Source organism: Schistocerca americana, chromosome 8 (genome assembly GCF_021461395.2).
Source record: "Schistocerca americana isolate TAMUIC-IGC-003095 chromosome 8, iqSchAmer2.1, whole genome shotgun sequence".
Taxonomy (NCBI): domain Eukaryota; kingdom Metazoa; phylum Arthropoda; class Insecta; order Orthoptera; family Acrididae; genus Schistocerca; species Schistocerca americana.
In genome coordinates, this window is record NC_060126.1 from 212,118,923 (window position 1) to 212,263,101 (window position 144,179).

General features: G+C 40.9%; 1 protein-coding gene across 1 annotated transcript; it reads right to left on the reverse strand.

Annotated features, from left to right (window-relative positions):
- Positions 1-4,567: 4,567 nt before the first annotated feature.
- On the reverse strand, positions 4,568-90,253 carry LOC124545229 (cellular tumor antigen p53-like). Its single transcript, XM_047124100.1, has 8 exons — positions 90,203-90,253; positions 82,127-82,163; positions 69,789-69,974; positions 60,627-60,813; positions 46,058-46,280; positions 35,554-35,743; positions 5,812-5,949; positions 4,568-4,747 (listed from the first exon to the last, which is right to left on the reverse strand). The coding sequence occupies exons 2-8, from the start codon at positions 82,148-82,150 to the stop codon at positions 4,694-4,696; spliced, it is 1,002 nt and encodes a 333-aa protein (XP_046980056.1). The 5' UTR covers positions 82,151-82,163; positions 90,203-90,253; the 3' UTR covers positions 4,568-4,693.
- Between the last annotated feature and the right edge of the window lie 53,926 nt (positions 90,254-144,179).

The window sequence follows — 144,179 nt, forward strand, 5'->3', positions numbered from 1 at the left end:
TCTGTACTTCCTTCTTTCACTGATCAGCTGAAGAATTTCTTCTGTTAGCATGGTGTCTTCAGTTACCTTCTTTGTACTTTTGTTTTTCCACCCAATTTCTGTGATTGCCCTTTTTAAAGATAACCATTATACTTCAACTGAACTGCCTACTGAGCTATTGTATCACAGTACCTAAAGCCTCAGAGAACTTCAAGCATGTCTCTTCTTTCCTTAGTACTTCCACAGCCCACTTCTTTGTACTCTGATTCTTCCTGACAACTCTCTTAAGCTTCAGGCTACTCTTCATCACTACTAAATTCTGATCCGAGTCTAGATCTGCTCCTGAGTATGCCTTACAATCCATTACCTGATTTCGGAGGCTCTGCCTGACCATGATGTAATCTAATTGAAATCTTCCCTTATATCCCAGCCTTTTCCAAGTACACCTCCTCCTTTTGTGACCATTGGCCAGTGCATTTGCTAGCTGAAATTTATTGCAGAACTCAGTCTTTCTCCTCTCTCATTCCTAGTACCAAGCCCATATTCTACTGTAACCCTTTCTTTAACTCCTACCCCTACAACCGCATTCGAATCCCCCATAACGGTAAGATTTTCATCTCCATTTTTGAGCTGAATTACCAGTTGAGTATCTTCAAAAACATTCCTCCCTCTCTTCATATTCGGCTTGCGATGTTAGCATGTATACCTGAACTATTGTTGTTGATGCTGGTTTGCTATCGATTCTGGTGAGAACAACCCTATCGATGAACTGTTTGCAGTAACTTATTCTCCGCCCTACCTTCCTGTTCATAACAAATCCTACTCCTGTTATACCATTTTCTGCTGGTATTGATACTACCTTATACTCATCTGCTCATAAATCCTTGTCTTCATTCCATTTCACTTCATTGAAACATCCCCTCCCTCCCCCCACCCTTTTATCTACACTGAGCCTTAGTATTCCCCTTTTCAGATTTTCTAGCTTCCCTACCATGTTCAAACTTCGGTTATACTTTCATGTTATACTTTCATTGGTTATTCAGTCTTTTTCTCATGGTCACCTCCCTCTTCCTGGAGATCCGAATGGAGATTGAGAACTAGTCCAGAAACTTCTGCCAATGGACAGATCATCATGACGCTTTTTCAATTACAAGCCGTATGTCCTGTGGATACACAACGTGTCTCTTTACGGTAGTTGTTTCCAATGGCTTCTGCACCTTCATGCTGTTGATTCTTATACCTTTTGGGGTAGTTTCCCACTGCAAGGGCAAGACAGTGCCTGGACATCTACCCTCTCTTCCGCCCTATCTGACAAGGCCATTGGCTGAATGAGGGGTACTTCTTATGCTGGAAGTATTTGGCTGCCACTGAAATTTAAGCAGTAGCGGGGTTTGAACCCAGGACCAAGGATGTTCTGATTACTAATCTAGGACATGCAGTGTGTGGGAGACCAGTGGCCTGACTGTTAGCTGACCCTGGCAGATGATGGGCTTTGTTGGTGCTGCACATTTCCGCAGTTCTGAGAGAGATAAATTGATGCTACAGTGTTCATTTTCAGCACATCAGTGAAGAAACTGTCACAAAATCAGGTAAGTAAAAACTCCGTGCAATGTGCATGATTATTTATATGTAAAAGCTGTCATCTGTATTTTCCTTTGTGTGATATTGTGTATGCCAGATCTGTCTGCTGATTTGAAATTCTAGATTCGTGTCACTTCTGCATATGCTTTTGTTGATGGTATCAATACTCATTTCTATTGCAATATATTGTGAAATTTTGAACACCTGCAAGTACTGCAACAAATTTGTCCTGTTATCGTCAATTGTAAGCTAAGACTTATTTGCGATCTTTTAAAATTTTTGAGAACAGTACACCTATCCTTGTTCAAAACAAATGTTCAATAATTATGTGAGAAATGGTTATTTTTTAGAATTTTTGGACGTTTACAAAACTGCATTTTGGGAAATTTTCATTATTTTAGTAAGTTATGAGAGCTGTGCATAACTTATTTTGTAGCAAATCAACATTTGTGTCTCACAATTACGGCCAAAGAAAAACTCACCCCAAAATTTGCATTATATCAATGCAAATAAACATACATTTCTGAGAATTTTCAGTTTTCATTGTCCTGTGCATAAACTAATTCATAGTATTAAAACAGCATTTGTGATTTAACTACTGCAGCAGATATTAAAACTAGCATACTGTGTTACATTTAGTTTTCACTTTACATTTATCATATATTAAATCTGTTTCAGAGTTTGTCAGCAACTATAACTAACTTCAAAGAGTTTTAGGAAACTACTAATTTTTACTGCAGGCTTTTCTGTTGCCTTAATAGAAATCTTGTTTTCGTGTGTTTACTATAATTCTTATAGGGAATTAGTATTTTAGCCCAACAGATTAAAAGATAGCCAATAGGCTTAGTTTGAAGTTATTTGTTCACTGCCCTGTAAAACATTGCACCAGCCGCAATGCAGTTCCACTGTGAATGCTGCTCTAGTATAGGGGACAAGTTGATTGACGTTCTCAAGCAACTGGAACTCACCCATACTACTGTCAAATGATTCGCAGCTCCAGTGAATTGGTGTGTTTGAAGAGCTTCCAAGGATACCTCGAACACTATCATCTCCTGTGGATCCTGTCTCTACTGCACAGAGTACAAGATCTGTCATTACTTGTCTGCTTAACTGAAAGTAGTGTGTCTATAGTACAGCTAGGTGCCCTGTACAGGGTAGTCAGGCATAAGGGTTGGATTCAGGGTGATATACCGATTTCTCTAAGCAACAAGTTCAAGGTGCAATCTTTCACTGAAAGTGAAACTGAACCAGTGGGTCTCACTTCACCTGCTTCGAGGAAACCTGTTTTGCCCTGTGTCAAGAGGAGGCAGTGGGGGATGCGATACTGCGAGAAAAAATTGATGGAGCAATGAAATACATAATGTGAAATAAGGCACCTGGAGTACATGACATTCCCTACAAATTAATTAAGATCTCTGGAAAAACCAACTATGTCATAACTCTTACACCTGATACACAGGATATATGAGGAAGGTGAAACAACCTCAGACTTGCCGAAGAATGTAATAACTGCAATTTCAAGCGAGGCAGGTGCTTACAGATGTGAATATTACTGACTTATCACTTTATTAAAGCTACAAGATATTGACATGAATTATTTCCAAAAGAATGGAACATTTGACAGAAGCTGACCAAAGGGAAGATCAGTTTGAGTTCTGGAATAATGGAGGATCACACAAGACAATACTGGCCCTTTAACTTATCTTAGAAGATAGATTAATAAAGGTAAACCAACAATTACAACATCTGTATATTTAGAAAAAGTCTCTGACATGTTGACTAGTATATAAATTTTAAAATTCTGAAGATCAGGGATAAAGTACAAGAAGTGAAAGGTTATCTATAACTTGTAACCAAACCAGAAAACAGTTATAAGGGTCAAAGAACATATAAAAGAGGCAATAGTTGAGTAGGGTCATAGTCTATCATCATGTTATTCAAACTATACACTCAACAAAATGGCTCTGAGCACTATGGGACTTAACATCTGAGGTCATCAGTCCCCCAGAATTTAAACTACTTAAACCTGTCTAACCTAAGGACATCTCACACACCCATGCACGAGGCAGGATTCGAACCTGCAACCGTAGCAGTCGTGCGGTTCCAGACTGAAGCGCCTAGAACCACTCGGCCACTCCGGCCGGCTACACTCAACAAGCAATAACGGAAACAAAGGAAGAATTTGGAAAAGGAATCTAAGTTAAGCAGAAGAAATATGAATAAAACTTTGAGTTTTACTGATGACATTGTAATTCTGTCTGAGATGGTAAAGGACATGGAAGATCAGTTGAACAGAAAAGAGGTTACAAGATGATCAACACCAATAGTAAAACAAAGGTAATGGAACGTAGCCCAATTAAATAAGCTAATGCTGAGGGAATTAAATCGAGACATGAGGCACTAAAAGTAGTAGGTGACAACTGATGACTGACAAAGTAAAGAAGATATAAACCGTAAACTAATAACAGCTTGAGAAGCATTTTGGATTGGGGGACGGGGGTGTTCTAAGATTGAATACACATTTAACTGTTCAGAAATCTTTTCTCGTAGTATTTACACTGGATCCAGTCTTGTCTGGAAATGAAATGTAACAATAAACAGCTCAGACAAGTGGTCGGGCTTGACTATAAGTAAACATGTTCAAGTGGATGTAGCTTGCAGTAGTTACACAGCGATGAAGGGACATGCACATGATAGACTAGAGGGTAAAGCTGCAACAAACCAGTCTCTGGAGTAAAGGCAACTATGACAATGACTGCATTGCTAGTGTAACTGTTAGAATGTCATCATTGAATTTAAACACAATTTGAGTGCACGCATATGGGAGGGGATAAAGAGGGTGCAATGGATGTGGTACTAGTATTTCCGCTAAATCGACGTCCAAGAAAGAATCTGTTTTCATAGTTCCTAGTTGTTTTGTTTGATAGCACAATATTTTACACAACTTCCTAATATCGTCCCCATTTCTTTTGTAATGTTTGTGTACATCAGCATGTTACAAAAAAGATTTATTTTCAAAAAAGTAAAAAATCAAATTTATTTTACTCAAAATAATGAAAATAGTTCGGGAAATAAGGAATGTTGTCTTACAAATACCCATCAAATGTGAACAAAAATGTACTGAATAAATGAGCTATTCTTGAAGTACACTAAATGCAGTTTCTCGCAACAGTTCTTCTCCAGGGCTCTGTGAACAAACAAATAAAAATGAATTACTTCATTAAAAAATATAATCATATACTCCATACTATTTGAAAACAAGTATTTTTGAAACTTAGTACTAAATAAGCCTAATTTCTAGGCTAGTTCACTGAATGCTACAGCCATTCATATTTTAGTGATCTATACCACAATACAGGGTACACTTGGTTTCTAAACTATGAAAATTTAACAAAAAGGCCACTCTTCTATATCACAATGGAGTTGTAAATGATAAGTACATTACGATATGGGACTGCACTTAAGCAAAACCTATGGAACAACAGATGATTCCCTTGGCAGATAAAGAAATCGATTTTAGTATCAGAATACGAGATGACACAAGTATCTCTTGGTATAGAAGTGATATCACTGACTAACTGGTCAAAAATTGTTTTTTTATGACAATGTCTGAATGTTAAAACTATGTGCTACACTGATACTCAAACTCAGAAACTTGCCTTTCATCTTGTCTTATGTAATTAACACAATAGAGTAAAATAATTCTATACCACACATTTATGCTTTACATTATTATATGACCATAGCTATCTGCATGGGGATGGGGGGTGGAGGGAGTGGAGTGGAGTGGAGTGGGGTGGGGTGGGGTGGAAGGGGAGGGAGGCAAGAAGATGGGGTACTTGCTGCCCTCCTCCAGAAACTGGAGCACGGAGTTTTTATTCATTATTCATACATTGAGTGGATAAGCTTCAATTCTTGGAACATAATAAGTTTTTGATGTAACCAATAAAGGTTAGTTCCTATCGCTTGTCATGTCTTGAAACAGACCAATTCATGGAAAAAAAAGGCAATTTTTAGTCTTGCCCCCCCCCCCCCCCCCCTCCCCTCTTCAGGAAAAATTTCTGTGGACACTAATGCGTATGACCATTCATTTTAAAAGCTTATTTAAAAATAAAGATTGTTTCCTAGTGGAACACAAATTTCCAAAATAAGATAATGTTTATGCTGTTTTGTCAAAAACAGATTGCAATCAGCCACAAGTATGATTACTGTGTTCAAATTATAATCCTTATAAAGTCATATATTACCTACCTCAATAATACGTTCATACAGTGCAAGTAATGATTTATCTTGATCATTAAGCTGTCTTTGCTCCTTACCAACATCCCTGTATATCAAATCCTGAGCAAATTTTGCCAATTCTTTTACATGGCAAGCCTTCACAGGTATCTGTAGAAGAAAATAGGAAACATAAGAATAAACAAAACTTAGAGCACACACAGTACTGGAGAATAAAAATGTTCTGAAGGAAATCAATTTCAGGCTTCGCAAGTCATATCTTGGAATACCACAATTTTGCGTAAATTGAATAATGTGCTCATATCAACTGTTCTTACATATCAAGCACGAAATGTCACACTCATACAACATTTTTTCATAGATCTCATGCTACTGGCAATGAGATCATTACGGTATATACTCTTGTCCACCCAGGAAAGGAAGTGACTGCTGATCTGTTGCAAGGTATAACACAGTTCAAGATTTGAAGATCTTAATTTTTATAAATCCAATGTTTTATGAGAGTGTCATCATGCAATATAATGAAGGATCTCATGTAGACCAATTCAGACACGAATGCTGTATTAATTAAAGAATTATGTGACCATATCAGATGGGAAAGGTTCCTAATAGTAATGAAAGCAAGAGTATTAAAATAGTGCAAAATTGTTAGCTTACTGATTTTCAGTTTTGAGATCTCACCCGCAGATCCACTTTCTTAGGAAAATGCTAGTGACATAACACTGCCTTCTGTGAAACATGCTGTCACAACTTCTGGAACAGGTGAGAGTTGTTCAGAGCTTCCATCCTCACAATCACATAACCACAACCAGTGCATTAAGTTTCTTCCATTACAGGCAACAGCTACTAACTTATTCCACTGCCTACTTCTTAATCTCATAATTAATACAACAGATGTTAATTAAAGACAAAGAGCTGATGAGAGATATAGTGAGGGTTTACAGCCTTGCAACACTTTGTGAAACAGCCTCAGTGATCCAGTTTTCATTTAAGCAGGAAAGTGATCACCGATTACATTGAGTTTCCTGCTTACGATGTACCATAACTTCTGTTTAATGACTTACTGGAAGACTAAACACTGGTGAACCTCTGGGCACTACTGTGGAAGGTGTAGATGGATATTCTGACAGGCTACCTGGTCATTAACATCAGATGATGTTGAAGATGACAGGCAGATGCCCTATACAAAAATATAATGAAGTTTCTTTGACATGATATTAATGTAGTGCCTCAGGGTCTCAGTTTCCATGAAACTAGATTGCAAAATATTAAATGATCAAGACAACTGTTCATATCCATTAAGTATCCATTAATATAAACAGTGGTGGCTGCAGTCTAAGAGTACAAGTGCACACCAACACCCTAACTTTCAACACCTTGCTGATTTACTGGTTATTTGTCTTTGAATGCTGTTAAATGTAACATAGATGCTGCAATCTAAAAGATACCCTCTTAAATCTACCATGCTACTGTTCTTCTAGACTCTGTGAAACTTGGCATCAGGGTCATGAGCACACCTTCAGTTGTGCACATTTTGAGGAGCTTTTGTGCATGCACAAGGTGACATAATTGCCTTATGGGCCGAATACATACAGATTTGCACAGCTCAACTAGAAGTTTACATCAGTGCCACCAGGTGGTAGCACACAGTGGCAGACTTTTACCTCCGCTCGCTCGGCATAAATCTTGCTGGATGATAGCACACAGCTCACATATGCTAATTCACTCACTATATACTGCAGTAAAATTAAATTGGGCATCAGTTATATGTTAAAGCTGTACTGGGAGTAAACCTATTTTGTGGGATCCTGGATGAGCTATAGTATATTAAGTTATCAGTTTTGTCATACAGTAATCCATCTGAGGCATTGAGAATCATAACAGTCTTAAGCACATCATTGCCAAATGTTAGATTGTAGCATTTACTCACGCATCTACATCTACATCTACATCCATACTCCGCAAGCTACCTGACGGTGTGTGGCGGAGGGTACCCTGAGTACCACTATCTGTTCTCCCTTCTATTCCAGTCTCGTATTGTTCGTGGAAAGAAGGATTGTCGGTATGCTTCTGTGTGGGCTCTAATCTCTCTGATTTTATCCTCATGGTCTCTTCGCGAGATATACGTAGGAGGGAGCAATATACTGCTTGACTCTTCGGTGAAGGTATGTTCTCGAAACTTTAACAAAAGCCCGTACCAAGCTACTGAGCGTCTCTCCTGCAGAGTCTTCCACTGGAGTTTATCTATCATCTCCGTAACGCTTTCGCGATTACTAAATGATCCTGTAACGAAGCGCACTGCTCTCCGTTGGATCTTCTCTATCTCTTCTATCAACCCTATCTGGTACAGATCCCACACTGCTGAGCAGTATTCAAGCAGTGGGCGAACAAGCGTACTGTAACCTACTTCCTTTGTGTTTGGATTGCATTTCCTTAGGATTCTTCCAATGAATCTCAGTCTGGCATCTGCTTTACCGACGATCAACTTTATATGATCATTCCATTTTAAATCACTCCTAATGCGTACTCCCAGATAATTTATGGAATTAACTGCTTCCAGTTGCTGACCTGCTATTTTGTACCTAAATGATAAGGGATCTATCTTTCTATGTATTCGCAGCACATTACACTTGTCTACATTGAGATTCAATTGCCATTCCCTGCACCATGCGTCTATTCGCTGCAGGTCCTCCTGCATTTCAGTACAATTATCCATTGTTACAACCTCTCGATACACCACAGCATCATCTGCAAAAAGCCTCAGTGAACTTCCGATGTCATCCACAAGGTCATTTATGTATATTGTGAATAGGAACGGTCCTATGACACTCCCCTGTGGCATACCTGAAATCACTTTTACTTCGGAAGACTTCTCTCCATTGAGAATGACATGCTGCGTTCTGTTATCTAGGAACTCTTCAATCCAATCATACAATTGGTCTGATAGTCCATATGCTCTTACTTTGTTCATTAAACGACTGTGGGGAACTGTATAGAATGCCTTGCGGAAGTCAAGAAACACGGCATCTACCTGTGAACCCGTGTCTATGGCCCTCTGAGTCTTGTGGACGAATAGCGCGAGCTGGGTTTCACACGACCGTCTTTTTCGAAACCCATGCTGATTCCTACAGAGTAGATTTCTAGTCTCCAGAAAAGTCATTATACTCGAACATAATACATGTTCCAAAATTCTACAACTGATCGACGTTAGAGATATAGGTCTATAGTTCTGCACATCTGTTCGACGTCCCTTCTTGAAAATGGGGATGACCTGTGCCCTTTTCCAATCCTTTGGAATGCTACGCTCTTCTAGAGACCTACGGCACACCGCTGCAAGAAGGGGGGCAAGTTCCTTCGCGTACTCTGTGTAAAATTTAACTGGTATACCATCAGGTCCAGCAGCCTTTCCTCTTTTGAGCGATTTTAATTGTTTCCCTATCCCTCTGTCATCTATTTGGATATCTACCATTTTGTCATCTGTGGGACAATCTAGAGAAGGAACTACATGCAGTCTTCCTCTGTGAAACAGCTTTGGAAAAAGACATTTAGTATTTTGGCCTTTAGTCTGTCATCCTCTGTTTCAGTACCATTTTGGTCACAGAGTGTCTGGACATTTTGTTTTGATCCACCTACCGCTTTGACATAAGACCAAAATAGAAATCTGTTGATCTTATGATGAATCAGGTTTATCTGTGCTGTAGAACCACCCTGTATATATGAGAACTCACGAAAAGCTGTATGACTGGTTTCTCTGATATTCACTTAAATGTGGGATCGACAGTAGTGTGCTTTAGGCCCTTATGGATCTCAGCGCCTCATTTGTATTCTAGTCATGTCACCATGTTGTTAGACATTACTACTTGTGTTTAATTATTTCACAAATGGCAATTTGTGTTTGGAGTTGGTTGTTTACTGTGTGGGAATCGGTTTTTTGTGTGCAGTGTAAATATGAGCTATGTTGAATCCGTTTTAGATACTAACACAAAAGTAAAGCTGTGAGGATGGGTACTGCATCATGCTTGGGTAGCTCAGTCAATAGAGTACTTTCCCACAAAAGGCAAAGGACCCGAGTTCGAGTCTAGGTCCGGCACACTGCTTTAATATGTCAGGAAATTTCATATCAGCGCAAACTCCACTGCACAGTGAAAAATCTCATTCTGGGAACAGAAAAGTAAATTACCAGGGAAAGTTAGCTGCAAAGGAACTAGGGCCTCTGAGAACAGATCCTTTAATTGAGAGAGTGACAAAATCGAATAAATGTGACAACAAGTGAACATTTGACAAAGGAGTGTACAGTCAACACAAGTTGTTGTGTGGGTGCAGCATAAGAAATCTGATTTTCAGCCCGGAAGTAAATTTGTGAACTAATACATACGTTAGGGAACTTAAACATTTGTCCGAAAAACGGAAAAGAATGAAAACTCCCACTTACACAAAAATGCAAAATGGGGAGTTGCAAAAGCTTATACTTTCTTTGTTATTGCCCTAAACTGTACTTAATTATTTACACAACAACAAAGCTCCACAAAAACAATTCTTTCTTTTGTCAGAGAAGTTATGCATTTTATTATTATTACTGCTGCTATTAATATTGGCAGTGGCTGTAGTTGTATAAACTTGTTGATAAGCACAACTGTTGTACAGGAGATGCGAATAGATTAGATTAGATTCAGTTTTTGTTCCATAGACCCAAAAAATGAGATGATTCTCGTAAGTGTGGAACATGTCAGAAAGTATAACATAAAAACATAAAACGTTTGGATATAATACTTACTACCCTGATCATTTGTCAGGAGATTGTCAAAAATAGGTGAATACAAATGTGGTAAACTGGAACAGCTAATATTTACAGAATTAACACGCTGTCAGAATGGAACATTGTTATGCAGTATTAACAAATTTGTCATACACAAAATACCTTATCTTGACTGTTGTGACCAAATTCTGTCAAAACTGAAATCTAACATGTATTTTTACTTACGCTGGCTTAACTGTCTCTGTTAAGATATCCATCTATAGAGCAGGAGTTGCATATCAAAATGTCTTTCAAACTCTGTCTAAACTGTGCTTCATCTGAAACCAAGCTTTTAGTGGTTGCTAGCAATTTATTGAAAATGTTTGTTGCTGAATATTGGATCCCTTTTTGGACCAAGGTAAGTGATTTTAGGTCTTTACGTAGATTGCTCTTATTCCTAGTATTGATACTATGTATTACGCTATTGGTTGGAAATAGAGATGTATTACTTGCAACGAATTTCATTAAGGAATAAATATACTGAGAAGCAATGGTTAGAATACAAAGTTCCTTGAATTTTTCTCGGTTTGATAAGTTGCCCCAGAGTATGATCCCACATGACATAATAGAGTGAAAGTACAGGGCTATTACAAATGATTGAAGCGATTTCATAAATTCACTGTAGCTCCATTCATTGACATATGGTCACGACACACTACAGATACGTAGAAAAACTCGTAAAGTTTTGTTCGGCTGAAGCCGCACTTCAGGTTTCTGCCACCAGAGCGCTCGAGAGTGCAGTGAGACAAAATGGCGACAGTAGCCGAGAAAGTGTATGTCGTGCTTCGAAATGCACTCACATCAGTCAGTCATAACAGTGCAACGACACTTCAGGACGAAGTTCAACAAAGATCCACCAACTGCTAACTCCATTCGGCGATGGTATGCGCAGTTTAAAGCTTCTGGATGCCTCTGTAAGGGGAAATCAACGGGTCAGCCTGCAGTGAGCGAAGAAACGGTTGAACGCATGCGGCCAAGTTTCACGCGTAGCCTGCGGAAGTCGACGAATAAAGCAAGCAGGGAGTTAAACGTACCACAGCCGACGGTTTGGAAAATCTTACGGAAAAGGCTAAAGCAGAAGCCTTACCGTTGGCAATTGCTACAAGCCCTGACACCCGATGACAAAGTCAAACGCTTTGAATTTTCGACGCGGTTGCAACAGCTCATGGAAGAGGATGCGTTCAGTGCGAAACTTGTTTTCAGTGATGAAGCAACATTTTTTCTTAATGGTGAAGTGAACAGACACAATGTGCAAATCTGGGTGGTAGAGAATCCTCACGCATTCGTGCAGCAAATTCGCAATTCACCAAAAGTTAACGTGTTTTGTGCAATCTCACGGTTTAAAGTTTACGGCCCCTCTTTCTTCTGCGAAAAAAACGTTACAGGACACGTGTATCTGGACATGCTGGAAAATTGGCTCATGCCACAACTGGAGACCGACAGCGCCGACTTCATCTTTCAACAGGATGGTGCTCCACTGCACTTCCATCATGATGTTTGGCATTTCTTAAACAGGAGATTGGAAAACCGGTCGTGGTGGAGATCATGATCAGCAATTCATGTCATGGCCTCCACACTCTCCTGACTTAACCCCATGCGATTTCTTTCTGTGGGGTTATGTGAAAGATTCAGTGTTTAAACCTCCTCTACCAAGGAACGTGCCAGAACTGCGAGCCTGCATCAACGATGCTTTCGAACTCATTGATGGGGACATGCTGCGCCGAGTGTGGGAGAAACTTGATTATCGGCTTGATGTCTGCCGAATCACTAAAGGGGCACATATCGAACATTTGTGAATGCCTAAAAAAACTTTTTGAGTTTTTGTATGTGTGTGCAAAGCATTGTGAAAATATCTCAAATAATAAAGTTATTGTAGAGCTGTGAAATCGCTTCAATCATTTGTAATAACCCTGTAAGCAAAGAGTGCAAATTTTTTTTATATTTATATCTCCTACATCTGATATCATTCTCACTGCAAATACAGGCTTGTTTAGGTGCTTAAGTAATTCTGTGGTATGCCCTTTCCAACTGAATTTATTATCGAGTTGTAATCCCAGAAATTTAACACTGTCAACCTCTTCAATCTGTGTGTCTTCATATGTTATACACATGCTGGAAGGAAATCTCTTACAGGTTCTGAACTGCATATAGTGGGTCTTTTCAAAGTTTAATGGCAGTGAATTAGCTTTAAACCACTTGTTAATGTCAGTGAAAATTTGATTAGCAGCTATTTCTAAATCTGTACTTGACTTGCTACTTATTTCAATGTTTGTACCATCTGCAAACGAAACAGACTTAGCATCTGGCAATGTAACAGATGAGAGACATTAATGCACTCAAGAAAAAGCAATGGACCCAAGATGGAACCTTGAGGAGCACCACATGTAATTAATCCCCAGTCAGATGAAGACTAACTGCTTACTGCACAGGTATTTTGCAACGACACCTTTTGTTTCCTGTTAGACAAGACTCAAACCATTTTGCAGCATTACCGGTGACACCATAATACTCTAATTTACTTACGAGAATGCTGTGGTTCACACAGTCAAAAGCTTGTGACAAGTCACATAAAATGCCAGTAGCCTATAGTTTATTATCTAATGAATTAAGTACATTCTCACTGTAAGTGTAAATAGCTTTCTCTATATCAGAAACTTTAAGAAATCCAAACTGTGACTTGGACAATATATTATTTGTAGTCAGATGCTTAAGGAGATGCTTGAACACAACCTTTTCAAATATTTTTGAGAAAGCTAGCAAAAGTGAAATTGGTCGATAGTTTGGTGTTATCTCTTTAGCTCCCTTCCTGTAAAGAGGCTTAACTTCAGAATATTTTAGCCAGTCTGGAAATATTCCACTGATAAGAGACTGATTACACAAATAACTTAAGATAGAACTGAACTTGCATGAGCACTCTTTGATTAACTTCGTTGATATGTTATGAAACCCACTGGAATACTTAGATGTTAAGGATTTTATGATGGATGCTACTTCTTTGGGAGACGTGTCATTTCCATTTTACTGAAGTTACTTTTAAAGTCTGGTCTCAGATACTCCATTGCACTGTTCACCGAACCTGATAATCTAAAGCTGTCAGTAACAGAAATGAAGTACTTGTTTAAGAGGTTAGCAACACTGCATACATTTGTTACCAAAGTCCCATTTATTTTTAGAGCTATCTGTTCCTCTTACTTTTTGCCCCCCCCCCCCCCCCCCCCCCCTGTCTCTATCCTCTATCTTCACTATATCCCATACAGTTTTTATTTTGTATTTTGTTGCCTGGTGTAATTATCTTTTTCTCATAATAAAGCTGCTATGATTTCTGGATTACTTGCTTCAATATTTTGCTGTATTCTTTGTAATACATTACAATTTTAACATTAGAGCTGTTTCTAGACTGCAGACAGTAGCTGAGAGTGTAAAATTCTTGGGATTACAACTTGATAATAAATTCAGTTGGGAGCAACATACTAACGAACTGCTAAAGCGCCTAAACAAGTCTGTGTTTGCAATGCGAATGATGTCAGACATAGGAGATATAAATATAAAAAAAAACTGGCATATTTTGCTTATTTTCACTCCATTATGTCATATGGTATCATATTTTGGGGTAACTCCACAAACAGAGAAAAAATTTTTAGAGTAGAGAAACGTATAATAAGAGTAATGAGTAGTGTAAATCCAAGAACATCATGTCGAAACCTATTCAAAGAATTGGGCATATTAACCACAGCTTCTCAGTATATTTATTCCTTAATGAAGTTTGTTGTAAATAATACATCTCTTTTTCCAACTAATTGCTTAGTACACAGTATCAATACTAGGAATAAGAACCATATACATAAAGATTTAAAATCACTTACTCTTGCCCAGAAAGGAGTCCAGTATTCAGCAATGCATATTTTCAATAAGTTACCAGCAACCATTAAGAGAACCATTCTGAGATTCTGGAACCATTAAGAGTTTAGTTTCAGACAAGGCACAATTTAAACGTAATTTAAAAGAATTTTTGGTGGCCAACTCCTTTTGTTCCATCCATGAGTTTCTCAACTAGTGCAGTAGACCATTTTAATGAAAATTTATTATACTTTAATTTTTGACAATACTTGGTTGCAATAGCCAAGAAACTAGCAAATGTCAGAATGATGGATTTAATGAAAGCAGATGTAAGTATTAAACCTGTAAATATTAGAAGTTTAAATTTAATTCATGTACATAATTTTACTGTTTATTGACTGAGGATCAAATTCAAGTCTTTTTAATTACATTTTTGTAATGTATTTATCTGACATGTTCCACACCCAGGAGGCTTCCCTCTTTTATGGGTCTATGGAATGAATAATTAATCTAATCTAATGATACAGTCTCCTTTTTGTCCCATGTGATATCTTTATTCGTTGTGTAATCCACGGTTTATTTTTTGACTTCTGGGTGATTTGAATAACCTTTAGGGGAAAACAATTTTCAAAAGTGGAGGTAACTTTATTAATGACTGCTTTGTATACATGGAAGAACCCTGGAGATACTAAAAGGTATCAGATAGATTATATAATGGTAAGACAGAGATTTAGGAACCAGGTTTTAAACTGTAAGACATTTCCAGGGGCAGATGTGGATTCTGACCACAATCTATTGGTTATGAACTGCAGATTGAAACTGAAGAAACTGCAAAAAGGTGGGAATTTAAGGAGATGGGACCTGAATAAACTGAAAGAACCAGAGGTTGTAGAGAGTTTCAGGGAGAGCATAAGGGAACAATTGACAGGAATGGGGGAAAGAAATACAGTAGAAGAAGAATGGGTAGCTTTGAGGGATGAAGTAGTGAAGGCAGCAGAGGATCAATTAGGTAAAAGGACGAGGGCTAGTAGAAATCCTTGGGTAACAGAAGAAATATTGAATTTAATTGATGAAAGGAGAAAATATAAAAGTGCAGTAAATGAAACAGGCAAAAAGGAATACAAACGTCTCAAAAATGATATCGACAGGAAGTGCAAAATGGCTGTGCAGGGATGGCTAGAGGACAAATGTAAGGATGTAGAGGCTTATCTCACTAGGGGTAAGGTAGATACTGCCTACAGGAAAATTAAAGAGACCTTTGGAGATAAGAGAACGACTTGTATGAATATCAAGAGCTCAGATGGAAACCCAGTTCTAAGCAAAGAAGGGAAAGCAGAAAGGTGGAAGGAGTATATAGAGGGTCTGTACAAGGGCGATGTACTTGAGGACAATATTATGGAAATGGAAGAGGATGTAGATGAAGATGAAATGGGAGATACGATACTGCGTGAAGAGTTTGACAGAGCACTGAAAGACCTGAGTCGAAACAAGGCCCCGGGAGTAGACAACATTCCATTGGAACTACTGATGGCCTTGGGACAGCCAGTCCTGACAAAACTCTACCATCAGGTGAGTAAGATGTATGAAACAGGCGAAATACCCTCAGACTTCAAGAAGAATATAATAATTCCAATCCCAAAGAAAGCAGGTGTTGACAGATGTGACAGTTTAATAAGCCACAGCTGCAAAAAACTAACGCGAATTCTTTACAGACGAATGGAAAAACTGGTAGAAGCCGACCTCGGGGAAGATCAGTTTGGATTCCGTAGAAACACTGGAACACGTGAGGCAATACTGACCTTACGACTTATCTTAGAAGAAAGATTAAGGAAAGGCAAACCTACGTTTCTAGCATTTGTAGACTTAGAGAAAGCGTTTGACAATGTTGACTGGAATACTCTCTTTCAAATTCTAAAGGTGGCAGGGGTAAAATACAGGGAGAGAAAGGCTATTTACAATTTGTACAGAAACCAGATGGCAGTTATAAGAGTCAAGGGGCACGAAAGGGAAGCAGTGGTTGGGAAGGGAGTAAGACAGGGTTGTAGCGTCTCCTTGATGTTATTAAATCTGTATATTGAGCAAGCAGTAAAGGAAACAAAAGAAAAATTCGGAGTAGGTATTAAAATCCATAGAGAAGAAATAAAAACTTTGAGGTTCGCCGATGACATTGTAATTCTGTCAGAGACAGGAAAGGACTTGGAAGAGCAGTTGAATGGAATGGACAGTGTCTTGAAAGGAGGATATAAGATGAACATCAACAAAAGCAAAACGAGGATAATGGAATGTAGTCGAATTAAGTCGGGTGATGCTGAGGGAATTAGATTAGGAAATGAGACACTTAAAGTAGTAAAGGAGTTTTGCTATTTGGGGAGCAAAATAACTGATGATGGTCGAAGTAGAGAGGATATAAAATGTAGACTGGCAATGGCAAGGAAAGCGTTTCTGAAGAAGAGATATTTGTTAACATCGAGTATAGATTTAAGTGTCAGGAAGTCATTTATGAAAGTATTTGTATGGAGTGTACCCATGTATGGAAGTGAAACATGGACGATAAATAGTTTGGACAAGAAGAGAATAGAAGCTTTCGAAATGTGGTGCTACAGAAGAATGCTGAAGATTAGATGGGTAGATCACATAACTAATGAGGAAGTATTGAATAGGATTGGGGAGAAGAGAAGTTTGTGGCACAACTTGACCAGAAGAAGGGATCGGTTGGTAGGACATCTTCTGAGGCATCAAGGGATCACCAATTTAGTATTGGAGGGCAGCGTGGAGGGTAAAAACCGTAGAGGGAGACCAAGAGATGAATACACTAAGCAGATTCAGAAGGATGTAGGTTGCAGTAGGTACTGGGAGATGAAGAGGCTTGCACAGGAGAGAGTAGCATGGAGAGCTGCATCAAACCAGTCTCAGGACTGAAGACCACAACAACAACATTGTATTTTCCATTAGAGTCAGAATTATGTCTTCTAACAATTTCCTGAATTTCTCAATGTTTGATTTTTTATTACCGTCCTGTGCTCAGATTTAATAGATTTTTTATCCTGATAAATTTCAACATTTTAAACAAGATGCTGCATGTCATGATCACATAGCCCATTTACTATTGGTTTTGTGATATGACTTTTTCCCTATATTTGTCTACAAAGATATTATCTATAGCAGTTTCAGAGCATTTACATATCCTAGTAGTAAAGTTGACAGTACAAACTAAATTGAATGATAATGTTACTGACTGCAATAACTGTTCATTGACAGAGCTTTTCAATAAATCCACATTAAAATCACCAGCAACCACCATTCCCTTTTTTTTCTTTTTACTGTGAGACTGGACACACTCAAATTTATCTGAATCTAAAAATCTGTGAACACTCAGAATGTATACTCATGAGCTGGCACTGAATATAGACACATGGCTACCTCACCAAGACTGCCTACCAACAGTTTATTTACTGCAACAGGGACACAACTGCAAATTTAATCAATGACGGGCCTCTGTTGTTTCTCTTGGTAAGAGGACTGCATCCATAGCCTTTATGTTATTATTTAATGCAGTCATTCCATTTATGTCTGTTGAAAATATTTATTTTAAGGTTGAAATTTCAACAGTTTGTCATTTTCAACCACAGTGAAATTTTAATGCCCCCCTCTACAGTGTTAAGTCATGACATCCTGGAAAACAGTTTCCAGCATGCTGAATGCAAATAAGTATGGCGTTATAAATATAGCTACACTTCCACAAACCATGTGAGCACGAGCCATATGGCAATCATGAAAACAGCATTCCATCAACTTAAAAATAAAAACTTCATCCACAATATACACAAAAATAAGAGTCACCCGAGAAGTGTTGTGCTTGGAACAACAGTTTGAACAGTGCAAATGGTTACATGACATTCAGATCAGTTGACTATCACATTTTTTTCCACTCTTGGTCTATACGGCCCACACTAAAGGAGACAGCGAAAACTGATCCAGTTGTTTTTTTTTAAGGGCAAGATATCTTAGTTAATCCTTGTTATTTTGTTAACGGACAACACCACTGAAAAGAAAATGACCGTAATGGAATGTTTTAACTCTACAGAGCCTTCCCGGACACAATTAATGTTTAATCAGATGCTAATCTTCACTCCTTTACATGCCCTGAAACCCACTTCAAACAACCCAGTAGCAAAAACGTTTGTTCTGCTCCTGAGGAAGAACTTCTTTGAAAGTTAAAAGTTTAGTAGTCTTTGCACTGCATCTGTCTGCAAAGCAATTCCTTCCTAATGTGGTGAGTAGCAAACTATCCTTTTCACATTGTTGGTATTCCATACCAGACTTTCCATTTTCAAAAATACATGTAATAGATATGTATCTGCAAATATTCTGTAGACAAAAGTCAAAGTAATCTGTCATAATAAACATTCCATTCAACCTCGACTGTTTAAAAAGGGTGTGTTTTAGGATTTGCACTAGTGTCGTTTCAATAGTATCTAGAGCACTGAAAATCTTCAGTAATGTTGTGCACCAACAGAATCATACCACCATAATGAATGCAAACCAGCAAGTGCACATGGCTTACCTCCATAGACATTTCAAGTACTTCAAACACCAGGTTGATACAGTAAATCTCAAATGTTCAGATTATCTCAGATAAAGCTGGAGTACACAAATCGTGTTTAGCAAAGGTGGCAACTACCTACTGAGCAACTTTTGGTTGTAAATGATCACCTCTGAGTACCCGATAACATGAAATAATTACAGTTCTCCAAGGACATAATCAATTATTACTCAAAATTCATTATCCACAGTTTGATATTGTTGCATCCACTTGGCCAGTTAAATACGAGGAGTGTTCAGTAAGTAATACTGCACTTTTTTTTTTCTCTCTCCTTCTGAAAGCGGGTTGGTTTTATTCAGGATCCTAATACACAGTATTATCCCCCCCCCCCCCCCCCCTTTTAGCTAGAAACGCCTATTTTTCAACATAAACTCCATTCAATGTGACAGTTTTATGGGACCTTACTGGGAAGGTATGTATACTAGCATTGTACCATTATACTTGTCGATGTCAGAGCCAAAGTCTTGGTGCATCATTAACCTCCCCAACATCCATATTCTGCTTCCCAAAGAGTGCATCTTTCATTGGGTCTAAAAGATGGAAGCTGGGAGGTGCAATATCCAGGCGTAGGACTGATGAGAGAGAACAGTCCAATGAAATTTTGTGGGCTCCTCTTGGGTACACAGATTTGAGTGAGACCTTGCAGTGTCATGGAGGAGAAGAAATTAATTTTCATATTTTTGGCAGTGTGGCAGTGAAAACACTGAAGTCCCCAACATTTCTGGAGTCATTGCTGTATGTGCCACAGCTGGCATGCAGGATATCACACAGGTTAGCATAGCCTTGATGTGACGATGACAGACACCTAACCCAATGACTCACTGTGCTTGCGTTCATTGCCATGTCTCCGTAGGCATTCTGCAAGCACCTATAAGTATCTGTGATGCTCTGGTTTTTACAAAAAACTCAATGATAGCTCTCTGCTTAGAACACACCTCCATTATAGATGCCATTTTGAAGGTTAACATACAGTGCCACCACCTACTGGAACTTCATTGACCCGTGGGGACTGAAGTGGGAATATTACAAAATGTCTCACAAGTAATTACGCATTTTTTTTTTTTTTCCAGCCGAAATTGCATGAAAAAGACTGTATTGCATTACTTATTCAATGCCCTTTATAAAAATAGACTTCATTTCAAATAGTCTATGCATGAGATAAAGTATGGCATATAGGGCTCTTCATACCAAAGTTGTCTATTTTCTGTCCTATTCCATTCACATATTAAGCAAGTATCAAATGACGGTCAATATGCTTCTGTACATGCCCTAATCTCTCTCATGTTATCGTCATGATCCATACTTGAGATAGAGAATGGTGGCAGTGTAATGGCTACAGTCTTCTTCACATAAAGGTTCTCTAAGTATATGCTACAGTATTTCCTCACAAGGGAACCTTCCCATCGCACCCCCCTCAGATTTAGTTATAAGTTGGCACAGTGGATAGGCCTTGAAAAACGGAACACAGATCAATCGAGAAAACAGGAAGAAGTTGTGTGGAACTATGAAAAAAATAAGCAAAATATACTAACTGATTAGTCCACGCGCAAGAAGGTAATATCAAGGACAATGTGAGCTAACGAGCTCTGTAGTCCCGTGGTTAGCGTGAGCGACTGCGGAATGAGAGGTTGTTGGTTCAAGTCTTTCCTCGAGTGAAAAGTTTAATTTTTTTATTTTCAGACAATTATTATCTGTCTGTCTGTTATGTTTTCATCACTTTTTTTGGGAGTGATTATCACATCCACAAGAAAACCTAAATTGGGCAAGATAGAAGAATCTTTTTACCCATTCGCCAGGTGTACAAGATAGGTGGGTCGACAACGAATTCCTGTCATGTGACGCACATGCCATCACCAGTGTCGTATAGAATATATCAAATGTGTTTTCCTGTGGAGGAATCGGTTGACCTATGACCTTGCGATCAAATGTTTTCATTTCCCATTGGAGAGGCGGACGTTTCGTCTACTAATCGCACGGTTTTGCGGTGCGGTCGCAAAACAGACACTAAACTTATTACAGTGAATAGAGACGTCAATGAATGAACGGACAGATCATAACTTTGCGAAGATAAAAAAGTAAACTTTTCACTTGAGGGAGGACTTGAACCAAGGACCTTTCGTTCTGCAGCCGCTCACGCTAACCACGGCGCTTCTTAGCTCACACTGTCCTTGATGTTGCTTATCTTGCGCATGGACTACTCAGTTTGTATATTTTGCTTATTTTTTTTCATAGTTCTACACAACTTCTTCCTGTTTTCTCGATTGATCTGTGTTCTGTTTTTCAAGGCCTATCCACTATGCCAACTTATAACTAAATCTGAGGGGGGAGCGATGGGGAGGTTCCCTTGTAAGAACCATATTGTCTTTCATACGAGGATATCCTTTAAAAGATGCACATTATTGACATGCTCCTGCATAAAGGCAAAAATAACTACCACTGTTTTTTTAGTATCATTTATGCAAACCAAGAATTATTAATTCTTAAATAATGAGTCTGGTATTACCCTCACAAATATAAATTCTCATCTAAGCAATATCAAAAAGGTTACCATATTCATTTGGTATCAAATAAAATGCAATAAAAATCAAAGCAAGAATTTAACTGCAACATTACTGGCCATTTCTTGAAGTCTGTGTTTTATGGGTGAAGGAAAAGACCAAATGTTTAGAATTCTTTAAATTTCTCATCTATACTACTGCATAAGAACAAGCTGTAATTTAAAATAGTTACCAAAACTCTCAAAAAGTTATTGGCCAATTTACTTCAAACTTTTATGTGATACTTTAAAAAATATTCTTGTAGACATAGGTTACCCATTTTTGAAATATCCAAAATTATACAGATGGTACATCTCAGTGTGCTTTACAAAAAAGTCTAATGAAATGTCATATCAAGCTCTTCATTTTTGTATTTCTAAAAGACAGATATCTGTAGGTTTGATAATAGATGCATTTCTGTTTACACTGTCAGCTGATGGCACTCAACCTTGCTTGTGTATTACCGACATCAATGCAGTGGTCAAAAAAGGTAAAGGACGAACCAGAGCAAATGTAAACACTGGACACATACAATGCGACACGGCGGCTAGGTACTACCAAAACAAGCAATGTAAGCAGCCATTGAGTTGTCAAGAATGAGTAATTTGTTTTACATAAACAATGAATTAAGTACAACCAGGTGTTTTCTCTTTTACAACATCATCATAACCAAGATTGTGGTAGTAAAGAAAAGCTAACATCAAATAAAACGTGTTTCCCTTAGTACATGGTCAACCAATCACCACATAATTTTTTGTGTGTTAATTACAGTCAACAGTTTCCTCTTTTCACAACAACACCATAACAAAAACTAAATTAAGATTATTTTCCTTTTCTACAACAGTACCACAACAAAACACATTACTTTGTTTCCTGCTACACCAATACTACAATAAGTGTTCAAAATGCCCACCGCTCAATTCGACACACACTTCATTACAGCGAACCCAGTTTCATCGCACTTGTTCACACACACGCACATTTGTCTTTATGGCATTGGCAGCACAGTCTCCTGTGCGTAGGTTCGTCCATACTATTCGTTTTCTGAGCATAAATAAGTTCTTTCATATGGCCCCAAAAGTAAAAATTCACTGGGTTTTAATCAGGGCTGCCTGCTGCCCATTGACATGGACCAAAACATCCTATCCACTGTCCTGGAAATCTTCGCACTCTGTGACCAAAGTGCAATGGAGCACTATCATCCAAGAACTACGCATTATGACGTACGGCTAAATGGAATATTTTCTAAGAAAGCTGGTAGCAATATTTCCTCGAGAAAGCTTTGGTAATTGTTACTAGTCAATCATGCAGGTAAAACTTAAGGTCCAATACTGTAATCATCAATTATACCCACCCATACATTTACAGAAAGGTGGCACTGAAAATGTGTTGCTATTACTTCGTGCAGATAATGTACATTCCACGTATGCACGTTATTTCGTTGTGATTGAAACAAGCTTCATCTGCGATGAGTATTTTGTTTACAAAATCATGCAGTGCATTTTGTAACAAAAACCACTCTGAGTATTCTCGTCATGAAGGGAAGTCTTTCTCTTCCAATGAGTGTATGTGTTGAATGTGGTAAGGCTGCGTACGCGCCTCTTTCAAAGTGTGATGAACAACAGTGTGCGGTACACCCACTTGGCTTGCAATGCTTCTAGTACTGTGAACAGGATCTTCTTGGATGCGGTGCAGAATTTGCTCCTCAGCTTCCAATAATGTTCTTCGCATTGTGGGCCTCTGCCTTCTGCACAAGGTAGTAAAGAGCCAGTATCGCTCATTCTGTGCAAATTAAATACATACTCACAAGCAGTATTCTGCTGTGATTTACTTAATAATAAAACAAAAGCATATCAGAACAGACAATATGGTAGCAATTGACAGGAATGGGGGAAATAAATACAGTAGAAGAAGAATGGGTAGCTTTGAGGGATGAAGTAGTGAAGGCAGCAGAGGATCAAGTAGGTAAAAAGACGAGGGCTAGTAGAAATCCTTGGGTAACAGAAGAAATATTGAATTTAATTGATGAAAGGAGAAAATATAAAAATGCAGTAAGTGAAACAGGCAAAAAGGAATACAAACGTCTCAAAAATGAGATCGACAGGAAGTGCAAAATGGCTAAGCAGGGATGGCTAGAGGACAAATGTAAGGATGTAGAGGCCTATCTCACTAGGGGTAAGATAGATACCGCCTACAGGAAAATTAAAGAGACCTTTGGAGATAAGAGAACGACTTGTATCAATATCAAGAGCTCAGATGGAAACCCAGTTCTAAGCAAAGAAGGGAAAGCAGAAAGGTGGAAGGAGTATATAGAGGGTCTATACAAGGGCGATGTACTTGAGGACAATATTATGGAAATGGAAGAGGATGTAGATGAAGATGAAATGGGAGATACGATACTGCGTGAAGAGTTTGACAGAGCACTGAAAGACCTGAGTCGAAACAAGGCCCCCGGAGTACACAATATTCCATTGGAACTACTGACGGCCGTGGGAGAGCCAGTCCTGACAAAACTCTACCATCTGGTGAGCAAGATGTATGAAACAGGCGAAATACCCTCAGACTTCAAGAAGAATATAATAATTCCAATCCCAAAGAAAGCAGGTGTTGATAGATGTGAAAATTACCGAACTATCAGCTTAATAAGTCACAGCTGCAAAATACTAACACGAATTCTTTACAGACGAATGGAAAAACTAGTAGAAGCCAACCTCGGGGAAGATCAGTTTGGATTCCGTAGAAACACTGGAACACGTGAGGCAATACTGACCTTACGACTTATCTTAGAAGAAAGATTAAGGAAAGACAAACCTACGTTTCTAGCATTTGTAGACTTAGAGAAAGCTTTTGACAATGTTGACTGGAATACTCTCTTTCAAATTCTAAAGGTGGCAGGGGTAAAATACAGGGAGCGAAAGGCTATTTACAATTTGTACAGAAACCAGATGGCAGTTATAAGAGTCGAGGGACATGAAAGGGAAGCAGTGGTTGGGAAGGGAGTAAGACAGGGTTGTAGCCTCTCCCCGATGTTGTTCAATCTGTATATTGAGCAAGCAGTAAAGGAAACAAAAGAAAAATTCGGAGTAGGTATTAAAATTCATGGAGAAGAAATAAAAACTTTGAGGTTCGCCGATGACATTGTAATTCTGTCAGAGACAGCAAAGGACTTGGAAGAGCAGTTGAATGGAATGGACAGTGTCTTGAAAAGAGGATATAAGATGAACATCAACAAAAGCAAAACAAGGATAATGGAATGTAGTCTAATTAAGTCGGGTGATGCTGAGGGAATTAGATTAGGAAATGAGGCACTTAAAGTAGTAAAGCAGTTTTGCTATTTGGGGAGCAAAATAACTGATGATGGTCGAAGTAGAGAGGATATAAAATGTAGACTGACAATGGCAAGAAAAGCGTTTCTGAAGAAGAGAAATTTCTTGACATCGAGTATAGATTTAAGTGTCAGGAAGTCATTTCTGAAAGTATTTGTATGGAGTGTAGCCATGTATGGAAGTGAAACATGGACGATAAATAGTTTGGACAAGAAGAGAATAGAAGCTTTCGAAATGTGGTGCTACAGAAGAATGCTGGAGATTAGATGGGTAGATCACGTAACTAATGAGGAAGTATTGAATAGGATTGGGGAGAAGAGAAGTTTGTGGCACAACTTGACCAGAAGAAGGGATCGGTTGGTAGGACATGTTCTGAGGCATCAAGGGATCACCAATTTAGTATTGGAGGGCAGCGTGGAGGGTAAAAATCGTAGAGGGAGACCAAGAGATGAACACACTAAGCAGATTCAGAAGGATGTAGGTTGCAGTAGGTACTGGGAGATGAAAAAGCTTGCACAGGATAGAGTAGCATGGAGAGCTGCATCAAACCAGTCTCAGGACTGAAGACCACAACAACAACAACATACAGAATTAAGGATAACTACTGTATGAGTAGTTCTTGGGTGTCCAGCTGGATATGATCATTGAGTGGCGACGATATTTTGGCAAATAACCATTTTGCAATCATCAGTTGGTGCTGATGTAATGGTCTGTCTGCTCTCTGCCGTTAGCATTTATCCCTCGCGGGTACAGGTGCGATTCCGTGCATCGATGATGTGTGGCTTGTCCGGTGGTTGGGGAAGCGGAGGCTGTGATAGATGGTGGGGAGGGCCGCAGTATCTCTTTGCTGGCTGTGGCAGAGTGATTTCATGTACCCTTGCTCTGTTGCTCCTTGATAAAGCATAGTATTGGTTCCCAGGGCTTACTGAGTTGGTAACCAGCAGCCCTGTTGACGAGGTTGTCTGTTGTGCAATTTTCTATGGCCTCTCTGAAGTGAAGTCCCAGTAGTTATTCGAGGAGGCCAGTACTTTTGTCTCTTCATAATTTGCTGTGTATCCAGTGCTCATGTGATGTTCTACTACGGCAGATTGACTTGGTTGGCCGAGGTGGGTGCAGAGTTGGTGTTCTTTGCATCAATCTTTCACCATGCGAACTGTTACCCATCTTTCTCGATAACTATCCTTTCTTGATGTCCTAGTGCAGCACAGGTCAGATGGCTGGCTAGGTCACAGAATGTACTACAAGGCCACACACACTGACCTGTATCTACATGCTTCCTGCTGCCACCATCAGGTTCAGCTAACCAGAGTGCTTAACACTTGGACAATCTTGGATGAACAGAACTATCAACAGAACTCAAACACATGGAGACTGTGTTCTGCAAAAATGGATATGGCAACTGCCAAATCCAAAGGGACTTCCAACAACAGAAGTGCAGTAGAAACCAAGATGAAGATCAAGCAGAAAAGAGAAAAAAGGCCTGACGTTTCTACCTTTTGCAGGCAATGTGTCATCCAAAAATGGGAGACTATTGAGGCAACTCCAAGATCAATACAGTCTTCTGACCACTGGCTAAGACACACACCTTACTAGGAATGGTGAAAGATGATGTCAGCCTCAAGAAAGCGAACATATACAAAATTCTGTGCAGCAGTGTGAAATCCTATATCGGCCAAACAGTTCGTATATGGGAGACTGATGCAAAGAACACCAACACTACACCTGCCTAGATCAACCAACCCAATCTGCCCTAGCAGAACATTGCATAAACACTGGACACACAGCGAATTATGATGAGAGAAAAGTACTGGTCCTGGTCCACAAATAACTACTGGGACTGATCTTCAAAGAGGCCACAGAAATCCGCATAACAGACAACTTTATCAACAGGGACACTGGTCACCAACTCAGTAAGGCTTGGGAACCAATACTGAGCTCTATCAAGGGGCAACGGTGCAAGCGGACATGAGATCATTTGGTCACGGCTGCCAAAGAGATACTGCCACCCTCCCCACCACCGAAGACGGTGTGTGTTGTTGGGACCCACGAGCGATTAATACTAGCAGCAGCACCACCTCATGAAGGTGGAATGGTTATTCACTGAAATATCATGGGCATTCGATGACTGTATCAAGCTGGACATCCAAGAACCCTACAAACAGCATACAGACTGAGAAGCATCAAATCAAATATAACTGTACTTTATTATGAATGAACTGCTAAATAACCAAGTAAGAGTAGAGGAGACAGCGTGTTAGGAAAGTTAAGAGATCCCCGCAAAGAAGCCAAATTTGGGCAGCCTAGTAGGACGTGGGCCACCACTAGGCAGGCATCACATTAGCAGGGTTCTCATGTTGGAGAATGTGGCCATGGGTCAGCCAAGTGCAGCCAATCCATAGTTGACGAAGGACAAAAGATTACCTGCAGGAAGCACAAAGGAGAGACATGGTTGTCTTATCCTTTATTGCCCTCAGTTTCTTTTGGGAGTCCTGAGCAGACCACACCATGTTCCACGCCTCTAACAACTGATAGCATAGAGTCAACCAAAGGTCCAGTTCTGAGACCCCCATTTCCAAAATCAGCATCCTAGTAATCAACTTTGTCAAGTAGTCGGTATGTTCATTGCCTGAGGTCCCAACATGTCCAGAGGGCCAAACGAAAATGAGTGGCCATACAGCTTGATGACAGTCAGAAAGGAGATCCTGGATAGTCGTGACTAATGAGTGATGAAAGGTAGCACTGGTCTACAGCCTGAAGGCTGCTCAGGGAGTCACTGCAGATTAAAAGCATATTGCTAGTGCAAGAAGCACAGTTAAGGGCTCATTTGATGGCCACCAATTCAGTAGTGAAGACAGTGCATCCACTTGGCAGGGAGTATAGTTCACTGCACCTTGCATGCGTGTATGCAAAACCAGTTGGAAAACCAGTCATCTGTTGAGCCATCAGTGAATACCACTTCCGAACCTCAAAATGTATTGAGGACAGCCAGGAACAGGTGGTGAAACACCATTGGATCAATTGAGTCTTTCGGTCCAAATGATAAATTGAGAGAGAACTGAGGTCAGGGAACACGCCATCGGGGTGTACATGGTTGCTTCCTGACAAGAAGCAACATCGGCAAAGTTGGAGTTCAGAGCAGGGACACTGTAGATGAATTGCAATTATGACCCTAGTTCTGGGTCTGTGTTAAGGGAGGCGGATCTCCCTATTAGGAAAAAAGGAAATGGTAGTTTGGATACTTAGGCGAGCTACGAATGTGTATGGCATAACTGAGTAGCTGTTGTTGGTCCCTGATCTTTAGTGGAGGGATCCCAGCCTTCCCAAGCAGGCTGTTCACAGAGCTAGTTCAAAAGGATCCTGTTGCAAATCAGGCCCCATGGTTGTGTATTGGGTCCAGTGACTGCAATGCTGAACAATATGCCAGACTCTCATAATCAAGACAGGGCAGGTCAGGGATTTGAAAAGCTTCAAAGGGTAATGCAGCCTGCACGTCAGCTGATGTTACTGATGCAGTGAAGTGTATTATGCATAAGTTGGCGAAGATGGGGAAGCCACATCAGCTGAGTATCGAAGACCAGTCCTAAGAAGTAGTAAGTCTCTGCCACACTGAGTTACTGGTTGTTGAGTTACAGCTCTGGTTGTGGATGTACAACATGATGGTGACAGAAATGCACGATGCGAGTCTTGGCGCCTGAAAACTCAATGCCCTGGGTGACGACCCATGAGTATGCCTTTCAAATAGTGCCATACAGTCAGTGTTCAGCAACACCCACACTAGAGGAGCAACAGTAAAAGCAAAAACTGGCAGTATACAAGGAGGGGAACTGAAGACGCCACAGCTGTTGCTAGACCGTTGATGCCCATTAGAATGAGTGGAAAACTTAATACAGAGCCCTGCAGAACCCCATTCTCTTGGATATATGGAGTACCATGGGAAGCACCATATTGAACCTGAAAAGTACATTGTGACATGAAGTTCTGGCGAAAATCAGAATTGGGCTTCGGAGACCCCACTCATATAAGGTAGCGAGGATGTTGTGTCACCAAGTGATGTCATAAGTCTTTTGTAGGTCGAAGAAGACAGCAATAAAGTGTCGACATTAGTCAAAATTATGGTAGTCATAGTCAGAAAATGGTAACTGATGAATACTGCTTATGGTGCTGGAGAACCGGAGTGCAATCTCTAATGGCTTTGGTGACGTCCACCCTTCCAACAGGGGGTCAGAATGACAGTGAAGGTAAAAGCATGCCAGTCGGCACTGTGGAGATCCCATCTGGGTGGTGCCCAGGGGAGTGATGCTGAGGGAGGGACAGGAAGATTGGGAAGCAGCTGCTACCACACAGATCATCGTGGAACATGTGGGATCCGGTGGCTTGGGGGCCACTGGAGTTTATCTTGGAAGACTACTTCTTGTCTTTCTTCTCCTTAGTGTGCTTGGATGACTTCCCTGAATTAGTTTCATGGATTGAAGAAGATCATGAAGGCCTATGACCAGCAGCCTGTGGCTCCTTCAGCCACTGGCTGATAGCCAGTTACAGACTGGCAGAAACATTGGAGGGTTGGAAGGGAGCGTCCTGAGGGATCCCTTCCTGGCATGAGAAACAATGAGGGAGATGCATCCCCAGGGATGGGGAGCCATTGCTCCAAAATTGTTTGTGGGGGAAACAGCAGGATGAGAGCCACCAATCATCAGGGGGGCTAACTGTGGGATGCATAATGGGGGAGAGTATGGTAAGCAGAGAGGGCAATGTCATCATAGCTCGGCGTACAACACTGTCATGTGTGCAGGATGTAGATTCTCACACTTTTTCTTGGCCTCTTGGTATGTCAGTGTGTCCCGAGTCCTGTATTTTTTTCCTCTCTGAAAGACAGTGCATCACTCCACAGTTATGCAGATGGGACCACAGTTATGCAGATGGGAAAAGGAGCACAAAGAATGTCTCTGTGAAACAGTTGTCCGCAATCCCTACAGACTGGGCTGCTATCACGACGTGAAGACAGATGCCTGAATTTCATACATTTGAAGCACTGCTTAGTGGGGGAAGGGAACATACAGTTTTGTGTCACATTGATATAGCACCTGGACGTTTTCAGTCAATGAATCGTCCTCAAAGGCCAAGATGAAGGCCCCAGTAGCAAGCCTATTGTCCTCTAGCCCCCTATGGACACAATGGACAAAGTGTATATCCTGTCGCTCCAAGTTGGCTCATAGCTCATCATCGTCCTACAAGAGATCACAATGGAATGATGCCGTGAACTATGTTTCAACTATTATGGGGAGTAATAGTCACTTGAATGTTACCCAGCTTGTCACAAGCAAGCAACATCTGTGACTGGTCAGGGGATGCTGTTTGAATCAAAACTAATCCACTCTTCATTTTGGAGATGGCTGCAGCATCCCCAAATTTGTCCCCTGTAGTCCCTACAAAGAATAATGGCTTTGTGGGCAAAAAGGAATCCCCATCTGTCCTTGTAAAAGCCAGATATTGGGGCGAGTATTTCTCTGCTTGTTACTTAGCCCTACATTCCTTCCATGGTGCAGCCAGGGAAGCAAACATTTTAGGGTCATATAACTCTGTGTTGAATTAATTCTTTCCTTCTCAACAGACTGCTGGGACTGTATGACCATCAACAGGAGAAAGTTTCATCCATTTCATATGCAACCCATGCGCCGTGGTGCCATCCACTCCGAACACGGGCTCTCCCCATGGACATCACCCAGACTCAACAACGGCTACCTGGTCAGTATCCATTGCTTGGAGTCCATGTGTCCCAGTCATGAAGAGCACATGCTCCTTGGCATTCATGGGGAGGCTCCATCTCAGGCACCAATAGTGCAATCCCCTGCAGGGTCAGTGGGCTACCACCATGCAAGTCCTTGATGACACCCCCACAATAGGACGGTTACCATGCTGGGTTTTGTGCATACTATCTTATTGGAAAGGAAGAGTTCTAAAGTGAAAAGGCACGAAGGTGGAACAGACACCACATTGGGCGACCTAACCTGCATAATCTGCATTTCTGAAAAATTTGGAAAAGTGATCTCAGGTCAAACCCAACAATGGGGACTATTTATTTATTAATGCATAGGTGTAGAGTGTGACAGAAGTGAAATGGAAAACTAAGGTCCTTAAACATGTCACAGGCCCACGTGAGGTCTGCACCAGAAAGACCATTCGATGGAAAAGCAGAGAGGAAAGAGACAGTGGAAGTATAGACTCACAGCACAGAAATGGAAGTAGTGCTGCAAAGGCTGTGGACCCATGTTACCCATGCACGTACTCGCAAAAGAGTTGCGAGCCCCCCCCCCTCCCCCCCTTGGAGAGGAGAGTGTAGAGCTGCTTGGAGACAGGGTACAGTGACTAGGAACAGTCGGGAGGTTGAAGGCATGGGAGGGGAGGCAGGGGAGTGGAAAAGAAGAGAAGTAGAGGAGGGGGAAAAAGACTAGTGGGTGTGTTGGTGGAATAGAAGGCTGTGTAATGCCGAAGTGGGAACAGGAAAGAGTAGGTGGGTGAGGGACAGGGACTACCAAAGTTTAAGGCCAGAGGGGTTATAGGGGTTATAGGATATACAGGGTGAACACAAAGTCTTGCCCTAATTATAACAGTTTATTGCAGAATAACCGTTTGACATCATTTGATGCTGTTACATAGGTTAGTGTTACTAGTTTTTTTAAGACCACTTATGTTAGTAAACCTCAACGTGTGTTCCCTTGGCAGCTCGGAGAACGTCGAAGTGCTATTCCAGTTCCTGCCAGATGTTTCGTAACTTTGTACCCACAGCAGCTTGTATCCTAGCCTTCAGTTCGTTGATGCCAGCAACTGGTGTGATGAAGACTCTGTCCTCGATATAGCCCCAGAAAAAAAAGTCAAGGGGCGTAATGTCTGGAGAGCAGGGTCAGGGGTCAGGAAATCACGCACTATCAAAGTCCAGAAGGGGGGGTGGGGGGGGGGGGGGGGGTGTGCTCCATCTTGCTGGAAAATTATCCATGGTTGATATTCTTCTAACTGTGGGACAATGAACTGTTGCAAAACATCTAAGTAAATGTTTGCGGTAATGGATTTTTCCACGAAGAAAAACGGTCCAAAAACCTTGTTATGCACGAGGCCGCACCAAACGTTCACTTTTTCGCTGTCTCACAGTAACTGTACAGTAGCATGTGGAGACTCTGAACCTCATATATGGGCATTATGCCTATTTACCATTCCACTGACATGAAAGGTGGTTTCATCGGTAAATCATATGCGATTTTAGTAATCGTTAGCGCCATCAATCCTGTTGAGAATCTCATCTGCAAATTCAGCACGTGTCAGCAAATCATTTGGTTGCAAGGTCTGCGTGGTTTGCACTTTGTAAGCATGCAACCTAAGCCTTTCATGAAGAATCTTCACCACACTTGCTTGCAGTATTTGCAGTTCATGAGATGCTTGAAGAGTTTATTTAGACAGACTCGGCTGAAACGATTGCCAAACACGATCAACTGTTGCATCACTCACACAAGGCCTGCCACTTTGAGGATGATCTTCAACACTGCCTGTTTTATTAAACTTTGCATACCATTGATTTATTGATTTAATGTTAGGAGGGCTGCATCCATGAGAAGCCAGAAATTTACACTGAACACTGATGGGCGATTTCTTTTTGTGAAACCAAAGCACACATCGCGCTTTCTCCTTCTTCGATGCCATTTTGCCAGCAACTAACGTGACCTAACAGACTGCGGCGGTGTTGTGGAGCACTAGCGCCATCTATTGGTCACAACAACTACTAACACTAACCTTTGTAACAGCATCAAATGTAACTTATTATGTCAAACGGTTATTCTGTTATAAATTTTCATAATCAGGGCAAGACTTTGTGCTCACCCTGTATTAAAGGGATAGCTGGTGGTGGTAGGAAGGATCCAAATGGCAAACACTGTGAAGCGGTCACTGAAGTAAAGCATGTTGTGCTGAGCAGCATGCTTAGCAACTGGGTGGTCCAGCTGTCTCTTGACCACAGTTTATCGGTGACCCCGCATGTGGGCATATAGCATTTTTATTGTCAATCCCACACAGAGAGCAGCACAGTGGTTGCAATTTAGTTTGTCAATCAGATGATTGCTTTGACAGGTAGCTCTGCTGTGGTGGGATGGTTATGCTTGTGACTGGACTGGGGTAGGTAACGGTGGGAGGATGTGTGGAACACGTCTTTGCATCTACATCTGGGAGGGCAGGGAACAGGAGTGGTGTAGGGATGGCCAAGGATATTGTGTAGGTTCAGTAGTCGGCAGATTACCTCTGTGGAAGAGGTGGGAAGGATAATGGTAGGACATTGCTCATTGCACGCCAAAATGAGAGGTAGTTACAACACTGGTACAAAATGTGAGTCAGTTGTTCCAGTCCTGGGTCATACTGAGTCATGAGCGGAGTGCTCCTTTTTGGCTCTGAGCACTACGGGACTTAACATCTGCAGTCATCAGTCCCCTAGAACTTAGAACCACTTAAAACTGACTAACCCAAGGGCATCACACACATCCATGCCCAAGGCAGGATTCGAACCTGTGACCGTAGCGGTTGCGCAGTTCCAGACTGGAGCGCCTAGAACCGCTCCTTTTTGGTTGGACGTGGAAATGTGGGAGGTGGTAGGTGACTAGAGAGGCAAGGCATGGGAAATTTGTTTCTGTAGAGGGTTAGGAGGGTAGCTTCGGTCTGTGAAGGGCATGGTAAGACTCTTAATATACATGGAGAGGGACTGCTTGTCACTGCGGATGTGACGGCCATGGGTGGCTAGGCTGTATGGAAGAGACTTCTTGGTATTGAATGAGTGGGAGCTGTCAAAGTACAGGTATTGCTGCTCACTGATAGGTTTGATAGGGATGAAGGCTACTGATATAGGCAATTTTGAGGTGGAAGTCAACATTGAGGAAGGTGGCTTGCTTGGTAGAGGAGGGTCAGATGAAGCAAATGGGGGACAGGGGTGGAGGTGCTCAGTTTATGGAGGAATGTGGATTGGGTGTCCTCATCTTTGGTCCAGATCACAAAGATGTTACCAATGAATATGAGCCAGATGGAGATGGCCCATGAATAAGCTGGCCTAGGATGATGCCACGTGGATGCCCATTGCTGTACCATGGATTTGTTTGTAGGTGATGCCTTCAAAGATGAAGTAATTGTGGGTGAGGATATAGTTGGTCATGGTGACCACAAAGGAGGACTGCCTGTCTACATTATGGCATAACTTAAAAATATTTATTTTCTGATTACAAATGTAAAAATATTCTCATACATAGTACGTTTGGAAAATGAATCTGTGAATTTCTACAAAACTTCAGCAAAGTAGCTTTTCTGTGTGAAACATTAAGTATGTTAGTAAATACAGTGTCCATGTCTGTCTGTTGTCTTTCATCAAATGATTGGCTTTAACCATTTGCTCATTGTCTTCTATGATAGATAGAGAGAGCTTACTAGTTGCAAACTCTGATTAGCTCACCATATAAACAGACCCACTAACTAGCTGTATTCCAGTAAAATGACTGACCCCTCCATTTGCTACAGTTGGGCTCTGCTTACTCATTGCCTCCTACAGCAGTATTTGAGCTAACTGGAGGGAGCGCTTTGCTCAGAACTCCAACTCACTCAATGGTTAACTGGATCAGCTGGCCATCACTATTTCACATTTTAAGAGTCAGTAATTTTCTACATGAAAGATATTCTAAAGTCCTCAAAAACAGAAATTTTGTTCTGACACTTTACATTTTGATCCTTACCAATGATCTTCAACTTGAGTCTTATGCAGTACACAGCTATGAATCTTAGATGGACATTGTAAAGTAATACATGGGTTTGTGATTTTTTTTTTAGTTCCTGTTCAGATCAGGCCATCATGCCACTTGTCATTAAGAAGAAAAGGAAAATCCCACACTACCATTATACAGCTTAATGAGTGGCTTCACTTCTAGTAATGGTTACAATGAGGCTGTAATGTAAATCTCAGTCTCAAATAGTACTGTAAAACATGATACACAAAACTAGTATACAACATAATATATATTTTATATTTGTAATCTATAGCTCCAACCTTTGCAGTGTCTTTTAGTTTTGCTGACTTACTTATTAATGTTGATTCATTTTTAAGAGATTTTTCGTTCATTTAAAACTTCTATCTAAAAACTGGCTAAACTGGAAGTCAACTAATAATACACATTTTTGCAGTGCATTGTTCATGTCACTTAAATCTTATAATTTTCCTCAAAAGATGACAATTTTATGAAACACTGTATTTACTGTGGCATAAACATGATTAAAAGATAAGTTTACATGAGAAAATGTTACTCATTTTAGTAAATGAACAAATTATTAAATTAAATGAACAAATAAATATTTGTAATTTTACCTGTAAGAAGAAGTGTCAACAAAGTATTCAGAATATAATTATGTTAGTCAAAAAATGTCCAATTTTAGAAATGGCTTGGTCGCAAACTGCAACCAAGACATTTCCAAAACTGTATCATGCAGCAAATCTGAATGGTCGCTTGCCTCAAGGTGATTGCATACAGTGGTCATGTTTGGATAGGATCCTTTTCAGCTTTGTCCACATTGGGATCTCACCAAGGTATCACATATATTTTCTTTAATATTTGTTCAATTATAAAATGATCGAATTAAAGTATTTACCTTGACAACCATGCCTGTTCCTGGCTCAGTCTTCAAAATTTTTTTTTGAGGTTCCTTTGTTTCTGTTTTCAAAGCCCTCTTTGTACTTTGTACTTTTTCTCCATTTGTTTTCCCCTCTTCTTTATCTTTATCACGTTTTGGACAGCTACAGACACGCACATTCATGAACTGTCGCCCCAGGACTTCTCCCCTGTAAAGGAGGTTGAGTTAAAAAGAGGTATAAATTAATAGATATTCCATATAAACTCCCGAAAAAATGTAACTTCCTCTCTCTCTCTCTCTCTCTCTCTCTCTCTCTCTGTCACACACACACACACACACACACACACACACACACACACACACACATACACACAATTCTTAAGCTAACACTTTGGATACATAGCACATGAAACAACTAAAATGCTGTATAAAATATAAATAGGCCAATGAAATAAAGTGCTAACTGTTGAATTTGCAAGGATTTTAGTGTGATCAAATTATCTGTTGTGTTTCCAAATGCACCACACCACATGCTGGTAACAAGTAGTTCCATTTGTATCACTAGAAGGAACTGTCTGCTATAGAAATTGTTTTGCCTCATTGCATTTACGTCTTTGTCTTTGAATTTGACCAAAACATAGCTTACAAGAAATCGAAATTAAGATCTCGTGGATTAGCACTTTCTTCCACTGTCTTATGTTTGTGACTGGCAGGTAACTAGATGAACCAGACATTTAGAAATACACTAAAAAAGGTCCTGCCCTAAATGTTCAGGGTGAGTTCAGGCAACAGGTAAGCTTTCAGAACATGTTCTGCACTCGGCTTGTCATCAGCTAAAGCCAACAAGAACCTGGGGAAATTTACAGCTTCTTTCATCAAAAAATAAGCCACACACAATAAAAAGGAACACAATACGCAATGCATCTTAATAGAATGTCCACACCACAGTAAAAAATATACAAATAAAAGATACTTGCAACAGGGGACAGTGTCTTTTTTTAAGCTGGTCTAAAGCCCTTTTGATACACACCAGTAACAATGAGAAAGCATACCAGGGCTAGCATAATGCTCTCATTACTCAAAGTTTGTTCTTGTAATCTACACGGCTGTCTGACTAACAGTGAGGTAACAGCTGTCGAGGAGATGATGTACTGTGCCACAGGATGTTCTCTACAAACTTCCTTAAAGGCTATAACAACTTCTTTGTTCCTGTAGAGAGCAATGTAACCTTGTCCTGCTTTTGTAACAATGAACTGGAGAAATAAATGGTGTTGAACTCTATCGAACATAGCTGTTGGAATTCAGTGCTGCTAACGGAACATTATTAGAGTTCTTCCTGATTATACTTAGAAATGTAGCAAGCAGATACTGTCAGTCTCCTTAATTCGCCAATTACGTATTCTAAACAAAGTAATACAAGGGACATTCAATAATTAAAGAGACAAATATTGATGTAGGAATGAAACAGTTTGTAGAGTTTTGTACTTTCATGACTTTAGACTGGCATCACTGTGATGAACTGAGAACAGCTGATGGATAAAAGTTGCTTTGTTCATAACCTCAACATAGCATTTAATGAAGGCACGTCCAATTGATGTTTCCACATTAGTTCGCAAGCATTCAGTGATACTGTTTTTGCTTTTTGAAAGTGAAAAATCAGCTAAAATCTTTTCTCAGACGATTTTATAGTACAGCAAAAGTTGTTTGAAGTGCAGAAATTTTAATAAGTGGGTAGAAAAGTTAAAAAATGGCCAAACCTCAGTGACTGATGATCACAGGACTGTCCTTTTTGCTATTTACTGGTATACTCTACTTTCTTCTCAAAGTCAGAGAAATGAGTTGCCACAATGGATAACGTTGTGAAGAAATGTATTCCCAGAAATGCTGACACAAGACGGAATTTAAAAACGCAACATGTGAACGCTGCATTTTATGTACAAGGAAAAACAAGCTGAGTGCCTTAGGATCACTGATGATGATGATCATGATGATGATGGTAGCAATGACTACTCAACAACCAGAAAAGCAGCTGGACTTTGGAAGCTTCTCAACAATGACAAAGTGTTTCTTTTTTTGCTTAGTTTTTAAACAAGGTCCTACCAAACTGAGGCGTTAACCACCCGTAACACGGAGATGTTCATAGCTTGAAAGTTTTTAAGAATGTATTTGATTCAAAGTCAGTGATACAAGTGACGAGAAGTTCTCTTGGTCTCAATCGTCACTGAGGTCACGAGAATGGAAATGAAGAGATGACTGGCCCAAAACGTTTTTGTTTTGCTGACTCCCTTAAAACTGTTGCAAAGGAAGTCTGTAACCTTGTTGAGGCTAACACTGATGAGCGTTTAGCATTTATTTATCAGCAGCTATTTTTCACTTAAAAAAATAAAATAAAAAAAGAAAGAAAAAAAAAAGAAGCTGTTATTCATTAACAAAGAATTTCAGACAACAGTTAAAATATTTGACTTAAAAGAAAATGAACTGCAACAAGGAATGAACATCATATATAGTGGAAATCAGTTTGGAAATCTGCAAACGGAGCTTTAGGACTACTGTGTAATATCTCCAAGAATAATTTAGAAACCATTCTATTAGAACCAGTGAAGCTTCTATGAGTTACATATATCGTACAATATCAAAGACAAAAGCTGTAAGCAAAAGCAAGAAGTGATTCTCCAAATAAAAGACTAGATAATTTCATTAGAAACACAGTAAAAGAAGAGAGGCTGAGTGTGTAAGCTATGTGCAAAAAAAAACTTTTGAATGGGCATGGGCGTGGGCTGAAGGAGAGGATGGCTCAAAGAACACACATTAATGACATTATGAGGGGTAGATTATGTCAACAATTCCAGCAGACAGGAAAGGTAGCCAGGCGCTACAGTACGGGACGTCCACAGTGTACAACACCACAAGAAGACGGATATATCACCATCAGTGCCTGCAGACGGCCACGAAGTACTGCAGGTAGCCTTGCTCGGGACTTTACCACAGCCACTGGAACAGTTGTCGCCAGACACACAGTCTACAGACAACTGAACAGACATAGTTTATTCGCCCGGAGACCTGCAAGGTGCATTCCACTGACCCCTGGTCACAGGAGAGCCTGTAAAGCCTGGTGTCAAGAACACAGTACATGGTCATTGGAACAGTGGTCCCAGGTTACGTTCACGGACGAGTCTTAGACTAAGGGTTGTACTGTGTACAGCACATAGAGGCTCTGAAGGGCATTGAGAGAATCGGAGCATATGAAAGGTCCGTGTTGATGGATGTACTGGGGAAAAGCTAAAGCCATTGACGATATTCCGTGAGTAAAGATGATCGAGACATCGTTGAAGATGAGACAAGTCCATAGAGAACTGCAAAAGATCACAAAGTCGTTGATGAAAAGAGAGCTGGAGATGCCTGGCAGGAGAAAGGCCATAATAGGGTTAATGACTATAGCAAAGAGCATGACACTTAGGATGGAGCCTTGAGGCACCCCGTTCTCCTGGATGAAGATGACCGACAAGCCCGAATCCACAAGTACATCGAAAAATCGGTCTTTTACAAATTCCTGAAGGACATCAGGCAGGTGGCTTCGGAAGCCCCATATGTATACAATATGGAGGATACCTATCCCCCAACAGTTATTGTTGTCAAAAAACATGGCCATAATCTGGTATTTCTGAAGAAAACCATTCATGAAGTGAGTTGACAAAGTGACGAGATGGCCAACTTGTGACGAAGCAATCTGGGATATTTTTACTTCCCCTCTTGTTTTGCCATCTGCCTCCTCAAATTCGTTTTTTCATTTTTAACTAATTAACAGTAACATACGTGAGTATAATCTGCATTTTCGTAAAAGAGAAAGGCTGACCCTCAGTTTTAAAGAATATAACACCAGATCTAATTTTGTGCTTTATGTATGGAATTGAGTCTATAATTTATTTTTACTATTATTAGTTAGTATGTTTCATTATAGGGTGAAATCAGTAACTGTTTCATAACTTAAATTCTGTTGTTGACATACCAACAAATATAAATTCTGTGCAAAGTATAAACATTAGGAGGAACAACTAATAGTATTCTTTAAGTATTTATTTTGCTATATTCGAAAACATGTTAGCAAAGCCAGCCCTTAATTAATTCCAATTCCATTGCAAAAAACTCCCCCACGATTTTCAGCACCTCTGATGGTGTGCTCCTTCCAACTGGTGGCCCCTTAGAGGAGGGGGGGCCCTCACCTGCCTTAGGTGACTGTTTACACTCAGGTGACACCTCCCAAAGTCCTGACAAGAGGGACCATTTGGCAATTTGGGAAGATCACAGCTCATGCAATCACACCTCCCTGGGCCTGGCTTGTACCTAGGGGCACATGCAAAACCTAACTGTCAAGCTAGGGCTGGGAACTACGCATTGCCCAGTCACATATCAAGCTTCAAACGTGTGGTTCAGCCTTCAGGAGCACACATGGAAGAAGAAGAAGAACTAAAGAGGAACCTCAAACACTGAAGCAGAGGAAAGATAGGAGATAGAGAATGAAGAAAGAATGAAAAAACAGATGTAGGACTATTCTGATGTCAGGCTACTAAAACTTCAGAAAAATTCCCAAAAACATCCCAGACATGTTCCCCAAGGGAGGGGAAAAAGAATAGGAGGAGGATAGGTGTGCAGCACAGAAAGGGAAATGATTCTGCAATGGATGGGGCCATATGGTAGCCAAGCACGAATTCACCAGAGTGGTGAGCCCCCTGAGGGCTCAATGATGATATAACCCTCTGCCCATATAGTTTCACCACTGTAACGTAACATATCACGTTGGTGAAGTGAGTATATTCACTCCCACTAGTTATATTTGTTGCCGATAATAGAAAAAGTTTACACAGTCTGAATAAAAGAAACAAAAATAATTTTCATGCAGACTTTGCTTTCTAGTTTACAGTTCAGAGTTATTATGCAACAACATAACTTGGTACTTCACATTAGGAGTGCTCCAAGTGGTGTATGCGGTTCCTGTTTCCCATAAGTATTACTTTTGCAGGGCATACAGTATTTAAAAAAAGCACCTGTGTGCTTACAGAAACTGGCAACACAGAGATGTAAAAATTGATTATATCAGTTTATGTTGTCCAAAGTGAAATCTTATTGGGAGAAATTATAAAATACTGCTACACAAACTATTTGCTAACTAAAGTTGGCACTGAGCTTAAACACATCAATACTTTATAACTTCAACCGATTACCTCTGCTCCCAGCATCCCCCATGGAAAGTGTCACATTATATTGTGAATTATTATTATTATTATTATTGGTGTTTTGCCCTTAAAGAGTGCAGTTAGACTGAAGTACATGGCCAATTCATTTTGGTGCCTTCCTTGCTGCCCAAACTTCCCTCATTCACTTGCTGTGTTTCTGTTTCTGGTCCTCTGTCCATGCTTCTTTTCGGCTTTGTGTCTTCGGCTTCATCTTGGTTGCCCATATTTCTTTCATCTTCTGGCTGTGATCTTGTTTGTGTTAATTGGTCCACTTAACGCCTGTTCGATGGTCACAGTGTATCTCATGTAGTTTACTTTCCTTAGTGATGTTTCTGAATTTTGTTCAGTCATTTATTGTGTCCGGTGTGATGTTGAGTTGGTTCAGGTTGTTTTTTACCTCTGCCACCCATTTGTTGTTTCTAGTGGTTACCCAGCGAAAGATCCATTTGGTCAGTCTGTGAGATGGCATTCTGTATAGGTGTAAATAGAACTGTAGTCTGTGTTTTCTAATCTTTTCTGTGATATTCTCCGTATGTTTGTATAGTTCCTCTGTAGGTTTCTTGATCGATATTCCATTGTTAGTTGCACCAAATATTTTCCTAAGTATTTTCCGTTCTACTTTTTCTAGTTGTCTGATATGTATATGTCCAAGGATTAGTGTGGTCTCTGCTGCACACAGTGCAATGGAATGGTAAAGATTGGTATAATGTCTACTGCCATACACTCCAAAGTGGCTTGCAGCAAGTGTGTGTGTGTGTGTGGGCACGCGCACACGTGTATGTCGGTGTGCATGGACAATGATTTACATATAGTTGAGGTATAGTGCTCAACACATTATTTGCAAGTAAGAATACAGAATCTCAATGCGTTGACACTCGACGGCATTAATGGTAACATCCAGTTCAATATGGAGGTACAAAAAGGCAACACAGTGCCCTTCCTCGAAGTCCTTATCCAGCGCTAACAAAATGGATGCCTTGGCCACGGCATCTAAAGAAAAACTGACCAAAAGTGATCTGTACTTGCATGTCATCAATCACCACCACCCAGCACAGAAGTGCACTGTGCTACTAACATTGGTGCATGATGCATGAATGAAATCAGACGCTGATAACCTGCCCCATTAGCTGAACCGCCTAAGCAAGGTCTTCATTACCGAGCGAGGTAGCACAGTGGTTAGCACACTGGACTCGCATATGGGAGGACGACGGTTCAATCCAGTCTCCGGCCATCCTGATTTAGGTTTTCCGTGATTTCCCTAAATCGCTTCAGGCAAATGCTGGGATGGTTCCTTTGAAAGGGCACGGCTGATTTCCTTCCCCATCCTTCTCTCACCCGAGCTTGCGCTCCGTCTCTAATGACCTCGTTGTCGACGGGACGTTAAACACTAATCTCCTCCTCCTCCTCCAAGGTCTTCATTCTTGCCATTCTGCAGCTCCATATCGTGAAAGGTAAGCAGCCTGCTTAAAAGACACAAAATGAAATCAATCTTCAGGCTTCTGACAAAAATCTTAAAATTATTGAGACTAGTTAAAGATGCAGCATGTCTGAACTCCTGGGGTCTACAATACACCTTGTGAGTGTGGCCAGGCTTACACTGGACAAACAGTAAGCACTGTGGAACAATGCAGGAAGAAACACGAGAGGTTTTATTGCCTACGCTACCCCGAGAAATCAGTTTTAGCTGAGCATGTTTTAGAAAACAGTCACTGGATAAAATCTGATGAAACATCCATTGTGCTTTGCACTGTGACTGTGTAATTAAAGACTGCATTGAAATAAAAATCACCAATGACACCCTAAATAGAGACGGTGGCCTGCAGCTCAGCACGGCTTGGGATTCAGCAACTGCATGGCTGAAGCGGGCACAATAAACACAGAGTCAACGTATGCCCACACGTGGCTATGCTGCAAGCACCAGTCATAGCCAGCAGCAAATGTAGTAAGGGGTGTACCAGCAGCCCACTGGCACTCATATCACTTGACAGCAGCCAAGGAGTGCTTGGCTGATAGCTCATGCAATTTTAATCACATGATACAGCTGGAAACTTCAAAAATTTTTATTCGCACTGTCCTTGTATCACTTTCAGTTGAAATATGAGCAAAGACATAAAAGGTATCTCTTCTATACACAGGGTTAATCAACCTGGAGTGAGAACTGGAATGCTGACATAAGATGGGGCAAGAATATGGCTGTGAAGAACGAGTACAGGAAGGAAGGCACACAATGAAGCAGGGCACACGGTGAATGAAAATTACTCATGGAGTAATGTAATGCTCAACCACAGGGTTAACAATTTGAGAATAAAAACTCAAACAATAATGTCCACATGTGGGAAAGCATGATGGACAGATCAACACAATATGTAACAGACAAATGAAATATATTACATACTGAGTACCAAAATGTGAGAGCAGTGAGAGGTGGAAAAACTTATTGCAGGAGGAGAGAAAGAATGATGCCAGGGAACTAAGGTTTGCAGAAGAATGTACGTATTTGAAAACAATGAGAATGAGTCAATATGCAAATAACAAATTAAAATGAAATTCCATAATGAAATTTTCTTTTTTTTTTAATACTGTCTTTTCCAGAAGGCATGACTGCTAAGTACTTATTGAAATATATGTGCAATGTGGCTGAAAATGACAAATTTCATAGTACAATCCAGTCTGAAGCTTCCAGAATTTTGAAACATTCCTCAATATGAAACAGTATAAGGGACAGGAAAAGTTATATGTTTATGAGGGCAGAAATATATGATAATTTTTTGTACTTTATTTTTAAGTATTGGCATGAAGGAGATCAAAGTGTTTCAGATGTGGTGCTATAGGAGGATGTTGAAAATTAGTGGATGGATACAATGGGAAAACAGAAGGTTCTCTGCAAGACTGACAAGGACACAAAAGTGTGGAAAACAATGACAAGAGGAAACAGGATGATAAAACGCGTGTAAAGATATAATGCAATAATGATAGAACACATATAAAGATATAAAGGAATGGCTTCCATGGTACTTGAAGAAGCTACAGAGGTTATAAACTGTAGGGGAACACAAGAGATTGAAATATATTCAATAAATAATTGAATAGTACTATTCTGAGATGTAGAGGCTGGAAAAGGACAGAATTTGTGGTCAGCCACAACAAACCTGTCAGAAGACTGATGAAAATGTAATAGAAAAGGGTTTGGGGGTAATATTTAGAATCTATCTCTGGAACTACTGCACAACCATTCTGTCTCCTTGTAAATTTAAAACTGCCAAACATTTCATAACTGATCATCTTATTTCTATTTTTCAGATATTCTTCGCTCACAGAATCAAAAGAAAGAGATTTTAACTTTGTCAGTTTCCACCAAATGAAATTTGTTTCTTTTCTTGATTACCTCCCTTTGTCTTGATCCTTCACCAAAAGTTCCATTAAATGCTGGAGTACTGCTCATCCCTTGTTCCTTTTTTCGTGTTGTTATTTCATCTCCTAAAGGAAACCTTCTAAAAACATCTGGACAAACTAAATTCTGGAAAGTTGTTTTTGTTTGCTTATCTATTAAATGTGGCTCAGAGGCTAACTAGATAAGACAAGAGAAGAGTATCAAGCAAGCAAGAAAGAAAGAAAGAAAGAAAGAAGCAAAAAGAGTGGTGGCAGAGGAGAGAAAAAAGTGGATGGAACAGTGGACCTGAATGATGGAGGAGGATAGTAAAGGTTCAAAAAAGGTGTTATATGGGGTGATTAAAAGTAAGAGGAAATACAATACGATAGATTATGCCCGAATGGTGAACAAAAGTGGCCAAGATGTAGAGAACAAGGAGGAACCCAAGAATATGTGGAAGGAGTATTTTGAAGAACTCCTGAACCTGAATGGAGACCTGGATGAGGAGGAACAAGCTGAGAAGAAAAAAGAGGAGGGACAGCAAATAGAAAAAGACCTTACACGGGGAAAGGTGGAATAGGCACTGAGCAAGATGAAGGGAGGGAAGTCACCAGGTCTGGATGAGCTAAGTGTAGAGATGGTGAGAGCAGTGGGAGAGATGGGGATACAATGGCTATATCGACTAATAAAAAATTGTGTGGAGACAGAAGATGATCCCAGAAGATTGGAAGAGGGGAAAAATTGTCCCGATCTTTCAGAAGGGAAGCAGAAAAGAATGCAAGAACTATCGGGGGATAACACTGATGAGTCATTGTGCAAAGACTTTTGAAAAAATTTTGGAAGCATGAATTCAGGCAAAATTAGAAGGAAGGATGAGAGAAGAGAAACATGGCTTCAGGACAGGAAGGTCCACGGTGGATATAATTTTTGCTGTAAGACAACTGCAGAAACAGCATTATGAATATGGAATAGGTCCACTCATGACCTTCTTGGACGTTGAAAAAGCGGATGATACTGTAGGCAGAAGCAAAGTGCAGAAAGCCCTGGAGAACAGAGGAGTAGCAAAACAGATTATTTGGAGGATAAGGGAAATGTACCATGGAAGTGTGAGCTGTGTGAAAGTGGAAGGAGAGAGATCAGCTTGGAATGGCTTGAGAACGGGAAGTGCACTTTCACCATTACTATTCATTGCAGTGAAGGATGTTATAATAAGTACAGTAGCACAAGTAATTGGTGAAGGAAAGATGAAAGCTATGGTGTTTGTAGATGATCTGATGATTTGGGGGAATAAGGAGGATGAAATACAAGAGCAGTTGGACGTATGGGAATGAACAGTACAAGAATATGCAATGAAATTTAGTAAAGTAAGAGTGATTATCACAACAAGACCATAGGAGAGAGGAAGAATTGTTAGGGAACGATTGAGGAGAGTGGAGAGCCTGCTACAGGAAGATGGAAAAAAAAACAACAGAGAAATAAATGAGTGGGGGAGAAAAGCAGAAGCATTTTGGAAGAGTGTCAGAAGCATGATATGGAGCAAGGATGCATCCCCAATTAGTAAAAAGGTTGTATACCGGACATACTATGTCCTGATCCTGACATGATGACAGCAACCTTCATGCTTACAGTCTGTGTGCTCCTTCCCCTACTGTCTCTCTGGCTTCCTGTTCTTGAATTAACTTTTCCCCCCCCCCCCCCCCCCCACAGCACTCTTATTTGAAAAATGCACGCATGTGTACTCTCTCTCTCTCTCTCTCTCTCTCTCTCTCTCTCACACACACACACACACACAGAATGAACTTCTGTTCTAAAGATATAGTTCATTAAATTATAATTTACAGAAAGGAAACAAGAAAAAATATATGTAACACAGGTAAAAAACATTCACCAATTACATCTCTAATAATAAACAGCTACTCACATGTCATTCTCCAGAGTAAAGATTATTCCCATTGGTCGCCTGCCAATGCCATTCTGACAACTGTTGAGACAAGTAAATTGATAGGAAACAGTGAAATAATCCATTCCAGATTGAAGACTTTCTACTGGAACAACAACACTTAACCGGCCACTGTTCACATCTGAGCAGTATAGAGCAGAATTTGTTGAAGTACAGCGTAGGACATGTTGTACCAATTCCACATCTGCAAAACAAAAATGAATATTATCAACAAAGATTGAACTAAACTCAAAATAGCCCACTGGGCTAGACGTGCTGCTTACCAAGAGGGGAGGCGTGCCGGTCCCCAGCACGAATCCGCCCAGCAGATTAGTGTCGAGGTCCAGTGTGCCGGCCAGCCTGTGGATGGTTTTTAAGGCAGTTTTCCATCTGTTTCGGCGAATGCAGGCTGGTTCCCCTTATTCCGCCTCAGTTACACTATGTCGGCGATTGCTGCGCAAACACTGTCTCCACGTACACGTACACCATAATTACTCCACCACGCAAACATTTGGGGTTACACTCGTCTGGTATGAGACGTTCCCGGTGGAGGGGGGTGGGGGCGGCGGCAGGGAGAGGGAGATGGGAGTCCACTGGGTGCCAAACCGCACAATAACCCTTCAGTGTGGGGCAGTGGTGGGGTGGATGGACTGCTGTGTCCTGTTGTGGGGTTGTGAAGCACTGAGGGCTGCAGCAGGATGATGCCTCTCTGTCGTTTCTAGGTTCCCGGTTCTATACACAGTGCACACACAAACTAAAAATAACATTCTTTGCAAATAACAGCTACAAAAGTGATGAATAAGAAAAAAATTACCTGTCAACTTCAAGTAATACATATGACCAATCAAGTTCAAATAAAAGTTAAAGCTTTGGAAAAAAAACCTAAAGTTCAAGTATTCACAAAGTTAAAGCCAACAAGCTATGTATAAAGGGCCACAACAATGCATTTAGTCAATTGTGAATAATATACAACAGAAATAAAAATACAGTGTCAAGTTTGCTGAACAACAAAATTACTTGATTCTCTGACTGGAATTACAGACGTGAAAGAATATGGAAACAGTTATGTCTTACAAGTGACAGAGGGAAGGTGAAAAATTTTTAGAACTTAACTAAGAAAGACACACAAAGTGCGATGATCAAAAATTGAAGTTGGTATGATAAAAGTTGAAAAAATGAAATTAAAATATAAATGAAAGAGACTCCCTACCATCCTCAGTACCTTAAGCCAGGCAGCTTCCTCTATATTATTTGTGTCCCATTCTAGTAAACTACCTCTTAATTTTGTCACTTCCACTCTATGTGATAGCCCATTTCTTTGTATTGTTTTTAATTCTCTTTTATTTTTAATCTGCCTCATGTGGTGTCTGCTAACTGTACACAAAGCAAATGAGATTGGTCATATTACTATGGAACTATTCTTCACAGTATATTGGCAGACAGCTGTTTTTGGCATTTAATTGTGTACACTATAACATGTTTAGTAAAAACCATGAAACTTGGTGGAAATGGGTGAGCAACTACCTAAAGACAGTTTCTTAAATTGTCAAAAAATGTTGAGTGCAAGGTCTGCCACAAACAAAATGAGACTGATGCTACAAAAATTTGTGTACTTAGTACAAACGTTCACTTAGTTTAATCCCTTTCAAAATAGGGTCCATTTGAGTCCGTAAACATTTTATGCTGTATATTTAAAGTCACATGATCTAGTAATGTTATTTAGTATCAAATCTACCAAACTGAGCATTTTAGTTGCTGCCTAGAATGTCTTCATACACCAAAAATTACACAAGTTATAACAGTGTTAATAACCATCATCCACGACAATTTCCTTAACAAATTAATTGTGTGACAATCTGATTTGCTACAAACTGTAGCAAAAGAAACATACATGTTTACAATAAAACCCCTCAGTGCCATGCTTCAGTATACTAAATAGTTTTAATGCTAAATGCGATAAACAATTTTGCATTTAAACGAATTAAACTAGAATAAGTAAATCTCAAGAATAACACATATTATGAAGTCAGTACTGTAGGGGTGCTGAGTGGAGACATCTCTATGTTGTCAGGATGGTGTTGTGGACCTACTGAGCATCTTTTGGTGCTAATAAAACATGTTTAGCAAATTAACATTTATTCATTTAGAGTTACAGTTCTGTGCCTTCTTGTCAGCCTCAGCTGATGCCTTGTGCCAGTGTCACGGTCGAATTCCACTGACTCCTGTTGCTGGCTCGACTGGCTGGCCACCAAGGCTACTACACCAGCAATTCGCCCAAATTACTGTGGACTGCTATCTGGGAGTTTAAAGGCAAATGCATAACACGAGTAAGTGCTCCACGCTGTGTTAGAGTACCCTCGATCCCATCCCAGAAGATGACTATGACCTTGACAACCCATCTGGATACACCGCACTGTCGGAAGTTGGTAGTCCACTGATCCTGACCCCACTGTAAAGGTAAGTTTTGCACTCAGAAGTGCCTGCACCAATCATCAGAAACAGAGGCACCAGATGTCCCTCTCCCAGCAGTGATGTATATGAAGATGACAGTGTGACAAGCATGGTGAGATGTACTGCTGTTGGAAGATCCTCAGTCTCCCCATTGTGATGTGGTAGGCGGTGACCAGTGTGAAGTCCCATGAGAGGCAGGTCATGGTTACTTGGATGCTGACGTCTCAGGAATAGCAAGCAGCATGTGCACTAGAAGTGTTTGAACATTTAATACATGGTTGTCACTATACCACAGTAATCACTGAATCGAGTGTTTCGGTGTGAACATCATCGATCCTAATGACCATCTCAATTCAGAGCTGGAGAACTGTGGTATTTATGGAGACAGGCAAGATGTAATGACAAGAGGCCCTGTTGGACCGAATGTGGCCCGCTTCCTTAGTAGTGGTCAATGATTCCAGTTCTGCTGTGTCTGCTTAACAATTTGTTAAGACTCTTAACTGCATTGTCAAGTCAACAAAAGCTGTCATTACGCCTGAAGTAGTGCTTGTTGCCTCTCTCTCTCTCTCTCTCTCTCTCTCTCTCTCTCTCTCTCTCTCTGACTGTGCAACTTGTGCCTGGCCGTTGGTGTCAATGTATGTGTGCTCATGTATGTACACAATTAACTTACAGTGATGATTGTTTCTTGCTGCTGCATAGCCTGCCTGGTGTCGCCCGTGACTGTGCTAGTGTGAACTTAAGAAAAATTATAATTTCATGCCCTTTTTTACTCTGTGGTGTAACATAACAGTGTAGGCACATCCATTACCTGCTTCCTGTCTTAGTGATACAACAATTTTCAGTGTTTACGATGGTAATATTAAAATTGTTTAAACTGTCATTAAAAAGGCTTTTGCCATGTGAATACAATGAGTATACTGTAAGTTCTGAAGGCAACATGTGAAAGTCCACCAGAAGAGATTCAGAATAAAAGGACTACGTAATTTATAAACACATTTTCTAAAGTTGTAAATAGTGAACAATATGTATTTTATTAATAACGAAAGAACCAATAGACTTAGAATATTGTTTGAAGGCAGGGAATGGGAGCAAGAAAGAGGGTTGTGTTTTAAAGTTGTACAAAATTTGAAAGATGGTCATGAAAATGATTTTAGTTGTAAAGAACATGATGGTAACATCAGCGACACTATATGAGCAAGATGCACCAGTGCCACACGTACTCAGTTTCAGCTCGGTAGTCACAGGGCATTCTTAATAGCAGCTTAGCCTCAACGCTGCAAAAGATAGATTCTGGCAATGTGTTCGCTGTATAAAGTGTGAAAAACCTTTGAACCATGCTCAATGCATTGAACTTCTTGTATTTCATCATTTGCGAGTGATGGCTGTTTGTGGCTGTGAGAACTTTTAACTTTCGATGGACATTAAGACTCTGAACTGAGCTGAAATACGAATTTTTGCAGAGTGTTACAATGTGCTACAGTGAACTAAAGACCATCAAACTATTTTCTCACAAACTATTAGTGTTAATGAGAAACTAAGTAGATATCAGACAGTTTTATTGCTGCAATTCAATAATCATAATACCAGATACTAAATATTAGTTTCTCATTTTCTTAAAATTAAGGCTCTTGTGGACTTTGAGTTCAGCACCCCTGTATGATAACTTCATGTGGGAGTTTTCTATGTCTAGATGGACATACTGCTAGCTTCAGTGCACACATTTATGAACTTTGCTGATGCACTGTTCACGTCAAAACCAGTGTTGTTTTACCTCTTCTACTGTGTGGCCATCATTTGCATATGATTTCAATCCTACTTAATAAAATTAATTTTGTGCAATTTTCAATCATTAATGGTTGTCAGTTTCATTTATTTAAGTTAACTATTGAATCTAAAAAACAAAACCAGGAAAGACTCTCAAATTAAATTTTACAAAACTGTAGCAGCTCCCAAACTGCTCTATGGAAGTGAGAGCTTGGTGATTACCAAGAAGCAAGAAAGCCGGATTAAGGCACAAGAAATGAAATTCCTTAGAGGTGTTAAAGGTTACACAAGAGAAGACAGGCTAAGAAATCAAGATATTAGAGATGAACTGCAAATCTTTAGCCTCAATCATAAAATTCTAGATTACAGAAGAAAGTGCAACAAACAACTACAAAGAATGGAGAGTGAGAGACTTCCCTTAAAGGCAAGAAATTATAAGTGCCATGGGAGAAGAGACAGAGGAAGACCCCAACAGAGATGGGTACTGTAACAGGCAATTCCTGCCTAATACCTGAAGAGAAGATGAACTACGTGATTTTACTAATTTTATTTGTAAATGCTGCAATGTTTCATAGCTTTCAAGTATTGTGAAGATATTCAGTAAAAATTCAATGTTTCATAGCTTTCAAGTATTGTGAAGATATTCAGTAAAAATTCAATGATTCTACATTCAAGTTGCCCAAAAGGATTGCAGCCACCTTTTAGCATTGTTCTGGAGTCAGATTTTTTACTAGATAACATATTTAGCCAACTCTCTTGATCACAACTTTTGAAACTATTTTATTAGTTGAAAGAGCCAGGGGACCTTACATATGGGGCTTGTTATTGGTCTGATTATCCCAATGAGTAATCCAAAATCTAAAAACTGAAGTTAACCCATGAATGGACAGGCTGGGTCTCCCAGACCTAGGCAGATGTGAAACCACGCCCAGATGTCATGGGGTTGGATGGTCATCCCCCATTACAGATGTTACACATCATAGGTTGGGAGAACGTAAAATGGGACAGGCAGTGAACTGTGGTGGGACTAACAACAAACTTCAATGCTGGGCAGAGTACAAGTGTGTTGAACAGAAACTGCACCAAACACCCCAAACAATGAGCCTCTGCAGCCAACAACCTATGCATGTGGCAACATTAACACCAATGATATTGACAATTACGACTGAAATTAGCACATGACCTTCAGCACTGAACATTGGCGCAGTGGCAGAGCGTTGCATGATTTGATGAAGCCCAATACCTCCTATATTATGCTGAGAGGAGAGTGCAAATCTGTAGTCTTCCAGGGAACAGCTCATTGACACTTATATTGTGGGATGTAGACAAGCTGGCTCCATTATGCTCTTGGGAACAGTCATGGAGCAACCACAGGTCCAGTGGAGCTCATGCAAGGCACCATGATAGCAAGGAGTACTGTACACTGGTTGCAGACCACGTACACCCCTTCATGACTATCATGTTTACCGATAGCAGTGGCATTTTTCAACAAGATAATACGCCATGTCACTAGGCCAGGAGTGTGATGGAGTGGTTTGAGGGACACAGTGGCGAGTTCCAGTTGATGTGCTGCCCCCCCCCCCCCCCCAACTCACCAGGTCTGAACCCGATCGGACACATCTGGGATGTGACTGAATGTGGTGTCACAGCTTATTGGCCCCCTTCGCGAAATTTATGGGGATTAGGTACCTTGTGTGTGCAGATGCAGTGCCAACTCCTTGCAGCAACCTACCAAGAGCTCACTACTTCCATGCCATGACATGTCACTGCTGTTATCTGTGCCAAAGATGGACATACCAGCTATTAAGGAGATGGTCATCATGTTCTGGTTGATCAGTGTACATCCTTCAAAACCTGGAAAGTATGGATCAAAATATTTATCATGGATGATGCAAAAATATACTATGTACAAAATTTGGAAGTACACATGGGACTACAACCTGCAGGAATCTTCCAAGTGACTAACACAGCTGATGATAACGTGCTCAGACTCGAAGAGCCAGTGAAGGGTACAGGAAGGAATATTACCCTTTACAATTGGTTCACAAGCTGCACTCTTGCTAGAAAACTTTTCACAGATTGTAACGTTACACTTGTTTGAACACTGTACAAAAATAAAAGAGAAATTCCTTTGGAATTCTTGCCTCACCAGAAAAGAGAAATACATCTATCCATATTTGGATTTAGCAACAATTTTGCATTGGTGTAATATGTGCTAAAGAAAAATAAATGTGTACTTTTGCTATCATCAATGTATACCAACAATAAAAATGATGAAGGAACAGATAATTTGAAGAAGCTACGGATTATTATGCCCTATAAATCAACAAGTGGACTGGATGAAGTTTATGAGATGTATTCATAATATAATGTTGGAAGACAAACAAGATGGCAGCAATTGTGAGTGTTTCATGTCATTATGAACATTGCTGATATAAAAGCACTTTTAGTATACAAAGCAAACACAGGATTGGATATTTCAAGAAGACTGCTTCTCAAGCAATTAGGTTAGGAACTGATAAAACCACATGTGGCACAGGGCAGCATGCTTGTCTGGGATTACTGCTGAGAAGTAAGCTTTTCCAGAAGGCAAATGAGTTGACTGTTATGAATGTAAAGTCAATCAAACAAAATATTTTTGTAAAATATGTGGAAGGTGGCTGTGACTGTCCCATTCATTCTATAATGTTATGTGAAGGTTGTGAAGGACATACAAATCAAATCAGTAACATGTATATCGCAACGAATGAAAATCCTTTTTTATTAGATTGTACTATGTACTAAATGTGCAATATTGTGTGTGACAATCCTGAAGTCATAACATTAAGGATGTGAACTCTCAACAGTGAATTTTTTAAACATTCAAGAATGTTTTTAAATTCCTGCTTATTTTGGTTTTCAGATTTTTGGAGGAATACAATCTTTTTTAAGAACAGTATGGAAAATTTAAATACTAACAAGCATTAAAAGAAGTATTTTTGACACTGCTGCTGAAAATTTATATTTTACTTATTCTGGAACATAAATGAAACACACTGTCAGTCAGACCCGTCTCCACCCATCTGTTCTAGGATTTTAAAGTGGTAAGTTTGCATAAGGGCTCTGAGCTAATTAATGATGAAGTAGCAAAACTATTCCACAAGAAGATTGGAGATGAGCGAAGAGAGCAGTGAAGTATGGCATTTGCTAACAACATAATATTCAAACATGACTGTGGTTGTGGTATCTCTGAGGAGCTGATGGCAATTGTGTTTTGCTTTCAAAAAATTATCTTAAGGCAGGAAAGGTATTGGCACTCTCTGACTGAAAAGCTCTCAGCCACCTACAGTAATGTAAGGTGCTGAACAGGTGCCTAATGCTGTGTGTGGTATTTCTGCAGCAATTTGACTACACAATCCAGTATAGGGGAGTAAGAATAGTGTCAAGGATGTTTTAACTAGACCACCGATGGAGGAAGTAGACAAATATCAGAAAAAAGCTCCTGACAAGTTACATCTACTTTATATAAAGGGAGTAGATGAAGAAAAGGAAATATGTGTGATATGTAGTAATTGCAGAATGGAGAGCCTATGTTGAAACTTGTAAAGATTAAATTCCTAAATAGTATAGCAAGAGGTATGAGAAGTTGCCTTTTTTACAAAATTCTTAATGGGATTATTTTAAGAGGCAGATTAAGCAAACAGAGCACTGGAGTCTTTCGGGATGACCAGGTGGAAGTTCTAGGATTATATTCATCTGAGTAATGCTCACCAAGAAGTGCATACACGTACTCAATGAGTATGTACATATTTGTTAAGAAGAGTGCACAGACAGCTGGCTGCATATGAGAAATATGACAGGGTGGAACACCGTATGGTATCCCGCCCATGAGAGATGCACAGTATTATTCCTTGTAAAGTAGTGTTACTGGCTGTGGATATTTTTAGGGTCCTTCAAGCCTCTAGACGTGGAATGAAATATATATTTGGTATTGTGGCTGGGTGTTTGAAACTTATACAGCTATAACTGATACAGAGGGCAACAAGCGAAACTGTACTTTCCAAACTGGACAAATATTTTACAGAGGTGATAAACTAGATAGATGGTATTGTCAGGTAACAGGTCAAAGTCATAGTGTACCAGACCAAGACACCTTTATTTTACTACTCAATACACTCCCATATTTTGAACACTACAATTTCATGAACTTATGACCATTACTTTATTAGTCAGTATCTAATATTATAATGAAGTGTAAACCTGATTACATTTGAAAAAGATATTATATTTATTTTAAAATTGTCTACCAGCTGGAAACCATCACAAACTTATTTTCAAAACCGTATCTGATTTTTTTATTTTGAAAGTAAATGGTGTAATACATTGGGTATTCATACTTGAGTTCAAAACTTGTTACTGACTTATCTTTATGCAATTAAATTATATATGTTTTACAAAAGTTCTTGTAGAATATAAACACACTCGCTTATGTTGTTATATGGCACAGCTGCTTTACACGTGGCCCCAGCCTCTGATGGGGTACAATAAGCTGGAATAGAAGGTTCTGAATGGGTGGATTGTACAGTCTTGCATCTTGATCTGCCTCAGGGTTCAGAGTGGAAGTGGCGTAAGGGTGGGAAGTATATTAGGTGGTATGTCCCTCATTTCAGGGTAGGATGAGAGATAATCAAAGCCTTGGCAAAAGATATGCTTAAGTTGCTCCTGTTTACGGTGATGCTGGGTGACGAGGGGGCGCTCCTTGGGGGTTGTGGGAGGATTGAGGGTGTGTGAGGAGTGGCACAGGAAATCTGTTTGTGGGATAGATTTGGGGGGTACTGCCTGTCTGTGAAGGGCTTTGGGCAGCCTTCAGCATACTGGGCAAGAGAATTTTCATCACTGCAGATACATACTCTACAGGTGGCTACTCTGTATGCGAGGGATTTTTTGGTGTGGAAGAGGTGGGAGCTATTTAAATGCACTTACTGTTGGCGGTTAGTGGGCCTAATGTGGACAGAGGTATGGATGGAGCCATCAGCGAGGTGGAGGTCAACTTCCAGGAAAGTGACACGTTGGATAGAGGAGGACCATGTGAAGCAGATGGGAGAAAAGGTGCTGCATTTATGAAGAAATGTCCATAGGTTGTTTTAGTTCTACATCCAGATCATGAAGAAATCATCAAGGAGTGTCAAACATTCTAGAGGTTGGGCGTTTTGGGAGGCAAGGAAGGTTTCCTCTAAATAGCTCCTAAACATGTTGGCATAGGAGGGTACCATGTGGGTGCGCAGGACTATTCTGCAGATTTGTTTGTAAGCTTTCCCTTCAAAGGAAAAGTAATTGTGGGTCAGGATATAGTTGGTAAGGTGTATAAGGAATAAGGTGGTGTGTTTGGATTCTGAAGGATGTTTGGAGAGGAAGTGTTCAATAGCAGCAAGGCCATGGGCATGAGGGATACGGGTGTACAGGGAGGTACCATCAACAATAATGGGTAGGTACTCAGGAGATAAAGGGGAGTCAGTGAAGGAAATGGTTACTATCATCAAAGGCCTGGCAAAGCTGTTCCAGTCCGGGGCGATACTGGATGACAAGGGGGAGTCGTCCTTTGTAGCTGATTCTTGGAGTGGCACAACCATGGGCACCCACAAGGCACCCTCCTATGCCAACCTGTTTATGGCCCATCTAAAGGAAACCTCCCTAGCCTCCCAGAACTCCCAACCACTATTCTGGTTCAGGTTCATTGAGAATATCTTTTTAACTGCTGTGAAGATATTGTTGATTTATTAATCGGAAGCAAAGTACTAGCCATGTAACTTTTTGCTACACTGCCATTAAGATTTGTAACATGCTTCAAAAATTACCTGAAGCAAAGTACAAAATTATTGATTTTAACTGAATGTATAGAACTAATTGTTGCACATTCTTACACAGTTCATTTAAAAACACGTGGAAAGATTGTATGCCACATTACTGCATAAAACACATTCAAGTGTGTTTGCCATCCAGCCAAGAGATACAAGCAGCTAGGCAGGAATGATGACAGTTCATTGCACATAAAGTGGGTTGAGTAAGGGCACTTATTCAAAGACATTACAACAGCATTAGGAGTAAAGCCACTGGTTTCTCCCCTGGTGAGGTGATGATCTGAGATAAGCATGCATTTCTATTGACAGAAATTACTGAGTGTCTGCCCAATACTACTATGTCAACAGCCAAAAGAGAGGATGCTGTAAATAAAGCACCACATAGAGAAGGAGGCAGCTGAGTGAAAAAAACAGGGATGATATCCAACTGTTAACATGAAGTCAGAGATGTGGTGTTCATCTGGGTGAAAGAAAAATCGTGTGATGTGAATTACAGTTATTTATGTAGAAGTAAGACATCTCATGTGCACATGTTTTGCTATGTTTGTAATTATGCTGTCTGAAGGATGTCCTAGGTTAGGTTAGTTTTAGCTGTAGTTGTAAGATTAATTGCTTGCTCATGCATTTCAGAAGAAACTTACTTTATGTATAATTTTTTGGTATGTAGCCTTTTTTCTACTGTGTGTGCTCGTGTGTGTGTGTGTAGCTTGTAGTTTAAGTTTGTTTTGTTTTCTTTTCATTTATTGTGACATGCACAGGTGCACAGTCATGGATATATGAATACCATATTTATTTACGGTGTAGGCATGCACACTGTGTGTGGAGGTTGTAGTTAACATGAGTATTTTCTATTGGAAGGTGTGGAATTATTTTGTTAGTTGGATTTGGGATAGTTCCTTTTGTCTATTTGTAATTTATTCAGTTTCCGGGTAATTTTTTTTGCATAGTGTGCAGACGCAACTGGAAAGCCGACTTCAAGTACGATTATGCAGTAGTTGTTAGTAAGTTTTGTTGTGTTTTTGAACACTGGAAAACCCACAATGGAAAAACTACAATATGAATTAGGGAGGCAGAGTGGCAGCTCTCCAGACACACACACACACACACACACACACACACACACACACACACACACACACACAGAGAGAGAGAGAGAGAGAGAGAGAGAGAGAGAGAGAGAGAGAGAGAGAGGTCTGGTGAGTAGCAAAGTATCCTAAATCATATTTCTGTTGTGTTAATTTATTGTGATAGATGAATGGGGAAAAAATTTTCTTAGGTTGTGTATTTTTGGAGTCATATGGCATTTAGGCAACAGCACAGTTTCTCATACACAGTAAGCATGGAGAAAAAATTGCCCTACAGTTTTTTGTCAACAAGGTGAGTGTTTCAGCATGAGTGTTTGTCATGTCTTATGCCATATTACGCATTTTGAGTATGCTATGTAAATAAAATTAGAAATTTTGATGGCAATATTCTGAAGTTACAGTAACAGTTATACATCATTTTTGTTCTAACTATAGCTCTATTTCTTTTAAAATCACATGTAAAACTTCCTAATTTCAATTTGTTAGACTCATTGTCACTGGTATCCTTTTATGACAGAATGTTTGGTTTTTCTAGTTGAGAAATTTATTCAGAATAATTTTCAATACCTGGCAAATAGTTGGCTTGTGTCTATCATAATTACATCATTCATGAGCACAGTAAGCATATGCTCATCATTCTTTTGGTTGTCATTTGTGTCCCACTCATGTTAAATTTCCATTGGAGAGGGCAATTAAGCTTTAGCTACGGGAACATGTACTCACTGTTGCTCAAGTTCAGTAAATATTGTCATACTTTCACATACACTGAGGTGACAAAAGTTATGGGATACCTCTTAGTACTGTGTCAGACCTCCTTTGCCTGACATAGTGCAGCAACTTGACATGGCATGGACTCAGCAAGTCCTTGGAAGCCCCTACAGAAATATTGAGCCATGTTGCCTCTATACCCATCCATAATTGTGAAAGCGTTGTCAGTGCAGGATTTTGTGCACGTACTGCCCTCTCGATTAAGTGCCATAAATATTTGATGGGATTCATGTCGGGCAATCCAGTTGGCCAAATCAATCACTCAAACTGTCCAGAATGTTCTTCAAATCAGTGACATGGTACACTGTCACCCACAAAAAATTGCATTGTTGTTTGGGAACATGAATCCATGAATTACTGCAAGTAGTCTCCAAGTAGCGGAACACAACCATTTCCAGTCAATGATCGGTTCAGTTGGACCAGAGGACCCAGACCATTCCATTCCATTCACAATATTATGGAGTCACCACCAGCTTGCACAGTGCTTTGTTGACAAACTTGGGTCCATGGCTTCATGGGGTCTATGCCACACTCAAACCATAGAATCAGCTCTTGCCAACTGGAATTGGGACTCATCTGTCATCTACAGCCCGACTGATACAGCCAAAAGCCCAGGAAGGTATTGCAGGGTGATGTTGTGATGTGCTGTTAGCAAAGTCACTCATGTTTGTCATCTGCTGCCTTAGTCCATTAATGCCAAATTTCGTCACTCTGTCCCATCGAATACGTTCGTCATACATCCCACATTGATTTCCACAGTGTTACCGCAGACAACTCTACAAAACACCACTGCCCTCAGTTGTTAAGTGAATGCCAAGAAGAAGAGAAAAGAAAAAAACAACCACCACAACAGTTCATAGTTCATTTATTATTACTGCAATCTAAATCAATTTTAGTTGATGCAGGATTTTCTAATTTCTCTGCAGAAGTAAGATGGCTAGATACTTGACAGCTCTGGAGGGAGCACAAATTGTAGTAAGCTATGAAGCCTGTAGTTCAGTGTTGCTGTGCAGAAATGGTAGTGTGTAGTGAAGGGAAGAAATGAAATGCATCATGAACGCATCAGCAACTGGAACACCAAGCATCCAATATTGTTTCAGTGTAGGGCTCACATGTATGTGCCCATCCATTGGCTCTTCAGTCCGATGGAAATATGGAATTGGTTCACAACTGATATGTAAGGCAACAGGCAAAGCAGGTCTCTAAACATTAAAAAGATAAAGATTATAGTTTAACTTCCCACTGATGATGTCTCATACTTTTAGATGACTGGATGGTGATTTAAATACCTCTCCTTCTGAACACGGGGTAGGTCTGTCTTAACCACACCACCACCTAGATCCGAGCTCTCTGTATGATTAAAATGTTTAATGGTCAAAACACTTATTATGCACAGGAACGTACACTTGGAGAGTGTGACTCCAGAATGGTATTTGGGAACATGATAATGTGCTGACACAAGATCTGACAACAATAGTTTGAAAACGCTCCGTGGTTCGATAAAGCTGTTCTCCACATTAATGGTTTTATAAATTAACAAAATTCCCACCACTGGTTTGAACAGGGTTGTAAAGTAAAGAAGAGAAGCAATCAAAATTTCTAAAAGTGATTATATGGTGGGTAATGACATCTAGTACTGCTCTCAACTCGTATCTGCTACATGAAGTGAAGGCTACTGACAATTACATCCAAATGTGAAACAAGTTTGGATCCTATTTCAATGAGTAAATCTTATAGAAGTTAGCCAACAAGGCCTTCATCAAAAATAGACCACACACACACACACACACACACACACACACACACACACACACACAGCCTCTGGCAGCTGAAGTCACACTACAAGCAGCAGCATGATGGGAGAGGCAACTGGGAGGGGGGAGGGGATAAGGAGGTGGCTGGGGCAGGGAGGGGGAGGGATAGCAGGGTAGGGGTGGTGGGCAGTGAAGTGTTGTTGGGGAGCATGCAGGGCTGAGGTAGGGAGAGGGTGGGGCGGAGGGGAAGGGAGGCGGGGGGGGGGGGGGGGGGGGGGGGGGTTAAGCGGAAAAGCGGAAAAGGGGAGAAGTAAAAGACTGGGTGCATTGGTTGGTGGAATAGAGGGCTGTGTAGTGCTGGAATGGGAACAGTGAAGGGGCTAGATGGGTGAGGACCATGACTAACGAACACTTTGGTACCTGTCTTGAATTGTAAGATATGTAACCATTTTCTTATCTAACAAGGTATATGTACACAAACTGTTATCACAGCTTTTACAACTGCTTTATATTAAAATTTTAATGCGCAGTTTATTAGTAGACACCCACACATATATAGCTGCTGTCGCACAGCTCATAATATATTGTTCAAAGCCAGTGGCGAACTTAAGCTGTGTATAAAAAGAGAATAAACCAGCTCAATCCTGTAAGAAAGACACCAATTGTTACTAGAAACAAGTGAAAACCAATCTTTTCAAGGTTGGTTAGGGTGCATAATTATTTGTAGAATATTTTATCTTTTTATTAATTTTTCTTCACATATTTAGGTTCGGTGAATAAATCTTAAATACTAGATACAATTTTCTAAATTTGTCATCCTTTGTGAGCCAGAAATACAATCAACTTATCAGCTACACTAGTTTATGCATGAGAAGACTACTAGTCATGTTACCTTTTCCTTCCTGAGTGTCAGATGCCACATGAGTTAAGCATCGCACCACTACATGCTGCTGGTCATTGGAGCTTACATACACTGGGAGAGCACGTACGTACAGATCTGTGACGTGAGGATTCAGCCGAAACTTCACTGGTACATTTTTGTTGATATTCACAAATATCTTATTCAGATTAGCTGAGTACTGTGAAACAATAGTAGGTCCCAAATTAGTGATAAGTAAAAATGACAGAGGTTGTTATCAAATTAATGGATACAGGTAATTGAACAACACGACTTTGGCATTCAACTACTTTCAGCCACTTGTACAACAGCATTTCACTGCAGAATGGATGCATACAATGTAAGTATAATAGCAGACAAATTATGTATCATACTGCAGGTCCTGAAACTGACCCAGCTGCTCCAAAATATCCATTTACGGCGATTGAGGTTGCCAGTTTAAATGTTACAGGTCATATGTACATACGTAAAAACTGCATGTCAATACAACTAACACAGCTAAATGAAGTCTGAAATGCAACTGCTAATGTCAAGTAATATTGCAGAACACTATATATGAAGCTAATGTACAACCAGATACACAAATATATTTCATATATATACAGCCAAAAAGGGAGAAGGGGAGAGGCGAGGAGAGAAACAGAGAAGGGGAGGGGATGGGAAGGAAATAGAGAAGGGGATGGGAGAAGAGAGGAGAGAAACAGAGAAGAGCAAAAACTGTAGGTGCATTGGCAGAATCAAAGGCCAAAGGCTTGTGCAGTGCTAGAGTGGGAGCATGGAAGGGGATAGGTAGGTGGAGAATAGGGATTAGCCAAGGCTGAGGCCAGGGTCTTACGGGAATGAAGGATATGTTGTAGGGATAGTCCTGAAGTGTGCAATTCAGAACAGCTGGCGCTGGTAAGAAGGATTCAAATGGCACAGGCTGTGAAGCAGTCACTGATGTAAAGCACATTGTGTTGGGTAGCACGATCAGCAACTGGATGGTCCAGCTATTTCTTGACCACAGTTTGGTGCTGGCCTTTTGTGCAGTCAGCTAGCTTGTTAATTGTCATGCCCTCATAAAAAGCAGCACAATAGTTGAATCTTGTTTTGTATATCATGTGGCTGCTTTCACAGTAAGCTATGCATTAGATTGGATGGGATAGGAGACACCTGTGACACAACTGGAGTAGGTGGTTGTGGGAGGATGCATGAGACAGGACCTGCATTTTGGTCTGTCAGAGGGACATGAGGCGAGGGATGGGGAGCAGGACAGAAAGAGGGTGGACGAGGATATTGTGTAGGTTCTGTGGGCAGCAGAGAACCACTGTGGGAGTGGTGGGAGGGGGTAGTGGGTAAGATATTTCTCATTTCCAGGTGTGATGAGAGGTAGTTCAAACTCTGGCAGAGAATGTGATTCGGCTTTACCAGTCCTGCATGGTACGGAGTTGCGAGAGGCGTGCTCTTTTGTAGACGAAGTGCTCCTTTGTAGCCGAACAGTGGGTACATGGGAGGTGGTTGGTGACTGGAGAGACAAGGCATGGGAGATCTGTTCCTTAACAAGGTTAAAAAAAATGGCTCTGAGCACTATGGGACTTAACATCTCAGGTCATTAGTTCCCTAGAACTTAGAACTACTCAAACCTAACTAACCTAAGGACATCACACACATCCATGCCTGAGGCAGGATTCGAACCTGCGACCATAGCAGTCGCGCGGTTCCAGACTGAAGTGCCTAGAACCGCTTGGCCACCAGCGGCCGGCTCCTGAACAAGGTTGGAAAAGTAATTTCAGTATGTGCGGGCCTCAGTGATGCCCCTGGCATATTTGGAGAGGCATTGTTCATTACTACAGATGTGACAACCATGCATGGCTAGGCTGTCTGGAAGGGACTTCTTGGTATAAGATGGGTGGTAGCTGTGGAAGTGCAGGTATTGTTGGTGGTTGATAGGTTTGATGTGGACAGAGGAATTGATATAGCTGAAGGTAACTTGCTGGACTGATAAGGACCAGGTGAAGCAAATGGAGGAAAGCGTGTTGAGGTTCTGGAGGAAAGTTGATAGGGCTTCCTCATACTCGGTTCAGGTAACAAAGATGTTATCAATGAATCGGAATCAGATGAGAGGTTTAGGATCCTGGGTGGGTAGGAAGGATTCCTCTAGATGATCCATGAATAGGTTAGCTTAGGATTTTGGCATGCAGGTGGCCATTGCTGGACCATGGAGTACACTTCTCTGACCCCTTACCGTCCAGGTCCAAAGCAACTGAATAACATTCTCTGCCAGGCTTTCAACTACGCATCATCATGCCCTAAAATAAGGAACATCCTCCCCACCCCATCTACAGTAGCCCTCCTCTGCCCGCCGAACCTATGCAATATCCTTTGTCATCCCTGTCCACCCCTTCACCAAAATTCTTTAGCCCAGTCAGGGAAGACCAAACAAGGTTGACAGGAGGAAAAAAATTCAAGTAGTCGCAAATTTTTGTACAGTGGTAGAGGTGGGTGGGGGGAAGTGTAATGAAAAACAAACATACTAAAAATCTTGACCAGTGGAATGTTGGCATCGGGTGGTGGTGGTGGCGGTAAAAGTAACTTTTTTGTTTTTCTTGATTAATTCTAAAATTGTGGCTGCTATTGAAGATATTTCCCAGTATAAAACTAAACTACATTAAATTTCCTATCAAAAAGGTCCTATTCATTTTTTGTCTTGGACTAATAGTTCTTGCACTACTGGGGATGGGAAAAAAATCACAGATTATAAAAAAAAGTGTTTTAATTGGTATAAAATGAATGTTTATTGTTAAATAAAAGGAATTAAGAACAAATGGCTCTAAGCACTATGGGACTTAACATTTGAGGTCATCAGTCCCTAAGAACAAATATTAAATGTGTGAACCATATCTAAGTGCATGAGAACCATATTAAGGGATATATTGTTTTCTGGGGCTGTAACAGGGTGGAAATGGTGCTGGGGGTTAGAGCAGTGAGGGAAGGTAGGTCCTCAGATTGTGGTCATGTTTCCCTCCTTCATAGGTCTGCAAACTGAAGAGTGGACAAGTGATTCCCAATCTCTCTACACCACTACAACAAAAAATTAACTACAGGGTGTTTCACAAAGTTATACTGCCACTGCCACAGTTAGCCTTGTGAATCACTGGTGACACAGTGCACCGATGCTCCCATGGGTTGTTTATTTTCTACAAAGTGTGTTAACACAATACTGAATACATATATAAGTTGTTAATATTAGTAACAAAGGAAATTCATATGGATAGATTCTACATAAATCTCTGTAGACTGTTCTGAGCTGCTAGACGGGAAATTGATTCTTAGTCATCCTCTACTGTAGTTGTAGTGTTCTCCCAAGAGGGACGACTTCCTCCTCCACACACGCTGCTGGTTTTCAGTTTACAGATAGACTACATCTCCCCAGCATTTCCTCTTCAGTTCTCTTATGAACTAGACAAAAAATTTCACTGAGCCTATGTTTACACAGTGCTGTTATTTTCAGTTTACTGGGTGAGTACTATGTGCATTTGTTACACGAGTTTTATGTACAATACTTTCCTATACACAAAAGCTAAGAAGTTCTTAACTTATAAGTGTGATGATGTCAGTGAGCTACGTACTGTTGATGGGGAAGGGATTGGATTGGTAAATGTGATATCTTGTTGCTGTCCGTTGTTGACAGCCTATTTTAAAGCCATGTAATCATGTTGCAGTCACCTGGTGGTATTTTAAGGTATGACCATAAAGTAACTGCTTTTCTCTCACCCTTTATTACTGGTAGACTGCATATACATCCAAGAATTCCTGGCACTTAGAGTAAGCTGCACTGAGTGGAGCCACTTTTCACATCAGCAGCAAACCTTGCAGGGTTGGTGCCAATACACCTGATGGGATAGGAGTAATCATGTTGAAACCTACAACAGTAATTTGCTGTAATGCATTGCTTGACTTATGTTGAAATATCTGAAGTTCCATAACAGCCAGGTGAGCCACTTCTGTTACGGTATAGAGGGAGCTAACTGGGGCCTCTGGGTCTCTTCATTCACTGGGAGAGCTGAGACTGGAGTGATGCATTTCACACCCCTCACTCTGTGAAATGCATTCCAGACACTGATAGTGGAGACTACTAAATCAGCATTGTGAATGCCTATTGCTAGCATGTTACACTTGGAACAGGCTCTTCATTGCAGCACACAGTTGACAGCTCCAGCTGTGGTGCTGTTTCACGTAATAGCTCACTTAACAACTGATAATACAAACTCACTTAACAAACTGAAAATAGCTCCAGTAAATAAACAAGAACTTAATGAAGATGATTCGCAAAATCAGAAGAGAGCACTGGACAGGAAATGTGGGGGAGGTATAGTGTGTCTGTAAACTGAAAGGTGAGGAACACTTGTGGCAGGGGAAGTTGTCTTACCAGAAGGGTGCTACAGCTGTTGTACAGGATAGTAATGAAGAATCAATTTTCCCGCAGCAGAGTAGAACAGTGTGCAAAGCCTTACGTACAATCTACCCACATGTGTTTCTTGCATTAGTATAGCAATTCACACCTGTATTCCATAAAGTGTTAACACCCTTTGCGAAAAATGAACACTCTCATGCACGTCTGCAAACTGCATCACCAGTGTTTCATAGTCGGTAATACTTTGTGAAACACCATGTAGTTGCTTTGTTTATGTAGTTCAGTAGAGAGAATGGAGAACTGTCTGTTCACTCTACAGTCTGCAGACCTACGAAGGAGGGGAGTACATTACCAGAAACCAGCGACTTTCCTACCCTCAAGCTTCCAACCAACACCTGGCCTTCCATTCCACCCTGTTACACAATTTACCCCCTGTTCTGCACTTATATATGGTATACACATTTAATATTTGTTTTTTATGTATGTCATTTAACATTAAACAATACTTTTTGCTATTAAAAGCTTATTTTTAAAAAACTGACGTTTCCATAGCCTGCAATGCAGAAAATATTAGTCCTAGATAAAAAAAAATGAATAGGACCCTTTTTGCAGAAAATTTCATGTACTTCAATTCTGTACAGGAAAAGTTTTGCTAGAAACTATGGTTTTATGAGTTAATCAACAAAACCCCAAAAAAATAACCTTTAAATGCTCTCCCTGATCTCCCCCCCCCCCCCCCCAGCCCATGTTCACACCCCACCAGTCAGCATCTTTAGTATGTTTTTTATGATGCTTCCCTTCAACAATATAAAAATTTGCAAATACAAGAATTTTTTCAACTAATTTTCTTTGTTGACTGGATCTTTGTTTCATATCCCTGCAATAGACCTAGATTAAAAATTTCTCCCATACATCTTCCAGTCCTGTCATAGGCATACCCTATTCCATCAAAGACAGCGCTAACTGTGAAAGCAGCCATGTAATCTTCAAACTTAGCGGCAACCAACATGCTGCTTCCTATGAGGGCACGATGATAACGAGCTGTCTGTCATCATGAATGGCCAGCGTCAAACTGTGGCCCAAGAGACAGCTGGACCACACAGTTGCTGAATGTGCTACCCAATAGAACGTGTTTCACTTTGATAACTGCTTCACAGCCTGCGCCCTTTGGATCCTTCCTACCAACACCAGCTTTTCTGAACTGTGCAGATCAAAATTCTCCATACAACCTATCCTCCATCCTGGCCTCAACCTTGTCCATATCCTTCACCTACCTCTCCCCTTCCATGCTCCCACTTCAGCATTATATGTACCTTTTATTCTGCCAGTGCACCTACAGTCTTTTCCCCCTCATCTACTCTACTCCTCCCCTCTCTCTTTTCTGCCTCTCTCCTTCCCTTCACCCTCCCAGCACAGCCACCCAACTCTACACCTAGCAGCACTATCCTGTCCACACCATATTCCTCCATGCTCCCACAAACAGCACAAGATTTTTCCCCACCCATACCTTGCTACCCTCCCCCCCCCCCCCATCCCCTTTGCCCCCATGCTTCCTCCCTACACCCACCACCCATCCTAGATTACTGCTCATGTCAAACACACAGTCACAGTCAGGGCACGGCAGTCAGAGACAATGGCCATGTGTGTGTGTATGAGTTGTGCTTTTGTGTGTGTGCGTGTGTTTTCTATTTATGAAGCAGGACCTTTTTCCCCGAAAGCTGAAATGTTTAGTTGCCTTTTTCATTGTGCCTGTCTGCATCTCAACACCACCTCTATATGCGGTGGGTAGCAATCTATCCATTTCATAATATTGTCGTTGCAGAAATAAGTTAGTACTCGAGTCACTGCTTCTAATGTTGCACCTTCAAATGATAACATGTAGTCATATTGTTAGCACATTTGCTAGAAGTCATCTGGTTGACAAAGTTTATTTACTAAAGTAATTCATTTTCTGTTATGTGGTGGAGTAGTACTTTGTTAGAAGTTTCATTGTTCCAAAAGTCTTCCTCCACATCAGAGTGTAGCAGAAAAGTATTTATTTATTTATTTATTTATTATTATTTATTTATTTATTATTATTTATTTATTTATTTTATTTATCCATCCGTTGACAATAAATATTGTATGGATGTTGTCAAGGGTACATGTACGCCATTTCAAAGAAATGGGACACAAACAATTTATACGTAAAAAAGTACAAAACAAAATAATACCATGAAGTTAATAATAATAACACAATGAAATTCATACAGCCTATATACATCCTTGCTTGTTATTTCAAACGCATAGTCTGTTTTTCATAAGAATTTAGTTTTGTCCTCCCTAAACAGCAAGTCCTTATATACACAACACTGCTTAAGTATATATTTACATCACACAACAGCTATCCTTTAAGTATGTAAATGTAATGAATGATTACGTACAGCTAGAGTATTTTCCATTTTGCCTTTATAAATATCATCAGAAAAAATTTATTGACCTACATAGTCATTTACAGAATAAAAACATTGTTCTACTAGAATTTTTTTAAATTCTGTTTTAAATTTGTTATCATCTTCTAACTTCCTGGTGTTGACTGGCAGTGTGTTGCACAGTTTTGTACCGATATGACTCACATGCCTTTGTGTATTCGTTCTTTTTGTTCAGTGAGTATGGAGTGCTGCACTATTACGGGTATTGTAGTTATGAAAGTCGGCATTTGTCTGAAAATCTGCAATGTGGGTCCTGACATACAATACATATTTGTATATGTATAATGATGGTATAGTAAGTATTCTAAGCTTTTTGAATATGGGTTTGCAGTGTGTCTGTGGATGACTGTGAGTTATTATTTGGATGGCCCTCTTCTGCAACAAAAAAATTTGTTTTAGGCACCCTGTTGTGGAACCTCAAAATATTATTCCGTATGTGGCAAGAGATTGAAAATAGCCGAAATATGCCATTCTGGCATCCTCTGAGGTACAAACATTTGCAATACTTCTGAGGACAAAACAGGCTGAATTAAGTTTCTGTGCAAGTTTTATTGCGTGGTCATTAAAATTTAAGTTTTCATCCACATCAATCCCCAGCAATTTTGTGGATGTCACACTGTCTAAGGCTTTGTCACCCCACACCAGATTGAGATTTACATTTTGACATCATATCCCAAGTTGCATATAATTTGTTTTATTTATATTCAATGTCAACCTGTTTGCATTGAACCAAGAGTGGATGTAAATTAGTACTTTATCAGCAGTTGTTGGTAGCAATTGCTTTGGTGCACTTATTATCACACTAGTATCATATGCAAATATTATTGCTTTGGCTGCATCATCTGAGGTGTGAAAATCATTTATATAGACAAGAAACAATATGGGCCCTGGGATGCTGCCTTGTGGTACTCCTATTTCTACATTTTTTGCCTCTGATACTGAATTTATTTTGTGGTTGGAGTAAGTTAATGTCAGTTGTGCTTGTAAATCTTTACAGAATAGTGCATTGGACATTGTGTTGTTGCTTTTATTGCAGCAACCATATAAAAACAAAATTGGAGGCATTATTCACATGTACTGAGCAAAAGTGAATGAGGAGAGCTGATATTCCATGAGAGTTCAAAACAAGCAAACCTGCATCCTTAACAATCTTGATGTGGTCTGCACTACTGTTATCTTACTGCCTGCATTAGTCTGTTTTCCTCTACAAGTTCGGAGTTACAAAACCGTTAAATCTCCCCCCCCCCCCCCCCCCCCCCCGCCCCCCATTTCCCCTTCGTTTGCAACTTTACAACATGGAAGATGACTTAATATAGCTTCCATGTGAAGTACAGACAATAGGTCTGAAGATTTGAGCCTCATGATTGCTGAGTTGTTAGCAAAATATTGTCATTCATTCCTTTCTTTTACAAGACAGTAATGCTCAAGCATAACCACGACAGTATTACCAAAATAAGTTTTGAAATCTAGCAGTATTACGATACTGACACTATTTGCGGAAGCTTAAAAAACAATTTATTTGTGACAATACTGACTTGCAAATCATAGATAGCGTTCAACAGTAAGTGGGATGTTTGACACAGTGTGTTATTCAGAGTCACGAGCTGCATTTTCCCTGGATTTTTTAAAAATACTCTCAGTGTTGTTGTACGTAGGTGGAATCAGACCAACAAAAGACTGCTAATACCAATATATCTTTTAATGGCCCACTTCAAGAGAAAACATAGGTTTGATTTTCTTTTAACACAACATCTGAAACATATTTGATGTGCCTACTCAATAATGTTATATCATATTAGTCTGGTTTAATATTAATCTGAAGTAGATGTGTTGATAGTGGCATGACTAGACATGTCTTACAGCACTAACTACAGTAATCACCAGAAGATACTGAACTATTGCTTCAAAGGAATACTGTGGGACTTAGATAACGCAATCTGAAGGCCAAGCTGGGAATGTATTTGCAAATTTACATAGTTGTGATAAAAACTGTGACAAGTAATCAGGAAAATTTACTTTAAGTTTTATAAATGAAGAGAGAAACATTTCTACTTAACAAGCAGGCAAACACAGAAAGAAACATTCTCTATCTCTGCATCAGAGATTAATTTTCTGGTAAATCAACAAAACTGATCTCAATAGCAAAATATTAAATCATGATCTAGCAGTCACCTGCAGATGTTTTATCAGTTAACTATGCTTTTCGGTAACAAATGGGATGGCTGAATGAAAATCTGGCAGTTAAATTAACTTTTTCTTACAACAAAACCAATCTTTAGGAAGCATACATACTAGGCAGTCTGGCCCATCAGGGTGTATCTGTGCTGCAAAATTATAATCACCCGCAAGTGGAGATACACTTGGTAAGGCACAAGTTGCAGATGGAACATTTCTAAATCCAGCACTCTGTGGATCCTGCACCACTAGAGACTGTGGATTTAAAAGAATATCTCTTGTGTCAGGAAGATCCCAGTTAACCTGTGTAAAAGAAGTCACTTTTTTTAAAAAAAAAATCTCATCACATACTGTGAAATATATCAACTTACCACATATGCTATTAATTTCTTCAGATTAACTCTAGCTGCTAAGCTGTGATATCAATCCACTGGTACAATCTACTAAATTATATTTTGGAAAAACAACATTTTATGTAAATATCATTTATACAATAATTAGATGCACATTTCTTTTATAAAAACTATTTAAAGTTTACAACACAATTCTATGAACTCCATACGAAATCACTATTTATAATAATGGAAACTCCAAGGCAAAAGAAACGAACAAACGAACAAATTCAAAACCAGCAACAATTCACATGCAAATGAATGGATGACAGATACATTTACAGTTAAAGCTTGTGAAATAGAACTAACTTTCAAAATTCTGCTCCATTTTTATAACTACACTATGTCTGTCTCTCTCTCTCTCTCTCTCTCTCTCTCTCTCTCTCTCTCTCTCTCTCTCTCACACACTCTCTCTCTCTCTCTCTCACACACACACACACACACACACACACACACACACACACACACACACACACACTATTTTCTATGGCAGTGGAAGTACTGATCTGTATGCAACAGTAACAAAGAGAAACTGACAAAGAATGTGTAATGAAGCACTGGGAGGTAGAAAAGGGAGACACATTAATCCACTGCATGTGTGTGTGTGTGTGTGTGTGTGTGTGTGTGTGTGTGTGTGTGTGTGGCGCGCGCGCAGTCTCGCACACGCACGTGTGAGTGTAGTATGGGGCATAGGGTGTACTGCAAAACTACAATTCATTTAATACGTGATTCATCGATCCATGTTGTGAAGAAATTACATTACAAGATATGGAATGTGTCAGTTTCACAAGTTGGTTGTGGATACTTTCTATAGCATTGCATAAATAGCACTAACCATTTCACATTACGAGGTGCATTCAAGTTCTAAGGCCTCCGATTTTTTTTCTAATTAACTACTCACCCGAAATCGATGAAACTGGCGTTACTTCTCGACGTAATCGCCCTGCAGACTTACACATTTTTCACAACGCTGACGCCATGATTCCATGGCAACGGCGAAGGCTTCTTTAGGAGTCTGTTTTGACCACTGGAAAATCGCTCAGGCAATAGCAACACGGCTGGTGAATGTGCGGCCATGGAGAGTGTCTTTCATTGTTGGAAAAAGCCAAAAGTCACTAGGAGCCAGGTCAGGTGAGTAGGGAGCATGAGGAATCACTTCAAAGTTGTTATCACGAAGAAACTGTTGTGTAACGTTAGCTCGATGTGCGGGTGCGTTGTCTTGGTGAAATAGCACACGCGCAGCCCTTCCAGGACGTTTTTGTTGCAGTGCAGGAAGGAATTTGTTCTTCAAAACATTTTTGTAGGATGCAACTGTTACCGTAGTGCCCTTTGGAACGCAATGGGTAAGGATTACGCCCTCGCTGTCCCAGAACATGGACACCATCATTTTTTCAGCAATGGCGGTTACCCGAAATTTTTTTGGTGGCGGTGAATCTGTGTGCTTCCATTGAGCTGACTGGCGCTTTGTTTCTGGATTGAAAAATGGCATCCACGTCTTATCCATTGTCACAACCAACGAAAAGAAAGTCCCATTCATGCTGTCATTGTGCGTCAACATTGCTTGGCAACATGCCACACGGGCAGCCATGTGGTCGTCTGTCAGCATTCGTGGCACCCACCTGGATGACACTTTTTGCATTTTCAGGTCGTCATGCAGGATTGTGTGCACAGAACCCACAGAAATGCCAACTCTGGAGGCGATCTGTTCAACAATCATTCGGCGATCCCCCAAAACAATTCTCTCCACTTTCTCGATCATGTTGTCAGACCGGCTTGCGCAAGCCTGAGGTTGTTTCGGTTTGTTGTCACATGATGTTCTGCCTTCATTAAACTGTCGCACCCACGAACACACTTTCGACACATCCATAACTCCACCACCACATGTCTCCTTCAACTGTCGATGAATTTCAATTGGTTTCACACCACGCATATTCAGAAAACGAATGATTGCACGCTATTCAAGTAAGGAAAACGTCGCCATTTTAAGTATTTAAAACAGTTCTCATTCTCGCTGCTGGCAGTAAAATTCCATCTGCCATACAGTGCTGCCATCTCTGGGACGTATTGACAATGAACGCGGCCTCATTTTAAAACAATGCGCATGTTTCTATCTCTTTCCAGTCCGGAGAAAAAAAATCGGAGGCCTTAGAACTTGAATGCACCTCGTAAAAAATGTACAAGTTATGTTCTATTACAAAAAATTAAATTATTTAAATATGTTGACAATAAAAAAATAAACATGCACACAAATAAGGATTTGGGAATGTATCTGAGTGCTAAAGGTTCATGGATACAACGCACTGTGGTTCAGGAAATTTTCTATAGTGTAAACTGAGTGTTCCAATAGGAACTGTCCTACGTTTATTTTTAAACAAGAACTTATCCGCCGTATACTAAACACTTAATTTGTGAAAGGAGTGTATTAAAATGTTATAGCAACTGAAATTAAACACCTTAATACCATAGTAAGGTTTGTTATGTTCATAGCGGATATCTTCATTTGGTCTAGGATCACGACTTTGATACACACTATTAAGTGGCATACAAATCGTGCCTGAAACATATTTCTGGTGACTTGATGTGGCCACCATTTGGAAATGTTTTCAAACATGGAGACATCTATCCATAGCAGTTTAGGTACAGATCAAAGGAATCAATGTCTGAGGCCAGCTATGCCAGCTACCCTGTCACCGTTGCATTGTGCTAGCGTTTGTTTGTATCTCACATTGTGTTGTCTGTTGTTTAGAGTTGTATGCTATCGTGCTGTGATGTGTGGAATGGATAAGGCACCAGACTGTTGAATTTTAGCACTTTATAAGGCTGTGGACTGCTTATGGAACACACAAAGCAAGCAGTACAAGAACACTAACAAAAAAATGATGTTCTGCAGAAAAAAAAAGAAGAGGATAGTGTCAAGCAAATCATCATGCAGTGGTGCAAACACTGCATATAAACCTACATGGTTTGGTTATCCACTGCTGAAGTTTCTTGACAATATTCATGAGCCACAAGAAATTACAGACACTGTGGACAAAGAGATACAAAAATTATTCTTGCATGTCTTTATTTGTATTTTATATTGTACTACAACATTCAGCCATAGTTATTTTGTCATGGTACACTTCCTTGTGGGCTAAAAAATTATCTGCAAACTCACCTCGAAGTGTTTGTGTTAGAAGATTTCCATGCTATATGCTGGAGTATAGTAAAAATCGATGCAGTGTCATCTTGTCTTCATGTACCTGGGATTATCTCACCTGTTTGTGTTTCTATATGAGGAATTGAAGCTTTCTTGTGGGCTATATTGGTTCCTTGCTTCAGGATTTCACGTTAAAAAAACTGTGGAGACACATGTATCTAAAGGTGACAGTTCACGCTTCCTCTGGTTGTGGCAACATAGGGTTTTGGGATGGACAAAAAGAAAACCGAAGCCATAATGCCAAATGTCTTCTCCACAACCATTCTAGCCTAAGACAATCAGTAATCAAAAATTCTTCCTTTTGAACCTTGAACATGCCTTTCTGGATATGGTTTCATATTGTTTTCTGTAATGGAAAAATGTCATCTGCCTCAAAGCAAGCACTGTGCTTGTGGCAAATTCCGTTTATTTTTGTGAATCAGTTCACTTATGGTTGCATTCTTGAATACACTGCCATTTGAAATTCTTCCTTTGCAGCCAATATCCGTGTACAAAAAGTTGCAGCTGGTGTCAATGACAGCAAGCAGCACAATGCTAAATGCCCTGTTGTAATTGTAAAATTCACTCCCACTAGCAACAGGGCACTATAGGACTACATGCTTCCCATCAATTGCTCCCACACAATGGGGGAAGTGTGTGAACACACTTGCTATTTCATGCCAGTCATTTTCTGTCATTGGCATCTGAAAGAAATTTGCTTTTAGGTTTAAAAGACTTGCCACAGGGAGGAAACAATGACAAAGAGGACATCGGTGGCATTTCTACATCGGTGGCATTTCTACATTGACTCCTCTGAGAGAAAATTAAGATGTGTGGGTGGAAACCAAGAGAGTGGGACCTATAATGTTGTTTCTCATTTATTAAATAAAATGAGGGGGAGTTTAGTGACAAAGACAGCACATATGGCCAATATGTGAAATCCATCTGCGGAAACTGCCCCAGGTGTAATGAGCAAAAGCTGTGGCAAAGCTCAATGATGTGATAAAAGAACAAATAATCTATTTTGAGAGTTTGAATTTATGGACGTGTCAGGGTCACGAACAAATAGTGTTGATTCTTGTCGCATTTATTAGAGAAAGTGACAACGCTGTAGAAGATTTCTGTCGATCATACAAAAGAAATAAAAATTACATAATATGCATCTTTCACAATGCTTTTCATTTACTTAACCTTTACGTAATCCTTCAGTACTACTACTACTACTACTACTACTACTACACAAACTTCAGGCACTATTTGATATACATCTTGCTTTGAAATATCGAATACATATGCAAGACTCTGAAATGAATCTCCAGTTGCCAAAAAACGAAGAGTAACAGCAAGCCTTTGATTAACTGTAATTTCCTTCCTGAAATTTATATATTTTTTTGAATCAAATGATGCCATCATATTTTCCAGAAATTCGAAATCAGTAGATGATCTCTGAGTGCAGTCACAGAAAACTACAGGTCATTTCCATATCCACCCTCAGTAGCAAGTTATTCCTGCCCGTACTTCTGTAGCATGTTTTTGCCCATTGACGACTTCCAGAATTAACAGTGCAGCACAACATATAATTACAATTCCCTTGTAACTCAACATGACACAGCAGACGATACAAAAGCAATATGACAAACAGTGTTGCAGACAATGTGAATACACAATGAGAAATGTTTGCTGCCAGTGTGAACAGAAACAGAGACAAGAAACAAAGTCAGAAAAAGTTGCGAAACACTGCAAGAAACAATTTTTCCAACAGAAACTTGTTTCCAGAGGCAGTGTGTATGCGGCTTTATTTTTAGAGAGGGACCTTTTTTTCTTTATGAAACACATCATGGATAATATACATCATGGAATCAATTTCTGCATGTGGGTCTAGGGTGGAATCCAGATGTGCTTCTTACGACTTCGCACGTAGCACTTTTTGAGCCAGCGATTGTGTAACACTTCATTTTTAAAATGGATGTGTAGTAGCAGCTGCTGACCTTTCTTGGAAAAGTTATTACTTAAATATCGAAATTAATCGGCCAATTAAAGATGTTAGTTGTGAATAGGAAGAGCAGATAGTCCTCCAGTTCTACTATCACTTCATGTAGAGACACATTAATAGCACATTCATTTGAGTAAACAGTAATGTTGTGAATAAAGACAGGAGGCTGCCTCGTAAGTCTCAGGCTGGAAAAAAGGGGTATCAATTTTGGCTGTTAAGTGGACAAATCAACTCCATGCCTGACAGCATGGCACCAGGGACCCCGGGTACGGTAGTTGTTTCTGCCTTTGGCACTACTTGGCCACATTTTACCATCTGTAGAGGATGTCTACCATTGACTTATGCTAGGGAAGAGTCGGGTGCAGTTCCACCAGGCCACCCTCCCTTGCGTTGGCACTGGAGCCAGGTGGTGGGAATCTGGCTCAACAGAAAATTTGAACCACGAGTTTATGAAACCACTAGCTTTCCACTGCTCTTGCTCATTTTGTCCCAGTTTTTCACAAACAATAGTCGGGTGAATGACAGTCTGCAGTTTGTCTGTGCTGCTAGTATGCCCACATGTGAGGTGCTTCCATGAATTCAGGCTCCCCATCACTATTCTCCCTTGTAGAATACACAATTGTTCCCACTTGGTTTAGGCTTTTCATAAAGTAACACACGTGCACTTGCTCCTTGTAATGTTTTAATCAAGTTCAGAGCATCCTTTGCCCACAGGTAGGTGCTGACATAAAAAAAGCAAATATGGTTCTGGCAGTCCAAGACTTTACTGTTGTCTAAATTCTGTTATACACATCAAGTAACTGTTTCTCCATGAAAAATTTTCTTATTATTGTGTTCAGTAACTGTGGTAGGGAGGACCTATCTAATCCTTGCACAACATGGTCAGCAGTAGTGAAATAATTACAGGACACCAGCCCCTTTGCAAGTAGTCTTACAAGTCCACTACGCCAGTGCAAAAGATCAAAGATTTAATCATATTAGTTGCTTGTGGATTGACTTCAATTGCACAACACATTTTCCAGTTGGCAGCTACCACATTACATTAATTGCTTCCTCCTCCTACCTCTGCCCTACTGCAGCTGATTTCCCCTAAATACGATTATATGGTATGAAAATAACCATAAGAAGCTGAGCTAATAATTTCCAAATTTCTCAAAAAGAAAACAATGCATAAAGCATAAGCTGCAGAACAAAAGCATAAGCTGCAGGACACAGTTTTTTGCACATGTGGAGGGTGTAATTTGATCATTTTACTTTGCTATGAATATGTACCACCTGTGGGTTATCTAGCTTTTTTTCCCCTATTTCTTCATCTTTATAGAGATTATGTTAAACTGAATACAGTAAAACCCCATTTTTATGTTCCCGTATTTTACATTATCCTATTCCTTTATGCTCATTTTTGTTGGTCTCAAAAGAAGTTCTATTCTCTCAATAAAAATATTTCCTGTCATTAATGATTCTGTGTTACAACATTTCCTGCATTTTAAGTTTTCTCTGATGTTTTCACAACCTTTAACACTGATTTTCATACCGATTTCTGAGAAAAGTGCATCTTATTCCTGCTTAAAGTCAGCCTTGGAACAAAGAAGAAAATGCAGACTATATGCAAAGTTACTGATCATGTAATGTAGCATTAGTACAGTAACCAGATTTTCATTGTCGGCATGTTGGGTCATGACCACCTGCAATACAGATTCACAGTGTTTGGAATGGGGGGAAAGTATGCTGAGTCACTGCCTTAATGATAATCACTATCTGATGAGGTTGACTCTAGTAGCAACATTCCTTCTGATCACTGTGTTGTATTACAACAGCTTTAAATTAATTGCAGTCATTTATACAGATAAACACCACATTTGAAGATTGCTGTCTCTATAATCGTCTTTCACAAATTATTGTTTCTTGCACATGAAACATGCTAATCTGTCCTAGATGTGTGGTTTTAGGTTTTTACAGCCTGATGCCAAATGTAAACATTCGTCCTCAAGATGCTCCGTAACACGACGACAATTTTGTCCTCTTTCTCACCCAGGTCTTTCCTGAATTGAGTGACGTCCTTATCGACAACAAGCTGTAGATTTTGTGCATACTGCTCTCTATTCACAAAGACTGCCAGCTTTAGTGTTTTAACCAATACTATGTTACAAGTTTTATTTACCGTAATTTTATAAAGATTATCAATAATAAGTTTCACAGTAGAACATAAATACCTTTTTTTCAAAAGAATATCTTTTAAGTGAAAGAATTTTGTTTCGGTGTTTTATTTACACCATTGGACATGATAGGAACGAAGAAGAAAATGCATGTTTGTATGTGTTAGCACTCAGCCACTGCCTTTGTGATAACAAAGGCAACTTGAAAAACAATATTGATTGAACACTACAGCAAACAGAGAACAACAGGCATGAAATCTACAGCTTGTTGTGTTTCATATGCGTTCCTATATTTTGCACTTCTTTTGGGTCAGTCCACTGAAAAGTTATGCTTGTTTCACAATAATTAACCGAAAGACCATTTATGTTATACTAGCTCACAACATCTCTAATACTTTATTAACTGACATTTCAAGTTTGTCTAATGAATTACAACATCTCTAATACTTTATTAACTGAAATTTCAAGTTTGTCTAATGAATTATCAGTCAGTACCATACAGTCATCAGCAAACATGACCAATTTACAATATTTTGTACAAACAAGAAGAGCACTAATAAAAGCAATTAAAAGTAGGGAGCCCAGAACTGAGACCTGAGGCACTCCACATGTGATGGTACCCATTTTGACAATGCTGAGATACAGTCTTGATTATCAATAAAACTTCCTAGTTTCTGTTAGAAAAGTACAGCTACTTGTCTGCTGCACCATCTATATACCTCGGTATGTAGATCTGTGTGAAAGTATTTGGTGACAGACATAGTCAAATAATTTTGTTAGGTCATGAAACATTCCAACCATCTTCATTTATTTATTGAGACCCTAAAATCTTTATAAGCCTCAACAATATCTACATCTACATCTATGCTCCTCAAACCACTGTGAAGTGTGTGGCAGGTTACATCCCACTGTACCGGTTATTAGGGTTTCTCCCTGTTCCATTTACATATGGAGCACAGGAAGAATGGTTGTTTGAATGCCTCTGTGCCTGCTGTAATTATTCTAATCCTATCCTCATGATCCCTACGTGAACGATACATAGAGGATTGTAGTGTATTCTATAGTCATAATTTAAAGCTGATTCTTGAAACTTTGTTACTAGATGTTCTTGGGATATTGTAATTTACAGCTGTAGAAGTGTAATTCTGGCAGTAGCATAATACTTATTAGATTACAATAATATTTTTTACAGAAAATAGTCACAGTAAATTACCACCTGTCATGCAACTCTGCAATGAACAATGGTACTTGCAATGAGGTTAACCAGGGTTGCCACAAGTTTCCCCAAGTGGAATCCCCTGATATTCCCCTGATTACCAGGCAAGTTTCAACATTTTTCCCTGACAAATTTTGAGATCTCTCAGGTAAATTAAGACGTAAGTTGACAACCTGTCTTTGCAGCTACAGTGCAAGAAACAATAGTGCAAATTAGGAAATATTTTTAAAAAAACTTGCAAGCAGATGGTGTATTCTGTTGTAGGCAAAAATCTTAAATACCAACATAACATCTTATGTAATGAACTGGAGAAAGCAAGTGAAATGGTAGAATAGTTTCATTAAGACCACTGATGTTATTTTATTGCAATAAAATGACACACATTTGATGACAAAAATATGTATTTCCTTGGAGTCACAATACGGACTTAAAATACCTTCACTGATTTCAGAAATAACGTGAGAGAGGTTTATAAGGCAGGGAAGAATTGTGTAAACCAATGCTGTAGATGACCACCAATAAAATGTCAGTTCTACTATGTTCGTTATTGTCAGTTATTACCCAATTTGTTGACATCTATTATTTTACAGGTATTGTGTGATTTTTTTCTTCAAGAAATATATGAGTACATAGCATACAAACTGCTAGCGACTGACACAATTTTCTTCTTCTTATTGTCCATACTTTCTAACATATAAACTACTTTTGAAGTGCCAAAATGTACTAGAACAAATAAAATGTGTATAAAACACCACACACTACAATGTGCTTGCAGTGAAACAGTTGCAATTCCTGAACTCCATCGCTCATAGTCTCTGGCCTGCTGAGGAGCAACGCAGTCCTGGGTCCATGGAAAAACCACGAAAATCCGCTGCATTACGCCACACACAAACAGACCTGGCGTGCGAGCAGAATGGTGAGATTAGATCTGACAAGCAGGGCCTACAAATTAGTGGAAACTGAATGGCTTCAGATCAGCAGCCTCGATCCATTACATATACCCGCAGAAATGGCCTTTGGTTTTGGGCTGTTATGGAAATCCACTTCAGCTATTCATGAGCCACAGACAGCGTGTTGATGAAATGAGACCATGGTGACCAATCCATGCAACAAAAAACTTGTTCAAATACTCTGAGAATCAATAATAATGAGGATAGGTAGCAACTCATCGTAAAGATGATTGCTAAGCCACAGACAGGCATGTAGAAAAGACAATCTCATTCACAACTAAATTTTCAGCCATTGCTTTTGTCAGAAAATATGAGCACACACACATACACACACAATCACTTAGACACAACTCACATACACATACACAAACGCCGTGTCTGTGGCTGCTGCGTCTACAGTCTCTCAGAATCACATCTCAACAAACTACTACCCATGCCTCTCTGTCTCTCATCAGCAGCTGCTAGGCTAGCAGAAAGAAGTGGCAGCAGCACTGACTGCAAGCTGAGGGGAGTGGTAGGAAGGGGGGAAGCAGTAGGAATGAGGAAGTAGGGAAGCAGTGCATGAACTGTCTGCACCCAGCTAGCAATGATGCATGACACCTCACCTCAGTAAATAACCCATTTCATCTACTGAGACAAAAATGAAATTTTTCCAGTTTTCTTTTCTTCAAATTTCCCTGATTTCCCTAAGGTGTTTGAAATTCCCTGATTTCCAGAATCTTTGGCAACCCTGTCAACAGAACTTTTCAATTACTGAATCTAAGTACTCAATAATTCATCAAAAGAGCTAATGGGACATGTTTTTAATTAATTTTCTTTTGGATTGGTAGGGATTCTCAACATCTTGCTTTATATTAAGACGGGAGTTTGTTGATATTTTTCCCACTGGAGTAGTTAAATCCATTCTGGACCCTGAACAAAGAGGCAAAGTCTACAAGAAAATTATTTTTTTGTGTTGTAACTGCATGTATAACAGTTGAACTGAAACTAATTTTTATTATCACGAACAAAAAACATTAAGGGGTATTTAGATTGGGAAGTGAATGTAAGAATTCCTACTAGATACTTGAAAAGGGTTCAGCAAGATGTACATCTAACTTTTTACACAATATTCTTACTGCTCACTTCGGCTAAATAAACACTTTATTTACTTCAGGTGCACTGCCCGAGAAAGTAAACCCAGAAGACAACAGGGAATGAAAATATGCAAAATAAGCAAATGCAATGAGATAATTCTAACAGCACAAAACATTGAACAGAGCTTCTTGATTAGAACAGTGCTTCTTGACTAGGACAGAGATTCTTGATTAGCTACCTGCTGACAATGAACTTTTTACTCAGCTGGACACTAAGGTTTTAATACAGCATGTTTCATTTATTGTCTGACTATTAATGTCTAAGTTTGTTGCTAAACTAGTCATTATTGTTGGCCTGAAATTTTATTATACGAGTCTTTGTGGGATTAGGGTTTAAACTGATGGAAGTACACCACTTGGAGGGCTGTTAGCTATTATCTGAGCTGTGCCTCCTAAGGCTGACTTTGGGCCTATGATTAGTATGCTTGTGTCTTCAGCAAACACATACGGCTAAGAACAGTGGATTACTTTAATGACATTCAAACTGCAGCACTTACAATAAAATATATCAATTTGTTAATATTTTACATCTACGCATTAACACAATAACATCTTAGGATTAAGATAGCTTAATAACTTACTTAGTCCTGTATGCACATTATTAGACAGCAATTTAAGACATATTACATGTTTTATCATTTTTGTAAGTATGCAGTGTGCCGCTCTTCTTAACAACACATTCTGTTAAATTGCCAATATGTGCTTACAGCTGTTGTAACCCATATTCTGTTTAATTATGGCTTTAAACTTTTAACTAAAATGATGTACTGAGGATCTAGTATTGCTTTACAAAAAATCTTTATCTGGATACTTGAAAACAGCCTAAGACACACTGCACAATGGTACAAAAATTAAAAAAAGTTGACTGCTGCAGGCATCATGGAATCATTAAAAAGTTCCTAGCCACTACGGACCTATTATGTTAAACTGAAATACAGCACAAATAGGATTTTTTGTAAATATGTCTCACATATTTTTGCTCTATGACATTCTATTTCCATGAAGACCTCCTCACTATGAATCTACGGAATGAGATGCAAATGGTTTCAATCAGTATTTTCCACAAAAATTTCAGGTTAACAGCAAAAATGAAACCATGTGTTAGCAGTAGGTGCCGAAACTGTCTTAGGCTCCTTACCTCTGACACATGGTTTCACTTTTATGTTTTCTATTTGCTTACTAAGCCGATATTATGGCATGAAGTATCTTCTTCTGATGTTTGCAAGTCAGCTACAGCATCTTTTCTGGTTAAATAGCATGCACAACATGTGAAGTTGTCACAATATGTTACTACTGTGAAGGTGATCAATGATCGAAACATGTTGTGAATAAATATATTGTAAGACAGCACAGTGTTTACCATACATTTCTCCAAGCAAATTTGTAATTTGTTTGTAAAGCTGGGGAACTGTAAAATACAAGTAGTAGACTTACAGTGAAATCATCGAGTGGATCCATACCAGAAACAGTCCTGTAAATAAATTAAAATCATTACTCTGAGCAACAAACACAAATCAGACTTTGAATACGCTACTTAACTACATCACCATTAACACATAAAATTAACTATCTGTCCTAAAAAAAGACAATGTGGCACTAAATTAAGAAAAAATAAAATAACAAGAGTATATGCTTACTACTGAAACAACAACTGGGTAAGGCAGTCACATAAATTTCAAAATACCGTTGAAACTCTAGCATTTAGAACTTCATAAACTTATTACATAAAGGTAAATGTGTGGAGGAGGAGTAGCGGTTGTGGGCAACCAGTAATGAAAGTTTGAATGGAAGGAAATAGAAAATTAACAACAAAGAGAAAATGCAAACAACATATGGTAAGTGAATGATACACTACAATAAAAAGAAAAGTAATTAGGAACCAAATAAGAGCCAGTGATATAGTTCCCACATGTGGACTCCAACACTGGACAAACTATAGTAGGAGTCAGATTATAGGACTCATCTGGAGTAACAAGTAAGCAAATTCTTCTTGTTGCATTACATGGCATTGTCAACAACAAGGAACGGCAGTGGATTTGACTGTGGTCATGGCTAAAATACCAGACAGAAGTTGCAGACCATTTGAGATATCAAATAAATGCTCTTTAAGGTCACTCAACCTTTTTCACAAGTTCTGACAATTGCAAGGCTGTGATGAGTACAGATCAGATGTCAAAATGAGAATAGTGAAATGGCATGGTTTGGGAAGTCACAGGGCATAACCAATTTAATATGGAGATTGGTTGCAATGTAACAGAATCACATCTTGACATGGGCAGTATTGTTTAGGCACAAATACATTAGCCCAAAAATTACTAGCACAGTCCACAATGTGATACAATCTGTGGCGAAGTTTATATAAGAAAGACAGCCCAGTGTGGACTCTGGCAGTGGGTACTTACCAGCAGTGACTACCTGATTACACAATAGCTTCCTTAAGTAAATACTGAGGGATTTACACAATGTGATCCAGCAGCAGGTCTATGAACCTGTTTTCAGTATTCCTCTCATTTCAGCATACAATTTAAACAAGTCACACTTTTAATTCTACCTCCCACAGAAGTAAACCTGCCAATCAACTACTTCACAGTGTCACCATTCTGCCATGTGCAGGAGTGACAATGGCAAGGCAACACAAGATACCATGCGCCATGGTCACTGGCTATACTATTCAAGTGCTTTATAAGTGACAGCAGCAGCCTCCTTCATCAATTTCATTCTAGTAAACCTATAAAAAAATCCGAGTGTACCAGAAGTGGCAACAAAAACTACGTAAAGGTGCCATTTTCATCTGGGAGTCCTTTTATGCCATGCTGCCAAGTTTCACTGAGTGGTACGGTGAGGAACTGAGTTTATCTGGAATGTGACAGCTTCACCACACTCTAGACACCTCAGACTCTGAAGTGTAGCTATCAAGACTGGGATAAATGATTTTTATATTCTGTACATGTCCCAAGTGTCTGAAAATTGAATAGTTTTTCTACTAGCTCAAGTGTTATGTCTGAATTATTTGCAGATACAGCAAAAAAATTATGCTAGGACAGTGGCATATGATGAAGAAGAAAGATGTATGTTGTAGTAAACAAAATTTATATGATGTTTTAATGTACAAACAAGATCTTCTACAACAGCCTTAAAGTCCTGGTCACTTAAAAATACAGACTGAGTATTAACTAAGTAGGCAAATTTCAGGTGGTGATTCCAAACAGGAAAGGGAACAAAAAGGCTCAAATTTCCAGAAACTGATGGTGAGTCTGCACTAAGGCAATTAGTACTGCTATATTACATTAAGGGCTAAACTTGACAAAGTGCCATCCATGCACATTGTTCGCATGTGAAGTTGGAGACAGTCAATGGGACCACAGTACTTTGTAATCAACAAACAGCCACTCAGTAGATATGTCTTCATGCGCTTACATACGAATGAATTTTATTTTGTGGGGGCCTTTGATTCAAATTCTGATTTTGCTGCATACAGACATTTGTGTTACTGCTTTATCTTGAAGTGTATTAATGATTTTGCCCAAAACATATGAACCTTGATGGTACTGACAAAATTATAGCAATTACTCACACTGACTGCTTTTTTTCTGCTTTTGTCACATACCTGTTGAAGTATTATTAATGATTAATTTCGATAATGAAATCTACATTATCATGGCAGACTTATCTGTAACATAACCTGGGATGTAGGTTAGATTGGAAGATGAGTATCTGTCCGTGTGTTGGCAAAGCCTAAAAATGTGAATATTAAATCTAGTATGTGGTGACTGACCTGTAGTATAACTCAAAGACTAAGTTAGGTTAGAGGTAAGTATTTTGTTGGTAGCTGAGGAAGCCAACAAATGTAAAAGCAAAATCTTTGATGTGACAGATGGATCGCTAGTATAGAAGGCGGTCAATATTGGCTTGGAAGCTTATCATTCTATTTCTCATAATGTTTCTGTTTACTTGCATCCAGAGTACTAGAGTGTATACATCAGTAGCAGAAATGCCACAGTGTGCCAAAGGCAGAAAACGAATACTCATTGTGAAATTACTTGTTGCGTGCGTGTGTGTTTGTCCCTGAAAAAAATTGATAGGGTGCACTTTAGCACCTATGTTACAGTGTTTGTTCATTAAATACTTAATAGCTCTTACATGATACAAAAAATTATTAAGACACTAATCAGCTATTCCACCATCAGAAAATCCCATAACCGCTCATGACAGATATTAACATCATATACTTCGAGGTTATAGCATGGACAGCACTTGTAAAGTTTTATCCATTACACATCACATGATATTAATGTATTACTTATTTAATGAATATCTATCAATCTAAATGGCACTGATGAACAACAACGTTATTCTCTGTGTTGAAAGTTGTGTCATTTCAGCAAGTTGAAGCACAATGGTTTATTATTCACTTCAGGAGTAGGCTAATACTGTTTTTGTCTATGGTTAGGAATGTGGAAATGGGTAAGAGACCACATGGATTTTGTTGGCCACTTACCCAGACAGAAAGTACCACCCAACTCATAAAACCTTTACATTATTTTTTGGCTGTGTGAGCATGGGCCCTTCCAAAGAATGAATAACCTGTGAGGCTGCTCTATGTTTGTACACAACCTCTAGAACAGCAGGTTCTACATAATATTGAGACCAACCGTGTGATTTTTTCTTGTGAGGTTATCTGAAAAGTGTAGTTATGTTTTGAAGCAGTTGTTTGTGAGCAGACACTTGAACAGCACGTCCAAGAAGCCTGTGATACTATTCAGCTACAGCCTGGAATATTCAAAAGAGTGAGGCAATCCTTGATGTGATGTGTGAATGCTTCCATTGCATCCCATGCAGGGACTTGGAACAGCTTTTGTAACATGGAACGAATTAATGCTACATAGTGTGTAATGTGATGTACCAGTACAAATTGTCACCCTGCAGACTCACTAACCCATTTTTGGATGTATGTTGATCTAAACTGAATTTATTTTCTTTCTAATGTCAGGAATCATCTCTTCAATTAATCTTTCCCCCTTGCATTACAAAGTGAGCTTTATCTTGTTGTTACCATGTAACTGGCTTGTGATGGAAAATAAATAGACAGGGTAGGAATGTGCCCCATGCATGGACACACAACTGCAGTGGTTAATCTGGTATTGGGCTGCATGAAAGTTGATTGCCTGCTGGATCAAATGGACCTCAACGAATGACACAGGGCAGTGTCACCGCAGCCCTGCCACAGTGTTGCTACCCAAACATTCCGGCCAATAGCGTCCCCTTGCAGCTGCCATAAATACCGCTACACTTCAACCACTCAGTCAGTCATGTAATTCGTCTGATAACATTTGTTACTATCTCCACGGTACTACTGACTACTTGTCAACGACTTTGCTTTGGTATTAAATTTTCTCTTTGTTCTCAATTTGGACTGTGGCTCGTACTTGACATGTTGACAGCATAGTGTTGAAAGTTCATTCCACTTTGTTGTTGCATACATTTCTATTGACTTGGTTGTGTTGTGTCAGGTCTGCTGTTCGGTCAGCCCTGTTGCTCGATTCTGGTGTGGGTTTGAGTCCCATCCACAGGTGGTCTTCCTGTCTTGCATTGTTATCTTTTCTCCCATTTTTCTGGCATGGCACTGGTATCCAGCTACTCATGAATATAGCACTCTGTCATATTGATTCTGCAGAATATTGAAAGCACGGGCCTTATATCCATAAAAATTTTTCAGAGTTGGGAGTAGTTCACATCAGCAATACTATCACCAGTGACACACAACAAGAGTATTCCCTCTACACACCACATACAGTAGTATTTTTAGTGTTTTCCTTGCCTATCACAGCAGGAAAGTAGGCTAAATAGTGGTTGTGGTGGTGGTGCTGGTGGAGGCAGTTGTGATGAAGAGGGGGGGGGGGTGGCGGGGGAGAAAGGAGGAGGATGGGGAGGGTGAGGAGGAGAAGTTATACAGGGTGTTACAAAAAGATACGGCCAAACTTTCAGGAAACATTCCTCACACACAAAGAAAGAAAATATGTTATGTGGACATGTGTCCGGAAACGCTTACTTTCCATGTTAGAGCTCATTTTATTACTTCTCTTCAAATCACATTAATCATGGAATGGAAACACACAGCAACAGAACGTACCAGCGTGACTTCAAACACTTTGTTACAGGAAATGTTCAAAATGTCCTCAGTTAGCGAGGATATATGCATCCACCCTCCATCGCATGGAATGCCTGATGCGCTGATGCAGCCCAGGCGAATGGCGTATTGTATCACAGCCGTCCACAATACGTGCACGAAGAGTCTCTACATTTGGTACCAGAGTTGCGTGGACAAGAGCTTTCAAATGCCCCCATAAATGAAAGTCAAGAGGGTTGAGGTCAGGAGAGCGTGGAGGCCATGGAATTAGTCCGCCTCTACCAATCCATCGGTCACCGAATCTGATGTTGAGAAGCGTACGAACACTTCGACTGAAATGTGCAGGAGCTCCATTGTGCATGAACCACATGTTGTGTCGTACTTATAAAGGCACATGTTCTAGCAGCACAGGTAGAGTATCCCGTATGAAATCATGATAACGTGCTCCATTGAGCATAGGTGGAAGAACATGGGGCCCAATCAAGACATCAACAACAATGCCTGCCCAAACGTTCACAGAAAATCTGTGTTGATGACGTGATTGCACAATTGCGTGCGGATTCACGTCAGCCCACAAATGTTGATTGTGAAAATTTATAATTTGATCACGTTGGAATGAAGCCTCATCCGTAAAGAGAATATTTGCGCTGAAATGAGGATTGACACATTGTTGGATGAACCATTCACAGAAGTGTACCCGTGGAGGCCAATCAGCTGCTGATTGTGCCTGCACACGCTGTACATGGTGCGGAAACAACTGGTTCCCCCGCAGCACTCTCCATACAGTGATGTGGTCAACGTTATCTTGTACAGCAGTAACTTCTCTGACACTGACATTAGGATTATCGTCAACTGCACGAAGAATTGCCGCGTCCATTGCAGGTGTCCTCGTCGTTCTAGGTCTTCCCCAGTCGCGAGTCGTAGGCTGGAATGTTCCGTGCTCCCTAAGACGCCGATCAATTGCTTCAAACGTCTTCCTGTCGGGACACCTTTGTTCTGGAAATCTGTCTCGATACAAAAGTACCATGTCATGGCTACTGCCCCGTGCTAATCCATACATCAAATGGGCATCTGCCAACTCCGCATTTGTAAACATTGCACTGACTGCAAAACCACGTTCGTGATGAACACTAACCTGTTGATGCTACGTACTGATGTGCTTGATGCTAGTACTGTAGAACAATGAGTCTCATGTCAACACAAGTACCGAAGTCAACATTACCTTCCTTCAATTGGGCCAACTGGCAGTGAATCGAGGAAGTACAGTACATACTGACATAACTAAAATGAGCTCTAACAAGGAAATTAAGCGTCTCCGGACACATGTCCACATAACATTTTTTCTTTATTTGCGTATGAGGAATGTTTCCAGAAAGTTTGGCCATACCTTTTTGTAACACCCTGTATAAAGAGGTGGCAATAGCAGTATGCAAAAGGTAGTGGCTCTGGTCTCATATTCTGACATATGGCCGGTAGAGTAGTGTGCTGACCACAAGCCCCTCCACACACGCATCCTGTGATGCCAATGGGCTGAGGATGACACAGTGGCCAGTCGGTACCGTTTGGAATTCACGGCCTATTCCAGTAGCGATTTAACAGTAGTATGCGCAGGATAACACAGAATAGATAGAGTGAAAACAATATTAACGATAAGTAAAAGAGTAGCTTATGGATGCTCACAGATGCAGGAGGAGAGGAAATTAAGTTAACAACATAAATCTCCAACTGCTACTGTTTTCTAAGCTAACACTTTTATAATCACAAAGTCTAATGTCATGATCAGAAACTGCAAATACAAAAACAGAGCTGAGATAAATGGAAATTCTTCTGTCAATAGGGTCTTCACACAATGCTGCGATTTTGAGCAGTATTTCTAACAGATGACTGTTACAAACGTATAGTTCATATTAACACATATTTTAAATTGTATCAAAATGTAAATTATAGAGATATTGGCCAACCATTTCTCTCACACTTTTTTAATATTTCAAGTATTTGTTAGAACAGTGCATATACCATGAGAAGCAGCACAGACTAGAAATAACTAAATTACGACTGAGTGTACAGACAATCTTACACTCATATATTACTGGCCTTATAACAGGATGTCAAACATAGCCTTGTGGTATTCACTAGAAAATTTCAGCATAAAATTTAGTCATTTAAGGGGACAATAAATCTTACATACTGCAGAAAGGGATGTGTTATAAGACTACAGAGTGTCTGGTGGTGTTCTGAACAACAAGGTTATTAGATAACTTGGTCAACACAGGCAATTGAGGCTGATTGCGCCAATAGCACAATAAAGAGATCAAAGATTATATGATTGTATCACTGGGGGGGGGGGGGGGCGGGGACACCAACTGCTCCATCCTTAACTCTACTGCTGAATTACTTTCATGTGAATATCACAACTTTTCAATGCAAATTCATAAAAATGTTTAAAATGTGTTTCTTACAAAGAAGACTTTTGCTTTATTAAAGCAAGTATATACCTTTCATACCAGGCGATATAAATTTCATGGCTTGCTCTCCCAATATCAATAGTTCTGAGAAAACGTCATATACTCTGCGGGCCTTATTTCATCTTTGGTATTTCAGCGGTCTGTCCAACTGTTATGTGCCCAGAAATTACCTATTTTCAATTCGTTAAGACCTTCATTGCGCATTTTCTCTTGTTGAGGGACATTTCTTAATCAGTTCATTTGATCTCCAACAGTGGAGGGGGCGTTGAATAAATAAGATAGGCAGGCGAAAAAATTGCTAGAATATCATTGTTTAGCACTGCTTTAACTAAATAATGGAGCAGATGTTACAAAGGAAGGTAATTTTGTTTGAACAGCATTCTGCCTTATGGTTTCACAGGAATAGTAAATTACAATAAAACTACTACTACTAATAATAATAATCCTAATTAAAGGCCAACCGACATGGACGTAGGTACCGTTACAAGCGTTAATTACTAATGTGGCACAATATCTTACACTAAATAAGCTACTGAACAGTATACGTTTACTGTTAAAAACGAAGAAAGGAATATCTCAGTTTAATGAAAGTTCTGTCGATTATAGGCGGAGCCACAGCGTGGAGTGAACATAGGTGAGATAGGGAATCATCAGTTGATTTGAAAATTAAAGCGATCTGAGTATTGACAGTACATAACACTAGGAAACAGCAGAAACACTAAATTCGTAAAACCGAAGTAAGAATTCAATCCTGTCCCTGACGACTGCTTGTGAGGTGCCTTTATCACGGCACGAAACCACACTCTTCGTGTAGGACATTTTCTTCAAGGCACCCAGCTGTAGTTTGGATGTTATCTACTAATTCCCCAATCTGTTAAGCATGCATAATAAATGACGATTATAAACGTCATGACTTACCTCCCCACACAAACGAAGCGGCGTCTCCCAAAGTGTCAGTCTATTGCCAACTGCACCACACCGAAATCGGATTAAAATTTGCTGTTGCCAACCTTGCGTGAATAGTATGAGATTAAAAATTAATTAATTTGTGAGAGTCTATTCTCAGATATTTTAATTATATACATTCCTGTAAACCATGTGAAACTCACTGTCGAAGAAAATGTATCATTGTGGGCAGTCAGTAATGTCGTTGAGCACTTATTATTTTAATGCTACGAGTAATGTTGTTCATGTGGAGTAGGCTTTGAAGTATAATGTAACGGTGAGTAACAAAAAAGAAAATATAGAAATATTTGTATTGAAATACGTCACACTTATTTGTTATAGTCAATAATTGTACGTTGGTAGAACTGTACAGAGCTGCCAAAGTTTTCTCCTCCCAGGTCGTTCCAGTAAATCTACCTTTCTGCACTTTTTTCTATGCAGATGTGACAAGTTTGTATATAGGTTTAAAAAATCTAGCATTATTCAAAACATTCTCTTAAATGAATTATGCCCATGAAAAATGAAAGAAAGAAGGCTGACATTAAGAGTAGATAAAATGTCCCGTTTCGGGGGTTGTGTTTTTATTATAATTTGATTTTGTGTTTCATTTGCTTTGAATGAAGCAAACGTATTGATTATGTCATTGACTTCAAGTTTCGCACCTGTGTCGTACACAATCGACAAGATACTGGTAACTAACTCTGGCGATCTGCTTTCAAAGTGAATTACACAGTGATCTCAACTCGCATGGCGGACATCAACTGTTTTTTCGTGGGAATTGCGGTCTTCACACGTTGAATTTGAACTGTTTTTACGCGCGAAGTGCATGTACAATAGTACACAACGCGGTAGCACATATACGTGTGTAGGAACGTAACTCCGTGGAGTGGTCCGAACGATATCGCTGCCCTGAGGTAGCCATCCTCATCGCAACTCAAAAGCGGCAAAAGCCGCCGTGGACGTACTCTTGCGTGTTGGTATTGTACGGATATTTGAAAGTGCCTGAGCTTCTCCTATCAAGCTCGTCCTCAAAAATGATAATACGTGGCGACTGTGTGGCGATTATCGGTACTTCAACGCTACCCTGTGCTGAACTTACAAGGCTTCGCACATGAACTTGCTGGTGTCACTACATTCAGTGTTGTTGACTGTAAAAGGGCCAACTTACAGATACTTATGGCTGACGAGAATCTACCAAAAACTGCAATAATCACGCCAATCGGTTTTTTATTTGTGCTGATGGGTTAAAAAACGCGGTCCGGACTGGCAGAAGTTTATTTACGGCCTCCTATTTAACATGCCCTTCTGCTGTACGTAACGAGATGATTTGATGATTTTCTTGATAATTTTCTCCCCATGACCACGAGATTCATTTATGCACCATATTGGACAAGTTTGCAGCTCACGGCGTCGTAATTAATAACGATAAATGCCAACTACGGGAAACGTGTTTACCTTCGTTGGACACCCCCCACGCCGGAGAAAGGGAACAAATCCACCTCCTCCCTCCCCTCCCGCCCCCCCCCCCCAACCTCACATACTCTCAAGAAATTCGACATTTCCTCAGAATTATCAATTTTTGCAGGAGTCTTCCCCCACATGCTGCTGAAACCCTCTTACATCTGACGGCCGCTGCGCGGCAAGAACATCACTGGCAAACGACACCTGACGCGGATGCTTGAAACGCAAACGGCCTTCGACAAAATTAAATTCGACCTCGCACAGGCTGTCACCCCCGCCCTTCTGTCACTGGGCGCTCACCTCATGATCACCGCAGACGCCAGCGACGGTGCTATTGGCGCGGTACTTCAACAAGAGATCGCCAGCGTAACACAGTCGCTGCATTTTTTTCTCTCGAAAGTCGACCGTCACTCAGAGAAGTGACTGACTCCTGATAGAGAGCTGTTGGCCATGTATGAGGCGGTCCGCTAATTCCAGGATGACATTGAAGGATGTCCTCTAACCGTTTACACCGACCACAAGCCTCTTGCGCACACGATCAAAAACCGTTGTGTTAACACAATGTCAAGGCGCGTTTGCACCTCGACCTGGTCTCGCAATTTACTACCGATCCTCAGACACATCCGAGGGGCGGAAAATATAGTCACGGTCTACCTGTCTAGCTTTTAGTAATTCAAGTGCCTTATTTGAAGTGGGGTTAGATAGTGAAACCACGTTAATATCGACCTCTGATGCTTGCAAAACTGTTTCACATACAATCTAGAAAGCTACTTAATAATAAATTAACCTGCCACAAAACATACTGAAAAAAACAACTCTAATACGTTACTTGTCGTTTAGTTTGAAAATTTTGCACTGTTGCAGTGTCTGAAGGTTTCAGTCCATTCTTTATCAAACATACTGCGGAGCCGGCCCGAAAATTTGTAGCTAAGATAAACAAATCTATTCCATCGTTCATTAAGGATTTGTTTTCAACTCCGAACAGTAGGGATTTGAAGAGGGAATGCATATGAAAGGAACGCTGGAAATTAGAGAGAGTTGTACCAAGATCAACTAATATTAATGTTTTAACGCATTCGTATTTAATTGTGCCGAATGTTAATTTGGATGGTAAATTGGCTCGAAAGTTACTTATTGTGCTGCGAGAAGTTGGAGGTGCTCTGCTCTCTACGCTTCTTTCTTGTATGTGTGATCTTGCAAGGGCAGTAGGGAATATTTACGTCACAGCAAGCAAGAGTGAGAAATTGGGTATAAGAGAACTACAACTATAGTATGAACACTGCTTTTGGCCAATAGCTGGTCAAAATACATTGCTTCTGCTTGATTCCTAGTCTGCACAAAAAAATCATACTCCTCTAGGGCAAATTATCCCTCCTAAAAAGTGAGTGACATTGAAGTTATACCACCTGGAACACTGGACAAATTCAGCCTCCGGATATTTGTTTTTCCCATGCCTATAAAAGATATTATCGCGCTTAAAGGGTAACCAGTTTCACTATAAGCTCCACGATAGACTGTTTCACATTTGGTAGCATGCCACCGCATTTCATCAGTTCTCATTGCCCCGTTATACCAATATGATTCTATATACATTCGTTAAGAGTGGATATCTAGCTGAACGTCATGCACGGTCCTAAGGAGTTCACCTTCGATCTTGATGGTGCGAACCTTTGCGATCACTGTGGCGCGCCATTTTTCATTCGGTTTTAATGGTGCAAGTTAATGGTTAGTTTTCTACATTTCTTGAATGTCGACGATGTCCATTTTGTGAAGTATAACACATATATTCCATACAAGGTTGATCTCTACACCTCCTGGACACTCATTTTCTGTCGCCCTCCCGATGCATACTGCAAGTCATTAGTAGTTAACATCCGTCCTCTCGTAATTGTTAACACAACACCCAGCGAGGTGGCGCAGTGGTTAGCACACTGGATACTCATGCGGGAGGACAACGGTTTAAACCCGCGTCTGGTAATCCAGATTTAGGTTCAAAGATTTCCCTAAATCTTTCCAGGCAAGTGCCGGGATGGTTCCATTGAAAAGGCACGGCCAATTTCTTTCCCCATCCTTGACGCAATCCGAGCTTGTGCTCCGTCTCGATGTCGACGGGACGTTAAACCCAATTTTCCTTTCTTCCTTCGTGTCAACACAACACTTCTATATGAGCCTTATTACAGATTGAAGTTGCGACCACGCACTCAAGCCGTTCCTTGTAAGTTTCACCTGATTACCTACCACAAGACGTTTATTTCGCTATTCGGTTCCATTCAAAAGTTCCTGATAAAGCGGCTCCGCAGCTGCAACGGTAGGCGTTGTTCCTATGCGACGAAACCTATGAGTTCCATTATCGGCCCATCTCACAGCTCTCCAATGCCGAAGCACTTTATCGCTTGCGGCCCAGAGGCCCAATTTGATAGCCATGAAGCGCTGTGTTTTGCATTAGACGCAGATCAGCGACACACCATTGACAAATTTCGGATTACAGCGCAAGAAGTAGCAGCAGAAACGGCTTGTTATCCCCTCCTCCGCAGGGTGTTGTCTGCTGTATGGCAGGGTTGGCTGGAGCACTTGCCTAAGCAGAACTATCTCGTGTTTCTGTTTTTTGTTTGCTGTCAGTAAAAGCTGAAGCTGGAGATAAAAAACTGACTGAAATGAAAAGGCACTAAGAGTCATCGCCTGATGATACTGACTGGGGGTTTTTTCGTCTATGTTCCCTGGTTACATGAAGGTTTGTGACAGGTGTAAAACTGAACTGAAAACTAAATTCCTGTTATTTCTGAATTAGCTACTGGGCGAAGCCAAGGAGAATGTGTCGGAATTTTCCTTACCGTAATAAACGTATTACATTTGATCAAATCAATTATCGCTGATAATTTATCTCACTTCAAATCCAGTAATGTTCTTCTGAATACTCCTCAAATTGAATCATATACTACTCTGCGAAACTAGTCAGTTGTAGAAATACTATTCTACCTTTATCAGTCCGTAATCGTTATTTATGTACATACCACACTGATTAAAGCATTATACTAGGTGGCTTTACAAAAAATAAAGTTTACATAGTGGTATTTTTAACGTCTTCTACACAGTTTCACCAACGTGCCTTATTGTAAAAAGTAGCTTTCTAGGAGGAGAAACAGTAAGTAAAAAATTTGTCTCCTACTTTGGTAGAGTAACTGGTAGTAGTACTCGTAAAAGTTGAAACTGTCTGGACTCCTTTTGTAGAATTCATGAAATCTGCGATTCGTGTTGGGACAGCTCACGACAAACGCAGCTAAACAGTGTTTGATATTTATAGCATTGTGCACGTGCACCAGGTACTTCCTTATTTTCTTCGTCTTCTTCAATTTCTTGAGCTATAAATAATGGTAAGCTACAACATCATCCACCCAGAAGAGCTCATGATTGCCATTGGAACTGAAACACGTGTGTGATTTGTGCTTGCTTGATGGTTGTCATAGGGCTTCGTGCAACGTATCGCATACCGCACCAGCCCATTGGGAACATTAGTGTCATACCAATAAGCGTCACATCGTTCCATATTTATTGCAACGTTTAGAATCACATGTGTTATTGTCTCAGAGTTGTGCAACATAATTAAAAACAGTCCTGCCTACATTCATGGATGGGCTTCCTTGGACTGTGCTACCACTTCCTAAAAGTTGTCACACTTAGAAGCAAAGAGGAGGTTACAGAAAGGCACAACACAGAGACTGTTCTACGAGAGTTTTTTTTCTTTATTGTGATTTCATTCCCCTGCCCCATATGGGCAGGGGAGGGCTGTCAGCAGCACAATCCGCCGCTCTTCAGCCGAGTGACATGACCACTAATACGAGAATAAAATGTTACATATAAGACGATAAAAAATGGGGACATAAAACAGAGTATGGGGAGATAATGGAGGTAAAAATACACTGACGTTGAGACGTTCATGAGGGGACAATTAAAAAAGTCGACATAAAGTTAAAAAACACAGTTGGCGAGTCTTAAAACACAAAGGCGACACTGAAGGCACCCACACAGGTTAAAAGTCAGCCACAGTATTAAAAACACTCAACACACTTTAAACCCACTTGGAGCACACACGATGAAGAATAAAACTGCCAGGTGGGACTTGCCGAGGGAGAGGCCGGAAAGGATGTAAAAGGAGGGGAGAGCAAGGTGCAGCAGGGGAGGGGTCAGGATGAAAAGAGGAGGGCGTCAGTGGTTACACCAAGAGGCAGGAGACTGGTGGGGCAGGAGATGAAGAGGGAAGACAAGGCAGGAGGGAGTGCAGAGACACCGAAGGGGAGCACAAGAGAAGGGAGGAGGAGTAGGAGGGGAAAGACGCTCAGGAGAAGGGAGGGGGAGGAGAGGGAGCCCTGAGGAGGAGGCAGGAGGAAGATGGGGTTAGAGTTGGTAGGAAGGGTAGATGTCAGAGCGAAGCTCATCATCTGGGAGAGGTAGACAGTGGAAGTTGCGTTGGGAAAGGAGGCGGAGGGTGTGGAGATGGAGAGAGGGTGGGACACAATGGTAAAGGCGTGGCAACGGACTGGGGGTGGAGGGGAAGGGAGACACCAGGGGGTGAGGGGGATCAATGCGGCAGACAATACATAGTGTGCAGATGGGTTCAAGGAAAAGGAGAAGGTGGGGGAAGGGGATGAGGTCATAGAGGATGTGCGTGGCGGACGGAAGGCGGATGTGGAAGGCGAGATGGAGCACATGACTTTCGAGGATTTGATTTATAGAACCTGGGAGGGGCGGAAATCCAAGCCACGCTGGCATAACAGAGGATGGGGCGGATCAAGGATTTCTAGGTGTGAAGGATGGTGGAAGGATGCAGACCCCATGTCCAGCCGGACAGGAGTTTCAGGAGGCGGAGTCTGTTGTGAGCTTTGTGTTGGATGGTAAGGATACGGGGAGTCCAGGTGAGGTGGCGGTCGAGGGTGAGGCCAAGGTATTTGAGGTTAGGAGTGAGGTGGATAGGACGGCCATAAATGATGAGGTAGAAATCATGGAGACGGAAGGAGCGGATGGTGCGGCATATGATGATCGCCTATACGAGAGAGGAGCGATAGGAAAACATATACACTCCTGGAAATGGAAAAAAGAACACATTGACACCGGTGTGTCAGACCCACCATACTTGCTCCGGACACTGCGAAAGGGCTGTACAAGCAATGATCACACGCACGGCACAACGGACACACCAGGAACCGCGGTGTTGGCCGTCGAATGGCGCTAGCTGCGCAGCATTTGTGCACCGCCGCCGTCAGTGTCAGCCAGTTTGCCGTGGCATACGGAGCTCCATCGCAGTCTTTAACACTGGTAGCACGCCGCGACAGCGTGGACGTGAACCGTATGTGCAGTTGACGGACTTTGAGCGAGGGCGTATAGTGGGCATGCGGGAGGCCGGGTGGACGCACCGCCGAATTGCTCAACACGTGGGGCGTGAGGTCTCCACAGTACATCGATGTTGTCGCCAGTGGTCGGCGGAAGGTGCACGTGGCCGTCGACCTGGGACCGGACCGCAGCGACGCACGGATGCACGCCCAGACCGTAGGATCCTACGCAGTGCCGTAGGGGACCGCACCGCCACTTCCCAGCAAATTAGGGACACTGTTGCTCCTGGGGTATCGGCGAGGACCATTCGCAACCGTCTCCATGAAGCTGGGCTACGGTCCCGCACACTGTTAGGCCGTCTTCCGCTCACGCCCCAACATCGTGCAGCCCGCCTCCAGTGGTGTCGCGACAGGCGTGAATGGAGGGACGAATGGAGACGTGTCGTCTTCAGCGATGAGAGTCGCTTCTGCCTTGGTGCCAATGATGGTCGTATGCGTGTTTGGCGCCGTGCAGGTGAGCGCCACAATCAGGACTGCATACGACCGAGGCACACAGGGCCAACACCCGGCATCATGGCGTGGGGAGCGATCTCCTACACTGGCCGTACACCACTGGTGATCGTCGAGGGGACACTGAATAGTGCACGGTACATCCAAACCGTCATCGAACCCATCGTTCTACCATTCCTAGACCGGCAAGGGAACTTGCTGTTACAACAGGACGATGGACGTCCGCATGTATCCCGTGCCACCCAACGTGCTCTAGAAGGTGTACGTCAACTACCCTGGCCAGCAAGATCTCCGGATCTGTCCCCCATTGAGCATGTTTGGGACTGGATGAAGCGTCGTTTCACGCGGTCTGCACGTCCAGCACGAACGCTGGTCCAACTGAGGCGCCAGGTGGAAATGGCATGGCGAGCCGTTCCACAGGACTACATCCAGCATCTCTACGATCGTCTCCATGGGAGAATAGCAGCCTGCATTGCTGCGAAAGGTGGATATACACTGTACTAGTGCCGACATTGTGCATGCTCTGTTGCCTGTGTCTATGTGCCTGTGGTTCTGTCAGTGTGATCATGTGATGTATCTGACCCCAGGAATGTGTCAATAAAGTTTCCCCTTCCTGGGACAATGAATTCACGGTGTTCTTATTTCAATTTCCAGGAGTGTATTTTGTTCTGGCGCAACCACAAACGCCGGAACGAAGACGAAGATCGGAAAACCAGAAAAGGCAGTGAGGAAACGTCAGCCAATAGGTTGCTGACAAGGACCGAGCTGCGCCATGAACGCCCCATGCAAGAAGTGAACATAAGCGTCGCTCCTGCCAACCTCGGCCGCTCAGGTCGGCTCTGCATACGGACAAGACTGGACACGATTCGCCGAGTAGTATCAGTGACGTGTGTCAACTTCCAGGAGCATTACATATAGCCAAGGACTCTAAATTATATTGCATGTCGTCACTCGCTTGCGACTACTACTTGTAAATCTCAACGTTAAGTATTGTCAATCTGCTTATTTGAAATAAAACCACTCACGTTGTTTGAATTGTTGTATAGCATCCCTATAAGCGACGAGTGGGCACGATCCCACCACGTCTTTACTCTCGAAGGATGTGTGGGCAACCATATGATTGTAGTAGTATGATTCTAGGAAAAATAACTGCTTATTTAATGGCTCAAAACAACATTGAAATAATACACGTAAAATTTTTTACAGTCGTGTTACAAATAATATGATAAACAAAACCGGATACTAACTACTCCAATATCCAGCGATTTTTTAACAGAGTTTGTACTTTACTACATGAGATACAACGTTGAGGTATTTCTTTGGGAAGTGCAAAGTAGGATCAGAGCGAGTAGCTCGTTGGATTGGCTGATGAAACTCTGCAGATTTGATTACTAGAGCTGGTTGTTTACTTGAAGCTGACGTGTGTGATCTAGGATCCGTATTCTTCAGCAGGAAGGTTGGCTTGAGTCTGTCGCTGGAGATGGTGTTCTGATCATCCGGTGCTTCAACAACAAAGTGTCTTTCATAATGTGAATATATCAGATATGCTCCACTGCAAGTAGGTAGGAGAGGTTTCCTCTGTGCATCATGTGCTATGAAGATACGAGGGTTGGAACTTCAATAATGGCAACTATTTATTCACAACCGATACAAAAGAGTTACATGTTTGCACTTGTTACTGTCCTTCAAAGTAGTCACCAGCGTTGTGTAGAACCCGTTGCCAGCGATGTGGAAGGCGTAGTATACCGTTAGCAGAGCCTGTTCTGTTGATGGTGCGAATGGTGCGGAAGTGAATGCCACGAAGTGGTTCCTTCATCTTTGGAATCAAATCAAAGTCACAAGAACTTAAGTCCGGGGAGTATGGTGGATGGTACAGTACTTCCCAGTCCCATCGGCCGAACAGAGCAGCCACAGCTTGCACTGTATGCGCCCGCGCATTGTCGTGCAAAATGATGAGTAGGTTGCGCAGAATGTGTCGCCGCTTCTTTCGCAAAGCTGGTCGCAGGTGATGCTGCAAAAAAGAACAGTAATATCGTGCATTGACGGTTTGCTGTGAGAGAACGTATTGCGTTAGGATAACACCATCACAGTCGTACACGAGAATCACCATTACTTAAGATAGCTCCATTCGCACATCAACAAAACAGGCTCTGCTAACGGTATGCCTTTCACATCGCTGTCAACGGGTTCTACACAACGCTGGTGACTACTATGAAGGACAGTAACAGGTAAAAACATGTAACTCTTTTGTATCGGTTGTGAATAAATAGTTGCCATTATTTAAATTCCAACCCTCGTATATGAAGGGGCCTGATGTTCAAGATGGATGTAGGCAAATATTGTAGTATGATCTGAAACATTTCTTAGTTTAAGCGACGCCATGTGCTGTTTTAAATTGAAAATGAAAATGGGGATGTCACTCTTCCCTGGTGTTGGATAAAAGAAATAAGCTGGAATTCTAGTTGTCATTCCGCAAGTCATTCCTGCAGCGGTGGTGTTATATTCTGGAATCACAAAAGCGCAGAGGCCCGTTAAAGTTATCGGTAAGTTGTCGTTCCAGTTATCTGAAAGCCAGGCTCTTAATGCTGCCTTGATGTTGCAGTATCACCATTCAACTCTGTCATTCGATGCCGGATGTGGTCTTTGTGAGGTGAGTGGAACGACTGACAATCAAACTGCCGTACTCTCACGGTGGTGAGGATTTTTTGGACTCCAGAACGAGATTCCATGACAGTAGGAGAGTGCTGGCAACACTTTCATCAGAGACATCCTTCAGTGGAAGTGGCTCTCGCTAACGTGCAAACCAGTCAGTCATTGTTAGATAGGTGAAGCCTTGAGAGCAAGGTAATGGTCCCCCTAGATGAAGACGGGTAAGCGAGAAGCGATTGTCAGCATCACTGATTGTTCCACAAGAACTGGTTTGATGTTTTGAAATTTTTGATCGTTGGAAGCGAATATATGCTTTTGCCCACAACTTTATATCTCGTTTCAAAAAAGGCCACATGAAGTGCTGTCGATTCAAGTACATTGTGCCTTTGATCTGAGGATGTGCCAAGTCATGCAGTGCATGAAAGGGTTGAGGTCGGTAGGATGTCTTGAATTTATCAGAAGATTTACCTCAAATTAATTGTGACCCATCAGGCAACAATATTGTTACAAATGCTAAGGAACAGGAGTCTGAATTCTTCGCTTTGGTCAGTTCTGAGTCATTGATTTGTGCCTTAGCGATACCTTCATATGAAATGCTGGCTGGTAGCATGACGTCTGCAATTCTGAAACATGTATCAGCAGGAATGTTCCCTGCTCGGGAAAGAATCGATTATCTGTCGTGAGCTGACTCTGAAATTCCAGATGGCGTAGTTGTCTGGGGGTTGCTCTTTGTGGGCGCTGTTTAGACGTAAATGTTAATGGCTTGTGGTATGTGAATATTGAGAATTCTCTGTCTCCCAGAAGACAATGAAAGTGTTTGCTGAATGTGCTACCAACAATTCACGATCTTAGGTGCTATAGCTATGCTGTGTATTCCTTCTTGCAGCTGGTGTAAAGAATCTCTTATAGCACAATTCGAAGCATCAATCATCAAAATTAAGGGAGGATCTGTTCAGGGATGAGCAAACTGACAATAAATGAGTTTTGTGAAATTAAGCGGGTATGTACAGGGGCCACAATAAAGCAACACGTGGCCTACTTTTTATTTTTGGCCAATTTCACTTTGAAGGAGTAAAATACACCCCAAAAGATAATTTGGCATGTTTGCTTCAGAGGGAATATCTTCGAGAACATGAAATATAAAAAGTGTTTCATATAAAACTTGAAATGTAATTAATGTTTTTGAAACCTGTATAATCAAAGTATACCATCACCACTATTAATTCAGTACACAAAATGAAAGCTTTTGTTTTAATGCAAATTTAAAAAAGCGTCCACACCATATCCACCAAGTGTAATATAGCTGATTTCTGAAATGCCATTTTTGGAAAACAAATTGCACGCAGTGTACTGTTGGAGTATTCTCAACATACCTAATTAAAATATCTAAACGTTCATTGTTATTATAATTATTAGTTTTACTTATTTTTGTTTTATGTTTTAAATCGCTATTATACTTTTTGCATCCATGTTTCTTTTTGTTTTTTTTTAGTTTACCGTTTGACGTACATGTTTTTGGTAGCTGGAAATAATAACTAACTCCTTTTCATAACACAAAATCATTACGACAGTGATAACATGCAAAGAAATGCTTGAAAAATAACGTCTTTTTTTACACCAGGCACATCAAATGGAGGCACTTTCTTCACATAATATAAACGATGGACAACACAATATAAAAAAAATGTTCAAAAGTGTGTGAAATCTTGTGGGACTTAACTGCTAAGGTCATCAGTCCCTAAGCTTACACACTACGTAACCTAAATTATCCTAAGGACAAACACACGCACCCATGCCCGAGGGAGGACTCGAACCTCCGCCGGGACCAGCCGCACAGTCCATGACTGCAGCGCCCTTCTGTTGGAGAGTTGGCGGTTGATATCTTGTAAATGTGCCATTGCATAGCAGCCTGACAGTGTGACAACAATTAAAGCTCTATAATCTTCATTAGGACAGCAAGTTCCATCTTGGAAGAGGAGATAAGTGGCGTGTTCCAAGGCTGTTAATCTCTTAACATTAGATGTTTTCTTAGTTAATTTTCTGGTGCACTGGAGATCCTGTAGTTGTGATTATGTGTTGCATGTTAACTCCAGGAAAACCGTAATTAGGTTCCTCTGTGAGAATGTTAGGATATCTCTTTAGCAAATATCGATATTTGTGCTGCAGATCAATCAATGAGACTAAACTGGGTGTACTTCTGTTGAGCCTGTGCTAGCGATTAAAGTTTGTCGGTTAAGTAACTTTTTCGACTTAACATGAAGCATTAGACCAAAATAGCTCAAAAAATCGGCACTAATAATTTCGAGATTCAGTAGGCGCTCACCGGTAGGTACTACAGAACCATTTCCAGCGTAGAGTCGCCGTTTCTGAACATTTTTGTTGTCTAGTGCTTTTGCCGGCTACTGCTGAATCAACCAAAAATCGAAGCTCTGGGTTGGGATCAGTTATGGACAGACGAAGAATCGTTTAGCCTCCTCACACAGTGCCGCACGAAATTGGTAGCATTCTAGTTTTCTGTCTGACAATGAAGGTTAGCTCACTGTTGGGAAACAAGGTGGCGTGCATTTCCTCGTGTTCAGCTTTTATTTGTAATGATACCAACACATGGGATGTTTCTGTGCACACCGCAGTGATTTAGATCCGCTTCGCAATCGTTTCCAAGTTCGTAGCTTCTGAATCTGCCCCTTTATTCGTGAAAACTGCTTTTCCAGATGGGGAAGTCTGTCATCTTCAGAAGGAGGCGAAATAGATGCAGCACTATATACGAACTGAACTGGCCGTCGTAATTTCTACGATTTTCTCAGCCATAGAAGGTGATACATCGAGACTAACATTTTCACTAGCTGCTAGGACAGAGTGCGCCTTGGTTGGTAGCCCCTGAAGAAATATTGCTCTGAAAAATATCGTCGGTTAATTTAGCTCCGACAAGAGCATACATTTCTCTCAGCAAAGTTTATGTCTGTCTCCTAGTTCTACTTCAGCCAGCAATTTTAAAAATGTACGTGATACTGATTCTTCGAATTCTGAGGTACGGAGTGTTTTTGAGACTGATGGCTGATAGTGGCTGTATGAAATCCGAAATTCTCAGCAACTTTTCTGTCTTTTTAACCAAAAATATAATATTTTGTCACTTCATTGATCATGTTTGTCATGAAATCGCGTACTTTATTCGAGTAGTGAAATTGGAATAATGTTTGTGATTTTTGTGTACTCTCCAATCACGTTAGCAATTCACCAGCCAAATTTCTAGTAAAAATGATTATTTATTTAGTCCACAATACAAAACTACAGTATATTTTTTAGTCGTGTTGCAACGGATAGGTAAACAAAAACAGAAGATTATTTGCTCCGATATGTAGCGATATGCTTAACAGAGTTTTTGCTTGACTGTATCAATAACATAAAAGGAGGGTTCTTTGCCACGGTTAATTGTTTCCTGCCTTGTACCACAATAGCTGTTACTGTGGAAACGTGACCCTCAGAAACTAGCCGGGCAATATCTGAGACCGGGCCATTTTAGCAGCGTAAGAGGAGAATTCCTTGCTAAAAGTCATTAGTTCCACAGCCATTGGTATGGAATTCAGGTTGCCCGGCACTTGGCAGGCATGGGTGACGCCCATCGCCTGCTTCGCTTTGGGAGTTATCGGAGCAACTTTGTAAGTAAACTTGCTATTTAAGTAAGCTCTTGCCTCTACTGACTGTACCACGAATTCGGAGAGTATTTCATTACTGGTAACTTTCGTAAGTGTCAATTTTTAAATTTCTTGCAGAAAGGAAAAGTTTCGAATTAATGGAACGAAACTCAACAGACTATAAAAGCTTGTACTTTCAATAATCAGAAGTTATAGTAAGAATGGCTTTGGAGTTATAGCAAATATTTCAGGTAGCAGTTTTGTGGGCAGTTTTGAGGTAAAGAGTTCGTGGGAAATACAGAAGCGTCCGATCTTACCCGTCGGCTTTGACCCATGACGTCACAAATATGCCGGAAACGACCATAAACGATAATTCCAATATGGCGGATATAAAAACATCGCATACGTATCATAAACACTGAAATACACAGGTTTCACAAAAAGCCTCATGACTAACGGGACAAGCGTGGGAAATTGGGGGTTTTTGGGTGGGGAGAAACTAAATATACACAAATGTAGCCACCGACCGCCATACAAAACCACGCAAAACGACGAAAAAAATCAACATCACGAAACTGACCAAATACCAAAAAACACATTCTTATCCAGAATCAGACACTTCCCTTGACCTACATAGATCTACAGTAACTCCCGATCCCATAAATTAGGATCGAACACTTCCCTTGACCTATATAGCTCAACAGAACCTCCCGATCACATCCCCCGATACAAAACTCAAAAAACACTTCCCTTAAACCTACATACATCTACAACAGCTCCCGATCCCATAAATTAGGATCGAACACTTCCCTTGACCTATATAGCTCAACAGAATCTCCCGATCCCATCCACCAATACAAAAATCAAACCGAATACACTCAATAACAAACTCACCCGACGTACAGCAATTACCATTACCTTAACCATCACACAAAACCGTTAACTCACTAATACAAATTCCGCTTCAAAACCACGAACACAGCACTCACCACTGAGCAACAGCAAACTGACCCCAACAAACCAAACAAACGTAAACCATGAACACACCACCAGAGGGCACGACAAACACCCCACGACATCTACAAACACGCCACAATCACAAACCAAACTCCGCGCCGTAATGACGTCACACACCACAACACGCTTACGTCACGGGTCAAAGCCGACGAGTAAGATCGGAGGTTTCTGTTGACCCGAGTTCGTGTGTAGACATGAACAATTTTCAGTGGGTGCAGAGGCACAGTTGTTCCAAGATCATGCATGCAATTCATCAAGTGTGCTTGAAGTCCGAATTGTCGTGTTGTATAACTAACATTTTCAGTTCTGATTTCTAAGTGGAAAGAGCCTGCAATTTAAAGCTGACTTTCTGTGACCATATGTATTTACACTACTGGCCATTAAAATTGCTACACCACGAAGATGACTTGCTACAGACGCGAAATTTAACCGACAGGAAGAAAATGCTGTGATATGCGTATGATTAGCTTTTAAGAGCATTCACACAAGGTTGGCGCCGGTGACGACACCTACAACGTGCTGACATGAGGAAAGTTTCCAACCGATTTCTCATATACAAACAGCAGTTGAGCGGCGTTGCCGGGTGAAACGTTGTTGTGATGCCTCGTGTAAGGAGGAGAAATGCGTACCATCACGTTTCCGACATTGATAAAGGTCGGATTGTAGCCTATAGCGATTGCGGTTTATCGTATCGCGACATTGCTGCTCGCGTTGGTCGAGATCCAATGACTGTTAGCAGAGTATGGAATCGGTGCGTTCAGGAGGGTAACACGGAACGCCGTGCTGGATCCCAACGGCCTCGTATCACTAGCAGCCGAGATGACAGCCATCTTATCCGCATGGTTGTAACGGATCGTGCAGCCACGTCTCGATCTCTGAGTCAACAGATGGGGACGTATGCAAGACAACAACCATCTGCACTAACAGTCAGACGACGTTTGCAGCAGCATGGACTATCAGCTTGGAGGCCATGGCTGCGGTTAGCCTTGGCACTGCATCATAGACAGGAGCGCCTGCGATGGTGTATTCAACGACGAACCTGGGTGCACGAATGGCGAAACGTCATTTTGTCGGATGAACCCAGGTTCTGTTTACAGCATCTTGATGGTCGCATCCGTGTTTGGCGGCATCGCGGTGAACGCACGTTGGAAGTGTGTATTCGTCATCGCCATACTGGCGTACCACCCGGCGTGATGGTATGGGGTGCCATTGGTTGCATGTCTCGGTCACCTCTTGTTCGCATTGACGGCACTTTGGACGTTACATTTCAGATGTGTTACGACTCGTGGCCCTATCCTTCATTCGATCCCTGCGAAACCCTACATTTCAGCAGGATAATGTACGAGCGCACGTTGCAGGTCCTGTACGGGCCTTTCTGGATACAGAAAATGTTCGCTGTCCTGGCCAGCACATTCTCGAGATCTCTCACCAATTGAAAACGTCTGGTCAATGGTGGCCGAGCAACTGGCTCGTCACAATACGCCAGCCACTACTCTTGATGAACTGTGGTGTTGTGTTGAAGCTGCATGGGCAGCTGTACCTGTACTCGCCATCCTAGCTCTGTTTGAGTCAATGCCCAGGAGTATCAAGGCCGTTATTACGGCCAGAGGTGGTTGTTCTGGGAACTGATTTCTGAGGATCTATGCACCCAAATTGCGTGAAAATGTAATCACATGTCAGTTCTAGTATAATAGATTTGTCCAATGAATACCCGTTTATCATCTGCATTTTTTCTTGGTGTAGCAATTTTAATGGCCAGTAGTGTATCTAAAATAACTTTGCACACCAATGTACAACCTGAATATGTCGATATAATACTAGGTTACATGTTACTTGTGAATACCTTAATCGACTTCCTGGGAGATTAAATCTGGGCACTGGACCAACACTCGAACGCGGAAACATTCGTGATTGGGGTAGAATCTTATTAACGACTGAGCTATCCTCTTTTTCCCTCCATACATCCCCTTATAGCCCATGTCATTCGCTCTCTGTAACTGCGTTCTTTAGCTAACTTCATGTAATGTACTGATAAGCGGGAATATGTTTCTCTTTCCTCATTCCGTAATTGAAATATGGGACTAAAAATCTCTGTGTTCAAGAATTGGTATAGCTTCCCTCGCTATGCATTTCTCGTCTCTTTATATTTCCGTTTACGTCTCATTTGCTAATCTTGCCCTCGTATGTCTTGCACCTCCTCTGAAGCGTCAACTTCTTCTCCACACTGATTCCTTCCGTACCATTGTCACACGTTTCTGTTAGATGTAAGGACTCACATTTTGCAGGGACATAACGAGGAAACTGGTCAGTGTTAATAAAACTGCCATTTCTTAAATTCCTTATATTCATTACTATACGTATTATCTCCCTTCTTGTTTTACGTACGAGCCACTAACTCTTTCTCCTCTCTTTTCTTCCACATTTCTCTCATCCTCTCTAGATGTTTCTCTCTTCTTTCTTCTGTCAAAGTGGCTCCAGTCTTTTTATTTTGTTTTCCATGCAAAACTTGGGAATTTTGCAGTATCTGTCTGAGTGTCTATCGTTCCTCCGTATCTACCGAGCGAGGTGGCGCAGTGGTTAGCACACTGGACTCGCATTCGGGAGGACGACGGTTCAATCCCGTCTCCGGCCATCCTGATTTAGGTTTTCCGTGATTTCCCTAAATCGTTTCAGGCAAATGCCGGGATGGTTCCTTTGAAAGGGCACGGCCGATTTCCTTCCCAATCCTTCCCTAACTCGAGCTTGCGCTCCGTCTCTAATGACCTCGTTGTCGACGGGACGTTAAACACTAACCACCACCACCACCTCCGTATCTTGTGCCATAATGCGGAGGTTGCCTACGTCCCTTTCAATATCTTTGCAGCATGTGTTATCTAATTTTAATTTACGGAAACAAGTGAACAGTCTTTTTGTCAGTCTGTTGGGATTCAGCGTTTGGTTATGGCCACTGAAAGTTATTCTTCTTTTTATGTCTGTTATATTTTCAATATGTGTATAAAGTTCACTGCTACGACGTCTTCTGTATTGTGAATTTTAATGTTTTACTTGCTGTAGTTCGAGTACTTCCACAATCGCCTTTTTTTGAGCTAAACGTTCAGCTGCATAAAGTGTTTCTTGGCGAATGACTGTCAAGTAGCGTCTATAGTTTAACATTAAGGGATACTGATTTCTTATTAAACACGACAATAGTGAAGCAGTGCAATGTTTCCATCTTACTAACTCTTGATTTAATGCCTTCTTTCTCCGAAATGTCTTACCCCTCATACCTAAGTGAATTTTTTAGTTCTCTCAGTTTTTCCATATTTAGTTTTCGGTATCCTGAGGACTGCCTTAATGTTTTTTATAATTTTCATTTTGCCGAAGGAGATTTGTAAGCCTGCTTTTTTAGTTTGTTCTTTCAGCAATTCTACCCGTCTAGTCGCTTTTCCCACGGAATCTGAAAAAAATAGCTAGGTTGTCTGCAGACGCTAGACAGCTTATTTGCAGGTTGTCCCTTTTGCAGCCTAGTTTAACTCCCTCATTTATTTGGCTTTCTCCTAATGACATTCTGCATTTCCTTATGGATTTTTCTAGAATACAGTAAAAGAGCAGTCAGGAGAATCCGTCTCTCTGTCTGACTCCAGTTTTAACCTTAGAACTTCTAGAAATTTCACGTCTACATTTCACGTTAGAATGGGTGTTTGCTAATGTACCACACAAATTACAATGTTTACTCCATGAGAAAGCCTGGTTATATGTAAAAGAGGGCTTAGAGGTCCTACTCTTGTCAGACAATAGAAATGCCTGAATAAATAAATCCATACACATTAAAAAAATGGATGTATGTATGCGTGTGTGTACGTTACACATGCCCTCTTAAAACACTGGACCGATTTCAACGAATCTTGGTACACATATTTCTTATTATCAGGCAACAGTCACTGCAGGGGTAAGAATCACCTACCTATCATAGTTAAGGAGATAGGACGTCATAAACACTGAGCTGCGTGAGAAACTGCCGCATAATGTATGACTTATAAATTTATTATTTCTTTACTACCAGCTGAATTTCGCAGACAGTATCGGCATATATCGCTGATTGTCCCTATACAAATAAAGTATATCATTGTATGACACATAGTTCAACAGATACGTGAAAAAATGCCGCATCATGCATGGAGTTATAGTACATTTATTCTTTAGTATTAAGACACTGCTACAGTTAAGTCAATTAAAGAAAATTCCTGACACCTGGTAGTGCTTTTGACAGGTTGCAACAGCCGGCCGGTGTGACCGACCGGTTCTAGACGCTTCAGTCTGGAACCGCGCGACCGCTACGGTCGCAGGTTCGAATCCTGCCTCGGACATGGATGTGTGTGATGTCCTTAGGTTAGTTAGGTTTAAGTAGTTCTAAGTTCTAGGGGACTGATGACCTCAGATGTTAAGTCTCATAGTGCTCAGTGCCATTTGAACAATCAGCACGTTATCATGTTCCCAAATACCATTCTACAGTCACACTCTCCAAGTGTAAATTCCTGTGCATAATAAGTGTTTTGACCATTAAACATTTTAATCGTACAGAGAGCTCAGATCTAGGTGGTGGTATGGTTAAGGCACATCTACCCCGTGTTCAGGAGAAGACGGGTTTAAATTTCCGTCCAGTCATCTAAAAGTATGAGACATCATACTTTTGAGCCACAGGATACAACAGCGTAGCGCAAACGACTATAGGCGAAAACAATATCCGTCTATACAGCTATGAAAAGGTGTTGCCACAGAGAAGTTTGCAAAATTGCGTCCTAGACAAGCCAAGCAGCTGGATATGTGACTAGAAATACTGTTTATAGTCATTTTCTGATTTAAGTAAACATTACAGGGAATTTGTATTTTGCAATCTATGTTTCTTAATTTTGATACCGTACTTATAAATTTGTAGAGTATACGTATTTCGTAGTACGAGTGTCTCATTATTTCGATGGAGTTGTCACGAATACGTAGAAACGAATTTTTTTCGATATGACGGTTCATTCTTTGTTTCCGTTTCTAATAGAAAATTAATACGCAGTCAAAGCCGGGTTTGTCAGCTAGTACACTACTGGCCATTAAAATTTCTACACCACGAAGATGACGTGCTACAGACGCGAAATTTAACCGACAGGAATAAGATGTTGTGATATGCAAATGATTAACTTTTCAGAGCATTGATACAAGGCTGGCGCCGGTGGCGACACCTACAACGTGCTGACATGAGGAAAGTTTCCAACCGATTTCTCATACACAAACAGCAGCTAACCGGCGTTGCCCGGTGAAACGTTGTTGTGATGCCTCGTGTAAGGAGGAGAAATGCGTACCATCACGTTTCCGACTTTGATAAAGGTCGGATTGTAGCCTATCGCGATTGCGGTTTATCGTATCGTGACATTGCTGCTCGCGTTGGTCGAGATCCAATGACTGTTAGTCAGAATATGGAATCGGTGGGTTCAGGAGGGTAATACGGAACGCCGTGCTGGATCCCAACAGCCTCGTATCACTAGTAGTCGAGATGACAAGCATCTTATCCGCATGGCTGTAACGGATCGTGCAGCCACGTCTCGATCCCTGAGTATACAGATGGGGAAGAACGCAGGACAACAATCGTCTGCACGAATAGTTCGACGACGTTTGCAGCAGCATGGACTATCAGCTCGGAGACCATGGCTGCGGTTATCCTCGGCGCTGCATCACAGACAGGAGCGCCTGCGATGGTGTACTCAACGACGAACCTGGGTGCACGAATGTCAAAACGTCATTTTGTCGGATGAATCCAGGTTCTGTTTACAGAATCATGATGGTCGCATCCGCGTTTGGCGACATCGCGGTGAACGCACATTGGAAGCGTGTATTCGTCATCGCCATACTGGCGTATCACCAGGCGTGATGGTATGTGGTGCCATTGGTTACACGTCTCGGTCACCTCTTGTTTGCATTGACGGCACTTTGAACAGTGGACGTTACATTTCAGATGTGTTACGACCCGTGGCTCTACCCTTCATTCGATCCCTGCGAAACCCTACATTTCAGCTGGATAATGCACGAGTGCATGTTGCAGGTCCTGTACGGGCCTTTCTGGATACAGAAAATGTTCGACTGCTGTCCTGGCCAGCACATTCTCGAGATCTCTCACCAATTGAAAACGTCTGGTCAATGGTGGCCGAGCAACTGGCTCGTCACAATACGCCAGTCACTACTCTTGATGGCCGGCCGCCGTGGTCTAGCGGTTCTAGGCGCTCAGTCCGGAACCGTGCGACTGCTACGGCGGCAGGTTCGAATCCTGCCTCGGGCATGGACGTGTGTGATGTCCTTAGGTTAGTTAGGTTTAAGTAGTTCTAAGTTCTAGGGGACTGATGACCACAGATGTTAAGTCCCATAGTGCTCAGAGCCATTTGAACCATTTGAACTACTCTTGATGAACTGTGGTATCGCGTTGAAGCTGCATGGGCAGCTGTACCCGTACACGCCATCCAAGCTCTGTTTGACTGAATGCCCAGATGTATCAAGGCCTTTATTACGGCCAGAGGTGGTTTTTCTGGGTACTGATTTCTGAGGATCTATGCACTCAAATTGCGTGAAAATGTAATCACATGTCAGTTGTAGTATAATAGATTTGTCCAATGAATACCCGTGTATCATCTGCATTTCTTCTCGGTGTAGCAATTTTAATTGCCAGTAGTGTAAGTACATAAAAAATCAGCTGTTCGTATAAACAAAGTCCTCTTCTACGAAGAAGGAATATTCTTTCTCCATGTCGCAACTCCATTTGTAGAAGTACCAGTACATTATGCAAGGCAATAAACCGAAGTTTAACTTTATTCGTAAAATAAAAGAATTCTTACCTTTAAATGAGGTCTACTTTACGCAGATTTGAGATAACAGTGGAAAATAAATGAAAGCGGTAATAATTTATATTTTATGTACAGTCGTGCCCAAAAGTATCCGAACGACCTGAATTTCATTTCGCCTGATTCGCATGCAACCCACATAACGCAGCTGTCTAGCACCTCCTCTAATCGCTCCTTGGTACAGTCGTTTGACTATTGAAAATGGTTCCAACAAGTCACCACTATCAGGGAACACCTTATCATAGATAAGACTGTCCTTAAGGCTTGTCAGGTCACATTTATTGCAATAAATGACATACCTGAAGTGTCACCACTCTCATTATTACGTCAGATAGGTAATGCACGTAGTAAGCTCGTCGTATTCATGATTTCCTCTTCGAAGTAACATACCGTACTTGTTATTTAACATAAAATGACATTAAAATTCTAAGCTATTCACGAGCAGCTAGTTGAGAATATGCATGAACTTCAAGTGACACGACGAACCGTCTCGTTCTGCATATGGATTCAAACCCAGGTCACACAGAATAAGATTTCGTGACTGACGGAAACCAACAGTCATTCCTGACTAGGCATACAGAGAGTGATATACCTCGATTTTAGACAGTATCAGTTAGCAAATATCAACTTTAAATTAGATAACGTAAAGATTTTTAACGGACGCGAATTCCTACGCGGCATCTATTGTCCTTGTTAACGAACAACGAGAGATGTTAAATATTGCGTCTTCACAAGTCACGTACTTGAAATGCAGTGAAGTAAAATTGTGTGTTGGACATGGATTCGAACCCAGAACCTAATCGGACTGTTATCGAAGCACAATCAACTGTGACATATCGGAGTTTCTCTGCAGTAGCTAGATGTTTTAACTGAAATGACGAGACGAAACATCAATTTTTTCCTTCCCAGGACTCCAACCCAGCACCTATCGCTGTTATATTCTAGAGAAAACGAACGTTAAATATGGGTGTGTTACACCAGCAGCGACATGTGAGCATGTTTGAAGTAAAAATAATATGACGAAGAGTTCAGTGCTGACTGGGAATCGAACCCCAGACATATCGTTGTTGACTACACACAAAGAGACGTCAGCTTCCGAATTTTTCTCCACCAGCAGCTCGGGAGAACATCCTTGAACTTACAGTGACGTCTCAAATAGTTCTGTGTCCCACTGGGAGTCAAAAACGTCAGATATCGCTAGTGTTGACAACGAATGAAAATGCATTAAAAATCAAAATTATTATCCACCAGAAGATAGCTGTTCTCATGCTAGAGCTTGATAATACATAATGAAAAGTTTAGTGCCGGGCCAGGATTCGAACCCATTCATGTGCAATATGTGGAGATGTTGAGGGATCTGCAGTTTTGAACAAACAACAAATTGTAGTCGATCTGTATTGTCACGAAGGGCTCAAATTCCGCGTTAAGGGCGGTCTGAGTTGCATTCCAAGTTGAGAACCAATTTTATCACCATATGGAAGCTCAAATAAAATATGGAATTAGTGTCCTGTGGCCCTACATAGCGTTTGTTTCGTCACTAGAAATAAATAACTAGTATAAGAAAGGTTACTGTTGATAGAGTTCCCCCATTTCGCCACTCCTGGCTTTATTGAGGTTCAACCTAACGTCTACTTGGTAGAGAAGGAATCTCATGTTTAATGTGAATTTCAGACCACAATACCATTACACCTTCTTCACTTGGCGAATCGCCATGAACTAGCTGCCTCAGCTACCCAGTGCATACATTCGACTCTATTTTGTAATCAGCGAAATAAAATCACGTAACTACCACCTACACAGAAATGCCAACAGTGTAGGGTGCAGAATTTTAAATAGGAATTGTTCCTTTCCATTTGAGCTACTGTATTGCGATATCTGTCCACAGTGCAAAAGAAAAGCTGTGACTTTCTGTCTCTCAGAAGTCTTGATCTGGCCGTACGCATTATCTCACAGCACTGTGGAATACGGATGTCCTGCAGGAACTGTTGTTGACTTCTGGAGGTACTGTAATTACATGATAGGTAGCAGCGTAACGGTAAGTGACGTCCACTGTAGGTAAGACGTCGCGAGTTCTATTACATTCGTTGCTACATCTTTTTTTTTTTTTTTTTTACGCCATTCTGTTGTCTGCTGAAGTTATCAGTTTAATGGATTTTTGAACATAATTCCCTTCAGTTCTCAACCCAAAATAGCCGCATCTGGAAAAAGGGCTAACTTCTGTGACATTTTGTTCTTTTCACGTATAATAGACGGCCAGGCAGCAGATGCATCTCGAAGCTTTTGTGTTATGTATGGGGAGAGCACATCGTGCCAAAATAGTCAGATCTGTATTTTCTACATTAGCTGTCGTCTGGTAGTGCCATTTTACTCTTCTTCTAACCTTGTTTGACAGCTTTAACGCAGAACAAGTTTTCTACATGCATGTAATCAATAAACTGCATGTGCATTGTCAGACTGTTATAGATAACATCAGAGAATTCGCATATATCGTTGACGATTAATTTCTCTCTCATGTTTGGTATTGTTTTAACAACACTAAAAGAAACCTTACGAAAATTGTGCACTGTATTATAAGAAATGAAATAAAACTATCCACGATAACCTTACGACGAAAGTCTGTTTTAATAAAACTGAGTATCTGTACACAAGCGTGCCTGTATCGGCACGAATTAGTAAAATACTACTCACTTAGATTTCGATTGCGTCTGTGTTTAATTGGTATGCTATGTCATACTCAACAGGTATGCAAATGTGGCATTTCATAAATAAAGTTACGTATTCCTAGAAACCCAAAATTTGCTTGTCAGAAGTGGAAAGGGGCGTTACCTGTTGTGCAGCATTGTAAGTTTTTCACCATTGCATTATGAGCTGAAAGTATTTTCTTAAGATTTCCTTATCGATGCTTGATCTGACTGCTTGTAGCTCTATCACAAAACGGATAAAAACTTCAGAAGCAGCCACACTGGAACCGCGGACGATAACAGACGCTTATTTACAGCTCAGCACGTCACCACAGAGCTAGTGAAGAGGTATGTGTTGTTCTTTCCTCTTACGAGGCCAATAGTGCCTTGAAATAGTAAACCGCTATTTAAAGGACGAGATTAGCTGCAATTTCCACGTGTAACGGCTTCCCTGGGCTGAAAACCGCAAATTTACAATCTTTTGTTACACCTCGAGCGATAATAACTCAGATTATTCAATGGAAATGACAGGAAAAATCAAGTGAACTTTGAGGCTTCATTCCGTGCATACCAGGAAGTAACTCGTCGATCACAGAGTTGCCAAACATACCTTGCCTTGTTGCCAAATCTCAGTTACACTACGAGCAGGAAGAAGACGAACCGATGTTATCCTACAGCCGGCTGGGAAGTGACCATAGCTGGCGTCTCAAAAACGTGGCTGCTACGGCCTGGAATACGTAATGCGTCTGATTCGCATTTCTGTAACTAGGTTTAGGGACTGGAGTGTAGTTACTAATAATACTCAGAACTGACTGCAAACTAAGCATCATAAATCAGTAACTCTCATAGTTGTTTTAATATTTCTTGTGTAACTGTACTCAAAACTAAGAAACTCAATCATGGACATATCCGTGCCTTGCCAATAGTCGAGCACACCAAACAAATATAAATAAAAAAAAGAATGTGTGTGTGTGTGTGTGTGTGTGTGTGTGTGTGTGTGTGAGAGAGAGAGAGAGAGAGAGAGAGAGAGAGAGAAATAAAAAAGAATGAGAGAGGTGGTAAAAAATTGTTGTAAAGGAATTGAATAGTGGTATGTAGAGAAATCGTTCATTAAAATGACACGTTCCACATCATTACGAACTGTCGTATTCATGATCTATGGAACAAGTATAAATTTAATTTAATCTAATCATATCGTATTGCTGACTAGCCATGTAGAGACATGAAATACCGAAATTTTCGCCAATATCAGTAACCAAATCTAAACTTGAAAATAAAAGACGACAATTTTTGTAATAAACCGGGACTCTTATCAAGACCCTTTCATCCCTGTTAACTAACCACGAAAGATGTCTGATATACCTCCATTCAGAAGCAACAAAGTGTGCATGAAGTGAAGTTCTGTGACGGAGATACGAACCCAACACGTAATCGGATTGTTAACTAAGTAAAATCAAATGTTACGTATCGGTTTTTCTTACCGGCTGCTAGGTGTTTGAATCTAAAATAAGGATACAAATTTTTGTGCCTGGGCGACAATCGAACGCACTCCTATCGTTCTTCTTTATCGTCCACGAATATAGCTTAAGTATCAATTGCTTACTCACCAACAGTAAGATGTGTGCGTGTTTGACCAAAATTTGTTAGCAACACGTGAACAGACATTAAAAATGCACGTTAATTTTCACTAACAGGCCGGTGTGCCCATGATAGGGCTTCAAATGAAATTATGAATATTTTTGTACTGGATCAGGATTCGGACCCACATACTTACCTTTGGAGGAGACCTAGAGAAAATGACGCCTTGGAAAAAGGAACGAAATGATTGAACTATACTGTTGCGAGAGATTCCGATCCTCGAAAGAGGAGATACGAATTCGAACCACTGTCCACCGCCACATCTTAAAACGTCTCTAGTTAATCAAGTACAAGTAAAATAAGAGCCCTGTAATTTAAATGGCTATCGGTTCATCAAACGGAATAAAATTTTCTAATGTAAGTTTACTGGCGACAGTATTTCTGTTTTCCATGACCTTCACCTATGTCATTTCCCAAAGTAAACCGGCTCTGTCTAGTTGGGAATGATGGAACGTGATGTTTAATGCGGATGCTGGATTATAACATCTTTCTCTTCAGGTTACCAGAAGTAAAGTAAATCTGTTTGTGCGTCTTAAAAGTAAATGCCTGAACCCACGGATTGCACTTGTGATAGTTCGTTCCACCAGACCATTGTGATTACATTTCCCAGTAGTGTGCTGTAACGGATGATGTGCTTAGCTTACAAAATTAGTCACGGTGGAAAAAATGTGAGTCTATGAAATGTTTTAGTAGAAGCAAGCTTCTGACATGGAGATTTGCTATTCTCAAGTCAGCAGGATGTAAAGACTCTTCTAGGCACCGTAGCCTCGATGTGAAGCAATTTTGTGATTTTCACTAATTAAGGGAATTTCTTAGTTCGGGAAAATCCACGGTGAAGTGTGAAGTTACCGGATAATTCGATTATTACCGTTATTATTACTATCATTTTCTTCATACCGCTGCTGGAACACATGTGCTTGAAGATCATTTAAGGTGTTTTGGTCATTATAGAAGTAGTTGCCCAAGAACACGTTCTTTCCCTGTCTACGGAATTCTTTTCATGTTAATATCAGATATCAGCAATTACTCGTAGTTTACATTAAAACTAAAGTAATTGATGAAAACTTTATTTGATAACATAAACGTTCTGCCTTTCATCATTTACTTGCGCCTGGAAATGGCTGTCGAACACTGCCAAACCAAACGCCAAAGGGATCTTACTGCCTTCCGATATACGTCCCTGTCAGTTCTTCCATGTGATTTGGTCGAAGTTTCGTGTTACAAGTTGTGTATGACAGAGAATGTTTTAGAAAATCAATTGTTTTCCTTTGTGATAAAGCTACCCAAGTTCAAAATTTTCACAATATTAGTTCAAATTTAATATTCGTTTCTATAATGAAGGAAAGTATTTCACAGTTGCAAAACCCGCATCCGACTCATAGTCCTTACACTTAGTCGCTGACCATAAAGTCTAGCTCAGAGTGACACCAGTCTAAGTAACCTAATGTAGTGAAGACTATTTGCCATTGCTCTGCCTTACTGGAAAATATGCAGTTGACTCATTGGGCTCCATAAGTACACTGTAGCAATAATTTTTGGCCGGCTAATGTGGCCGAGCGGTTCTAGGCGCTTCAGCCTGGAACCGCGCGACCGCTACGGTCGCAGGTTCGAATCCTGCCTCGGGCATGGATGTGTGTGATGTCCTTAGGTTAGTTAGGTTAAAGTAGTTCTAAGTTCTAGGGGCCTGATGACCTCAGATGTTGAGTCCCATAGTGCTCAGAGCCATTAATGAGCCAATAATTGCCGTGTGTATGCAATGCATACGGATTGTAGAATTTAGTGGTGCTCTCTCTCCCACTTCAGTATACAATATGCCTGATCCTAACGGGCCCTCTATCATTACAGGCTCTGGGCGGTGCAACATCATACTGACAACAGTAATGTGCTTATACTGACAACCTCACTGTTCGTTTTTCCTGATTTTGTAATCATTTAAATAAAACAACATGACCTTCCAGTGGGAGACATTTCGCCCACCTTTTCCTTCTGTGAAATTTGTCAGTAAGTTTTTTGCCTTCCAGCCAGCGAAATGTGGCAGAGTACGGCTGGTAAACGCTTCATAAACAACGATTCAGTACCGTTAATACGATTTCTTTAAACATTGGCGTTGCTAAATGAATTTAGTTTCTTCTTAAATCGACTTATGCAGCAACGTTCACAGGTATCTCAAATAGGAACTGCTCTTTATCCAGGTACGAAGATTGTAAAACAAAGTTGCCACAGTTTGTGTCAGTTTTATCTTTTCGTCTGATAGCACTGCGTAAGTATTTTGTTCTTGTGGTATCACAAGTAGTGTTCCTGTAGCTGTGGGAATCATCAGTTGAAAACGAGTTTAACACCAGTGGGTACAGTACTGCTAAAATTCAAAATGATTATCAACCTAAGTCGGAGTTCATCCACAAACTGTGACATATTTATAATATTGAAGGTAGACTGCCTTCCTTGAGTGGTCGTTTTAAGGCGTTGACACACACGTATACAATACAATGAATACTTCGAACACTAATAGTTAACGTTGCTCTCATAAATTAATTTTGTTTTTTTAATTCTTCAGTTTCTTAAGCGTGCAATATGTGTTGTAGGTACAGAGCTAGAGAAAAAACTGACCACCGAGTCATTCACGTAAGGTTGACAATACAGGCGCGCTCCCCTGTGAATTCTATGTTCGGCAATATGCTCGATCTGGCAACATTGTAGACTGCTACACTTCCCGAAGGAACTCTTGACTGCAGTATGAGTACATCACTCTTGTCTACGACTGTAGTCTTGAGGTAAAACGTGAGACTATTTCATACGACGTCTGGTAACCAACAGCACACATCGAAAAAAATTTTATCGGCCCTGTCCTCTCGGTGCTGAAGTTATGAGTATAATTCAAGCGAATGTACAATAAATTTCGCTTTCTGTCAAATTGATAATAACAGTTTGGTTCTACAATATTTTAGCGAGAGATTTCTTGGCCGACCATCTGCCTCTGAACACCATATGCGTCTGAGTTCTTTGGGATCCGTTTGCTGCCTACGAGCAGGGGCTGAGGCACTGCGCTGCCTCGCCTTTTGCCGGCAGCGTCTGCTCCACTCCTCGTTCTCGACGGTGTAAAAGCTTTAATGTTGTTGATTGGTGAGCCACAGAATTTGTCTACGATTTGTGTTTCACACTCGATAGCAATGGAGGGACAAAACCGTTTTTATTTGATGAGTATTTTATTACACTAGTATGCAATACATCAATGTGGCATGGAATTAATTTCGTTGTTTCTGATCCAGTGTGCTATAATTAAATTGTCACATACTGTTATTTTTCCTTTCACAGAAAATTCTTCAAATAATTTATTTTCGTCATGTATTCATATATGTTGGTCAAGGCACAGAGAGTAAGTGCAATGTAATGTGTTTGGTTTCTTTGTTTGATTCCCTATGGTAAATGGATGCAAAACATTGTGTCATTACTTTTCAGAACCTGCTCTATAACTACTAAGGCAAACTGCTTGTTTTGAGGTCCATACATTAAATAATGGAGAAGTGAATGCTGTTCGAAAGTGATATTTAAAATATTCAATTGGATTTAAGGCTACAAAATTGCCCATATTTGAAGCTACCCAGAGAACAAGTAAGTTGCTAGAGTCGCTGCTGCAAATGTCTGCAGAGAGTTCCTAATTGCTACTGTGGAAATTTAGCATAGAGGCCCTGTAGTAACCAAGAGGTTCCTTTCCTTCATACTTATCACCCTGGCATGTGAATCTTAAGTGAAGAACAATATTGAATTTCGTATCGTTGACGGTCGATTTGAATTTCTTCAGAGACGCTTGTATTGTGAAGCAGCTTGGCAGTCAGAAAGCCAAGATCTATGACCATTAACACAACTTACTGTGTCGAGCTACCAAGAGGATTTGTTGTGTAAAGGTTTTCTCCTGAATTCGTTACAGAATTTTTTCTGGAAATTCGCAGCCCCATAAAATAAATCACCAAAAAAGCTCGCACACGCTGGCCCCTACCAGAGTTAGAACTGACGACTCCTTGAACCGTTGCGACACGAGAGATACCACGGGGCTACCGACACACTGCTGCCAGCACGCCACTCTCATCATGCTGTTGTTCGCTCAGCCACATAATGCATCGTGAAAGATAATAAAAGTTGTCACTTATGTGAAAAATAGCATTTCTTTAGCCAAAAAATTGAATTTTCTGTCTGAGTGTCATAGATTACATGAGAATTATATAGCACGAGTCATTCAACTGGAAAGGGAATATCAAGTAAATTTATCGAGTCAATTCAATACCATAAGCGGAAGTGATTGCTCTGTCACAGTGTTGCAAATGTTTGTGACGACGCTGCCAATTCTCAGCTGTGCTAGGAACAGCTCTGTAGCGTTATGGGAGGAGAACCCTGTGCTCGTGTCATAGGAGGACTCGGAGAGGAGGCGCGGGGTTTGGTTAATATGCATCGTTTTCTCCTACCAATTGTGCCAAACATTCAGGTGTGTAATCATCCATCACGATTACAGTTTCCCAAAAAATATATACGAATAAAACAATTACCTTGTTACTTTGTGACAAAGGATTATTTCAGTACAATAAAAAGTCTTTGGAAATCAACTTCGCCCACCTGTCATGAAAAGTAAGATAGCAAACACTTTGCACTTCGAAATCGATTGCATCTATGTGCAGGCTTGTGATCATACAAGTAGAATTTCATGAATTGCACAAGAATGTAGAAAAATGTTGGTGCAAATGGAAGCTGTAAGAGAAACAGTTAACTAATTATTCTGTATCACGTAATAATCAATTTATTTGAAAATTCAGAAGAAACTAAAAATTATGCCCATTGAAACAGAAACTAAAGTGCAGATGCGGGCACTGTGCAGATTTCCGCTGTTTCATATTCAGATCTATGCAAATAATGTGCTAACCAGCGTATTCATTGATTTCGTAATGTTTCCCTCTTGTTTAGTCTTCTAGTGATGAACTGGATCCACACCCATGAGTCTGATTTTTTCTTTGTATCCTTCCATCTACTATCTTTGTGTGTTATTGTTCGGTGTTCAACAAGCAAAATATTAAGCCTGCTCCCACGAGATGTTAAAACGAGGTCGCAAGAAGGCTAACGAATTATAATCAAAATACAGTGAGCCCCCAATTTGACTGATGTCATGGTGTTAAGTCGACAGAAATAGTTGGGTGTTATTGCCTGTATCACCGGCATCCCGTTGTCGTCTTCTCTTATCGGGATTTTCATATTACCCTGAACACAAGACGCCGAGATAAATGCGTATATTCTCCGTGACGAAACATCCCACATTCCATTCATCCTGATCTATTCATTACGAACATCAGCAGCAATGAGTGATAGGAAAGCTGTTGTGAGGTGACGGATAACAGTAAAAATGGTAGTAATAACAAATCAGTAATCAAGGATGTTTATTGCATTGCAGACGATTAACAAAATAACCAAGAAAGGCTGAGTGTTTAATTGGCCCACTGGATAGGTGTTCTTACCTTTTTGTTACTGGATACTGGTCTGGTTGTTTGGAGAGAGAAAAGAAAGAACCCTGTAGCCATACATATCGCTAGTACAAAGAGACATCACGAGACGAACATGGCGTCACCGAGGTAATATTTGAAATACATTTCTGTTTTCTCTCTCTTTTTATTTTTATTTATTGAGGAAAGCATCGAGAAGCGCGAATAATAAGGGAGTAGGCATGGGGAAGTTTACATTCATTGTCATTGCGTAATTCCAGTTATTGACAGTATATTCGTTAGCTTTCTCGCATTCAGTGGGGTGAAACTTATCACAGAAGCAAGCAAAACACAAATATTTCTTGCACCATGTGCAACATACAAACGAAATCTCGCTGCACTGACGTGTTGTCCGATATATTGAACGGAAAACATATCAGTTTGGATACGTACCAAGTGTATCAAAGTATATCTTGAATTACGCAGAAAGTCACATAGAGGTATTCGACTGAAACATAGAAATGACCAAGACTGTAACTGGGGTCGACAGCATCGTCGTCTACCACCTTGAAAACTCGAACGGTGACAGTGCTCGGCCGGTTACTTACGTTTACTAGTATTAAAGCTACAGCATGAAAGCGCAAAAATGTTAATAACCCGAAGATAATTAACTTTGGAACCCATAGAAAGTAAAGCAGTCATCAGTCGTAAGAGTGGTTGGAACACCACTGTGTTTCGATACGCATGGTCTCGGAGGTGGTATGCCTTTGCTTTCCTCCGACCTCTGAGTTGACTTACCTAGCCGTTAATAGGGGATCCTACAGGTTAACGTGGCTTTCGGACCACAGTGCAACTCAGCATTTTTCACATTAACAAACACTGCCCTAGGGGAAATAAGTGTAAAATGGCACATAAAAATCGTGGGCCTCACGAGGGATCGAACCTCAGCCCTTCGTATCGATAGTCTATCACCTTGCCACCACTCAGCCAACACTGTGGTTTCTGCTTGGCACTAAAATTAGGATCTCTCGTTTGTGCCTGCGTTGGCACTTGCGTGTCCCTTAGGAGACCTTACCTTTGGGATTACCCTCGTATACGTGTGTGTAAACGCCTTCCAACGCCCACTCAAGGAAGACATCAATACACAGTATAGCTTCAATATTACAAATACGCCTCAGTTTTTGGATGAACGCAGACTTAGGTTGATAATCATTTTGAATATTTAGCAGTGCTGTATCCACTGGTGTTAAACTCGTTTTCAACCGATGATTCCCACAGCCACAGGAACACTACTTGTGATACCTCTTAGACAAAACACTTACGCAGTGCTATCAGAGAAAAAGATCAGCCTGACACAAACTGTGGCAAGTTTGTTTTACAACCTTCGTACCTGGATAAAGAGCAGTTCCTTTTTTAAATACCTGTGAACGTTGCTGCATAAGACAATTTAAGAAGAAACTAAATTCATTCAGCTACGCCAATGTTTAAAGAAATCGTCTTAACGGCACTAAATCGTGGTTTATGAATCGTTTACCGGCCATACCCTGCCACATGTCGCTGGTTGGAAGGCAAAAAGCTTACTGACAAATTTCATAGAAGGAAAAGGGGGACGAAATGTCTCCCACTGGAAGGTCCTGTTGTTTTATTTAAATGATTACAAAATCAGGTAAAGCGAACAGTCAGGTTGTCAGTATAAGCACATTACTGTTGTCAGTATGATGTTGCAAAGCCCAGAGCATGTAATGACAAAGGGCCCATTTAGCTCAGGCATATTATATACAGAAGTGGGAGAGAGAGCACCACTAAATTCTACAATCCGTATGCATTGTATACACACAAAATTATTTCTACAGTGTACTTACGGACCCCAATGAGTCAATGAGTCAATTGCATATTTTCCAGTAAGGCAGATCACTGGCAAATAGTCTTCACTACATTAGGTTACTTAAACTGGTGCCACTATGAGCTAGAATTTATGGTCAGCGACTAAGTGTAAGGACAATGAGTCGGATGCGGGTTTTGCAACTGTGAAATACTTTCCTAAATTATAGAAGCGAATATAAATTTGAAGTAATAATGCGAAAATTTTGAACTTGGATAGCTTAGAATGAAAATATTTCTGTTTACTGCAAAGGAAAATAATTGATTTTCTAAAACATTCTCTGTCATACACAACTTGTAACACGAAACTTCGACCAAATCACATGGAAGAACTGACAGCGACGTACGTCGGAAGACAGTAAGATCCCTTTGGCGTTTGGATTGGCAGTGTTCGACAGCCATTTCTAGGCGCAAGTAAATGATGAAAGGCAGAACGTTCATGTTATCAAGTAACGTCTTCATCAATTACTTTAGTTTTAATGTAACCTACGAGTAATTGCTGATATCTGATATTAACATGAAAAGAATTCCGTAGACTGGGAAAGAACCTGTTCTTGGGCAACTACTTCTATAATGACCAAAACGCCTTAAATGATCTTCAAGCACATGTGTTCCCGCAGCGGTATGAAGAAAATGATAGTAATAATAACGGTAATAATCGAATTATCCGGTAACTTCACACTTCACCGTGGATTTTCCCGAACTAAGAAATTCCCTTAATTAGTGAAAATCACAAAATGGCTTCACATCGAGGCTACGGTGCCTAGAAGAGCCTTTACATCCTGCTGACATGAGAATAGCATAATCTCCACGTCAGAAGCTTGCTTCTACTAAACCATTTCATAGACTCACATCTTTTCCACCGTGACTAATTTTGTAAGCTAAGCACATCATCCGTTACAGCACACTACTGGGAAGTGTGATCACAATGGTCTGGTGGAACGAACTATCACAAGTGCAATCCGTGGGTTCAGGCATTTACTTTTAAGACGCACAAACAGATTTACTTTACTTCTGGTAACCTGAAGAGAAAGATGTTATAATCCAGTATCCGCATTGAACATCACGTTCCTTCATTCCCAACTGGACAGAGCCGGTTTACTTTGGGAAATGACATAGGTGAAGGTCATGGTAAACAGAAATACTGTCGCCAGTAAACTTACTTACATTAGAAAATTTTATTTCGTTTGATGAACCGATAGCCATTTAAATTACAGGGCTCTTATTTTACTTGTACTTGATTAACTAGAGACGTTTTAAGATGTGGCGGTGGACAGTGGTTCGAATTCGTATCTCCTCTTTCGAGGATCGGAATCTTTCGCAACAGTATAGTTCAATAATTTCCTTCCTTTTTCCAAAACCTCAATTTTCTCTAGGTCTGCTCCAAAGGTAAGTATGTGGGTCCGAATCCTGATCTAGTACAAAAATATTCATAATTTCATTTGAAGCCCTATCATGTGCACACCGGCCTGTTAGTGAAAATTAACGTGCAATTTTAATGTCTGTTCACGTGTTGCTAACAATTTTTGGTCAAACACGCACGACGATAAAGAAGAACGATAGGAGTGCGTTCGATTGTCGCCCAGGCACAAAAATTTGTATCCTTATTTCAGATTCAAACACCTAGCAGCCGGTAAGAAAAACCGATACGTAACATTTGATTTTACTTAGTTAACAATCTGATTACGTGTTGGGTTCGTATCTCCGTCACAGAACTTCACTTCATGCACACTTTGTTGCTTCTGAATGGAGGTATATCAGACATCTTTCGTGGTTAGTTAACAGGGATGAAAGGGTCTTGATAAGAGTCCCGGTTTATTACAAAAATTGTCGTCTTTTATTTTCAAGTTTAGATTTGGTTACTGATATTGGCGAAAATTTCGGTATTTCATGTCTCTACACGGCTAATCAGCAATATGATATAATTAGATTAGATTAAATTTATACTTGCTCCATAGATCATGGATACGACAGTTCGTAATGATGTGGAACGTGTCATTTTAATGAAAGATTTCTCTACATACCACTATTCAATTCCTTTACAACAATTTTTTACCACCTCTCTCATTCTTTTTTATTTCTCTCTCTCTCTCTCTCTCTCTCTCTCTCTCTCTCTCTCACACACACACACACACAACACACATTCTTTTTTTTATTTTTATTTGTTTGGTGTGCTCGACTATTGGCAAGGCACGGATATGTCCATGAATGAGTTTCTTAGTTTTGAGTACAGTTACACAAGAAATATTAAAACAACTATGAGAGTTACTGATTTATGATGCTTAGTTTGCAGTCAGTTCTGAGTATTATTAGTAAGTACACTCCAGTCCCTAAACCTAGTTACAGAAATGCGAATCAGATGCATTACGTATTCCAGGCCGTAGCAGCCACGTTTTTGAGACGCCAGCTATGGTCACTTCCCAGCCGGCTGTAAGATAACATCGGTTCGTCTTCTTCCTGCTCGTACTGTAACTGAGATTTCGGAACAAGGCAAGGTATGTTTGGCAACTCTGTGATCGACGAGTTACTTCCTGGTACGCACGGAATGAAGCCTCAAAGTTCACTTGATTTTTCCTGTCGTTTCCATTGAATAATCTGAGTTATTATCGCTCGAGGTGTAACAAAAGATTGTAAATTTGCGGTTTTCAGCCCAGGAAAGCCGTTGCACGTGGAAATTGCAGCTAATCTCGTCCTTTAAATAGCGGTTTACTATTTCAAGCCACTATTGGCCTCGTAAGAGGAAAGCACAACACATACCTCTTCACTAGCTCTGTGGTGACTTGCTGATCTGTAAATAAGCGTCTGTTATCGTCCGCGGTTCCAGTGTGGCTGCTTCTGAAGTTTTTATCCGTTTTGTGATAGAGCTACAAGCAGTCAGATCAAACAACGATAATGAAATCTTAAGAAAATACTTTCAGCTCATAATGCAATGGTGAAAAACTTACAATGCCGCTCAACAGGTAACGCCCCTTTCCGCTGCTGACAAGCAAATTTTGGGTTTCTAGGAATACGTAACTTTATTTATGAAATGCCACATTTGCATACCTGTTGAGTATGACACAGTATACCAATTAAATACAGACGCAATCGAAATCTAAGTGAGTAGTATTTTACTAATTCGTGCCGATACAGGCACGCTTGTGTACAGATACTCAGTTTTATTAAAACAGACTTTCGTCGTAAGGTTATCGTGGATAGTTTTATTTCATTTCTTATAATACAGTGCACAATTTTCGTAAGGTTTCTTTTAGTGTTGTTAAAACAATACCAAACATGAGAGAGAAATTAATCGTCAACGATATATGCGAATTCTCTGATGTTATCTATAACAGTCTGACAATGCACATGCAGTTTATTGATTACATGCATGTAGAAAACTTGTTCTGCGTTAAAGCTGTCAAACAAGGTTAGAAGAAGAGTAAAATGGCACTACCAGACGACAGCTAATGTAGAAAATACAGATCTGACTATTTTGGCACGATGTGCTCTCCCCATACATAACACAAAAGCTTCGAGATGCATCTGCTGCCTGGCCGTCTATTATACGTGAAAAGAACAAAATGTCACAGAAGTTAGCCCTTTTTCCAGATGCGGCTATTTTGGGTTGAGAACTGAAGGGAATTATGTTCAAAAATCCATTAAACTGATAACTTCAGCAGACAACAGAATGGCGTAAAAAAAAAAAAAAAAAAGATGTAGCAACGAATGTAATAGAACTCGCGACGTCTTACCTACAGTGGACGTCACTTACCGTTACGCTACTACCTATCATGTAATTACAGTACCTCCAGAAGTCAACAACAGTTCCTGCAGGACATCCGTATTCCACAGTGCTGTGAGATAATGCGTACGGCCAGATCAAGACTTCTGAGAGACAGAAAGTCACAGCTTTTCTTTTGCACTGTGGACAGATATCGCAATACAGTAGCTCAAATGGAAAGGAACAATTCCTATTTAAAATTCTGCACCATACACTGTTGGCATTTCTGTGTAGGTGGTAGTTACGTGATTTTATTTCGCTGATTACAAAATAGAGTCGAATGTATGCACTGGGTAGCTGAGGCAGCTAGTTCATGGCGATTCGCCAAGTGAAGAAGGTGTAATGGTATTGTGGTCTGAAATTCACATTAAACATGAGATTCCTTCTCTACCAAGTAGACGTTAGGTTGAACCTCAATAAAGCCAGGAGTGGCGAAATGGGGGAACTCTATCACCAGTAACCTTTCTTATACTAGTTATTTATTTCTAGTGACGAAACAAACGCTATGTAGGGCCACAGGACACTAATTCCATATTTTATTTGAGCTTCCATATGGTGATAAAATTGGTTCTCAACTTGGAATGCAACTCAGACCGCCCTTAACGCGGAATTTGAGCCCTTCGTGACAATACAGATCGACTACAATTTGTTGTTTGTTCAAAACTGCAGATCCCTCAACATCTCCACATATTGCGCATGAATGGGTTCGAATCCTGGCCCGGCACTAAACTTTTCATTATGTATTATCAAGCTCTAGCATGAGAACAGCTATCTTCTGGTGGATAATAATTTTGATTTTTAATGCATTTTCATTCGTTGTCAACACTAGCGATATCTGACGTTTTTGACTCCCAGTGGGACACAGAACTATTTGAGACGTCACTGTAAGTTCAAGGATGTTCTCCCGAGCTGCTGGTGGAGAAAAATTCGGAAGCTGACGTCGCTTTGTGTGTAGTCAACAACGATATGTCTGGGGTTCGATTCCCAGTCAGCACTGAACTCTTCGTCATATTATTTTTACATCAAACATGCTCACATGTCGCTGCTGGTGTAACACACCCATATTTAACGTTCGTTTTCTGTAGAATATAACAGCGATAGGTGCTGGGTTGGAGTCCTGGGAAGGAAAAAAATAATGTTTCGACTCGTCATTTCAGTTAAAACATCTAGCTACTGCAGAGAAACTCCGATATGTCACAGTTGATTGTGCTTCGATAACAGTCCGATTAGGTTCTGGGTTCGAATCCATGTCCAACACACAATTTTACTTCACTGCATTTCAAGTACGTGACTTGTGAAGACGCAATATTTAACATCTCTCGTTGTTCGTTAACAAGGACAATAGATGCCGTGTAGGAATTCGCGTCCGTTAAAAATCTTTACGTTATGTAATTTAAAGTTGATATTTGCTAACTGATACTGTCTAAAATCGAAGTATATCACTCTCTGTATGCCTAGTCAGGAGTGACTGTTGGTTTCCGTCAGTCACGAAATCTTATTCTGTGTGACCTGGGTTTGAATCCATATGCAGAACCAGACGGTTCGTCGTGTCATTTGAAGTTCATACATATTCTCAACTAGCTGCTCGTGAATAGCTTAGATTTTTAATGTCATTTTATGTTAAATAACAAGTACGGTATGTTACTTCGAAGAGGAAATCATGAATACGACGAGCTTACTAAGTGCATTACCTATCTGACGTAATAATGAGAGTGGTGACATTTCAGGTATGTCATTTATTGCAATAAATGTGACCTGACAAGCCATAAGGACAGTCGTATCTATGATAAGGTGTTCCCTGATAGTGGTGACTTGTTGGAACCATTTTCAATAGTCAAACGACTGTACCAAGGAGCGATTAGTGTAGGTGCTAGACAGCTGCGTTATGTTGGTTGAATGCGAATCAGGCGAAATGCAATCAGGTCGTTCGGGTACTTTTGAGCATGACTGTACATCAGTAATACCCTTGTCTTGTCATATAATTTTTGCTTTGTATAGAGCATTATTTTCAGCTTAGAGAATCTTTCTTAGGCAACAGTACTCGATTTGCTAAGCTATCTTCAATATGCCAGAAGGCATAATTCGCTTTTAATCTGTCATCGCAGTGCTAAAAGAAGAAGGAAAGAGGGGTAATAAAAATTCCTATGTGCAATGCTCTTTCGCTCTCCCATCTTGTCAAGATTGCTCAGTCGAGTGCGGCTGGCTGACAAGGACACTTGGAAGTTAAAGCAAATAAAAAAAAAAAAAAAACTGGCTCTCTTGCTCCACCTGTGTTTTTAAACTAATCAACTCGTTTTCTTAATTTTGATCCATCGTGAATTTAGTGTTAGAAAGTATTGATGCCACACATTGTATTACCACCGAAGATTAGAACATAAAAATACATGTCGTACTAGTATGTATAAGTTTGTTAAACTGGTCTATGAGGCGCTTACTCCGTTGGAATTCCAGCTGTTAGGAAGTTACGGCGCCGTTTCCTGTACTGTTTATGTTTTACGTACACTTTGGTACTGCAGAGCGACCTACATTATTTAGCGTATGGTGTAGTGTATCATATGGGTTAGTTAAATACAAACAGGCTATAATATAAACACTAAGTATGTATATAAAACACTCGTCGAATAAAAAGAAAAAGAAAACGTATAAAACCACAAAGTATAAGGAAACATCTTTTCGGTAGCACCTGGAATTCCGAGCGGTCACCAGTGAAGGCACCAATGGACAATCTTCCACTACACCCTTGAGATGACTGGGTGTTTGCGTTGTCCTCATCATTTCCTCATCATTCATGAAAGTGGCGATATTGGACTAAGCAATGGTTGGGAATTTGTACAGGCGCTGATAACCGCTCAGTTGAGCGCCCCTCAAACCAAACATCATCATCATCACTATCATCATCATCATCAACTACACAGTAATCGGCCAGAACATTATGACAACCTACCTAAAGCCAGTATGCCCACCTTTAGCAAGGGCAACAGCGGCGACGCATCATGGAATGAAAGCACTGAGCCTTGGCAGCTCGCTGTAGGGCTTTCGCACAACTTCTGCACACACAAGTCAACCAACCCCCGTAAATTCGAGGGAGGGGGGCGAAGAGTCCTCACGCCACGTTAAATAACATCCCAGATGTGCTCGTTCGGGTTCAGATTTGGCGGGTTGGGGACCAGCACAACAACTTGAACTCGCCACTGTGTTTCTCCAACCACTCCATCGCGCTCCTCGCCTTGTGAAATCGCGCATTATATTGTTGAGAAATGCCACTGTCGTCGCGAAACATGACCGTCATGAAGATGTGTGCCGGCCGGAGTGGCCGAGCGGTTCTAGGCGCTACAGTCTGGAGCCGCGCGACCGCTACGGTCGCAGGTTCGAATCCTGCCTCGGGCGTGGATGTGTGTGTTGTCCTTAGGTTAGTTAGGTTTAAGTAGTTCTAAGTTCTAGGGGACTGATGACCTCAGCAGTTAAGTCCCATAGTGCTCAGAGCCATTTGAACCATTTGAAGATGTGTATATGGTCTGCAAACGGTGTACGGTACTCCTTGACCGCCATGGTGCCTTGCACGAGCTTCTCTGGGCCCATGGATGTCCATGTGAATGTTCCCTAGAGCATAATGGAGCCGCCGCAAGCTTGTCTCCGTACCGCAGTACAGGTGTCAAGGAGCTGTTCTCCTGGAATATGACGGATTCGCGCCATCCCGTCGCCATGCTGAAGAAGGGATTAGCATTCGTCAGACCATGCAACACTCTGCCACTACGCCAACGTCCAGTACTGATGGCCACTTACCCACTTCAGTCGTAGTTGCTGATGTCGCGGTGTTAACATTGGCACACGCACGGGTCGACGGTTGCAGAGGCACATCATGTTAGGTGCACTGTGTGTTCAGACACACTTGTACTCTGCACAGTATTAAAGTCTGATGTTAGTTCCGCCACAGTCCGCCCCTGTCCTGTTTTACCAGTCTGCCCAGCCAACGACGTCCGACACGTGTAATGAGGAGTGGCCGCCTAACTCCACGACATAAAGACACGGTTTAACGTGCATTTCGCCACGTGTGGAGGACACTCACCACACCATTCCTCGAACATCTGACAAGTGGTGCACTTCCCGAAATACTCGTGCCGAGTCTCCGTGCCATCACAATCTGCCCTCGGTCAAATTCAGGTACATCGCCCACCTACCACGTTCTACACATGAACAACACGCTCACTGATACTACACACATTAAAAAAAAGTTTTGCATCACCTTGGTTCAGAGAGTTACGGAACCTGTACAGAAAATTGGAATAGAGATCAACATAAATATCATTTCCGCCCTTTTTAATGCTCATGAAAACTAAACATTGCATGTTGTACCACAATACAGCGAGATATTCAGAGGTGGTAGTCCAGGTTGCTGTACACACCGGTACCTCTAATACCCAGTAGCACGTCCTCTTACATTGATGCATGCCTGTATTCGCCATGGCATACTATCCACAAGTTTATCAAGGCACTGTTGGTCCACATTGTCCCAGTCCTCAACGGCGATTCGGCGTAGATCCCTCAGAGTGGTTGGTGGGTCACGTCATCCATAAACATTCCTTTCCGATCTATCCCAGGCATGTTCGATAGGGTTCATGTCTGGAGAACTTGCTGGCCACTCTAGTAAAAACGCTGTCGTTATATGAAGGAAGTCATTCACAAGATGTGCACGATGGGGGCGCCAATTGTCGTCCATGAAGACGAATGCCTCGCCAATATGCTGCCGATATGGTCGCACTATAGGTCCGAGGATGGCATTCATGTATCGTACAGCCGGCGCCTTCCATGATCACCAGCGGCGTGCGACGGCCCCACATAATGCCACCTTAAAACAACAGGAAACCTCCACCTTGATGCACTCGCTGGGCAACGTGTCTAAGGCGTTCAGCCTGACTAGGTTGCCTCCAAACACGTCTTCGACGATTGTTTGGTTCAAGGCATATGCGACACTCATCGGTGAAGAGAATGTGATGCCAATCCTGAGCGGTCCATTCGGCATGTTGTTGGGCCCATCTGTACCGCGCTGCATGGTGTCATGGTTGCAAAGCTGTACCTCACCATGGACGTCGGGAGTGAAGTTGCGCATCATGCAGCCTACTGCACACAGTTTGAGTCGTAACACGATGTCCTGTGGCTGCACGAAAAGCATTATTCAACATGGTGACGTTGCTGTCAGGGTTCCTCCGAGCCATAATCCTTAGGTAGCGGTCATCCACTGCAGTACTAACCCTTGGGCGGCCTGAGAGAGGCATGTCATCGACAGTTCCTGTCGATCTGCATCTCCTCCATGTCCGAACAACATCGCTTTGGTTCACTCCAAGACCCCTGGACACTTCCCCTGTTGAGAGCCCTTCCTGGCACAAAGTAACAATGCAGAGGCGATCTAACCGCGGTATTGACCATCTAGGCATGGTTGAACTACAGACAATACGAGCCGTGTACCTCCTTCCTGGTGGAATGACGAACTGATCGGCTGTCGGACTCCCTCCGTCTAATAGGCCCTGCTCATGCACGGTTGTTTACATCTCTGGGCGAGTTTAGTGACATCTCTGAACAGTCAAAGGGACTGCGTCTGTGATACAATAGCCACAGTGAACGTCTGTCTTCAGGAGTTCTGGGAACCGGATTGATGCAAAACTTTATTTGATGTGTGTATATATTTCACACTTCAGATTTTTAGTCTATGGCAGTGTGTTTTTATTTCACCATTTAACATGTCTTTACTAATCCTACTTTTCAATGTTCTGCAATTTGCATAATGCTACCTAGCGTATTTTGTGTTATTTATTGGATTTCCCATATAAGATTAAGACTTCTACTATTCTTCACTCAGTTCAAGCTGTTCAAACAATTCTACTCCATAAGGTAATTGTGTGCAAAAGAGCTAATTAACTGAATATAAGTTCTTCACCTATTGGGAAACAGAGTCTGTTACGTCATTTGCAGAAAAAAATAATCCTGCTCGCCTGGTTTTAACTAAGTTCAGCAGTGTTTGAAAAGAGAACAATAATCATATAACACTTTTTAATGTTTTCGGTGCAGCATTCAGCAAAAAAAAAAAAAAAAAAAAAAAAAAAAAAAAAAAAAAAAACTCAAATCGATCGTCAATGCTGGCGGCAAACCGTAGTTGTGGCTCGACTGTTCAATATTTACGTGGCAGTTCAGGTGTTACTCAAACTGTCTTAGCTTCAGTATCTTTCACGTTAACCACCAAATTATTTTCTTTTGAAAAGTTTCACAGCAAAACGTTAACAAGCAAGGTACTGAATACACTTCTTCTACAAGGACACTGGTTCAGAAAAGATTGAGTTACAGCTACAGATAAAGAGGGTGGCTTCTGTACAATTTCGGAAACAACATGCGAATTTTGTTACCAAGAAAAATATTCGATTCTTGCCGTTGTGCCACTTGTCGGGAGCCTTGTTTCAACTCCTCTAATCGTTCTTGGTGAATTATTTGTCTTCATAACGCTAATACTACATTATACACTGTTTTGTCATTAATCTACTGACTTCTTTTCACAGGGATTGGTGAAACTGTAAACTGTACCAAGTCTGTAAAGGATTTTATCTGCAATATGAATTGCACATTGTTTTATTGGTCGTGGAATATCATCAGTTTGTATACATCAAGTTACTATTAGCCTGAACGTGGCAAGTGATCAGTTTTTTTAATGTCTACATCTACATCTACGTGATTACTCTGCTATTCGCAATAAAGTGTCTGGTGGAGGGTTCAATCAATCACCTTCAAGGTGTCTCTCTACCGCTCCACTCTCGAACGGCACGCGAGAAAAACGAGCACTTAAATTATTCTGTGCGAGCCCTGATTTCTCTTATTTTATCGTGATGATCATTTCTCCCGATGCAGGTGGGTGCCAACAGAATGTTTTAGCAATCGGAGGAGTAAACTGGTGATTGAAATTTCATGAGAAGATCCCGTCGCAACGAAAAACGCATTTGTTTTAATGATTGCCACTCCAATTCACGCATTATCTCTGTAACACTATCTCCCCTATTTCGCGATAATACAAAACGAGCTGCCCTTCTTTGTACTTTTTCGATGTCATCCGTCAGTCCCAACTGATGCGGATCCCACACCGCACAGCAATACTCCAGAATAGTGCGGACGAGCGTGCTGTAAGCAGTCTCTTTAGTAGACCTGTTGCACCTTCTAAGTCTTCTGCCAATGAATCGCAGTCTTTGGTTTGCTCTACCCACAATATTAACTATATGATCGTTCCAGTTTGTAATTGTAATCCCTAAGTATTTAGTTGAATTTACAGCCTTCAGATTTGCGTGACTTATCGCGTAATCGAAATTTAGCTGATTTCTTTTAGCTCTCATGTGAATAACTTCACACTTTTCACACCATACAGATATCGTATCTAAAGCATTTTGCAATTAGTTTTGGTCATCTGATGTCTTTACAAGACGTTAAATGACACCATCATTTGCAAACAATCTAAGACGGCTACTCAGATTGTCTCCTATGTCGTTAATATAGATCAGGAACAATAGAGGGCCTATAACACTTCCTTGGGGAACTCAAAGCTTATAAATTTTTTTCCTTTGTGATTTGTTTTGCGGTTTACTGATGTAGATAAACTCTGAGGCGACAAAAGTCATGGGACACCTCCTAATATCGCGTCGGACCTCCTTTTGCCAAGGGCAGTGCAGCAACTCTACATGGCTTGGATGTCCCCTGCAGAAATGTTGAACTATGATGCCACTTTAGCCGACCATAACTGCGAATGTGTTGCTGGTGCAGGATTTTGTGCATGAACTGACCTCTCGATTATGTTCCATAAATGTTCGATGTGATTCATGTAGGACGATCTGGGTGGCTAAAACATACGCTCGGACTGTCCACAGTGTTCTTCAAACCAATCGCGAAGAATTGAGACCTGATAAACAGGGCGCGTTGTCGTCCATAAAAATTCCATCATTATTTGGAAACACGAACTCCATGTATAACTGTCGATGGTCTCTAAGGAGCAGAATGTTACCATTTACAGTCAATGATTGGTTCCATTGAGTCAGGGGCCTAGTCCATTGCATGTAAACAGAGCCCATACCTTTGTAGAGCCACCACTAACTTGCACAGTGTTGACAAATTGGGTCCATGGTTTCGTGGGTTCTGCGCCACATTCGAACTCTTCCATCAGCTCTTACCAACTGAAATCGGGACTCATCTGACCAGGCCACCGTTTTCCAGTCGTCTAGGGTCCAAGCGATGTGATGGCGAGGAGAGGCTCTGCAGGCGATGTTGTGATGTTAGCAAAGGGACTCGCGTCGGTCGTCTGCTGCTATAGCCCATTAACGTCAAATTTCGCCGCATTGTCCTAATCGATACGTTCGTCATACGTCCCACATTGATTTCTGCGGTTATTTCACGCATTGTTGCTTGTCTGTTAGCACTGACAGCTCTACGTAAACGCCGCTGCTCTCGGTCGTTAAGTTATGGCTGAGGACAATGCTTTGTCCGTGATAAGAGGTAATTCCAGAAATTTGGTATTCTCAGTACACTCTTGACACTGTATCCCGGAATATTGAATTCTCTAACAATTCCCGAAATGGAATGTCCGATATGTCTAGCTCCATCTATCCTTCTGGTTTCAAAGTCAGCCAGTTCCTTTCGTGCGCTATAATCACGTCGAAAATCCCTTCACATGAAACTCCTGAGTACAAATGACAGCTCTGCCAAGCACTTCCTGAGCCGTGTATCGACTCGTGCTACACCTTGTGTTTAGATAGCATTGGATTTCCTTTTCTTCCCCTGACATGTTTGTTTCATATGTTGTCTGTCATTAAGTGGCTGCTTGGTTGTCTTTTCCCTCTGCTATCGATATCTGCGTTTTTGCTTCCGGGAAACTGCTATGGAGGAAGTGAGATCTTTGACCGGTGGTAACTTCGTGTGGTGGCGCGGAAGTAGGGGCGTGCGCTCGGAGAGTCTGGTGGACACGGGAGGGCAGTGTGGCTCGCCAGCGCGGACCAGAGGTGGTCGGTTGTACTGAGTCGCCACGTGATGTATGTCGATTGTGTGTAGCGAGCGGGTGGAGTTGACGGAAGAGCTCCCCGCGGGCTGCTTGTATACAGAATCGCCCCACGAGTAGTTGCTGTTCATTTCATCTTGGTGGGACGTTAACAAGCTTCTTTAAGTCCTCCATTTCAACACTGGAGTTTAAGAAGGAGATACCACATGAAGGAGCGGTCACTAACCGTCAACGTTGCAGAGAAGACGTGAACTCCGGCGACAGAGCGTGTTGTCGCGTGACCGTGGCGTGTTGGGTACACTGGCGACGTGTGCGCGGTCGGATGTGTGGACCCTTGCTATCGGGGGTCGTGTACTGCCTGTTCGAGCATAATTGCAAGTTAAGTTAGTGGATGTTTTAATCATTAAGTAATAAGTTTGCGTAACCAGTGTCTCTTCTGCCTTGTGGCCTCCGGCGATCGGGTTTCCTGTCCCCGCCACCGGTGTAATTGAAGATAGTGATCTTTCCTCCTCCTCTTGTTACTGCCCGATGGAAGTTGTAGTTTTGGCAGTTCAATTGTTTCGCTATGCTGTCGTGTGTTATGAGTAAATTCATGCTTCTGGTTGGTTGATCATGTGGTCGCTCATTCAGGACTATGTGATGTAATGTTTCCTTGCACGAGGTTAGCTCTAATTCTGTCAGCAAGTTAAGCCATCTTATTACAAGTTTCCGCTGGCTAAAAGTCGGTGCAGTGACCAGCCTGAGAGTGGCAATTGTGTTAACGGGCGTATTTAAATTGGTGAGTATTCTGCCTAACCTGAGCGTCCCTGAGTGGGTGATTTGTGGCCGCCTTACACGGGTTCATCATATCTGCTATGTTCTAATGATATTCCAGGACACTTTCGTTTAGAAAATTTTTTAAATTCCTCCATTCCTTGATTACCGTTTTTAAAAGAAATTTAACTGTTGCATTGCTGTAAATTACTTGATTGCCGTTAGCGGCGTGTTTTGAAAGGTGTTTATTGCCGTACTGTTACTTCTATTTCTTTTTTAAAAGAAATTAAAAAAAATTGTTATATTACTATAAATTACTTGATTGCCGTTAGCGGCGTGTTTAAAAGGCTGTTTATTGCCGTACTGCTAATTTATGTAAGATATGAATAAAGCATTTGTGTGTGAAAATCTCAACTCGACAGTAAACTACTAGAAATTTGGCCCCGTTTCCCAACTTGTGGTGTGGCTTGTAGTAACCGTAAGCACTGTGTGTGTCACTTCCCTTTTGTAACTTGTGTTTGCGATACTACCGTCATCTGTGTATGTTCGTATTGCTATCCCATGACTTTTGTCACCTTATTGTTTGAATAAGGCCTAAATAACATCACTGTTAGCAGACCATAGTACATCCAACGACTCTTCCACTCATAAAAATTTGCACTCAGTCTTCGATTCTGCTTTGGAACTTTTATAATGAAATTGAGGTAAATCTTTCAGATCATCTTCATATCAGCTGAAATACTTTTAGTTCCTAGCAGTTGTCACCACTGCCGCTAGACTCTTATTGCAACATCTCTCGTCTCCGATAGACTCCCCGAATTCGCCGTATCGTCCTGTTTTACTGCCGCAAACCAACCAACCAACCTGTACTGCCGCGAAACTTCGACCCTGTCGGCAGTGCTCCTGTACATATCTGTACTGCCGCTAGGGCAACTCTGAACTTGCTTACGTCGTATTCAAGTGTCACTGTTTGCCTTACGTAGCCGGCGCTAAACTTTGGAATTTCAAGTAACAGTTCTACTTCACTTATTTTCTTGTGAACTTCAACTTTTCCCAGACTGAAGAATCCGGCAATTTAAGTTGTGTTATTGTTTGATGGCCAGCAAATACTGCAACAGTAAAAGTGTTTGTTTACTTGCCGTAGGTTACAGCAGTAGAGAAACACTTGCGCAGTAATGCCCACGACTTATCTGACTTGGAATGCAGACTAGTAGTTGGAGCTATACGTGTGGGGCATTCAGATGGTTCAAATGGCACTAAGAACTTTGGGCTTAACATCTGAGGTCATCAGGCCCCCTAGACTTAGAACAACGTAAACCTGACTAACCTAAGGACAACACACACATTCATGCCCGAGGCAGGATTCGAACCTGCAACCGTAGCAGCCGCGTGGTTCCGGACTGAAGCGCCTAGAAGCGCTCGGCCACAGCGGCCGGCGTGGGAGATTCCATTTCGGAAATCATTTAGAAATTCAGTATTCCGAGATCCACAGTGTCAAGAGTGTGCAAGAATACCAAATTTCAGGCATTACCTTTTACCATGGACAACCCGGTTGCCGACGGCCTTCACTTAGCTATCGAGAGCAGTGGCGTTGTGTAGAATTGTCAGTGCTAACAGATAAGGAGCACTGCGTGAAATAAACGCAGAAATCAATGCGGGGCGTACGACGAGCGTGTCCGTACGGGCAGTAGGGCGAAATATGGGATTAATGGACTACGGCAGCGGACGACCAACGCGAGTGCCTTTGCGAACAGCACGACATCGCCTACAGCGCCTCCCCTGGCCTCGTGATCATATCGGTTCAACCTTAACAACTGGAAAACCGTGACCTGGTCAGATGAGTATCGATTTGAGTTGGCAGGATTCGAGTGTGTTGCAGACCTCACGAAGCCATGGACAGATGTAAAGTAGCGCATAGCGCATAGCGTATAAATTGCCGAAGAGTACCCTCAATTTCTTCCTGCTACCGTGCACACTAACTTCCTCTCTACGATATAAATGGGTTTCGCAATCCAAAAATCCACCATAAGAAAGTAAATGCCTAAAAACGCAGCAATGTACACCTTACTTTCGCCGCAATATAGTCGCAAGTACAGAAATACGTCGCCTGTGGTCTGTGGCCTTTCGAGTACCGCGCGGAGTCCTGGGACCCCGGATAAACAACGAAAATCCGCCGATTTAACATACACTCGCTGGTTAGAGGTCTCTGGTCAGATCAGAACGACGTGGACTGCACTTTAGTGGAAAACGACGGGATAGAGGGTAGGGTCCGTAAAAAATCTCCGAAAAGCTTGCCTAGCGTTGTGGCTCTTCACTGAAATCTCCTCACGTGTGGGTTAGGTATTGCACGGAATATGGACCAAACTTATCACATCATAAGAAAGACAAAAACCAATTTGGTAACATTACACAATGATCTGCTCCAGCAAATAGCAATTCACTATCATAAAATCAAGAAGGTTGAGTGAATAGGCAGCTTCTGCTACTCATGGTTATTTTAGCAATTTTAAAAACTCGTTTTAAATTACTACTTTACATCTGTCAACGAGGCACTGTGCAACTGGTGGTGGCTCCATAATGGTCTGGGATGTGTTTATGTGGGTCTTCTATTCAAACTGAAGTGATTATTAACTGGAAATGATGATGTTCGGCTACTTGGAGATCGTTTGCAATCATTCATGGACTTTTTGTTTCGAAAAAGCGATGGAATTTTTGTAGATGACAATGCACCAGGTCACTGCGCCATATTTGTTCGCGATAGGTTTGAAGAAGATTCTGGACAATTCAAGTGAATGATTTGGACACCCAATGAACATTCGTGGGATATAATCGAAAGGTCAGTTCGTGCACAAAATCCTGTACCGGCAATACTTTCGCAGCTATGGACGGCTGTAAGGCAGTATCGCTCAGTATTTCTGCAGGGAACTCCCAACGAAATGTTCGAGTCCATGTCACGCCGAGTTGTTGCGCTACGCCGGGTAAAAAGAGGTCCGACACGATATCAGGAGGTATTCCATGACCTTTTTTACCTTGGTGTAGTTTGTAGGCGATGTCAGCGGCTACTCTACCAAGAATTATGTTTTCGAAAGAATCTTAAAGGTGACAGAGAAATTCTTGGGTTCACTGCGATTTTGTTCTTCTTTAAGCAACAGCACAATGTAAAGTTTCCCTCTCACTTTAGACATGTGAATTAAGAGAAGAAATTGACAGAAACAGCTGATCGAGCTAGGTGGCGCAGTGATTAGCGCACTGGACTCTCATTTGGGAGGGTGACGGTTCAAACTCGCGTCCGGCAATCGTGACTTAGGTTTCCCGTGAGTTGCCTAAATCACCTCAGGAAAATGCCGGGATGGTTCCTTTGAAAGGGCACTACCGATTTCCTGCCCCATCCTTCCCTATTCCGATGGTACCGATGACCTCGCTGTTTGGTCCGTTCCACTAAACCAACCAAGAAAACAACTGCAACTCATAGAATAATCAAAATTTATATAAATAAGGACGTAAGTATTAAGAGTGCAACAGTTATTCCACTATTAAACTCAGAGGAGAGAGCGAATAGATGATAATGGTATACTGAGGGCCTCTGCGAGGGAGACTGGTTATATGCTGACGTGATAGAAGAAGAAATTGGTTCCCATCTCGAAGACAGAGGGGGTCAATTATCAGTGTCAGAATTTGTGCTTTAGAAGGAACATTAGGTCCTAACGTCCCGTCGACATCGAAGTCATTAGAGACGGACCTCAGGCCCGGAATTTTGAAAGGATGGGGAAGGGAATCGGCCGTGCCCTTTTAAAGGAACCATCCGGGAATCTGCCTGAAGTGATTTAGGGAAATCACGGAAAACCTGAATCTGGATGGTCGGACGCGGATTTGAACCGTTGTCCTCCAGAATGCGAGTCCTGTGTGCTACCCACTGCGTTATCTTGCTCAGTCTGAGCTTGGGAAGAATGCGGTCAGTCAAGGCAGAAGGAAGAGAGAATATTTCGCAGAAATTTCTGAAACCATTGGAAGAAAAGGCAAGTTCCTGTGTAGAATTTATGAGCTGTACTTTCTGAAGAAAATTCTTCGCAAAATCACGAAAATAATCAAAGGGAGCTAAAGAAGAGCACTGTCACACCAACAGCTCGACAGGTCATGCAGTGAGGTTGTCAAAAAGAATAATATTCAAAACAGGGGGGTGGGGAGGCTGAAAGAAAATTGAGGTTCTGTTAGATGACGATCACTTTCGGTTTAGAAACTGTAAAGGTTCCAGAGAGACGTTTCATACGTTGTGTTTTATTATGGAGGCAAGATATACGAAACTCCAGATACCTTCATAGGACTGGTCGTCCTAGAAAAGGTATTTAACATAATATAATGGTGCGAGAGGTTTAAAGTTTTCAGGCAATAAGTATAAGCTAAAGAGGATGATAGGTAACATACAATACACCATATGTTCTCTGCAGAATCCGCGAGAAAAGGGGTTATTTGGAAAACAATGACCTGAAGAAATAAATAAAGTGCCTCGGGCATGGATGTGTGTGATGTCTTTAGGTTAGTTAGGTTTAAGTAGCTCTAAGTTCTAGGGGACTGATGACCTCAGATGTTAAGTCCCATAGTGTTCAGAGCCATTTGAACCATTTTGAAATAAATAAATAGTAGTATGGTGTGATTGGCTGAGAGTCCGTCAAGGATGATGTTCATCCACCTGCTGCGAGTCTATCAACTGGACAACACTTCGGCGACTTGCGTGGGCCTAACCTACCACAGAAATCCAATAGGGGTAGAGGACCTACAGTTTAACGTGCAATCTGAACCTTGTATAGTTCCTGGCATAACTTCACATCGTTGAGAGGTGAAGGCTACGGTAAAAACGACTGAAAATTTTTAGAATCTGACGGTTGTTGGATTCCGCGACCTCTGGGCTTTTAGGCAAGCACTTTACTACTAGATCTCCGAGACCGACTGGCAACACTAAGGAACGGGATGATGGGACATGTGTTAAGATATCAAGGAATAACTTATAGGACACTTGTTAGGATATCAGGGAATATCTTCCACGGTACTAGGTCTAAGACTGTAGCGGAAGACAAGGCTAGAATACATCCTACAACTAATGGAGGACGTATGGTGCAAGTTCTATTCTGAGATGAAACTCGCAAAGGGGAGGAAGCTGTGGTGCTCCACACCAAACAAAACGGAAAACTGATGACCTAAAACAAACGAATAAAAAAGTAAATTCAGTCGACTTGTTTCTTGCCCTGGTGTGCAAAACTTACCAGGTGTAGAAGTATGAAACCGGAATTTGGTTGCAATAATTACACGTCTGTTCTTTGAAACTGATAACATTTTATTGAAAATAATCTCCATTGCTATTTACACATTTCTCCCACCTCTCCGGCAAGCTGTGAGTGCCACACGGAAAAAAAAGTTTTTTTGGAGCGAACCAGTCAGCGAGCCATTTTCGTGCATTTTCATACGAACTGAAGCGTTATTCAGCGAGAACGTGTCCCAGTGATGCAAATAGATGATAATCGGACGGAGCCAAGTCTGGAGAATAAGACGCATGCCGTAGTATTCCCCGACTGAACCCCTCGATCGTTTCCCTGATCCGTTTGCTATGTGTGATGGGGCTTTATCATGGAGCAATATGACTTTGTGTCGCCTTTTTCCATATTCCGGTCATTTTTCACATAATGCTCAATTTAAATCGATCATTTGCTAATGCTAGCGATCAGTGTCAACAGTTTCACCAGGTTTTAGCGGCTGATAATAGATTACACACCAAACACAGAGCACCGTCTTCTTCCAAAGGTATTTTGTCTTGCAATGGATCTCGTTGGTTTGCCTGGATTCACTCATGACTTACGACGCTTAGGATTCTCAAAATGTATCAATTTCTCATCACTTGTCACTTTTCGATGGAGAAACGACATTCTTTTGTATCTGGCGAGCAGCATTTCACAAGTGGTCCTTCGATTTGCTTGCTGTCTTTCATTCAGTTCAGCAGAATCCGTTTTCCCACTTTCTGCACCTTTCCCATAGCTTTCAACCGAAGAGAAACAGCTTTCTGCGTCACATTCAATTGTTCCGCGAGATCCTGTTGAGTTACAGTATCATCTTCATCCAATAAAACCTGCAAATCGTTGTCTTCGAACTTTTTCGGTGGTTTCCCGCTCTCGTCGTTTCTCACGTAAAAACCATCACTTTTGAATTTTTTGAACCACTCCGAACGCTGTGTTTTCCCAAGAGCATGTTCAACAAGCATTCGATGCTATTCTGCAGCAGTTTTCTTCAAATGATAACAGAAAACCAATGCTCTCCGCAAATCGTAGTTCGTAGCCACAAAACTCGACATGTTTACGGGTCTGAAAGAGAGATACCGATATATGGAACTTGGGTTACTGTGTGTTGACATTCGTCCTCAGCCGTTACAGGAAGCAGATGGCACTGCCAACGCCGCCCGACTCACGGGCCATACACTGACGGCTAACATCTACACGGAAAGTGCGGTTTCATACTTCGACACCTGGTAAGTAACTTTCCCATGGTGCGACGCTGCTAAGGCCGGTATTACACTATCAAATTTCTTTGTCAAAGATGTGATCAAATATTCGTCAAATATATTTGGCAAAGATCTTTGACGTGGCGCTAAAAGGGGTATTACTCTGTCATCATATGTTTCGACAAAGTTCAGGATGGCTGACAACAACAACTTGTTGTCAACAGAAGTTGCATGTACCACAACTGTACTGTGTGCACATGCGGAAGAGAAGTGGGGGAAAACAAGGATACATACCTGGGTGAAGCCGTGGGTTTTACGACGACACGGTAAAAGCATTCAGCAAAACTTGTTACGTGAGCTTACAGTGGAGGACGTCAAGTCGTATATTAATTACTTAAGAATGGACGAGCATACATTTCTGTATGTGGTCAATGAAGTGTATCCTCACATCACAAAGCACAATACTCACTTAGGAACTGGTGTATCTGCAGAAGACAGGCTCACTGTAACACTCCGTTTCCTTGCTACAGGAGAGGGTTAGGCTAGGTTAGATTAGGTTAGGTCTCCAATCTTCTTAATCTATTTTTGTATTGAGGGTGCCTCACGTTGTAGAGCACCTCATCAGCTTCATACATCTCTGTTAATTTTGTAGTTGTCGGTATACACCCATTGTATTTACCGGCAATGTTTATAAAAACACTACAGATGACAAAACGCTGCAGCGATGCTAGCGCTCCACGTGGTAACGTGACATTGCAGTGAACAGAAGACCAACGACTTCTTTGAACAAATCTACAGCGATGTCCTAGATTTGATCAAATATTTGAC

What these genes read in the sequence shown, in the direction of transcription:
- LOC124545229 (XM_047124100.1), bottom strand. Translation starts at nt 82,150, where the DNA reads ATGGATCCACTCGATGATTTCACT. An exon ending in TGACACTCAGGAAGGAAAAG is followed by an intron (nt 46,281 to 60,626) that starts GTAACATGACTA and finishes TTTGTTTTGCAG; the next exon opens with ATGTGGAATTGGTACAACAT. An exon ending in TGTATGAACGTATTATTGAG is followed by an intron (nt 4,748 to 5,811) that starts GTAGGTAATATA and finishes GTTTGTTCACAG; the next exon opens with AGCCCTGGAGAAGAACTGTT.